Source organism: Beta vulgaris, chromosome 2 (assembly GCF_026745355.1).
Source record: "Beta vulgaris subsp. vulgaris cultivar EL10 chromosome 2, EL10.2, whole genome shotgun sequence".
Taxonomy (NCBI): domain Eukaryota; kingdom Viridiplantae; phylum Streptophyta; class Magnoliopsida; order Caryophyllales; family Amaranthaceae; genus Beta; species Beta vulgaris.
This window is the reverse complement of record NC_079203.1, coordinates 45538886-45670180: the sequence shown is the minus strand read 5'-3', so window position 1 is coordinate 45670180 and position 131295 is coordinate 45538886. Positions and strand designations below refer to the sequence as shown.

Sequence of the window (131295 nt, the reverse complement as noted above, 5' to 3'; positions counted from 1 at the left end):
AGAAACAGAGGCCGAGGGTTCAAAAATTCTTTCTTTAATCCCTGGTGTTGTCAAGTATGGTCAATGAAAGGTAACTGTAACATAGCTAGAGCCTGGAAAATGCATACAAAGGATATGAGTACTGACTACTGAGTAGTATTTATCTTTGAAAATGTTATGCCATTTACTCTAGTGCAGTTTAAAATTAAAAACTCAACGCCAAATACTATCTACCTGGTACGTATGCTTTACTGTTGGAAAAAGAAATTAAGTACTTGGTACGTCAAGAACTTGAACTTTAAGCCATTGAAAACTTGAAATATAACTGTCAAAAAAAAAAAAAAAACTTGAAATACCATGTTCAAGAATGATTAATGCAGAGTATGGCATAGCATACATCTATCGTCACATAGTAACTAATACTACATGGCAAATAGTTACTACAAACAGCTACAATAAGCCAAGTAGCCAACATGTCAAAAGTGACAGAATATTGAAAATTCACGTTTCTACTGTTGGACATATATAGTCAATATGGGATCAAGGTGCCGGTGGTGTATGAGCGTGGAGATGGAGTTGCGTGAAGCAGAAGTTTGTCAAAAAAATGTTGTGCAAAGGCTTCGCCCGATCAATCCGAGACAAAGGATGCATCAGGGGCATCGGGATGGGTGCCTGATCGGGTGTGATAACGAACTGCGAACGGGCGATCCCTGCCTGATCGGGCCCGCGTGTAAAATCTGTTTGGCTGAATTGGCCGCCCGATCCGATTTGGCGGTGGTTAATTTGACGCAGAAACGCGTTTTTTTCGAGTTGGGTTATAAATAGATTTAACCTAATGCGTTTATAAGTGTATGATTCATTATTATACTCATATTCAAGAGAGAAAAAGCTAGAGAGAGATCTTGAAGAGCGCGCTTTTGTAATATTTTCTTGAACATTCATCGATTCCTAGTGCATATTCGTGGTTTTTCTTCCAGTTCTCTTGTGTCTTTTATTGCTTTTGTTGTTTCGTTATTCTATTACTAGTATTTTTTGCATGCGATGCGTGCTTGGATTTTTTTCAAAATAGAAACTCGATTTTTTTCGACGTATGTAAAAGTCAAAATTTGAACATTAGACATACAAAGTATAATTGTTTTTATTTACAAAATTTAATTGGTTTAGTTCTGTCACTTAAGTCTCTCACCAGTCTTTTTTTTTTTTTACTTTTCAAGGTCAAAATTCTATGAACAAAATAGAAATTTTATTGAATTTATTCTGATTTCTAATATTATAATTTTTTAGTTGATTTTTGAATTAAGTACACTACTTCATATATTGTGAAGAAAGTGGACACTTGGATTTCAAGTCAAATTTTTGTGAGTATGTATTAACGTTGTAGTGTATTGGCTGTAGTTTGTAAGTTAATCTTTTGGTTTTTGTAAAGTTTCATCATTTAGTGATTTGTATAATGTAAATTATACAATTCTATGATTTTAGTTGACTTGTGAGTGATTGTTATAATTTTATTTCAGTATTTTTATTTGAATCTCCCTTTGGTTTGTAAGTGGATTTGTAATCTAGAAAGGAAAAGGGATAAAATAGTCTCTTCATTCGGGGATACCATAGCTCTCCCTTCCCTTATATAATAGAGATATGTTGTACTTTAATTCTTGAATGATATTTTACATAAACCTTTTTACCTTGATAATTGATCGCTATAAAGTAATAGAAAGAGATAGGTCCAAATATATGTAAGAGTTTCATTATATATAGGAAACACTATGAAAAAGTAAATAATTTTTTTTCCTCGTCTAACTTCTAAATTATAATTTCACTACAAATAGACCTCAGTTTTTTTTTCCTTGTCTAACTTCTAAATTTTGTTTGCACACATTGATATTTAAAAATTTCCATCATTTCGTCCTTTTCTAAATTTTAATACTTTTAGCTTCAATTATATTTGAAATGAAATTTTGATTTTTTCATACACAATTTGATATTGGAATTTTTTTTTAGAAAAACAAAAATCGTTACTTTTTGCAAATTAATTTAGTTTTTTTTTTCTGAAAATGGATTTTTGCAAAAAATTGTTTGCAAAAAGTTTGATATTGTTTTGTTTTTCAAAATTTATTTCTGAACATGGATTTTTTGCAAAAGTTTTGGGCAAAAATTTAAATATTGGCATTTTTTTAGAAAAAACTAAATTTGTTTTATATGAAAATGAATTAAATTTAAGTCTGATTGTATAAAAGCCCTTTTGAACTCATTGTTGTCATCTCCATTTTTTTAACTACATAACAATCAACTATTTTCCTATTGTTTATTTCAACTAATGTGAAATAATTTGGAAATTCGCAAATTATGCCGATGGATGAATGTGTGATATCACCGTCAAAATCTTAAGTTTGTCTCAAATTTGTGTTTATAGGTAACTTTTGTGAGTAATTGTGAATGGTTCTTGAGAACAGTGATTTGTAAGTAAATTTTTGTAGTAAATGTTTTTTTATATATTGATGTTCTAGATTATTAGTTTTACTTTATATGTTAATTTTAAGTTTTAATAAAATTTTTGATTATTTGAATGATTTGCAACATGATTTTCTTAATTGTATGAGTGATTTGTAAAGTTTCTTCTTTTAAGTGATTTGTGAGTGAATGTTGTAAATGAATTTTCGGTAGTTTTCTTTGAGTCTCGATTTTAATTTTGAGATTCCTTTTGTAATTTAGAAAGGGAAGGGGGGGGGGGGGAATAGTCAGTTTAAAAGAGGACACCATAGCTCCCCCTTCCCTTATATAATAGAGATTGTTTGATATTACTTGCTAAATTGATATTCAATAGGACTTAGATCTATATCATTACTTACTAGAGTTCAACTAATATTGGGTAGAAGATACTTTCAAAATCGATCTGAATTTGCAACGAGTAAAGGGGAAAACTGAAAAAGAAAGTATATGCCATATGGCTCATACTACTTTTTGTTCGAATATAATTTTCTTATCAAAATGGAGATTAGGAAAAGTTAATATATAATGAAAATGGAGCTTTTTATGCACATTTGGTTAGCATTTTGACTTCCACCATGAGTAAAATGAAACCGTGTTGTTTTTTGGCGCTTGTTTTAAAAAATGTGTTTCCAATTCGTACTTTGTCTAATCTACTTTAGTCCATATATGAAGGTAAGAACAAAAAGTATCAGGAGGTCCTCCATATCGGGAAACTCCTATCAGATAAATAGAATTATGATATAATGCAAGTATTCAACATGTGATAATTGCATACTTCATTTTCATAGCTAAATCTTGAACTTTGATTTGATGTAATTCGAGATATTAAATGTCAAACATTTGCTTTGAAGACGATGTATACTATAAATAATAGGTCTAGGTAGCGAGCAGAACAGTAGGACTATTATCCAATTCTCACCCGTGATCAATTAGAGAAATTACTTCTTCCTCTATGAGTTACTTCATATATAGAGTTACAACTTACAAGAATACTAGTTTTCATAAGTGGTTAAAATATTGTGGATATTGTAGGAATCTACTATAAGCGGAATTTCATGAATCATATTCATAAGCATTTAAACAGGATCACATGCATATACAATCAAGGATCATATAATAGTTTAGAATTAACCTTTGAAGCGTGATTTCCACGAAGTTTGTTATAATATGGAGATAGAACCGCAAGTGTGATTCCTTTACTTGGTCCATCAATCCAGATCAACACTCCACCATGCTAGTTGGAAGGAAGAGATTTTTCTTCTTTTTCTTGGAGTAAATCGTGGCTTTTGAGAAAAATAGTAAAGAGAAGAATATTGAGAGATCTTGTATCTTTTTCTTGTGATTACCTAACTAATATACAAGTATATTTACGTTAGGCAATCCCCTTCCCTCTCTCTCTCTTGGTCGGCCACCCTAGTGCCCTTTATGGGCTCTAGGTTTTTCTTTTGATGATTTAAATCTTATGTGTGACCTAATGAAATCTATTTAATTGGGCTTCAGGTTTATAATTTACTAACACAAACTTCTATAGCATTCTCTAGCAAGACATATATATAGACTACACAATTTAATGAACTTATCATCTCCATAATACGATCCATATTATATTTAGTAATTGCATTAAAGTCAAGGACATAATTCCTTCAATCTCCCACTTGTCCGAGACGAGTGTGCAATGTTCAAATTCCTTAAGTCTCTCAGTGTCCAATTTGATAGTATGACCATATATCTATATCATCCATACTAGTCTTCAAATTAATTCTTGAAATTCGAGTTTGAATTGACAAACAAATGATCATCATATAATCCATTTGAGCATGACCATGCATTTTTCAATTTTTACTCTCCAAGGGGCCAAGCCACCCATCTTGTCTAATATAGGAGGACTTTTCAATCTTGTGGCAACCAAAACTCCTACTCAACTAGCACAACCTGAATGCTGCATTTATAGTCCCCTTATACAGCATGACGTTTGATAGCATCAAAGTTGTTGTGCATATACATACATGTTATGTTTTGATGATGAAAATTAATATAATATGTTATAGTATGAAAGTTTGAAACAGATGCATGAAGAAAGGAATTAATAAATGAAGACTTTGAAGAAAAGAAGAATCAAGATTGAAGTCAAGTTTATATGTTCCTTAGAATAGTTACTTTGTGTAAAAATGTAATAGGCTTGAATTAGGTGATATACTATGTGCTAAATATAGAAATATAAAATTAGTATAATTATTAATTTCTTAGAGTTAAGAAAATAAATAATTGTATTAATATTATATGTCTATATAAAAAGGAAATTAGTTTATAAAATAAGATAAAAGATTTTCATAAAAAATGTTTTAGAAAAAGAATTTTATAAAAAACGTGGTTTTAGAAAAATATTTTTACAAACGTGTTTTATGAAAATAATTTTATGAAAACGAGTTTTTTAGTAAACAACGTAATTTGGTTTTCAAAAAGGATTTGGAAAATATTTTTTGATAAAAACAGAATTTTAGTTGAAAAGAAAATCTAATAAGAAAAAAACTTATCTTTTTGAGATTAAAGATAAAGATAGAAAAAGATAAAGTTTGTTTTTCTAAAAAGAGAGTTTTATCCCTTAAATTAAGGATTAAAAGATAAAGATATTTTTGAAGGATTTTCGTCCAAACCAAGTCTTATAAAAGGGATTTATAATTCACTTTTAGATCTCATGTTTTCAGAGAGAAAAACCGAAAATATTAAGAGCTGAAAACAGTTTCCTAAGGCACAGAGCATAGCACTGTTCGAGTCAGTTTAAGTAACTATCCAACGATTGTAATTGTCCTCGAAATTGCTTGACTAAGAAGCACACAATTGAGGATCGTTTTTCTTTCTGTAATTTCACCATTATAGAGAGTGTCAACACTTAGAGTTAAGTGTTGGGGTCACTACTAGAGTTAGTAGTGAGGGAAATCTTATTGTATCAAGAGGTTGATATTTTAGGATTTAAAGAAATAAAAGAGTTTTTGTTTCTTGTGGACGTAGATCTTAGAGGTGAGATTGAACCACGTTATATCCTGAGTTTGAGAATTGATTTAATATTGTTTTAGTTTTAATTTTCGCAAAAACTCAAATCAGAGATTTACGATTATTTCGCACAGTGGCTAGCACTGTGCAATAACAAAAGTTTTGCGAAAATCGATCAAATTTTGTCACTCAATTCAACCCCCCCTTCTTGAGTGTCACCTTGGGTTCTATCAAGTGGTATCAGAGCAGGCTATTCTCGTAAGACTAACATCTAGAGAATAGAAATCATGAATGTGCAAGATGACTCTGGAGACAGACACTCCAAGTGTCCAATTTTCAATGGAGAAGATTACGGATGGTGGAAAGCAAGAATGAGGATCTACATTCAAGGCTCAGACTATGAGTGTTGGAGAATCATAAGAACAAGACCTATACTAATCCAAGTCAAGAATGCTGAAGGAAACTTGATTGACAAGGACGAAGATGATTACAACTCAGTTGACTATGCAAAAGCCGAAAAAAACTTCAAAGCTATGAGTATTCTCCAATATGGAATTGGACCTAATGAATACTCAAGGATCTCGGCTTGTACTACAGCAAAAGAAATATGGGACATGCTGGAATTGGCCCACGAAGGTACGAATGAGGTAAAACAATCTAGAATAGATTTGCTTGTCCAACAATATGAATTGTTTGCTATGAATAAGGACGAATCTATTAAAGAGATGTTCACTAGATTTACACTAATCACTAATGAATTACGTTCTCTAGGCAAAACATATACTTCTGAAGATTTAGTGAGAAAGGTGTTAAGAAGTTTAACAAATCGATGGCTCCCAAAAATAACCGCTATTCAAGAAGCTAAAGATTTGACTAAACTTTCACTAGAACAACTTATTGGATCATTAATGACTCATGAACTTGTCTTAGATTCTAAAACTAATGAACCAAAAAGTAAAGGTATAGCCTTGAGAACTGAATTGGAAATTGAAAATAGTGATAGTGATGATGATATTGATATTCTTACAAGGAGATTCAAAAATTTTCTCAAAAAGAACAAAAACAACAATCCTAGAAAAGATGAAAATTTCAAAGGTAAGAGCACTACCTCTAACTTTAAGAAAAGTGCTACTAATTCTGGTTGTTTCAAGTGTGGTGAGTACGATCACAGGATAAAGGAGTGTCCCTTATGGCATGATGAAAATCCTAAAGAAAGAAGGGAGCAATCCAAGAAAGAATTTAAAAAGGCTATGATAGCTGCCGTTTGGGGAGATTCGGATTCTGAGGAAGATCAGAGCGTGGCACAGTGCCACGAGGCCAAACTGCGTCTGAATGCTGTACAGACAACACTGAAGACGGCACTGTGCAAGGACGACGCACATCTATGCTTGATGGCTAAAAGTTCGAACCCTCTCGAAGAGGTAGAAGATAGTGAGGTAAGCCTAGTTTCCTTAAAACCTTCAATTCATCTTCTTTCAAAAAGTCAACTTGTCACTTTACTTGGAAACGTAATTGATGATTGTCAAAACATGAATGATAATTTTGATATCATGAAAAAGGAAATTAAAAATTTGACCAAGCTAAAGATTGGATTAGAGTTAGAGTATAAGGATTTATTGAAAGAAAATAAAACATTGTTGAAAAGGATTGATGAGCAAGACATTGAGATACAAACACTAAAACACGAAAAAACAATCCTGGCTGATGACATAAAAAATCGAACAGTGCCATCCACTGTTTGTGAAATTGAAAAAACGTGTCTTGAAAAACAGATTGAAACACTAAATAACGAATTGACTGAACTTAAAAATTCAAGACAGGAATCTAGTATTGTTCCTTCAATGCTGCCTAGTGATGCTAAGTTAAGAGAAGATCTTGAAAAGGTTAAAAGAGACTTAGATTTCCAGAAAAAGAAGTAGTGATCTAAATACCTCAGTGAATTCTTAGAATCACAACTTTCCATTGCTCGTAAGATGCATGACAAATGGACAAACGGAATGAATGCTCTAAACTACTTAACTAGCACCACAAACAACATGAACAAAACTGGATTAGGATACACTAATCAGCCGCACAGTGCCAGGCTCTGTGTAAGGACCTACGAGAGAGACTTCCGAAAGAGAAAATACGTGGGCCTTCCTGAATATCTAATTTGCAATTTTTGTGGAAATAATGGTCATCTAATTGACGACTGCAACAAAAAGAAAAATCGAATTGCAAAGAATATCAAACGTGTTACTCAAATCTGGGTTAGGAAAGACATACTTGATGCTCAGCGTAAGAAAAAGGGACCCAAACAAATCTGGGTTCCTAAAACTAACAAGTGATTCTTTTGCAGGCAAATGTGAGAGGAAGCAGCCTATAGTATCTTGACAAAGGCTGTTCAAGACATATGACTAGTGATAAATCTCAATTCCTCTCACTAGTAGCCTACCATGGAAGGTGTGTTATATTTGGCACTAATAAAAAAAGGATAATTTGGTATTTAAAATGTCGGCAAATCTTTAACACACTCCATAGAGAATGTGATGGTGGTAAGTGGTTTGAAAAGTAATTATGTTGAATGTCATGCATGAACCTTTTACAAGATAACTCGTGGTTTTGGGATTAAATTCTGGAAATTAGTTGAATATTATGCCTATTGTCCTCCTTTAAATATGTTAATTAGAGTGTATTGATGCATGTCTTGGTGAAGCTTTGTGAGTAAAGGTCCACTTGATATAAAAGGACTTGTAATGGTCTAATGATGCTGTCCTAATGTCATGATCCTAAGTTGCCGAACTAATAAGCTATATGATCCTAAGTTGCCGAATTTTTGAGCTATGAAATGCAAATTCTTTCTCTTATAGCAAGCTTGATCTTTAGCCCAATATTCTGATTTTCTATTCATGAAATTGACATTTGTGCCTCATTATTTCTTTCTTTCATATGTCCCACCTTATCCTCATTTCCCTATTATTATCCTTCTTTTCTTCACATATTCATCCAAAGTTCAACAAGTGCTTTTAATCTTGATTCATGGTATATGGAGCATATATATATTAATAAGATAGTGAAAGAAGAAGACGCATTAATTAGTTAAGGGGGAACATGAAAAGGTTGGAAGAGACACTAATGCTTGAAAGAATGAAAGTACTGTTTCACACTGTGCAGGGCACAGTGTGTGCCATGAGATGTATCTAGAAGAAAATGAGTTTTGAATTAACTTATTTCGCCTTTGATATCTTATTGATTGACTCTAGTAATATTGTATGGTCTGAATCTCTTTAAAAAAAAAAAAAAAAAAGAGAGAGAAGAGAAGAAAAGAAGAGTAAGACTTGTGTTAGATAAATCTTAAAGTTCAATTCATAGATGGAAAAAATATTATCAAAGGTTTGAAGATCTTCATTTTGATTCCAGTATATCCGAAGATTAGTTATATTTGAAAGGGAATAGATTGTTCAGTGGCACAGTGGCACACACAGTGCCATAGTGAAGAAAGTCTTATGATGGTTATTTGCGGAAGTTGAAAATATGAAAAAGGGTTTAAGCACTTGTTGAGCCGATTGCCATTTCAATCTTTAAGCTTGGTATTACCTATCTCCATCTTACATTCTTAGCTATTAACAATGATCCTTCATTATTATTTCTTGCTTCATAAATTCGGATTGTGAGTTGGATTATATTTTTGCTTAATGACTTCGGATTGTGAGTTGGATTATGACATAGCACCAGCATCCTTAGTATTTATTGCTCGAGCTACTTGAATTATTTTACTGACTATATCTCACTTTGACTTGCTAAACATGTTGATGATCTCCTTTTTGATAATGTCAAAAGGGGAAGATGGGTATAATACTTAGACTATTGAATGAAATGATCTTGGTTACCAAGTTACTTGTATGTGAATGATATTATGTTACTTTCCCTAATGTGATTAATGATGCATACTTTGAGGGGGAACAAGTGATTATCTAACAATATTATATTTATGGTTTGTCATCATCAAAAAGGGGGAATTTGTTGTGCATATACATGTTATGTTTTGATGATGAAAATTAATATAATATGTTATAGTATGAAAGTTTGAAACAGATGCATGAAGAAAGGAATTAATAAATAAAGACTTTGAAGAAAAGAAGAATCAAGATTGAAGTCAAGTTTATATGTTCCTTAGAATAGTTACTTTGTGTAAAAATGTAATAGGCTTGAATTAGGTGATATACTATGTGCTAAATATAGAAATATAAAATTAGTATAATTATTATTTTCTTAGAGTTAAGAAAATAAATAATTGTATTAATATTATATGTCTATATAAAAAGGAAATTAGTTTATAAAATAAGATAAAAGATTTTCATAAAAAATGTTTTAGAAAAAGAATTTTATAAAAACGTGGTTTTAGAAAAATATTTTTACAAACGTGTTTTATGAAAATAATTTTATGAAAACGAGTTTTTTAGTAAACAACGTAATTTGGTTTTCAAAAAGGATTTGGAAAATATTTTTTGATAAAAACAGAATTTTAGTTGAAAAGAAAATTAATAAGAAAAAACTTATCTTTTTGAGATTAAAGATAAAGATAGAAAAAGATAAAGTTTGTTTTTCTAAAAAGAGAGTTTTATCCCTTAAATTAAGGATTAAAAGATAAAGATATTTTTGAAGGATTTTCGTCCAAACCAAGTCTTATAAAAGGGATTTATAATTCACTTTTAGATCTCAGTTTTCAGAGAGAAAAACGAAATATTAAGAGCTGAAAACATTTCCTTAGCCACAGAGATAGCACTGTTCGAGTCAGTTTAAGTAATATCAACGATTGTAATTGTCCTCGAAATTGCTTGACTAAGAAGCACACAATTGAGGATCGTTTTTCTTTCTGTAATTTCACCATTATAGAGAGTGTCAACACTTAGAGTTAAGTGTTGGGGTCACTACTAGAGTTAGTAGTGAGGGAAATCTTATTGTATCAAGAGGTTGATATTTTAGGATTTAAAGAAATAAAAGAGTTTTTGTTTCTTGTGGAGTAGATCTCAGAGGTGAGATTGAACCACGTTATATCCTGAGTTTGAGTATTGATTTAATATTGTTTTAGTTTTAATTTTCGCAAAAACTCAAATCAGAGATTTACGATTATTTCGCACAGTGGCTGGCACTGTGCAATAACAATGGTTTTGCGAAAATCGATCAAATTTTGTCACTCAATTCAACCCCCCCTTCTTGAGTGTCACCTTGGGTTCTATCAAAAGTTATACCAATCATTAGGCTAAATAGTGTTCCACTCATATCTTAGGATTCCACTAATATAATTATGAAGTTATAAAACTTCTAAGTAGGTCTAGTTCGATCATGTATCAACTACACATACCCATATGGTTAATTATACGTCTTCATGTTCCCATAGCCTATGAAACGACACTATCAATCAATCTATATGTTAATCCTTTGATAAGTCATTTATGTCCAATTTAATGACTTAGATTAGGAACTCTAATATTCTATGAGTTCTGTTCACTTATGGTGTTTCATTCATCAAATCACACATTTGACAACCATTGAATTCAAGCTATATTTTGGACATTTTATTTAATACCAAACCAAAATTAAATAAGATAAAATGTATAAACATAAATAGCAAAAACATGTCTCTACATTGTAACAAGTTTTTCTAAATCTAGTACAATCTAACACCACTCTAACATTTGCTTCAAGCCTATAGCCTTTGCGTGACACTCATGCTTGGGTTGAGGTAGTGGTTTGGTTAGCCAATCAGCCATATTCTCATCTGTGTGAACTTTGCAGATGCTGACGTCCTCCATGTCAACTTCTCGAATGAGGTGAAACTTGCTCATTACATGTTTGGACTTGTTATGTGATCTCGGCTCTTTTGCTTACGCGATAGCACCATTGTTGTCATAGAAACTCAATCTCTTTTAGAGCACTAGGTATGGTATCCAGCTCTGTCAAGAACTCTTTATCCAAACTGCTTCCTTAGCTACTTCAACTGCTACCAAATATTATGATTCTGTCGTAGAGTCTGCCAGTGCTTTTCTTTGAGCTCTTCCAGCCCATTGCTTCTCCATTCAGATGAAAGACGTACCACGACTGAGAGCGATAATCATCTCTGTCGGTTTCGAAGCTCGCATCAGTATAACCTTCAACAACCAACTCACTTTGTCCTCCATAGACTAAGAACAAGCCCTTAGTCCTCCTCAAGTACTTAGGGATGATCTTAGCTGCAGTCCAGTGTGCTTCTCTTAGCTTAGATTTGCTTGGAACCTGCTACACATGCTCAAGGCATATGCAACATCTGGTCGAGTACTTATCATGGGATACATGATAGATTCTATAGCCGAAGCATAAGGGATGCTACTCATTCGCTTTAACTCATCAGGCTCAGTCGGGCACTGACTCTTGCTAAGTGATATGCCATGTGACATGGGAACGAATCCTCTCTTCAATTCGAGTTTTTCATGTTGAAAAGGGGCACTTTGCACACCCCTTGCTACGGGACTGGATACAGGGTGAGGATATCGGTGAGCAGATTTAAATTATTGTTCTTGAAATTATGATAAAAAAACATTGTGTATTTCGTCCGAGGAATAGACCCATTAATTCGATTGAAAAACAATCGTGTTGTATAAAATTGGTTCTGAGGTGGCGGCTATGACGTAGGTGTTGGGTAGATGGCTGGAGGTCCTAGCAGGAGGCAAATTGCTTGAGTTTGGTCAAAAACAGTAGAGCATGTAGTAGCCGATGGGGAGATTTGTGGGTTCATGAATTTGTGAGTCATGGGCGAGTGAGGACTAGAGAAAAGCAGAGGAACAAAGAGTTTGAAGGGGTAGAAAGGACTTGCAAATTTTCAGGTGGTTGAGAGTTTCTAAACCCCATCTTGAGAGCTTCTCTCTCTTCCTATTTTCTCTCTAGAGAAGATCGGGTAGAGGAATATTATGTATGTATATTAGGAGAAAAGTTATTTAGCTAGATTTCCATAGGTATATGTTGTAGGTAAAACTTTTGCTTTTCATGATGGAGTAAACACCTTATGAGGAGAAATTTTGCTTCCCATAATCAACTAATAAACAACTTTTATTCTAATAAGAAAAAATTTGCTTTGCATAATCAATGAAACAAGTTTTTGCATTTCATAAAGAATAGAATTACATGAAAAAGAAATCTTATGATATATTACTTCCTATGTTCAACCATACGATCTACATAGTTTTTATAATTAGCTAAACTATAAAATATTAATATTAAGCGACAATAACTAGAGTACATGCATAAAATTGGTTATGAGGTGGCGACTATGACGTAGGTGCTAGGTAGATGGCTGGAGGAGGCAAATCGCTTGAGTTTGGTCGTAAACAGTAGCGCATGTAGCAGCCGACGGGGAGATTTTAATTTGGGTTCATGAATTTGTGAGTCATGGGCGAGTGAGGACTAGAGAAAAGCAGCGAAACAAAGAGTTTGAAGGGGTAGATAGGACTTGCAAATTTTCAGGTGGTCGAGGGTTTCTAAACCCCATCTTGAGAGCTTTTCTCTCTAGAGAAGGCTAGATAGAGGAATATTAGATATGTATATTAGGAGAAAAGTTATTTGGCTAGATTTATTTCCCTAGGTATATGTTGTAGATGAAACTTTTGCTTTTCATGATGAAGTAAACAAATCATTAGGAGAAATTTTGCTTCCCATAATCAATTAAACAACTTTTATTCTAAAGGAAAATTTTGCTTTGCATAATCAATCAAACAAGTTTTTACACTTCATAAAAAATAGAATTACATGAAAAGAAATCTTATGAAATATTATTCCTATGTTCAATCATACGATCTACATAAGTCTTATAATCAGCTAAAATGCAAAATATTAATATTAAGCGACAATAACTAGAGGACATGCATAAGAAGAAATAACTATTATTAATATACTACTATAAGCTATATAATGACATAAAACAATACTAGACAACATGCCAACATATTGAAGTTAACAATTAATCAAAGAAACTTATGGAGGCTGCGACACTGGAGCTTCTTCTTCACCCATGAAGGAGACAATACAGGACTTTTCTCAAACTCCGATATCTTATTCTCACCCTCCATATCATCATCATCATCTCCATAATCAGATTTCTTCATTTCTGCAGGTAACAGCTTAACTCTCCACACTTTAAACGTTTGATCCAAGCTAGCGCTATACACCAAAAAACTCATTGCAAACTTATCATCCTTCTGCAAGAAAGCACCCAAGCATCGTACAGGAGCTCTATGCCCTTCTAAAATGGCGAGGCATTCGTGATTCGCTTTCGCTTTCTCCCTCCTCCAAATCCTAATCGTGGAGTCCTCAGATCCACTGATCAACAAATTCTCTAGGGTTACTAGACAAAGGACCGCAAACCGATGCCCTTGTAACAAGCCTGCATGATTGTACCTACAAGAAAGCTCTTGCACCCAAAAATTTATACATCCATCAGAAGATCCTGAATATAAGAAGCTCTTTTGTGAGGGTGACACACTTAGGGCTAAAGCATAAATAGGGTATGTATGAAAACAAAGAACCTTAATAAGAGCATGGGAGTTTTCCCCATATACCCTTAACCACATTTTTACTGTCCCATCTGAAGAACAAGTAAAAAGATAGCCATTTTGTTGGTTAACCACCATATCATTTACATTACTTCCATGTGCTATAAAAGAATCAACACATTTTTTTTCATTCAACCTCCAAGCTTTAACAGTTCTATCAAATGAGCCAGTATATAAGATCCCTTCAACAAGGTAATAAGCCATGCAAGAGATAATATCCTTATGTTGTGGGGTAATTGTCTTAGAAGTGACCTTATATTGTGGGGTAATTGGCCTAGACATAAAACTTTTGAAATGGCTAGCATTTGGTAAGGTAGTAACTTTTCTAGGCCTAAAATTGCCTTTACCATTTCTCATATCCCAAACCCTAATTTTGTGATCTTTATGTGAAGTAAAGAGCATGTGAGCATGGGCTACCATGGCTCGAACATCGCCGGAGCTTGCATGAATGTAGCCTTTTGCATGGCAGTCGAGTGGCTGCCATGCATGAACTCGGCGACTGGACGAGCCAGTTAAGACTAGGTCACCTGATACAGCAATAGAGTAAATGTCGCCGTCGCGGTGTAGGGAGGAAATGCAACAATAAAGAAGAGAAGGATGAGAAGGAGTCCATAATGGAGAATGAGACCATATTGATTCTGGGCTTTGAGGCATCAATGGCGACATCGCCGCCTCGAGGTTGAGGTTGAGGTTGAGGTTATGGTTAGGGGAAAGGTGGTTTTTTTCATGGAGTTGAAGAGAGAGGTGATGAAAGCTTGGTGAATGAAGATCATTATCATCTTCTATGCTAGGAGTATTTTTTTCTTCATGAAAGAATTGAGTAAGAGTTTTTTGGTGAGTATTGTTGAGTTTGTGGTCCATTATTATTGTTAAGGAAGAAAGGAAATATTGTGAAGATGCAAAAATTTCTGGCTACGTTGGGAGGGCATTTAAGCATGCAACTATGCAAGAGCATGCATTTAACAAGCGTCAGAAAGTTGGCTAATAATTATTTAATGACATCTTTCCAGTAGTAACTATATATCCTTTGCTACAATAGGAGTAATGCTTAAGTTAGTTGGGGGAGTGGCATTTAAGCATGGAATTTATGCTAAATATATAAAAATATAGAAGAAAAATAATATTGTCCCACAAGATTAATTAGTCTGTTTTGTATAAATATGTAAGACAAAAAACTTAATAAATTAGATCATTAATCTATGGACCGCAAAGGCGCAAAAAGATTACAAGATAATTAATACAGATAACAAATGATTGAGCCCACCTCTAGAAGAAAATTTTGCAGGAAGATGCTAGTAAAAACGAAGAAATTATGTTGGAAAGACACATTTTTGAAATGCTCCAACAGAGAGTTCAATGAAGAGATATAAGAACAACTCGACGTTGTTTTATGAGAACAAACAGTTGGTTAAGGATGGTTTAAGAAAGAACGATAATGAAAAGTAACAACGCGACAATTTGTTGGGCATATAGTCAATATGGGGGTCAAGGTGGTGTATCGGTGTGGAGATGAGGTTGCGTGAAAGAGAAGCTCATCAAAATCTTGCTCGAAGACTTCGCCTGATAGGTCCCGAGACGGAAGATGCAGCAAGGGTAAATAGCAGAGCGCCCGATCACATCGAGTTGGGTCGCCCGACCGGGCGTTATCAGGGAACTACGATCGGGCATCCCCGCCCGACCATGCTCGCGTCTGAAATCTGCTTGGCTAAATTGGCCGCTCGATCGGGCGGTGGTTAATTTGACGCGGAAACGCGTTTTTTCCAGTTGGGTTATAAATAGATTTATCCTTATGCGTTTATAAGTGTATTATTCATTATTATTCACACAATCAAGAGAAAAAAAAAAAGAGAAAAAAAAGTTAGAGAGAGATCTTGGAGAGCTTTTGTAATTTTTTCTTGAACATTCATCGATTCCTAGTGCATATTCGTGGTTTTTCTTCCAGTTCTTGGGTTTCCACGTTAAAAGTTCTCTTGTGTCTTTTATTGCTTTCGTTATTCGTTGTTCTATTATTGTTTGATAGTACTTGCTAGATTGATATTCAATAAGACGTTTTTCCGAGTTGGGTTATAGATAGATTATTTAACCTAGTGCATTTATAAGTGTATTATTCATTATCATTCACACAATCAATTCAAGAGAGAAAAAAGCTAGAGAGATCTTGGAGAGCTTTTGTAATCTTTTCTTGAACATTCATCGATTCCTAATGTATATTTGTGATTTTTCTCACAGTTCTTGGGTTTCCGTTAAAAGTTCTCTTGTGTCTTTTATTGCTTTCGTTATTTCGTTGTTCTATTATTGTTTGATATTACTTGCCAGATTGATATTCAATAGGACTTACACAATTAATGTCTTATGGGAACCTGATTCTTAATAAATATAGTTAGTTAAGAGTAATGATTATGAAATAAAGAATAAAGGAGTGAAAACACTCGTGATATGAGAACGTGAGAGTAATAGAATAATAAATCATTTTAGTAAATTATAATCCTCTATTAAAATATTACATGACAATTCTTTTTTCTTAAAATGTAATTCTTTTGAGAGTTTGGCCCTTCAAGAGAAAATTGGTTTTTCCATGAAATAAAATCTTGATGAGCTACTTAAAATAGTCTCTGTAAAGAAATCTAAACCAGAAATCTAAGATTCTAAGTGTAGGGTTGTATACTTGTATGCAAAAAGTTCTGAGACATACAGAAGTTTACATTCAACCTAGTTAACTGTAGACTGTAGTCTGTACAATTTGTTATACTTAGCTTAATAAGAATTGACTCTAGCTCTTCTTAAGTCGAGCCTAGTGAACTTCAACTCAACATAATAATAAGAATAACTCTTCTCACCTAATATTTATATAGAAACAAAAAGTAATATGACTTAACAATGCAACTCAAAAATTATGGTTAACATTTAATGGGTGAGAATTTATGTCTTTTATACTTTGATACATATCACATATGTACCAATTCTATTTCTCAAAGTTGCAATTGAAGTTTCACAATAGTCGTAGGATTTCTATATTTATCGAAAGTTTATGAGGCAAATTACCCTTAATTAACCACTAATTATGACACTAATCCACCCGCCCGCTTCCACCCAACCCACATTGTCTACCCGCCTAGAGCATAGATCCAAAATATTAAACCCAATGCCAGATTGTTAGGATCTAGAAGTGTTTATTTAGAGATTATTTTTTCTACAAAATTTATGGTAAAACCAAAAAAGAAAATTTTGGTAAATCCACTTGATGTGAATGTTGTCGTCAATCCTAAAATTATTTAGAGTATTCAGTAGCCGTAATGGGCAATAGTAGACTTGTAGACTAGTACTAGTATTTAGCCTGTTGGTTGGACAAAGCTGTTCTTTTTATATGTGACTTCAGGTTTTATATTCGTGCATAATGCCTAGACCTGGTTTTTGAAAACGTTAGTCCAATGACTAAAGGGTTAGAGTCAAATTACAGGGTTATTATTGGACATGGTCATTATAGAACCAACAAAGAAACTCAATAATTTTGAAAAATAAAATAAATTTTGTAACACGAATTACATATTTGGATTTGCATTCATTTATACTCATTTTCGGTTCTCTTTGTTCATCCTTTACCGACCCGTTCATTATCAACCCGCTACCCATTTGACTCAACCCTCTACCAACCCTTCATGAGGCGACCTTCTTATGACCCAACCCGCTTTCGATCGGCACTAACCCTGACCCGCCCCGCACAATAACCAGATCTAATCATAGTGCCTACTGCCTAGCTGAGTCTTGAATCTTGATACCACCCATGTGGCATTTATTTTCCTTTCTCCATCCCTTGAAGTTGCATAATCATGTCTTATAAAAACAAAATCAAATTATATTAAAAAAAAGTTGCATGATCGTTGTTTTTCTTTATATGCCATTGATCTTTCTCGTTCAAGTTGCACACTTGCACATACATAATACATTGAATGGTCAGAAAAGTTGCACGTCACGTATACATTGTGTTGAATGGTCAAATTCCTTTTAAAACTGCCGCCTAAAATCTCTTTTTTTTGGTTAATGGTAATAAAACGAGTTATTAGGCCTGCGCGTCCCGAGTTATTAATATTTTAATGTTAGAGAACATTTAATGTTGCATAGTTCATTGGTTAGAATTTTACTTTATTAATTTGAGATTACGTGGTAGAATCTTATACGAAACATGTTTCTAATTTTTGCCTCAGACGCCTTTTAATATATCTTTTTTGGATTATGATTTCATTAATAAAGCCCAAAAAAGAGGGGTAGGTTACAAACAAGAAGGCATACTACATTTGCCTCAACATTAACACCAAGCTACAAAGATCATCCATCCTACGAAGGCCTTGTTTAGCGAGAGCATCTGCAACATTATTCAAATCACGCCCTTTGTGGACGCTTGAGAGGTCAATCCCACCCTTTCTTGTTGCTCTGATAAAGTTCAAGATAAAACCAAGATTCCAAGGGCCTCCTGAATCTTGCGTACACCATTGAACTGCATTCCTTGAGTCCGACTCAATGATGCATGAATGAAAAAAATTATTCTAGAGCTGGCGATTGAGATCTTGATTGCTCTGTAGATGGCGAATATTTCAGCGCTATTCATCTCCATGGATGGGATATGGCTGGAGAAAATACAAAGGAAAATTCCGACATTGATAGGCGTGTCGCGCACCTAACAAAAATAAATAACGTAACTAATCCTCCTAACTATGTAGTAGGGTGAGTCAGGGTCGATCCCACAGAGAGAAAGTTGTTCTATGATTAGTCCTTAAATAATGGTAAGACTAAAGGAGATTAATAACAATGATCGTCGAATCAACTATACTAATCAATATATAAATAAAAGACTCTAAAGTTAAGTATCCTCACTAGCACGAAGTAATACAAAATAATTTCTACCCCAAACTAATCAATTAAATGTTCACAAGGAAAAGTCCACCCTATAAGTACCATAAACCTCTCCGGAGTATCTATGGCTTCTCTAATATGCATTCAAACCTACTCCCGTGGAATCATGCAAATTAAAGTTATTAAACACGACACTTTAACTTCCTAACAATCCATTCTACCTACTCCTGTGGAGAACTTCATGTCCTTAATTGAAATACTCAAATCCGTCAAAATCCAACTCCCGTTGTGATCAAGACAATGGAATTTAACAATACTAGTTATCCCTAATCTAGTATTGGAATATGCACAATCAATTAAGCAAGAACAATTAACAATTAATATGAGAATTTAAAGAAACAATCATGAATTAAATCATACTAGGGTTCAACTTAACCATAGATAGAAGAAACTACTCTATCATGAAATAAAGAATGAAATCTAAAACTATAAAAGAAAACATAATTAAAGAAATCAATGAAAGAAACTAATAGAACTCATGAATTAATGAAGAAGAATAAAAACTAGGGTTTACACCAAAAACTAGAGAGAAAGAGAGGAGAGAAAACTAAAACCTAAAACCTAAAATAACTTGAGAGGGGGTAGGAGAGAGAAAGAATGAAAACCTATCTAAATAAATATTCAATAACCTAATATGACTTGGAAAGTAATTTACAAGATAAGGAAAGTCTTAAATAAATCATTAATAGGCGGATTAGTGATCCGCGCGTACGCGTGGCAGATTCCAGCAGAAACAGTGCAATCTTCCGAAAGGCATAACTCCTTGACTAGAAGTCTCCTGGGGCGTGCCACCTATCGTTGGAAAGATCTTCAAGTCTAGTTTCCAAATCTGGTGTAATTACTCGATTCTAAGAATCACATCAAAAGTTATGATCAGAAGAGTAGACGTGACTCTTTTTCACATTTCTTCTAATGATTTCCCGCTTCGTTTTTGCTCAAACTCGTACTATGACATATTCATACGATCCATATACATTGTAGCTTCTTTCCAAGTGCTCCTAATCCTTAAGCTTAGCTAACTATACTCCAAATACGTTCTCATTACCTGAAATTCATCAAAAACACGAAAACATACCGAATAGGAGTAGAAAAGCATAACTTAAAAATACAATGCAATAATGAACCTAATTATGAAGCTAAATGCTCTAAATGCAACCTAAATGCACCTAAAAACTATATATAGAAATGACTTATCAGACATCATTGCGTAATACACCACCCACAACAGCTTGTTTAAGAAGTGGATCATATGAGGGATTCACGTTCCATTTTAAGTACCCAATTTCCGGAGGAGACCAAGATGATAAGGACGGATTTTTCATGACTTTGGTAGATGATGAAAGCGTTGAATCATTCCACATTAAGCATGATGGATTGCGAGAAATTTCAGAAGAGGAGTATGGAAAGTGAACATCCCATCCTTGGATCCACGCACTAACTTAGTCTAAGGAGAACTAAGTCTTGAAGCTCGGAAGATGAAGAGTATTTACTGTTGAAGACTCGCTCATTCCTTTTTTTTCCATAAAGTCCATATGATGATAAAAAAAATACGGCATGCCAAATTTTCTTGAAGAAATCTCCCTTGCCTTTATATTTCCATTGAATGAACATCTCTTTGAGAGAAGGGGGTATTACCCATTTGATGCTCCATAGACCTAACCCAAAGTTCCATAGATGCCATTGACCCATGATAAGTTACATGATAGTAATAAATGATCACTTGTTTCCAAATGTTCACCACAAAACGTACAGGAAGATTCAAAATGTGGAATAACACCAATTCGAGCAAGCTTTGCTTTGGTGTTTATTTTGCCCAAAATTGCAAGCCAAACAAAAATTTGCACTCTATGTTGAACTAGGCCTTTCTACATCCCTTTTATCACGTCATGATAAGCATGTTGAGAGCACTTAGCAAGCTCGAATGTTACTAATTTGACAGAGAAAATCCCCGATTTGTGGGGAGTCCAAACCATAATATCATCACTAAAGACATCGATTGACACAATAGATAACAGTTGTAGGAGCTCTTGCTTTTCATCAATATCACGAGATCTTAAATCTCTTGTCCACGAAAAGGTCCAAAACCATGAATGACCATCCCAAACACCCAATGAGGCGATTGTAGCATGAGGGTTGGTAGATATGGAGTAGACTAGTAGAGTCTAGGAAACTTGGATTTTAAAGGAGATGAACCAATCCAAAGATAAGACCAAAATTTCGTGCTATTACCATTGCTTACCATTTTTCTCACCTTAGATTGATAGAACTGTTTTGCGATTTGAACAATAAGGCTATATTCCCATGGAGGAGATTTCCAACCCCAAACCCACCTATAATTTTTGGCAATTCTAATTGGGCCCACGCAATCAAGGGAAAGGAGTGTTTTTCATCTGATCCACTAAAATAACGCCTTTTAATATATTTGTATAGATCTTTATTAGATCCATAACCTTTCAAGATACTCTCTCCGTTTCCTACATCTTCCCGCTTATGTTTTACGTGGTTATCAATGTACTAATTTAAGCATTAATATATTTTATTGTATAATAGTAAAAATTAAAACTATAAAAATATACACACACTAATCCACAAAATCTTCCATAATATTTCTCACAAATATTAATTATCACATAAAATCAAAGATTAAAAAACTTTGACCACTTGAATAATGAATGGGAGGATTTTTAGGAAATGTAAGGAATACTTTACAAACAAAGCCTAATCTTTGTGTTTCATAGATCTATTCATCCTCATTCAAAGATGTTACCATGACATTTTATCCTCTACGCGGTACTCTTCCTCTTTCGTTAAAATTCACTTCATATCATCCTCATGGAATCTATACTAATATATTAAAAGGCATGCGTAAATCAGGAATGGTGCCACGTGGCGCTCTCCCTAGGGAGTTTTAGATCATGTAATCTATGTACAATAAAAAAAATTAGAAATTGCATAGTATAGGTTTTGATCCCGTGACCTCAAGTTCATGTACAAAAGTTTTAACGACTAGACCAAGTAGTATTTAGTGCTATCATATCAAAGTACAATATTAATAAATGAAAATTTTCTTACCCTGGGAATGGCCCGGGCCTAATAACTAGTTTTTTTTTAAAATATGGTCATTACAAGCCTTGGATTTCCTATTTGCACATTTGTTAATGTTCGCCTTTAGCCATTATTTGTTACTCTCTTAAACTCAAAACGGTTTTCTTTATACTTCCTCCATTTCATATTACTCGCTACACTTCTCAATTCACGGACTTCTAGGCAATTTTTGGAGAAGAGAGATGTAAAGAGTAAAACGAAAATGGACCCATGTGAGAGGACAGAGCTAGAGAGAGTTGATTGCCTAACAAAAAGTGTAGCAAGTAATGTGAAACTTCCCACAATGAAAAGTGTAGCGAGTATTATGAAACGGATGAAGTATTTTACTTCTCAATGTCCCGTAGTCTCGGTATAGCTTTAGACTTTTTACCTTGAAACTCTCAATCACTTAACAGAGTCCCACTGACTCTTCTATTCAAATAAAAAAAATATCTCATTATATCCTACTACCTCCATCCCATTCTAATCTATGAAGTTTGATCGACACAACTTTAGAATTTTTATCTTTGTTGGTATTTGTTAGCCGAGTATTATTTTATTAATTACAATTAGTAGATTGTGTGACCTCAACTTTTTGAAGTCAGAATGTGATGATTTTTCCTTATAATTATTGGATTATTATTGAATACGGAGAACTAATATTAAATTAGTGACACCATGCATCTTATGCAATGAACGAAAATAGGAAATGTACTAATTAATATGGGTAAGGAGTACATAGCAATAAAAAAACATATGTTAATTCCTTCAAAATCTGCTTACAATAAAATAACGATTGATAACTAAATAACTTATATCATAAAATTATGTGTCATATTAAGTTTAAATAGTAATCTAAGACGGCGAAAAAAAAGTTGAAATTTTGATGTACATTGAGACATATTCAAAAATATCTTATATTTTAGTATAAGAATTAAATTACCATTTCCTCTATATTTTTTCCTTGGAAGATTGCAGAACACAAAAATTTGCTACTAAAGAGATAGAGAGAATATATTACCAAAAATTGTCAATTTACAAGTACAATAAGCAATTTATAAAAGTTATACAATGTGCGTCCTACAACAGTTTGAATATTTTAAGTGGTCCCAAATAAATTTGAACACTTTCATTCTTGACATAATCGACATAATCTTATTATTATTATAGTAGTTTTATAACACCTTTTTCGCCCCCACTCTATCTCCTCTAACAATGAAAATATACCCATTTTTCAACATTTGATAAATGCAATACAACTTATCACCTTAGATTATGCGTCTTAATAAATGTTCAATTATTTCTAAGACATAGGGAGTATAAAAGAACACATAAAGTATAAGGTGAGGAGAGCCAAGCTTGGTGATCATAATCATAATTGTAGTGCATCTCAAACATCTATTTATTAATTTTGTTTTAACATCGCAAAAATTTGCATTAATATTACACACTATCACTAGGGTCATCAAAGACCCTGCAACAATGAGAAAACAAATAAAAAACAAATTACAAGAAACTAAGGAAGTAACAAGTGTTTCTCCAATGAACTGCTGATTGTTGAGATGAATTAGTTGACAGCGTTCAAACTTGTCAAAGCTATCATTAGTGATTGTAATAAAGGAGATTGAGCTCCACTTGAGGCTTTAGAAACCAAGGAAAGAACCGAAAGGGTGGTAAAAAATCGAGTCACTAACACTTGACACCTCTCACAAAGCCACAAGAGTAAGGATGTGCATATATATTTGATCCGGTAAATCAAATAACCGATACGATTTTTTAGGTTTCAGATATTTTGGATCAGATATCTGAAGATTTCCGAATCAGGTATGGATTAGAAATTTTAAATTTCGAATATTCGAAACTTATTTATGTACTTTTCCTTTGAAAAAATTAATTTTTTTAGTTTTCAGTTATCCGATCCAATTTAAATCTTCGGATATCCGATTTTTTCGAATCGAATATGAATCGTATTTTCCCTAATTTGAAATTTCGGATCGAGTCGAATTATCCGAAATGAACACCCCTACATAAATCATTACAAGTGACTCAAGAAGCATGCTATGAACCCCCATAAAATGAGGAGCAACGTTCAGATAAAAAGTTTTGAGAGCGACGAAAAGCAATATCATCGCTAACCTAGATAGAGAATTAACCTTCGTTAATCCCACACATAAACTGACAAAACCGATCTCTGAAACCCTAAATCCCCTTCCATGCAAATCCTTTTTCCTTGACAACCCACCATACCACATTACAACTTCTCCGAATGCCAAACTCCACTCATCGAAGGAGGAACAAACACCAAAGGTTAACTTCGGTAAACAAACCCACAAAACTCGAATTTAGCACTTCCTACTCCAAACAAGAAACCCTTACCCAAAACATTACCTTTACAGGGAAAAGCTCAAGAGAAAGGTGCCCAAGTTCGTGAACTTACATCTAGTAGGTCCTTCCGAAAAAACTGACATAAACCGGACAAAAAGTCCCAAATAAGAAACGTCGGCGAGAAGTAATGAGAAACAAAGCAAGAGGCAAGACAGGACACCGCCAAAACGCCACGAAGATCCTCCGATTCTTCTCGACCAAACAGTGGAAGCAGACGAACGAAAATCAAATAGTTGAAACATCTATTTATTTGAAACAAAAGGAAAATACTACTTCACAATCTAACATCATCTGATATGTTTTTCATTCTAATTTGCTTCAGTCACGTCTAATCTCATATCAATAAAAGTGAGTAAGAAAAAGAAAATAAATAGATCGTACAAGCACCACTCATATTCCCATTAGAGGTGGCCATTGGACAAGCCTGATCGAACCCATCCCTAAACCGACCCACAAGAAGACTCAGCCCTGAATTGGACTACGAACTTAACTCAGCTAGCCCGTTGAACTAGTCAAGAAAATGCATAAAAATAATTCATTCTCGGCCCAATTATAAAAAAAACACCAGTGTAATTAGATGGTATCAAAGATTATTTATTGTAAAAACCAGTACATATGCAATCAAAATTCAAAAATCATAATGCATTTTCATTTACACAAATACAAAAAACAAGCCGATTTGCATAACTTGAACTGGCCTAGCCCAGACCGAGCCTTGAACCGATTTAGGTTTGAGAAAACTCAACCCTTATACTATTTGGCAAAGCGCATCCTCTAGATATGCCATGTCAATGGATGATCGACATGTCAAAAATGATCCCTTATACTCTGTTAGATGTAGTGTACTTGTCTCAACCTCCCCGACAAAAAAAAGTTTTCATTTTCGATACGATTTGTTAGAATTAAAAGTCACATAAGTGGATTTCAAAGCACCAAGTCACCAACCAACATCAATTTTAATTGAACATGGAGGAGCTGTAAGAGATGCAGTCGACCTTATCAGACATTGCTTTTACTGTTATAGTAATGTACTAAAGTAATTAGTGTGTAAGACGTACGCATAAAACACGAAGCACCCAAAGTAAATTGGGTGCGTTAAATGATAGCACGGCCTTCTGATGACCATAAATATATTCGACAGTCTTGCTTTATATCAACAAAGACAGCCACGTTAATTAGCTTTAAAATTATAGCAATTTCATATGGTGAAATCTATACTTGCTGACAATACAAAGCTCGAAGTGCCAGTGATAATGATGCTATTAATGTGACTGTAAGAGCTTAAGCCACCACCACAAACTACATGACCCCACATCGCTATGTTTTCCTTGTGCGCAAATCACCATATACGGTAAAATTGAAGTATGTTCAAAGTGCAAAAGTTAAGTTGTTGCAACTTAAAAACAGCGGGAGACATTTTAGAAAATAATATTGTAAAGCAGTATTTTTAGTAAAAGAAGAATTAAATTTTAACAATGTACATTCGGAGATATTAGTGTATCAAGTCAAATTTAAAAACATATTAGTGTTCAAAGTCTACCTTATAAAATGGAGTGGCAAATTACCAATGGGCAATGAGAGGCAACTACATACATAATGGAATTGGACAGTGTACACCAGATGACGTAGCTAAACTTTGCCAAAGTCAAATCATCTCCTAAGGATGTAAATTACAGAGTTTACCTTACCAAAAATCAATTATCCCCAAGCAAGTCACTAGGAAGCCGATTTTGCAGGCGACTTCTTAGAAAACCAGAGAGTTTTGCCGTTGCTGCACGTCCGATCTTGAGACAGTCAAAATAATCTTCAACTGCAACATAGAAGGATTTATCGAACAATCAGAAAGGGGAAAAGACGAATAACTGAAGTAGCATTAGTATATTACTTTACATTATTGTATACTAAGTTACATACACAACAAAATAAAAGAAACACACAATAACTCTTGTTCAAGCACATCTACTCTCTAAACCTGAAGAATTCTTCCACTTTACAAGTGTAGCATTGACTTAGCTAGACTTGATAAAAATAAGGAAATTTGGTTGACAATAATAAACCTCCACTCATATGTTCGCAATATGATACAAAACTGGACTATTTGCTAAGACTAATATGAACTCCACTTTTTAATGTGCTAAATAATATTAGGATCGCTAGTGAAAGCTCATATAATTCTTAGCCGATTCTCCTAAAAGTAACTATACTAATTTGGGATAGCGATATGGAGGAAAGTACAGAAGGAAAAGACAGGGAAGAGAAAGGAAAGGGAAGAATGAGCTTCCATTTTTCTTTTAGATCTTTCCAACTTTGGAATGATTTTGTTTGTCAAGAGGGGAAGGAAAACGAATTTTCTAATTCCTTTGCTTTCCATTTCTCCATGTTACATCTAAACAAGGATACCCTTTCCATGAAAATTCCTCCATCAAAACAATCATTAAGAATACCCAACAAAATAAACAATATTCACAGGAACTTTACATTCATGTAAGCCTCATAAAGAGTAAGAACAAATATATGCAGAGGCCCCTTAAGCAGTTCAGAAAATATTCAGAACCCATATGAAAGTTGCAAAGGAAAACGTTATTACTTCATACACCAGTTGCCATTTTCCAAACTTCAAAAAAAACCTGCAGCATACAGAAGTATCTAGCAGAAGGTGAACTTCGAAAGTATAATGACCTGGTCTCTATTTTGAGATAATAATCAGGCTGTATATGGCACTTTTCAAAAGCAAAAAAAGCATTGGTTATTAGCTGATCTATAAGACTATCGTAGCAATAATCTCATTTTTTAGACTTTTTTATGGTCCTTTATATTATGAGATTTTTCAAGTGCATAGTATTAGTAAGACATGGTCAAAGCTTACTAAAAAAGAGAGATACCAATGCAGTTAATTGTCCCAAATCGATGGAGTGGGTTTTTTTCCCTTAATCAGAACAATTAACAGCAGAAATAATTCTGCAAGACAAAAGCTTGCTTCAACAAAAAAAAAAAACAATGTAGCTAATTGTTCCAAATGGAGTATTTTCTTAATTAGCACAATTGGACAACAGAAATAATTCTGCACGACTAACCATACTGGCTTATCTATGATAAAGTCCTGAGGATGTTGATTGAGAATTAATGAACCTGCCAGCCAACCTTCACATTAAACTCAAAAAGAAGACAAGACTATTTACTACAAATTAAGTGCATTAATAAGAAATTAACATCCAACTTTAAAGCCACCAAAGGAGAAAGCTCGGTAGCCAATATCGACACGTTACACCCCAGTTCACCAAGTGCCTCCAGCATATTTCTTTATACCTATATACATCTAAAAATACAAGTTGAGCAAACTTCGAGGACCTAAACTTTTAGAACTTAAGGTCGATGTCATCAACTTAATTAGCTCCACCTCTTTATTCTATTCTAATTGACAGATTAAGAAAAAGAGCCTATGCAAAAAAAAAAAAAAAAAAAAAATCCACTTTCAGCTTATTTTCTCTCCCCTCTACTTAATTTTCTCTCTTCCTAATGTTCCAGAATTCTATTGATTAGTTGATAAAAAATATCATCTTCTTGCTCTTATTTTGCAAGAAATGTCATTCACACTATTCTGGTCTAACTTCATTATGATAATTACAAAAACTGAAAGAAAGAACTGCAGATAGCCTAAAAGATAAGATTGTAAATGAGTATGTAGTTATGTACTAGTTTACCAAATTGATTGAAGCCCATTGTTGAATTCATACTCGCACACAAACATTGTCTCTGTTAATTTCAGCTCAAAATATTAACAGAAATTAAGCAGAGACAAGGACAATGATGCACCCTATAAAAAAAAAGTAGAACATTGTTATATCCCTCAGATCTGGTTTGATTGCTTCAATTAAAGATGAATAGATACGTGAGCTCTATGATGTTGACCCTGCTTTACACGAAGCCCTTAGCCATACAATTGAGATTTTATCAGGAAAGAAAAGATCTCTGAGATTTCATCATTTCAACTCCTACATATAAATCTTGTAATGATGTGTGATCCAATTCCACTTTGGATTCACCACGCGACTCCACCGAAAGGTTCTTTTGCTATTCATAACTAATTCCATGATTTTTGTGCTTCAAATGAGTTTTTTTTTCTGGTTATGAATACCATTCACAGGACACAAAATCAGGTAAGAGAGGAGAGAAAACCTAAATACTATGTAAATTTCTAAATATAAAAAGGGGGGAAAAGGGAGGGTTTGTTTCATTGTAAAAGTGTACAAAAATTGAGTTAAAAGAAGTTATAGCAAAGTAAGCTTGGAAGTCCATAATGCTAAGCAGAAAGTTGAGGTCCTTAACCCTGAAATTTGGCAAAGTTGAAGAGCTTATTTTTGACTTAGCCCCTATAATTAGTAACGAAATTGCATTGAGAAAAAGACATCTGCAATAGCATCACAGCACAGCCTTAAATATGTCACTTATATTCATTGCAGCTCGGGCCCTTAACAATTAATAATTAGTAACATTCACTGTGGTACAAAGAGATAATCGTGCGCGCGTGCACGCAGATGCCAACGAAGATGCGCGCACACACGCACACACACACCAAGAGAGAGAGAGAGATTAAGTATGTAATGACAAGTACCTGACATTGCTCCATGAGTAACAGATGTGATGATTCCATGTTCCATTGGTTCATCATCTGTATGGCTTGAACCTTGTAGAACCGACAACATGGAATTGGGAAAAACCAAATAGACAAATGCCTTCATTTCCTGCCAACACAGATATATGTAGATGATTCATTAAGGATTGTACAGCACAAATTTTCTCACTTTTCCTCTCCACACCCCAATCATAATGATGATAAATAAGTGATTAAGGGGCGTTTGGCTCATATAGTGGTATGGGTTTGAAATCAAGAATGACATCAAGGTGGTAAAGGTTTGGAACTTGATTACCTAATACCATGTGTTTTAATTTTTTGGGAATTAAATTTTTTCTTTTACTTGATACCTAAAGGTATTAGTATAAGCCATACCCACCTCCCCCCTTGAGTTTCTAAACACCATACCTTATGGATTTGAGGTATGGTTTTGAATCTATCAATTTATCAAACAAACACTAGGTATGGGTTTTGCTCATTCTAAACCCATACCTCATACCAGAATCATACGAATCAAACGCTCGCAAATAGATTTCTATAGGATTCATTATACCAGACTGAGAAAATCAGTAGACATCTCAACATAGTAATGCATTCACCAGTTACTCAGAACACACTAAGTGTTGAAAAAAGGAAGCAAGAGACTCAATTACCTGCTCTTCTTGTTTTGTAGGATCCAATATGACACATCCTGTTTCAGCTAAACAGCAACATATCGCAACTGAAGAAAGACAAAACATCAGGAATGTTATAGTCAGCAGAAAAGAGTATAACAAACTAACATAACTATGACAGCCTCTCAAAAAACCATCTCAGAGCATGCAAAATTTTAAAATCTTAGATGTATAGATCTAGATAAGACTTCATATATTGAAACATTCATGCCCTTTATCCAATTGGGAAAGGATAAAAATATTACCAGCCAGATGCTTCAGAGGAACTCCAGCATCAACAAGTGCAGCACAAGCAGCATTAATTGCACAAGGAAGAAGCTGGCGGAATTTCAGTCAAGAAAATTATCATGATATAGGATCTTGGAATTAATTTTATATCAAGATCTTTTAGTGTACCAAAACAAGCTTGGAATTAACCCAAATCAGTTCAAAGGGAAACATAAGTCGTATATGTCCTCAGGTTTAGGCCCCTCAGCAGATATCCAATTTGGGAGCAAGACCAACATAAGGAGAAAAGGGGAATCATGGGGTAAGATAGAGAGAGAGAAAGTTGATGACAAAATGATAAGATTATCAAACTGTATAACAAAACGACATGTGCGTAGATTCAAATATGGATACAGCACCATCATCATTGACAACCTGCAAATAAACACAAAAGAATGAAGTCACAGTATGCTTTTGCTGGAAAACAGCAGCTTCCATTTTTACAAAATATGCAATGGAAGGGGTGGGGGGGGTCGGCATTGAAAACCTTGGTGCAGACCGGTTGTTTGTAAAATCTATGAGCAATATGACAACCAGTACAAAAAATGCAAGCAGAAATACAGTACAAAGATAATTTCCGAACGCTTTAAATTCTATTCACTTCACGAACAGTGAGGAGGGGTTGGGAAGAGCAATATGGAGGTAGTTTAGTTGATAGCTGTGAAATTAGCTTCAGATCAATAAATCAGCAAACATAAGGAGTAACCAGAACATGCCAAAAAATTTGTAATCAACAATATTTGTTGTTTCCATCCTTCTGTCACACGTCATATTGATGTGCCTGGGTCAATTAGATTACATCAACTGACCAGCTGAACATAATAAACTTGATGACATATTGAAAGACATTTGCGCAAAAACATATTCCGTCATTGACAATGACCTGACTAGCCTCAATTATTAGACAACAAAAACACAAAAAGAGAAGTGCAACAGGCATACGGGAGCAAGAAAAATGCTCATAATGTCCAAATACATCTTCAAATACATGCCTATGATGAGACCCTGCCTCCTACCACAATGATGGTGCTCCTTTCTATTTCGATTATCCCATTTGACAGTCCTCTTCGATTAAAAAATGCATCTTCGTCCAATCATTTTTCACCATTTTAAATATGCTCTCATTCTGTTGGCTGATTCTTGCTCATTTATTGGACCTACTATGTGCGTAATCAGATAAACCAGACATTATGGGATATATATCTTATAAGGAGTACACAATTCTTTCTCGCTCGTTAATTTAGATCTCTAGCATGCAATCTCAAAAAAAAAATCCACTGAAGCTCTTCATAGAAAATCCACAGCAAGGATTCATATGATTTAGATAATAATATGCCCCATGAGACTCTACTATGATGCTTTAGGCCAACAGACATTTCCCTCGGAGAAGTTGGTTGAATGTGAAGACATGTAAACAAGTTGCCTTAGCAACTTAACCAACCAAATGAATGGAAGTCCATTTCAACAGGCAAAATGATAATGTTGCTACATGTACTCCCCCCTTTCCCCCACAGTATGAAAAAATTTCCACTAGCATGCTATAGTGAAATGACTCCAGGAGTTTGGGACCCCATCACCCCAAGAAACACCAAACAGTAGAAGTAGAGAATTAGGTAAGGGTAACACTGGAGCCTCGTCACAATAATCACACCATATTTTTACCAAAGAGATTAGAGATGTTATAGGTAAGTAGGAAGATCAATCCCATATTCATGCCAAAGGACCAAGCTTTATATGATAGCCATACTATAGTTCTTAGCAGAAAGCATAAATCAGTTCCGCTCCACCACCACCACCCCAAACAGAAAAGAAAAAGAAGAAGAAAAGAGTAATGTAGAAGGGTACATTCTTCATCTATGAAGATCCATGGGTATAAGTCTATCATAATATTATAAACTGCTCTTATGCAAGGAACTTTGGGTGTAAATCTTGTTATGTATATGTCGGTAACATATACGTGGAGAATCCAAAGGATTATGATAAGAAAGGCATTAATGTCAGCCAACACCGCTTTAGTGGGATAAGCATATTTAACTCCTAACCATCCCCCCCCCCAAAAGAAAAAAAAAAAAAAAGTCTTCCTTGCATGAATTTGCCCTCTTCACTAGATTATATTTTAACAAGGATGTTATAATATATATGCAAAAAATCTGTAATATAGTAAAAAAAAAAAAAAAAAAAAGTTTACGGATTTCTGGATCTGCAAATGGCATCAGTTAATTTTTTTTATGTCTCAACAGGACTTACCTGAGGTTCAGAGATCAAGTGTAAGCCATCATATGCCCTTTGCAGATGCCAAAGGTTTATAGGACTTCAAGGATTATTCACAAATTAAAAAAGACCAAAAGTCTTTGAATGCATGAAAAGAGATTAGAAATATATTTGAAATTGATTTCTTTCCTAATGAAAATAGATAAGGCTTCAGCTAAAAAAAATTAACTGATTGCAAACATGCACGAACTGAAACTGAAAAGTTATCTGCTTGCAAGGGTTGTTTTGTTAAACTAGTTATATAAGTAGATAAAACATTCTCAAGAGATACTTATAGGATAACAAAAACAATGGAAAAAAAAGTAAAAGAAACAAAGATCTGGATCCTTAATTTAAGAGGCTACTCAAGGTACTGTTTCAAATCAAGTCACTTTTAACTCCTTACATTTATTTAAGCTCCATGTCAAAAAAAAATAAAAAACTCGAAACTACTTTCTCCATTCTTCTATTATTGCAACATTACCCTTATTTGGAAGTTACATATTAATTGCAACAAAATTTGACTACGTTTTCTCTGTATCTCTCTCCTTATCACATGGGTCCCTTTTTCCATCTTTCCCTGTCTCTCTCATCTCCTTAAAAAATGCGCAACCCCTACATGTTGCAATTATTGAAGAACGGAGGAAGTATTTAAGTACATTTTAGATTTAGACTCATGGGTAACTAAACTGAATTGCCGAACATAGCCTAAACTAGAATCAATATGAGTTCAAGAGAGAGTTGATGTGCAGATATTTACATCAATTATGGCATCCAAAGAGCAGGCCTTACCTGAACAATTATAGAAGTGGTGGTATTAGGATTGACTGTCAATATACAAATGCTCTGTAATGTTCTCTTCAATATCATCTCGTACTCTCTCTCCAATTTCCCTAGTTAATAAACAGCTCTTAGATGACTGAATTTGAGTAACAAGACCAGGAAAGCCAGATATTAAACAACATTCCCATTTTAATCCATCTTCATCCTCATGAACATAGAAGCTCAAATTAGCGTTCAAAATGCCTGTAATATGTCCTAATCAACTATGATGCACAAACAGCTCCTGTCCCCTATAGCCAGAATTTTGAAAACTCATCCCCGGCAAAATTATTTCATATTTGGAACTTCCTTGGGGAACTCATCAGTTGTCAAATTTCGAAAAGCAGAAGCAAGCATCCATCAATATAGACCGGGAATATATTACAAACATTGATACATATAACTACATGGATTTCATATTTTCATTTATGCATACTAAACACCAAAAGAAGCTAATCAGATATTCAATAGGGATAGCAACATGGATGTAGTACACAATAAAGCTAACATACCAACTTGCCCTGTTTTTGGCTTCCAAATAACTTCAACTGAAGCTTTCTCCGGGTTTTCATTCTTCTTAGTCCCGGCTCTTGGTCCATAAACTGCAGCTAGAACCTTGGTATCCCCTAAATACAAAATCATACAGTATTACACATCAAAACAACATTACAATTTACTGAACTAACTGACTTTTCCTGCTTTAGCAAGTGGGAATACACACGCAATCCTTCCAACGGACACGGGAACTCAAGTAATTGATCCTCCATATATAACAAAAAATCGACAAAGAAAAACCACTACTCTCAACCCACAACCTCAGACTTCTTTACTACAAAGTTCCGCAACGAGTTCAAGCAATACACATTGCAAGCAGCAAGGCCAGAAAAACCAACTATAATACATCCGAATTAGCTAATACACAGAGAAACTAATTCCTTAAAGAACCAACACTTTGAAAGCAAAAATCAGCAAAAAAAACAACTACCAAAACCAAATTTGACATAATAACATTGCAATACATCAACAAAATGACCAACACAAAGTACATAAATCACTCTTTGATGATGAAGTATGGATTAAAATGATAAGAATAAACTCCAAATTCGCAAACCAACACCCCAAAAAGAAATTGAAATATTACCTTGAGACCAACTGGCGGATCCATGAGCACGATTGAGGACATTTATAGAACATGCCAACGGCCTCAACATGGTTGGCGTACGCCCATCTACTCTGTCGACCTCCATTTTTCTCGAACTTTTTTTCTTCTTTCTTTTCCGAAGGTTGATTTTTAGGTTTTCTTTGTTGCCTAATTGATGGAAAAACTGAAGTTCAGAAGTTGGGAAGTGCAAAATGGAGTTGAGCAATTGAAGAATTGAAGAATAATTTGCAGAGAAGAGTGAATGAATGAAGGATAGAGTTGTCGGAGATATTAGGGTTTTAGCTAGGGTTTAGATGTTTGCAGCGACTGAGATTTGGGACATTTTGAGAAGTTTAGGGTTTAATTACCCGGTTTTTGTAGGATGCCAGCAATTCGGGTAAATTAGGATTTAAGAGTGTAGATTTTTCATTTTAGGTAGAGGTGATCATTTTGGCCCGGCCTGTTTTTTTTTGTTTTTGGGCGGGCTTTGGGCAAGCTAAAAACGACTTTTTAGTCTATTTTTTGGCCCGGCCCGTTTTGGCCCGCAAAAGTCCGCTAAGCCCGGCCCGAAATAGCGGGCTTTGGACACAAAAATTCGGCCCGAATTTAGGCCCGGTCCGGCCCGGCCAATGGGCAAATTTTTTTTGCCGCGGCCCGGCCCATGATCACCTCTAATTTTAGGGTGTCCAAAAGCCAAAAGTTGAAATTTGGGTCGATTAGGAATATAATAGTAGTTTAAATCCTATGTGTTTCATCAATCGTAGGTGATTCTCATTTAAATTCTATTGACCACTTGTTTTTTAAAACTTGTTTGCCTTTGCTCGTAGTAGGTCTTATTTAAAACGGTCTTTTAATAAGTATTTCGGAGGTTTCACGAAATATATCAGATACCCTTTTTGTTTCAGAAATGTGTCAGATACTCTTGTGGTTGCATAAATGTATCAAATACTTTTATGGGGCGTTTGGTTAGGGGTTTTTAGGAGAGGGTAAGAGAATCAAATAGGTCGATTCCCTTGTTGTTTGTTAACACATTTTAATTATGTGAAAGTATTGGGTCAGACCGTCTGACGTATTGTTTACTATCAGACGGGCTGAGCCCAATACATCTTCTCTCTCAACAACACCACTATCTGCTTCTCTTCCCTCACTCACTTTTTCTTCCCATACGACGACGTCACCTACAAACTCAAATCAAATCAAAATTAGGGAATTTTTTTTTCAATTTCACAAAATTATCAACCTTTTTTTACAATTTGAATTGTTCCCGAAGAAATCGATCTCGAGGGTGAATAAAAATTACCCAAACAGTGACTTTGTGAGTTTATGGCAACGGAATTCCTTCATTGGGATTGACGATGTGGTACTTTCCAACAGTCATGGAATTAGTCCTGATGTCCTCGAAAATGCATTTTGTTTGGCTTGATAGAAGATCAAATCGTAGACATTTTGTTTGTCATAGAATGTTGTGATCTGAAGTATAATTTGCTTTGAAGTAGGAATGAAGATTTGAAAGATGATGGTTATTTGGCAAGCATCCCCTCCAAAATACTTTTAAAGGTATTATTTTTCATTCTCAGTTGGTTATTTTTTTTGTTTCAATTGGTTTTTGTTTTATTTCAGTTAGTTTTTGTTTTGTTTCAGTTGGACATTGTTTTGTATTATGTGTACCAACTGAAAGAAATAATGGATCAACTGAAACAAATAATGGACCAACTGAAAGAAATAATGGGCCAACTGAAAGAAATAATGGACCAACTGAAACAAATAATGTACCAACTGAAAAAAAATTAAAACCAACTGGACAAAAATTGAAACCAACTGAAAAAAATTGAAACCAACTGAAAAAATCTTGAAACCAACTGAAAGAATAATAAAACTAAGAATCCAAGTTACTTTCATTTAGAGGTAAGTTACTTTCATTTAGAGGTAACTTACTTTCATTTAGACCTAAGTTATTTTCATTTAGAGGTAACTTACTTTCATTTAGACCTAACTTACTTTCATTTAGACCTAAGTTACTTTCAGTTAGACCTAAGTTACTTTCATTTAGACCTAAGTTACTTTCAGTTAGAGGTAACTTACTTTCATTTAGACTAACTGAAAAAAATGAAGACTAACTGAAAACAAATTAAGACTAACTGAAAAAAAATGAAGACTAACTGAAAAAAAAATGAAGACTAACTGAAAAAAAATGAAGACTACCTGAAAAAAAAATGAAGACTACCTGAAACTCAAGTGAAGTCGTCCGACGAGACTCGTCCGACACAATACGAACTCTTTAATTATTCCCTTTACACTCCTCATTACCCCAAAGTCCTCTACTTCCATTACCCATCCCCCCCTAAGGTTTCACTTACCCTTTCCCTTATCTTCTCCATGGTCACCTTGACCAATGGTTGACCACCACCACAACCACCACCCTAGACATTGTACCACCACCCAAACCACCGACCTACCATCCTAGCCACCGTCACTGCCACACCAACCACAAATCCACCATCCTAGCCACTGTCTCCACCACCTCCGTTACCCTAACCATCACATTGCCGCCGTAAGCAATTGCCACCACCAAACCACCGGAAAAAATCCACATGCACCCATAAACCCATCACCACTTCCTCCCAAACAACACAACCACCCAAAAATCCACCAACAACACTTGAAAACCCATAAGCCTAAAAACTTGAAAGAAAAAAAATTCAAGAGTAAGAATGAAAGAATACTTCTTCTTATCAATAATTATGGCTTTAAGGATCGAATTTGGCCAGGAAAACTTCAGATCTGAAGTTTTTATGGTCGAATTTGACCTTTAAAATCTCTAATTTCTCCTTTAATGGTGGTAGAAAAGAAAAGAAAGAAGAGGAGCGATGGTTACTTGGCGGTGGTGATGGGTGGCGGTAATTTCGCGGTGGTGATGGACGGTGGTTATTAACAGCAGTGAGGTGGTAGAGGCGAGGGAAGGGGGTAACGTGAGGTGGAGGTGGTTCTTGGAGAGAGAGAAAGGGGGAACATGGTGGAGGAATGGTGAGAAGTTGAAGATGAGTTTTTTTATCCCAAACAACCTTTTTAATCAAAGGGTTTTCCTTTCCATTCTCCTTGTTTCTCTTTCTTATACCCTTACCTTTTCCCCTATCTAAACCAAACACCCCCTTAATGACTAACGGCGTCAAGTTTCCGTTAATCGTTATGCATAAATCTAATTAATATTCTTTTTATTGATTTTCTCTCCCCCTTTCCTCCTCTTTCCTTCCATTTTCCCATGGAAGACGTTCCCTTTTATTTCTAACTAGCCTCGTATGCACGTGATGTGCGCGACAACATATTAATATTAATATTAATATTCGGAATCGTAAAAAACATTAATATTAATGTGAAAATAAACATATACTTCGTACTTAAAATCTATTTTTACAAAACATTGGATTGAAAATGAAGAAAAGAGAAGTTGGTCTATGCTTACTTTTTCTCATCAGGTTTAATTATTACACTTGAATAACATCTTGTCTACGACAATTATGAAATCGAAAAATAAAAAGATGAGTTATACTCTTTTTTCTCGGTAATTTAATAAAATTTTAAATTATGTTCTTTGCAATTGTCATTGAATATTTAGGTAAAAGAAAACTTTGTATTTTGGCTTTACAATTGTTAGAAAATTTCTTTGTTATGTTAGTTTTCTCATCGTAAGTAATCTTTTATTAGCAATCTTAAACTTTTTTATGTTAGTTTTCTCTTTTTACAACTTTCTGTATTATACGTAATTATAATACAGGAAATATTTTTTTATATTTAAATTTAGGAGTATATAAGTTTTCTCGTAGGGGGGACACCATAGCTCACCACTTGGCTTAATAGAGTATTTTGGATAGAGATAAATGTAGCAATTTAAAAACACACGAAGTAATACATCATTTGGTTTTAAAGTTAGTCCAGATTAATTTGAGCAAAAATCCCCAAAAAATAATCAAACGTGTGCGTGGTGGAGGGGAGGGAGGAGATAGAGGATCGGAAGGTGGAGGAAAGAAAGATAAGGGAGGAGGAGGTTGTACTGTTTTGGGATAGGGTGGTGGGTGAGTGGCGGGTGTGGCTAGGCAGGCCATGGGTGGGGGTTCTGAATGGTGAGAGGGATGTGTTTAATTAGGGTTAATTAGGAGCTATTTGGAATAATTGGGTTAATTAAGGGTTATTTAGAACAATCACATTGATATTCCCCTTAATAATTAATGAAAATTGACGTCGTTAATCATTAAGCATATTTGGTGCATTTTACGCAAACCACAAAGGGCATTTGGTGCAGTTCTGAAACAAGAGGGGTACCTGGTGAAAAAATCATATTTAAAATTTCAATAATGGACCTCTCCACATGTTAATGTGTTTAATTTTGAGGATCAATTTGATCAATTATTCGTTCAGTGGCGGATGTAGAATGGGATTTGGGGGTTTGTGAAATTGAAAACCCTAAAAAAGAGGATTTGAGGAAGAAACGTGAAACAGGGAAAAAAGAAGAGAGAGAAAGAAGATATGCCACATTGGGGGGTTAGGTGTACTGCTCCACTGCATGGAATTTAGTATACTCCTTAAATTCCTGATTTGGGTATCTCAAGTTTGAGGATTTTGAACTTTCTAAACAATCATTTGAATGGGAATATTCCTTCGTTTGTGCCTCTATTCTATTGCTTTGCTCCACTGCGTCGGAGGTGGTGTGCGTGGTGGGTGATGAAGAGACGAGAGTGTTGTGGAGTGGAGGAAGGTGAGAAGAATGATTTAGGGAGTGTTTTGTCATGGCAATGCAAGCTCATAAAGGGCATGTGCTTTCCATGGTTATGACATCATATGGTGAATAGTATATGTTTTTTTTTTTTTTTTTCTTGATGATAATTGATAAATAATGTGGGATTTTTTTGTTCTTGGAAATAAAAATGTGAATTGATATTTGATTGCTTGACAATTAAAGATGGATATAATGGTGAGTTGGGTTTGTAGGTTACTTGTTACGACGTACATGGTAATGAGATTATATGGGGAGTTGATTTTTGTATGCTACATGCTTTGGTTGTGGAATGGTAACTTTGTCTGCAAATTTAGCATTATTAAATATGGAATTTTCTTTCTTTTATAATAAATTGATTATTGTTTATTGATTTGATTTTAAATGGACTATATTAATTAGTAGATAATAACTAGTTTACTTATGTATTGGATATAGAAAATGACATTTGGATAAAAAAAAATCAAAAAGGAAATAACCAGACGATCTTCAACTCTTTGTTTAATTTTTATTTATTAATTTTTGTATTTTGAGAGTTATGACCTTAAGTATTACAATATTTTGAATTGTAATATTTATGATGTTAGATACTGAGACCGAGTTTATCTAATTAATCATATTACCCCCTATTTAAAAATTTCGGATCCGCCACTGAACTCGCTAAGAATAAACTCTAGTAAAGTTATCTTCTTCTTTCATCTATATGGAAAAAGAAGATTTCTAAAGTTTTCTATTATAAAAAAATATTCAATATTTACAAGTTACTTTTAGGTTAATTTATCATTCTATGAAATTCTTGTTTTGCTTTAGATAATTCTTTTTTTTATATGTTTACTACTTTCAATACACCACCAATACACCACCTTCCACCCCATCATCAGTTATTATTTCTAACCAGTCACCAACCTAAGGTTATGTGAAACTCAACTTTAACTCTAGAAGGCGGCCATCTTAGCTTATTGTCTTAACACTCTATTAACGTAGTTGGTGTACAAGTGTGGGAAATAATTGTGTTAACCTGATGTAGGTTAACCCTGGCATTCAATATATATAGTGTTTACAATACAGACCTATGACTTAGTAAATTACCATTATACCCTGTACATATAATATTGTCCCTTTAAATATAATATTATCCAATACACCCCCTCAATCTTTACGGGTTGAAACAACGGATAGATAGGTACGATGTCTAGTAAACAAGTCAGTAGATAGGCCTTTAGTAAAGATGTTTGCAACCTGAGACTGCGTAGGAACATGTCGAACAATAAGACCTCCCTTGGCAACCATTTCTTGAACAAAGTGATAGTCAACATCGATATGTTTGCTACGATCATGATGAACTGGATTAGCAGTGAGATAAGTAGCAGAGACATTGTCGCAATAGACAATCACAGGACGACGGAGAAAATGGCCAATGTCAACAAGAAGTTGCTTGAGCCAAATAGTTTCTGCAGCTTTGTAGGCAACAACCCTGTATTCAGCTTCAGTGGAGGATTTGGAGACAGTTGCTTTTTAGAACGCCAGGAAATTAAATTCTTCCCAAGGAAAACAGCATATCCAGTAGTAGAACATCGTGTGTCAGGACATCCTGCCCAATCTGCATCAGAATAGGCAATAACAACAGTAGGAGAACTGCTGCTATATAAATAAAGTCCATAATCCAGAGTGCCTTGCACATATCTGAAAATTCTTTTCACAGCATGAATGTGAGTAGTACGAGGAGCATGCATAAACTGAGACATCATATTAACAGCATAAGCAATATCAGGACGAGTCATAGTTAAGTACTGCAATGCACCAACCATACTACGATAATCTGTGGGATCAGCAATAAGTTATCCATCAAGCAGAGACAATGTTACTTTAGAGACAACAGGAGTGGTAACTGGTTTAACAGTATGAAGATGAAATTTACGAAGTAAGTCAGAAACATACTTATGTTGGGACAAAAATAACCAGAGGGAGTACGCACAACCTGCACACCTAAGAAATAATGAAGATCCCCTAAATCCTTCATAGCAAATTGAGAAAAAAGAACAGATATGAATTTGGCAACAAGAGGAGGACTACTACCAGTAAGGACAATGTCATCGACATATAAGAGAAGAATAAGGAGATGACCACGATATTTGAGAGTGAACATAGACGTGTCACAACTGCTGCACTTGAAATCGATAGATAAAAGAAAGTTGCTAAACCTGGAGAACCAAGCTCTAGGAGCCTGTTTCAAACCATAAATGGACTTACGGAGACGACAAATATGAGTAGGTTTAGATGGATGAATAAAACCCGGAGGTTGACGCATATAAACCTCTTCATTGAGAAACCCATGAAGAAACGCATTTTTGACATCTAACTGACGAATGGACCATTTTAGAGAAACAGTAATAGTAAGAACCAAGCGAACAATAGTAGATTTAACAACAGGACTAAAAAGTTTCAAAGTAATCAATACCTGCCTGCTGGTGATTGCCAAAAACAACAAGTCTGGCATTGAATCGCTCCACAGAACCATCAGAATGATATTTAATCTTGTAAACCCACTTGCAACCAAGTAAATTCTAATCATTGTTGCGAGGTACCAACTCCCATGTGTCATTTTTAAGCAAAGCATTATATTCATCTAACATAGTTTGACGCCAACATGAGTCTTTAGAAGCTTGTTTATAATTAGTAGGTTCCGAATCAGTTATATCAGTTTTTAAGTTCATGAAAATTTTAGGCTTTGACACACCAACTTTGAGTCTCGTAACCATGGGATGACGATTTGAGACAACACCGGGGGACAACGACACACTAGACAGGGGAGTAGACTGACTAGGGGAAGACGAGAGGGGAGAGGCCAAAACAGGCGAAGCTGTCAAGGCATGCACAACAGATGGCGAGAAGCCACGAGGCTGCTGGGCGGACGCGGGAAGGGGCCCGGCGAGGCCATTGAGCGCTGGCTCGACAGCTGGCGAGGCAGACGCAGGGGACGCAGCAAGAGACGACACGGAAGCATTCGTGTCTGAGGCTGCGGGAGGCGAAGGGCCAGCGCTCGGAGCTGGCGACGCAACACGCGTCGGAGAGGACCGAGCAGCAGGAGACGACGCAAGAAGAGGGGAATGAGTGGGGGTCGATTGTGCCACACGAGTCGTCGGGCCAGACGATGCAGAGGAGGCATGATCAACATTGGTTAAAGGCCAGTCAAAGGTCAGGACCAAAGGTGAAGTGTAAGGCACACTAGACTCAGAGCCAACTAAAGCACGATACGGGAATTTATGTTCATGAAAAAGAACATGACGACTTGTGTAGACTTTCTTGGTAGTAGGATCAAAACAACGATACCCTTTATATTCCAATGCATATCCAATAAAAACATATGTTTTCGATTTAGGTTGCAGTTTGTGATTTTTAGAGTTCAGAAACAAAGGAAAACATTCACATACAAATGTTTTCAATATATATAGTGTTTACAATACAGATCTATGACTTAGTAAATTACCATTCTACCCTTTACATATAATATTATCCCTTTACATATAATATTATCCAATAGTTGGAAAAACACCCTAGAAGTTGTAAAACATAATTGAAGAAATCTATCATTGCAAAATTTTCAAAGTTGCTCATTACATAATGTGTTTCACAAGGCAACTGTGTAACAACTTGGATCGCAAATGTAGGACATTTAGTCTCCTACGTAATGGATATCTCTTATTCTACTTCCTTCCAACTAGATAAAATTGTTCAAGATGATAAAAGATGGTATTACCCTAGTGAGAAAGGTTTTTTCGCTTTTTTTTCTTTTTTCGTTATCGTTACTTAAAAAATGATAAAAAGATATTTAAAAAATACTGTTTTTTCACCAAATACCCCTGACAACAAAATTTATTCATCAAATACCCCAACTTTTTTCAAAATTCACCAGATACCCCTAACTTTTAAAAGTATTCACCAGATACCCCAAAATTTTTAAAAAATGACAAAGAATACCCTTAATGACTAACGACGGTTAACTACGTTAGTCATTAGAGTTAATTAACCCTAAAAAGCTCTAATTAACCTAAAAATCCTAAAATCTAACTAACCCTAACCCCCTCTCTCTTCCCTAACCCACCACCCCCAAGAACCCTATCCCCACCAGCCCACCCTTCCCCAACCCGCAACCACATCCTCCTCCTCCCCCAGCCCGAATCCTCCCCCACCCCGCCGGAGATCTTTGTGGCGTTGATTCGAAGAGCTCGATTCACCGGAGATCCCACTTTTTTCAAAACGCCGCTGGGCTGTAGGTTATCTTCTCGATCGTCCACCACCACCGCAAGCGAAGAGAGAGAGAAACACAACTTCCATCATCGAAATGGAAGCTGCGTGCAGGGGGTTGCGGGATAAGGAGTCGCGGGAGGGTGGTTATGGTGGTTACGGGGGAGTGGTAGGGGTGGGTCTGGTGTTGGTGGCTGGGGGAGAGGGGGCTAGTGTTGGTGGTTGCAGGGGAGGGGGTGGTGGGGATGGTGTTGGTGGCTGTGAGGGAGGGGGTGGTGGTGCCGGGGTTGGTGGTGGGGTGGTGGGCTGGGGGCTGGTGGGGTGGGGTTGTTAGGGGGTGGGAGGCTGATGGGTTAGGGGAGAGAGAGGGTTAGGGTTAGGATTAGTTAGGGTTAATTAGGTTGACTTAGGGCAAACTTGTAAATAACCACTGGTATCTAGTGAATATTTTTAAAAGTTAAGGATATTTGGTGAATTTTGAAAAAAATTAGGGTATTTGGTGAATATTTTTTTTTTGTGTGGGGTATTTGGTGAAATAACCATAAAAAATAATATAAAGGAGGGTAGTTTTAAGTTCTAACACAAGTCTCAAAAACACAATCTAACTTGATCAATTAAAATTGTTCTATTATTGTACAAATTGATGATTGTGGACCAAATCTGACAATAAAGCATACTTCTTATTTGTTCACTAATCATGCAGTGATTTACGAGAGTTACTATCATTCCAAAATTTGACATAGTCAAAAGAAAAAAAAATTGCCATGTCGATTGCAAACGAAAATCTAATGACGATTGCAACGTTGTATAGTAAATAATCAATAGTTGCATCGTTTGATAAAACAATGAATTCCAAACTCTTAACTTCCATATGAGGAAAGAAAAACCAAAACTCCGAACTACAACTCTCACAAGAGAAGATATATAACCTAATAATTGGATAAACACTCTGTAAAGAGAGAGAAACGAGGATTTTCGACACAAAAATAATAAATACTTCTAACTTTAATTCAGATTATCAATGTGTTCTTTTCTTTTAACAAACTTCGTGCTTTCTTCATCCTAAAAAAGTAAGTCGGAGTTCAATAAGTTCCAATAAATTCATATATGTTTGCAAAAATGATGGGAATAAAATGCTCTCTTAATAGCCTTGCATTAGTAAGCTAATATCATGAATGAGCAGTGGATATGAACTAAGCAACCCTCTTTTTGTGAAGGTCAACTGCTCAACTATATTGGTTTTTTTCAAGGCAAGAGGAGAAAGCGAGCCGGGACAATTTTAATTTATGAACGGATGCTTAATAATTCGCTATCGTACCTATGTGATTTGATCACCATGCACCCTCTTAAATAATGTTTCATATGAGAATAATAATTAGCTAAAATATCTAGGGTGGCAAGAAAATCGAAACTCTTGCTAAACTTATATTTTTAACAATCCGACTTGCGTGGACCCGGTTCACACTAAAAATAGTGTGGACCAGGCCCAGACACGTGACCCGTTATATCACTTTAACATACACTATATCATTTTAACATACACTATATCATTATAACATACACTATATCATTTTAACATACACTATATCACTTTAACATACACTATATCACTTTAACACACACTATATCATTGTAACATACACTATATCACTTTAACACACACTATATCACTTTAACATACACTATATCATTGTAACATACACTATCATTTTAACACACACTATATCATTTTAACATAACATACACTATATCATTTTGACATACACTATATCACTTTAACATACACTATATCACTTTAACATACACTATATCACTGTAACATACACTATATCATTTTAATACACTATATCATTTTAACATACACTATATCATATCAATATACACTATCATAAACTCACGTGATATGGATCGGGTGCACACTAATTAGTGTGCACCGGGTTCATATTAGTTTTATTAGAAAAAGAATAAATTAAAATCCGATACAATATTCACACTCGAAACTATGACAATAGACATAATTGCCCATTTATATTCTCAAATCCCTTCATTTTGGTAACAAATTCATTATTGATACCACTAATCATCGTGGAGGAATTTGGATAGTATGGAACAACATTCATATCAAACTTATCCACCACCTCAACTTTGAAAGTTGCACACTCTTGTATATAATATCCAGACCCTTAAATATATAGACTAATGATGTTACATCATCTCTAGTCTCAGAGGTATACGATCGTGTCTCACCTCTTACAATAAAGGTCCCCAAAATCCTCATACTTGTAAGGAAGTTCATTTACATTAAAAAATATACAAAATGTTGTACCTTGTATATTCTCAAATATTGTATATAATTAGGTTGCAAATATTACATGTAAAACCTAGATTTTTATAGACAACATTTGTGTTATATATATGACTTGTTGCACAACCTTTGTTGTCCAATATATTATTACCTATTGTTAATTTCTTTTTAAAATAAGTGTTCATATTAGTTATGCATTAGGAATTTGCAAAGAGGCTTTGTTTAATTGCTTCCAATAAGTTTTTTCTAGTTCCAATTAGGGAGGAACATTTGGTCAAATCAAAGCACAATCATTAGACCTGAGCATAGGCCTGGTCAGATATGTTCACGGGATCGACGTGCGAGTTTGGAGAAATGACGGGCCGGGCCCAAACTCGGGAGTGACAGACCTTGTCGTGTCGGGCCTGAAATTTTCAGAATTTGCATGACCCGGCCTAGGCCCACGGGTCGGGCTCGTGCCTCCTGTGGGCCTGACCCATGTGTTATGTTGTTTTTATTTTTATTTTTGACAATTTTAAACTAAAAAACAAAGGAAAGGGACGTTCGGCCCGCGGACCATCTAGGCGGGCTTGTGCCGGTGTGGGCCTGAAATAAAATTTATTGACTGTGTCAAACCCACGACCCACGTAGCGGGCAACAGGCCGGTCCGGGCGTCGAGCGGGCTCGTGCCAGGCCGAGCTAGGACACGTGCTGGCCCGACCTATGCCCACCTCTAACAATCACCATTCAAATTTCATACTATAAGTTTTTATACAACATTTGCCATTTATTTATACAATATTAATTATTTGATATAAAATATTTGTTTTTTTTTTGAAGAGATAATATTTGATATTTATCACACAATAGTATAACTTCATTAAACAACAAATTTTTTTAATCCTTTTAAAAAAAACTTATTTCATTTATTTATAAAAATGCCATAAGTTGAAGTGCTGAAAATTATTTATTCGTCGATTAGAATTAGAAAATATTTTTCTAATTCTAATCGGCACTCACTCATATTTTGGACATATTGAACGTGATTGTGCGCGAGTGCCTGAAGATGAGAGGGATGAAGAAAAACAGTGGGGTTCTTGGCTAAGAGCATCACCTAGAAGGGGCAGACTTCGAATACAAGAAGAGACGAAGGCTTTTCTAAATTGCTGCAAATCGCTGCGGTTCTGTGAGCCGTAAAAGGACACGTCCATATCCCCAGGTATGTTTAACCCAAGACGTGATGTAGATTCCCTTAATATAAACGTGATGTCTGACCTTACGGGGAGCTTGGGGACAACACAGTATGTTATGGAGGACAATGTGGGGGGGAATGTGGCTACGGTGGAGATGAGTACACATGCTGAGAGAGGGGTTGAGAAAGCTAGTGGGGCAAATGGTGCTGGGAGAGTGGTGCAAGTAGAGAGGGAAAAGACCACTGCAGAGATGTGCGGAGAGTTTGGGGGAGGGAGTTTGGAGCTAGAGGATAATCTAGTGCAGACCTGTGTACATGAAGAGAGTGGGAAGAAAGGAGGGGTGCAAGAAGGAGTGATAGACGAGGAGAAGGGGCACGTTGTGGAATCTGCTGCAGTAGTACAAGGGGACGTTCAGAATGCCGGAGGTAGTTGTGAATTGGCTTGGCATTATCAGGAGCCACCATTGCAATTTATTGTAGGTAAAACACTAGCCAAGTCTGCCAAAGGCAAGTGGGGGGCAGGTAAGGGGTTAAAAGGCCGTTTAGGGGAGAAATCTGCTACCATAGGGGGGAGACGTGATAAACAAAAATTTCAGGAGGAGAGTGGTGAGGTGGAGGACGGTATGGATATTGTAATGGTTGAGACGGATGTTTCGTGGAAGCGAAGAAAGGAGAGTAATGATGATGATAAGAGATCTAACTCTTTGATAGTAGCGGAGGTTGGCGATGACCAACCCCGCGAAGACCAATGAAAATACTGAGCTGGAACTGCCGGGGGATGGGCAACCCTCGGACAGTTCACACCCTCCAAACTTGGTGTTGGAGAGAACGCCCAAACATTGTGTTTTTGATGGAGACTATGATCGAAGCAAAAAAATTGATGTTGGTACGTGATAAATGTGGTTTTACTGATGGTGTTTGTTTTGATAGTAGAGGGTTATCGGGGGGGATTGGATTTTGGTGGCGGGATTTGAATGCCAGGATGATATTTTTCTCGTCACACCATGTTGCCATGGAAATTTGTGATGACAATGATGTTCTGATATGGGTGGCTGTAGGTGTGTATGGATGGGCCGAAACGGCTGAAAAATATAAAACGTGGCGCCTTATGAAAAGCTTGAAACAATCTATTACTCTCCCGGTCATATTCTTTGGGGATTTTAACGAGATCTTGAGCATGAACGAGAAAGGGGGTGGTGCGGTACGACAAGAGTATCAAATGGATGCTTTTCGGGATGCTCTGGAAGTGTGCGAGTTAAGGGACCTGGGCTATAGTGGCAGCATTTTTACTTGGAAAAGGGGCAATGATGCCTCCACGATGATAAGGGAGAGGTTAGATCGTTTTCTTGGTGATGATGGATGGTGCGAGCTCTTCCCTGACTACCGAGCCCGCAATTTTCCGATTTATAAATCGGATCATGCCCCCATACTTTTGCAATCTGATGGGCGAGCTGTGCATACAAAAACAAAGGGACGTTTTCACTTTGAGCCTTTATGGCTGTCCCAAGCTGAATGTAGTGAAGTTGTCCGGCAGGATTGGGCGAGGAATGCTACAGAGCCCATCACGACGAAGGTGGGAAGCTGTGCTCGTGCGTTGTCAGCGTGGGCAAGAAAGAAATTTGGTGATATTAAGGAACGAATAAAGGTGAAAGAGAAAGAATTACAAGCATGGCAGGTTCGACATCCGGATGCGGTGATGATGGAGAGGTGTAATTCAGTTTCTATGGAGCTAGACGATTTACATCGATTGGAGGAGTCATATTGGTTTACAAGGGCCAGAGCAAACGAGTTGCGGGATGGCGACAAAAATACATCTTATTTTCACCATAAGGCAAATCAAAGGAAGCAGCGAAACACTATAAAGAAGCTGAAAGATGGGGATGGTAATTGGTGTGATGATGAGCGGGGAATGGCCACAATTGTCTCTGAATATTTTTCGAATATGTTCTCGACATCGTCACCCACCAACATGACTGAGGCACTCATGGGTACGGAACGGCAAGTGGGGGAGGAAGCAAATGCTGCACTATTGGCGATTCCTACGACGGAGGAGGTTCATTGTGCTTTGTTCCAGATGCATCCTACAAAGGCTCCGGGAATTGATGGTATGCATGCTATTTTTTACCAGAAAATGTGGCATATAGTGGGGCCAGATATTGTTTCTTTTGTCCAAATGTGGTGGCGTGAAGGGGGAGATATTTCTGAAATCAATAAGACATGTATTGTTTTGATTCCAAAATGTGCGACACCGTCAGAAATGGGGGATTTCCGCCCTATTAGTCTCTGTAATGTGGTTTATAAAATTATTTCGAAAGTGATGGCCAATCGTTTAAAAGTAATATTACCATGGCTTATATCTTCACACCAGAGTGCTTTTGTACCAGGGAGATTGATTACTGACAACGCTTTGGTTGCTTTTGAGATATTCCATGGCATGAAGAGACGGGGTGAGGGAAGAAAGGGTTAATGGCTTTGAAGCTGGACATGAGCAAGACATACGATAGAGTGGAGTGGTCTTTTCTGAGGGAGGTAATGTTGAAGCTTGGTTTTTGTGTGGCTTGGATTGATAAAGTTATGATGTGCCTCGCCAGTGTTACTTATACTTTTAAGCTGAACGGGAAGTTGGTAGGGCATGTTACACCAGAGAGGGGACTTCGGCAGGGAGATCCGATGTCCCCTTATTTATTTCTCCTATGTGCAGAGGTATTCTCATCTTTGTTGGTTCGAGCTGCAGACCGCGGGGAGATAGACGGTGCGCGAGTTTGTAATGGTTCCCCACGGGTGTCGCATTTATTTTTCGCGGACGATAGCATTTTATTTTCGCGAGCTACACTTCAGGAATGTTCTAAGATTGCTGACATTCTCAGTATTTATGAAAGAGCATCTGGGCAGAAAATTAACTTTACTAAGTCTGAAGTGGCTTTTAGCACAAATGTAGATGCAATGAGGCGGCATGATATACGGCAACTACTGGGGGTGAGAGAGGTGAGCAGACATGAGAAGTACTTGGGTTTGCCTACTGTCATTGGGCGCTCAAAGAAAATGGTGTTTTCTGTGATTAAGGAACGAGTATGGAAGAAATTACAGGGATGGAAGGAGAAGTATCTCTCTCGTGCGGGAAAAGAGACTCTGATTAAAGCGGTAATACAGGCTATTCCGACATATATGATGGGTTTGTTCAAAATTCCGGATGGGGTGCTGGATGAGATTCACTCTATGTGTGCGAGATTTTGGTGGGGAGCTCGAGGGGGGGAGCGTAAGATGCACTGGGTTAGCTGGGACAAACTGTGCCTTCCAAAAGCTTTAGGAGGGATGGGATTTCGCGATTTGAAGGTGTTTAACCAGGCTCTGTTGGCGAGGCAAGGGTGGCGCCTACTGGGTGATACGGACTCCCTCGCTTATAAGGTATTAAAAGCGCGTTACTTTAAAAATGGGACCTTTATAGAAGCTTTGAGGGGGCATGATCCGAGTTATGTGTGGCGAAGCATTTGGGGAGCAAAGGCATTACTCTTGGAGGGCTTGAAATGGAGAGTGGGAGATGGTCAATCCATCTCTGCATGGGGAGATGCATGGTTACCGGGGGATAGTGCTGCGAGGGTGCCCACACCGAATTTGGAGAGCCCAGCTGATCTTAGAGTGGCGGATATTATCGATCATGAGAGAATGTCCTGGAATGAACAAGCGCTAGCTACGCACTTTGGGCCGGATGATATGGAGCTAATAAGGGAACTCCCGTTGAGTGAGCGAAGACCAAGGGATATGCAGTTTTGGTGGCCTTCGAAGGATGGAATTTTCTCTACCAAGACATGCTATTGGTTGGGTAGAATTGGACATGTTCAGGGATGGGCGCAAAGGCTGGGGGAGGATGGAGAGAGATGGCGGTCTATTTGGTGTGTGGGTGGCCCGCCAAAGTTGCATCATTTCTTATGGAGGGCTTGCAGCGGGTCTTTAGCCACAAAAGGGAGATTGAAGGAGAGGCACGTAGTGGATGAGGGTGGGTGTGATGGGTGCCAAGGGGGTGATGAAACTATTATTCATGCTATTTTTGATTGCACCATTGTTTCTTCAATTTGGCAAAACTCGCCATTTATATCCTATCTTGCTGCTGCCCCGACAAGTTCCTGCCTGGACCGATGGTTATGGATGAAAGAGAGGCTCGAGAAGGAGGATCTGCTATCTTTTGCAGCTTTGATGTGGGCCGCATGGTCTTTTAGAAATTCCGTGGTTTTTAATGACCCTTGGAAGAGTATGGAAGTAGGGGTTGTGGGTTTTCTTCGCTTGGTGGAGGATTACAAGAGGTATGCGACAGCGGTGTTCCAAAGGGCAATTGGGACTGGGGATGTGGTGTCGCGGGCTGGATGGTTGCCACCGGAAGCGGGAAATATGAAGCTCAATACGGATGCTTATGTGATGGAGGGTGGAGGGGTGGGTCTGGGAGCAGTGCTGCGGGACTCCCATGGCAGAGTGGTCGCGGCAGGAGTGCGAAGGAATGGGGCTCGCTGGTCTGTGGAACTTGCAGAGGCCATGGCAATGAAATGGGGGATGCAGATGGCCTGGGATCTCGGATACCGGAATATTGAGCTGGAGAGTGATGCACTCACAGTGGTGAAAGCGGTACGTCGAAGACAGTGGGGAAGAAGTCCTCATGATCTCGTTCTAGAAGATATTGGTAGTCTTGGTGATAATTTTAATGTTTGTCGTTTTTCTCATGTTAAGAGAGCGGGTAATACCGTTGCTCATCTTTGTGCTAGAGTAGTCCCTCCTACGGGGAGGGAGTATGTTTTTGTAGACAATTTCCCCCAAGGTGTGCTTGCTTTGGCGGAGTTGGATTTTGCTGGTGATTAGAGGTGTTCATCGGGCCGGGCCGAAGTGAACCGGGCCGGGCCGGGCCGGGCCGGGCTATGGTCAAAACAACATCGGGCCGGGCCGGGCTTAAGCCCACGAGACCCGGCCCGGCCCGGCCATTATTTCCGTAAGAACATACTTTTACCAACTCATCTTAAAATGTAAAATGTCAGACCAACAGCAGCAAGAACATACTTTTACCAATCATAATGAAGCAAAATCAGCCAATCACCCATTGATTAGTAGCTACTTCAATGGTATCACATATATTATACGTCTACTAACATCACAAATGAAATCCAAGTCTGATTTGCAACACTTCAATGTTTAGTCTAAACAAAGCTGGAATTGGAAAGCATTAAGACACTAAGTGAACAGCCTAGAACAAAAGTCTGCAAGTTAACATGAACTAGCAGGAGCTTTCTTTGCAGCCTCAGCTGCTGCCTTCTCTGCTTCAATCTCTACAACAATGGCATCAATCTCAGATTCCTCAAGCTGACGCAGACCTGCTTTCGTCATCACAACAACTTCTAAGTTCTTTCCTTCACTTTCAACCACCTGTATAAAATTTGCACTAAAATCAGACACTAACTTGGCATAAAGAACTCCACAAACTTAAAAGGAAATACCAATACATCTAAAATCAGAGAAACAACAACAGCACCCATTTCTCCACGCTCATTCGCCTTCATAATCCCTTCATCTCCACTCGATTTCTCGTTCTCTATCAAAAATGAGAGAATTATTTTGTGGACTTCAAACATATTGGAAGCATAGTATAAATCAGATATTTCTACATTCACACAAAAAAAAAGTTATTGAAGACTAGAGAAATTTATTCAAGACTTAAGAGAAATTTACCTAATGGAAAAGGCTAGTATCATCATCCTCATCATCTCTTCTTCATTTAAATCCTCGTCACAAGAAATGGGTCAGACTCCAAGTCTACAGAAATACCATGCTCATCACGGCGCCAATCTTGGACACACACTAGTGCTTGCACAGTCTTTGGCTTCAATGAACTCCTAGTAGGAGATATAATTTTCCCTCCAAGGCTAAAAGCCGATTCAGAAGCTACTGTACTAACCGGAATTGTTAGTAGATCTCTTGCCATTTTTGAAAGCTCCGGAAATCGAATTGCATTTTGATGCCAAAATTCCAATACATCCAATTCCGAGTTCATGTCAAGTGCCTCATCCTCCAAATATACATCAAGTTGTGACTTTCCAATTTGCGTACTAATACTTCTTGGATTGTAGCTATTGTAATCCTCAAAATAGTTTTGGCCTAACCCACTACTAGGAGGAGAAGGAGCAACAATAGGAGAAATAGATGATTGCAATTTATATTCGTTATACAAAGTTTTCAAAGTAGTTAAGATTTCTCCTACTTGTATCATACCATCCTCTTCACCAAACAACTTTACCAAACAATATTCCACAAACTTTATTTTAAATCTAGGGTCAAGAACGGCCGCACAAGATAGGATCACATTATACTCGGACCAATACTTGTCAAACTTCACTAACATAGGTTCCACTGCACTAGATAGAAAAATATGTGGGCCTTTTGCCGTCTCAATCAAGCAACGGTGAGCCATCCACGCCCCCTTGAAGTACAAATTGGAGGTCGGGGAATTAACAGCCGAAAACATACAAGTGACATCATAGAAAATATTTAAGAACCGGTGAAAAACAAACAAGTTTTCCCATTCCGACTCTCGAGGCACATAAAACTTGAAATTAGAGCTCACCACCCCAAATGAATAAACACATCCTTGTAATAGAGTATGTTATCAAGCATCTTAAAAGTGGAATTCCAACGAACTTTCATATCCAAATTAAGTTTCCTCTTAACATCCAAATCAAAGTTCTTTTGAGCAGTGTCATAAAATTCTTTACTTCTCGATGAAGATCTTGTGACCATTTTCACTAAGTTCCTAATGTTGTCTAAGATGCTTGCAATAACATCCAAACCAGATTGAACAATCAAATTAATAATGTGTGCACAACATCTAATATGCAGAAAAGATCCATCACTAAACAACAATCCCCTTAAGAAAAGACGAGTTTTCAAATGACTAATCATTGTATCGTTATAAGTAGCATTATCCACTGTCACACTTAACACTTTGTGCTCTATTTTCCATTGAATTAAAAACATGAAAATCTCCTCAGAAATGCTTTGTCCATCATAGGGGGGTGAAAGGCCTCTAAACCTAAGAATCAACTTGTGTAATTTCCAATTACAATCAACAAAGTGAGCCGTAATGCAAATATAATGTTGCCAAGTATGTGATGATCTCCAATTGTCAGTAGTAAAACAAATTCGGCCAGGAGCATTCACTAACATATTTTTTACTTTCTCCCTATCACAGTAATATAATGAAAAAAGATCTCTAGTGATGGTAGCTCGACTACATGTCTTAAAATGAGGGGTTGCTTTAGACATCATCCGTCGGAAACCTTTTTCTTCAACTGTTGAAAAAGGATGAGCCCCTTCCACAATATAGAGTAAAATTTCTTTTCTTAGCTCATTCATATCAAACACAAATTCACCCTCTTCTCTACTAGTACCCCCTCCCCAAGTGCAAGTCCAAGAGGTCTTAACGAACAACTTTCCAATAGATGACGCTTTAAATGAGATGTTCCACTATTAGGGCCAGCAGCTAAGCCAAGTTTGCAATGAATACAAGTAGCTATTCTCTCACCTTTTTCATTCATCCCTTCAACTAACTCAAGCCACACCTTCGATGTCTTCTTCCTCTTGGGTGCCGGACCGGAATACTCGCTATATCCATCCTCTGTTGGCCTTGACAATGGTTCACTGTCCATATCGATCTACAAATCCATAAAACATGAGTTAGTGCATACTATAACAAATACCACCGGGAGAGTAAGATTTAGTAGCATTTCTTAGAATCGAGACTTACAGCAAGTATAACAAATTAAAGCTACAAATATTACCTATAGCACATTATTAAGTCGCAATCGCATATCAAATATAACTGTCTAGTGTAACAAATAAAACATAACAGATACCATATTCACATCAACAACACAAATCATAACATCTGGCACCCAATGATTTATTATTCACATTACAATCTACAATTTAAAATCATAATAATCTAACACCAGATAAATCATCTAATCCCAGAAAATTGTTTGATTGCGATTCGGAGTGTGCTCAAATGCTGTTAATGAATTTTTTTTTCCTACCATTTAAGCTTCATTAAAGCTCACTTGTCCAAGAATCAACAAACTGATTTCCTACCACATGTTTACTGTTTATTGAGCTGTAGCAGAAATTGCTGCTACTATAACATAATTTGGAGGAATTAGCTTTTATTGAGCTGTAGCAGAAATTGCTGCTACTATAACATAATTTCGATCCAATACTAAAATCAACTCACGGAAAAACAAAATGAAATGAACATTTTCACAAACGATGAAAAATATAGTGAGCAGCAGATCTAAGATAGTGAAGTAAGACCCAATAAAAAAAGCAAGTCAAAATAAAATAGACATAATTACACGAAAAAAAACATAAGATTATCCCCTTAAAAAACTCAAATTATAAACAAGAAATGAGATGTACGTACCTTTGATGGCGAAAAACAGAAATTCAGCTTTTCTGAATCATTTCAATCTTCATAAGAAACAGAAATTCGTATTTAGGGTTAGGCTTACATAAAGTTGAGGAACGAAAAAAAAAATCAGAGAAAAGAAGACGAGAGAGAATTTTAGGGTTTATGATTTGGGGAAAAATTGGGGAAAATAAAAGGGACAAAAATCGAAATTGAAAGAGGGATTTAGGGTTTTAGGAGAGAGAAAATGAAAGAAATGAAATAGACGTGAGTTATTAGGAGAAAGAAATAGAAAGTGGAATTGAAAAATAAAAAAGAATGGGTACCCATTCTAAATCCTTTAAAGCCCATTTAAAATCCTTAAAAGCCCTTACCCAGCCCTACTAATAAATAACCCATCTGAAACCCATTCAAAAACTAAAAAAAACAACCCTAACCCTTTTATTGATGGGCTGGGCTCGGGCTGCCATTGGGCACCCGGCCTAGTGAACACCTCTACTGGTGATTAATATATGTGGTTATGTTTTCCCCTCAAAAAAAAAAAAAAAAAAAAAAAGAATTAGAAATTTCTCGCTCCCAATTGTATATGCAATCGAGAGTACCGACACATTCAACTTCTCTACCTACCCACACACTCGCAGTCTATCTCTGATTCCTCTCGGCTCTCGCGAAATCTCTAATTCTCCAGGTTAACACTTTGATTGATTGTTCTTCTTATAAATAACTAGATCTATAATCTCCACTATTCTAAATGAAAATTATTGCTATGTCGTTTTATCAATTTTTTTGTTATACATGTTAGGTAAGGTTTCCTTTTTAATCAATAGTACTGAACTACTGATCATTAATCAACAAATTTTAGTACATTTTTGATAATGTAACTATTTGATGGAGTATATTTGTTGAATTATACTCCATTTCTTAGAATTTGCTGTGATTATAAGGGAAATTCCATCTCTCTCTTCATATCAGAGTACAGATTTCATTCCTGTTTTCTTTTCCATCTAAAAAGTTCGATTTTGGATTTCGTTTTTCCGGCGTTAGTTCAAATTACTTTTGGAGGAAAGAAATTGTAGACGATTCCAAAATAATGAAGGTTTGTTGAGGACTAATTTCTCTATATATTGTTAGTTTATAGATTAAAATTTTGTAGTTTAGTAGTTTACAATTATATATTTGATGCAGAACCGTTCAAATTAGGATTATTGATTCTTATATCTACATTGTCATATTCTCATATTTTGGAAAAATGTATAAAGTTGCATCTTAGCACATAATGTAAATTGCAGATTGCTATAGCTTGTTGAGTGTGCTAAATCGAGTATATTTGATCTTGTAGCGTATTCAAATTGCGAATTTTGGTGTCATTTTGCGATCTTTAGATCTGCTTCATTTGATTATTCATGCCATTGTTTTTATGCGGTTGTTATTGTTTGTTTCATGAATGAATTTCTGGGTATAACTTGTTAATTCATGTTTGTTTGTTTCATGGAACTAATGATAACAAAATTTATGTTAGAATTTGTAGATGGGCATATTTTCATGTCATTGTTCACTTGTTGATTATTTCATCAGATTAATTTTTTAAGTGTTGTCATCCCTGGGCCTGACAGACCTGATCTTAGCACATAATGTGAACTAACTGCAGATTACTTGCTATAGCTGGTTAAGTGTGTTAAATCGGGTATATTTGATCTTGTAGCGTATTCAGTTTGGGAATTTTTTTGGCGAGAGAAGCTGAAAATATGGAATCTTCAACTGCACTGTATACCCAACTTAAGGAAGCACAGCCGTTCTTCGTGATGGCGGGTCCTAATGTAATCGAGTCGGAAGAGCATATTATGAAGATGGCTAAGCACATAAAGGCAATAACTACGAAACTCGGAGTGCCTCTCATCTTTAAGTCCAGCTTCGACAAAGCGAACAGAACGTCTTCAAAATCATTCAGGGGTCCTGGAATGGCTGAAGGTTTAAAAATCCTTGAAAAAGTGAAAGTAGCTTATGATCTCCCTATAGTGACTGATGTGCATGAAAGCATTCAGTGTGAATCTGTGGGTAAAGTTGCTGATGTGATCCAGATCCCGGCTTTCTTATGCCGTCAGACAGACCTCTTGGTGGCAGCAGCCAAAACAGGGAAAATCATTAATATTAAGAAAGGCCAAATGTGTGCTACTACTGTTATGGTGAACTCTGCTGAGAAAGTCCGAGGTGCAGGGAACCAAAATGTGATGGTTTGTGAGAGAGGGACTATGTTTGGGTACAATGACTTGATTGTGGATCCCCGGAATTTGGAATGGATGAGAGAAGCTAATTGCCCTGTTGTAGCTGATATTACACATTCACTACAACAGCCTGCTGGGAGAAAGTTGGATGGTGGAGGTGTTGCTAGTGGAGGGTTCCGAGAGTTAATCCCGTGTATTGCAAGGACAGCTGTTGCAGTCGGAGTTGATGGAATTTTCATGGAGGTGCACGATGACCCGTTAAGTGCACCAGTTGATGGGCCCACACAATGGCCTCTTCGTCATTTGGAGGAGTTGCTTGAGGAGCTGATTGCTATTGCTAAAGTAAGCAAGGGGAAACAACAGTTTGCCATCGATCTGACTCCATTTCGCGATTAGGGACACCTTTTGAGTATTGGTATGTAACCTTAGCTCATCCTTTCATTTTCTATGTAGAATTGAGATTGTCCAAATGCTATTCTATAAAGTCTGGTAAGTGGTAACCAAATTAAGCTATCATTTGTTGAGAGCTTTACTCGCTTCATGGACTTTGAAATTGATTTGTTGCTTGAAATTTATTACTAGTACTGGGTAACTGTTTGAGAGGATAGTCTCTTAGGATTATCGGTGAAGGCCAAACTATGTATTACTATAATGTACTTATCAATGAAGTGTTGTTTATCTAGCACACACAAGTGTAATGGGCTTATTCTCACCCAATAACATCTTTTACCACCCCTTCCCTACTTCGACGAGGACTTGAACCCGGGGCATGCCCTTGGAAGAAGGGAGAGCCGACTTCACTATTGTTTTGTGATATAGTGTAAACTAGCCTTCATATGCACACGATGCGTGCGTTAATTTCAAAATTTGTTATTCTATTAGATACTCCATTCGTACTTTATTTATGATTAAACTTAAATGTGAAAAATTCAACAGTTAGATGAATTTAGATATATTAATTCGCTAATGTAAAAAAATAAAAAGGTTGTGAGTGATTGTTAACATTAATTTTTTGTGAATGAATATTGAACTGAAAAAACAAAAATAATGAGTTGGTTTAACTGAATTAAAGAATATCAAAGGATGTAAGAATATCAAAGGATGTGAATGTTCAGACTTTTCATGTGCACTTTATGTATGCCATCTTTTTTTATGAGGTATAAATATTTTGTCCATTTAATTTTTGATTGAAGTATTTGATGCATATACCATTTTAAACTTGTTTTAAATGGCAAGTTGGAATGAGAATTTTTAAATGATTTGTTTTTGTAATTTTTTTCATTCTATTAATTAGATCATTAAGGGTATTTTAGTCACTTCAAAAGAGGACACCACACCTCCTCCCTTGGCTTATATAATAGAGATATGTGCTTTTTTTGGTCATTTATACTTTCTTGCAGTCTCAAATGCAATATCTCTTAAAGTACATTTTAGTAAAATTCTAGAATGTTCAATATTTTGACAATAGAAACTAGCAAGATCTCACGTGACTATATATGTTTTAAATGCAATCAAAGTTTTGAATCTCTGACTACATGGAAGTGCTATATTATTAGGGTGCGTTCTCTTCAACTTATTGACCCTGAACTTATTTGAACTGAACTTATTGAACCTAAATTGAACTTATTGGAACTTATTAAACCTGATTGGACATGATTCAATTTATTGGACCTGATTGAACTTGATTGGAACTTATTAAACCTTATAGGCCCTGATTGAAACTTATTAGATCTTATTGGATATGATTGAAACTTATTAGACCTTATTGGACATGATTGAAACTTATTAGATCTTATTGGACCTGATTGAAACTTATTAGACTTTATTGGACCTGATTGAAACTTATTTGACTTTATTTGACCATGATTATAATATTTTTTAATAATAATATAATTAACTAATAGTATCAAATAATAAACAATAATACAAGTATAATACTATACATTGTGGTACTTTAATAAAAATTCTAATAATAACATAATCAGCTAATAGTAATATGAATAATAAAATAATAGACAATAATACAAATATTTAATAAAATAATGGACAATAATACAAGTATAATACTATATAATCATTGTGGTACTTTAATTAAAATTCTAATAATAACATAATCAGCTAATAGAGATATGAATAATAAAATAATGGACAATAATACAAATGTTTATTGAACATTGACTATTTGGACCTTATTGGACCTGATTAGACCTGATTGAAACTTATTGCACGTGATTAGAATTTTTTGGACCTTATTAGACTTGATTGAAACTTATTGCACTTGATTAGAACTTATTGGACCTTATTAGACCTGATTGGAACTTATTACCTTGATTGGACCTGAGTGCAACTTATCTGAACTTATCTAAACTTATTGGACCTAAAACTTAATTTTTAAAGTTGAGGAGAACGCACCCTTAGTCTATTAGTATTCCCTTCATCCATATTGAATTGCATTGAAAAAATTTAAATTACACTTGACAATTATTTTCGGAGTGATGGAGAATAATGTGGAGTATTATCAAGACCCCAAAACGTGATTGATATTGCCATAAAAGTAGACCCAAAAAAAATCATGATTATAAGAGCTAGCTAAGACTGTGACATTGAAGCTTCTTCTCCACCCAAGAAGGAGACAACACAGTTCTTGCCTCGTACCCTGAAGAATTTCCTTCCTCCATATCATCATCTCCATTGTTGTGAGTTCCAGAAGAATTCTTCATTTCTTGCAACACCTTAACTCTCCACACCTTAAACATTTGATCCAAGCTAGCACTATACACCAAGAAACGCATCCCAACCGCATTCTTTGGTAAGAAAGGTGCCAAGCATCTCACAGGCCTTTGATGCCCTTCAAGAACTGCTAGACACTCATGACTAAATCTTCCACTATCTCTCCTCCAAATCCGAATCGTCGCGTCCTCAGATCCGCTGATCACCAAATTCTCTAGGGCCACTAAACATAGAACAGCAAACTGATGCCCTTCTATGAACCCACCATGATTATACTTAAGGGGAGTATATTGCATCCAGAAATTTATACATCCATCGGAAGATCCTGAATACAAGATGCTGCTTTCTGATGGTGACACACTTAAGGTCATAGCATAAATAGCGTTTGTTTGGAAATTAAGGACATTGACGAGAGTATGAGACACATATGGCCTTGACCACATTTTTACTGTTCCATCAAATGAGCTAGTAAAAATGCAGCCACTTTGTTGGTTAATCACTATATCAGTAATTTTGTTTGCATGAGCAGTAAAAGTGTCAACACACTTCCTCTCATTTAACATCCAAGCTTTGACAGTTGTGTCGAATGAACCAGTATATAAAATCCGTTCAACATGGTAATAAGCCATGCTAGAGATAATGTCCTTATATTGTGGGACAATTGGCCTACAGGAGTATTTATTGAAATGGCTAGAACTAGGTAGGGTGGTGACCTTTCTAGGTTTTAAGTCACCACTACTAGCTCTCAAATTCCAGATTCTAAGTTTGTGATCCTTATGCGAGGTGAAGAACATGTCACCATGGGCTACCATGGCTCGGTTTTCGCCCGAGCTTGTTTGGATGTAGCCTTTTACATGACAGTCGAGGGATTGCCATACATGGATGCGGGTGCTGCTCGACCCAGTTAATACTAGGTTTCCAGATATATTAATGGAGCTGATGGTGCCGCCATGATGAAAAGAGGATATGCAACAATAGAAAAGGGAAGGATGAGAGGGGGTTAACGAAGGTGAACGGCACCAAGATGATTCAAGGGTTTGAGACTGTACTGATGGCTGGTGAGATATTAGGGTTAATGGAATTGTTGCCATGCAAAAGAGGGGAAGAGTTGGAGAGGCAAGGGAAACTGTGTGATGCATCTTCTTCTGTAATTTCATCTTCAAAGAAGCTACAAAGAGTGTTTTTTCTGTCACTGAATTGGTAATTCATGGCAAGAGGAAGTTGGGTTGGAACTGGCAATGGAGGAGGGGGGGATTTAAACATGCAAGATCATGCATTGAATCATCGACAATAAGTTGGTTAAACATTATAACTCCTAGCTAATGCACTTCAATGATGTGTTAAATAAGAACAATGTCAACGAACCATTGACAATGAGGGCAATAATATATTGGTGAAGCATATCACCACAACTAATGAAAAGACTAATTCTATGTAATCAAGTCGAACATAATAAGAGTCAACATTGCTCAGTGTAGGTTTTATTGTGATGGTACGAAGGGTTTTACTACCAAGCGTGCTAGAAATGCATTCAAGTTACATGGTGATATGGCAAAAATAAGTGTACTCCATCTTTTTTGTTTTAAAATAAAGTTCATGTATTTTGGAAGTTCAAGTTCATGTTCATGTTACTTTATTTGTAAAATATCCCAACTTAGTCGTGTGATCTACATGTACGGATGTACCTTCCACTAAATACGTCTCTTTATCCAAAAATTATTAAAAGAGACGGACTAATTTTAATCTAAAAGTAAACTTAGGGCCTGTTCTCCCCAGCTTATTTTCAGTTCAGTTCAGTTCAGTTCAGTTCAGTTCAGTTCAGCTCTAATAAGTTCAGTTCAGTTCAGTTCAGCTCCAATAAGTTCAGTTCAGTTCAGTTCAGCTCCAATAAGTTCAGTTCAGTTCAGATCAGTTCAGTTCAGTTCAGATCAGTTCAGTTCAGTTCAGTTCAGTTCAGCTCTATTCTTTTATAACCATTTTGTTAAATATTATTATTATTATGTTGGTATAATTTATTTTACTAATTACTATTATTATTATTATTTAAATATACTTCCTCCGTTTCAAAATAAGTGCAACATTTGCATAGTGTTTACTATTCACAGTTTAAACTTTAATTAGCTTTGGTGATTTACATTTTAGGAAAAACATAGTCATGTGGGATCTTGTTAGATTCGTCTGAATGTGAATTTTTTTAATATCAACTTTTTATAATTTTTACTTATTGATAATTGAAGAAATTAATGGTTAAACATGAACGTGAAAACAAGAAGTGTTGCACTTATTTAGAAACAGAGGAAGTATATCATTACTATTAAGTATTATTATTATTATTATTATTATTATTATTATTGTTGTTGTTGTTTCTATATATTTTTTTTATTATAGCTTTACTAATTATTATTATATTATTATTAGGAGGAACATGGTTTAGGTCAAAGCACAAATAAACCCACTTTTTTTAGCCCATAAACCAATCAAATCGCGTCAAGACGGTTTATGATGTAATTTTGCGGTCCAACCCAATCATTATTTTTATATATAAATATTTTTAAATTATTAATAATCTAATTATTAAAATAGTAATATTAATTTACTTCTTAGATATTATTGTTATTATATATCATCGTCAAGTATTAATATATTAATACAAATAATATAAAATAATTATTATTAATTATCATTACTATCATTAATTATTATTATTATTAATTTATGATTATTAATATTATTTATTTATAACTATCATTTAAAGATATTCAAAATACTACTATTATTATTATTCATTATTATTACTTATCATTATAATTATTATTTAATATTCATATTATTATTGTTTAAAATATTATTTATATATTTATTACATTCAGTTTATTTCAATGTAATATAATTCAATTCAATTTAATTCAGTTCAGTTCAGTTCAGTTCAGTTCAGTTCAGTTCAGTTCAGTTCAGTTCAGTTCAGTTCAGTTCAGTTCAGCTCTGATAAGTTCAGTTCAGTTCAGTTCAGCTCCGATAAGTTCAGTTCAGTTCAGTTCAGCTTTGATAAGTTCAGTTCAGTTCTCAGTTAGTTTGAGGAGAGAGAGGCCCTTAGTACTAAATACATTAAATTAGTCATCAAAAAAAAGTAACCTAGTCACTATTGGGATAATTTTCTTTTTAATATTAGGCTTATCATTGCCTAATTTTAATTCAAAAGTAAGTGGTTTCTCAAAAGACAAACTCCTCTTTATCTAACACACTTTCTTTTCATACTACGTGATGTGGACTTTTTTTTTTTTTTTTGACATCGAGAAAATTTGCATTAATTAAAACTGGAGTACATAATGCTAATACAACCAAACAATAATAAGAGCTTTATTAACTCGTACATACTTTAATAAGAAAACACAAACTATTATGTGTCCAGTCCAAAAGCGGTTTGCATTGAGCGACGACAGGTGAGGTTGGGTTATATGTCTTGATTAAAAAGACCTGATAGAAGAAGGAGCCTGTTGTGATACGAAACTCTGACAAATTTCAGGATCATTGGCTCTATCTATCTTTGTCATAGGAAACCCATAACCTTTTACCGCCCACCGATCACTGCTAACGAACATCCAAGCACATCCATACACAAAAAAGCAAGGATTATTGGATCTGGAAGATACTGAACTATTTAAACTTAAACATAAAATGAACATTAAACAAACTAAAAACACAAATACTAAATGCATATGAGCACGCGACAAAGACGCAAACCGTGGAGGGGGAAGGGGAAACTTGACCAAAACAGGGGAGAGGGAAGAGGAACTCGACGAAGATAAGGGAGGGTAACGGGGGTGGGGAACACGGGGAGGGGGTGTAGACCTACCAAATGTAAGAATCCAACGGGGGAGGGGGACGCGAAGGGATTGGACAGTAGCCACTACTACGAACTCGACATTGGAGGGGGAAGGGAGGGCAACGAACAAATAGGGGAGAGGGAAAGTGAGGCCCACGAACAAACAGGGGATGGGGACTCAACGAGACACTAATCGCTGCTACGAACTCAACAGGGGAGGGGGAAGGGGAGACCGATGACCTAACAAGGGATGGAGGGAGGGCGGAGATTCGAGAAAGGAACCCTACCTACCCTACGACGAAGAAGAACAATAACACAAACAACGACAAAGAAAGCGGGGATGGGAACAACGGTAAGGGGGACGATAGGGAAGCTGCGTAAACTACTAGGGGGATAGGCTCGCCGGCGAGGATGAGAAGCCAGCCACCAGCGAGCCTAGGGAGGCGGCTGTAGTAAGTGTTTGGTTTGGGGTTTGGCTCGGAGATTTTTTAGAGAGAGAAGGGAGTTTTTTCGCGATAGTGTTTTTTCTTCTTCTTCTGATGTGGACCCCTCAGGCCTCAACTAACTCTTACTTTGAACCACATTTGTTCATTGTTACGCTTATTGTATCTATCAAAAAGCCTAAACGCTAATACTAGTCTATCTATATTAATATATTAAAAGACGTGCTTAAGTAAGTCTACGTGCCATGTGACACTTTTCATTTGGTCGTTTCATTCCATGTCATCAATATACATTAACAAAATTAGCAAAATGCTATGTTTGAGATTCGAAGGTCACTTAAATTGTAGGAAAGAAATTTTGGTGAGGTGGGTTCTACCTTGGGAAGGTTGGGTGAGGTTAAACACAGATGGGGTTTTGTGTGGTAACCCTGTTGAGGCTGGTGTAGGAGGTAAAATCCATCGGTATAGAGGCGAAATTCACAAAATGTTTGCATTCAACTGTTGAATATATATTCGTGTACCAACGCAGAACACCTAGCATTTTTGCGTGGCCTAGCTATAGTGTGAAATGTGGGACATAGAAATGATCAACATGTTGATTCGGGAGTTATGGTTCGTTGTTTGGTTGAATCAATCACCCCTTTCTCTCTTTACTTTCACATTATCAATAAATGCAAGGCTTTGATCCTTCGCTCCGATTGGGAAGTTACAATTCAACATTGCTATAAAGAAGCAAACCGAGCAGTGGACTGGTTAGCTAACTATGGTGTTGGATTTTCTCTTAAGTTGGTGATTCTTGAGCCATCCCCGGTAGGTTTTTGTGCTTAAATTGAGCTGTGTGGTTATAGCTTGGAAGGTTTATTATTTTATGTTTCCTGTTTTCCCCTTTCGTTTGTTTGTTATTTCCTTTTCCACTGTTACTACTATGTTGTATTTCTTCTTGGGGCCTTTCCCCTCTTTCTCACCAAAAACATAAACATAAACATAAACAAGATAACTAACTGGCCTAACAAAACAAAAAAAAAAGTTGGATATCGTTTTTGAGTTTCTTTTTCCTCCCCCCAAACAAATAGTCAAATACTCCTATACATCGCCACCAACATATATTATTGCCCACGTACAAATAGGCCCAAAGAAAAAATAAAGCTACTGAATTTACATGTTTATGACCAACGAAACCAAATCAAAATTTGAAAGCATCACAATAATGAAGTTTCACGCAAACCACCTTTCATCATAAAAATTAAGGCGTATTAATTAATAGTTAATGAGTGTGCCGCAGGCTAATAAATTTGTAATGAAATTCAAAGCTGGACAACCAGTTGTTTTGGTAGTTTTTTTTTTTTTTTTTAATAGGAAAAAGGCAGTTTGTTTGGTAGTTGGCACTAAATTTGGTAATTATTTATATGAGTTAATTAGTAATTTTGCTTGGAAAATCTTGAGCAAATGTCCAGAATCCAGAGTAATATTCCTTGACGTCTAACTATTTTATTCTTTATAAATTTTGCTATGGTTTAATATCATTTAGGGACCTTTGGTTCATATAGTGATATGAGTTTGGAATCAGGATTAAAATCAAGGTGGTTTAGATTTAAAACTTGATACTTAATACCATGCGTTTGGTTTTATTTAGGAATGAAATATTATTTTTTATTTGATATCTAGAGATATTGGTATGATGCATGTCAACCTCCCCTTTGAGTTTCTAAACCCTATACCTTATTGAAGTATGTGTTTTAAATCTATCAATTTATTAAACAGACACTAGGTATGAGTTTGTTCATTCTAAACCCATATCTCATATGAGAATCATATGAACCAAACGCTAAGTGATTAGTTAGTAGTAATAAGTTGCGTTGGGTTGGGTTTATGATCGGGTCAATGATAAATCGGGTTGAAAATCTACTAAATTTAAAATGATATATATAAGGGTTATGCTATATGCAGCCCTTAGGGTTGCATATAAAACATAAATACACTACTTAAAATGGAAATAAGTTGTGAATTTATGGACTATTTTTTTTTGACCAAATTGAAAAGCTAAAAGCTAGTAAAATAACCAGACGACAAGAGAGTATTAAAAAAAAACCCTAGCCCTCTCTTTTTTTTTCTCTCTAAAACCCTAGCCTCCTCTACCCCTTCTTCATCAGTTAAGGGCTGCCATAGATGATTTCATCCATAGTAAGCCCCTTTTGCACTTTTATTTTCAGTTTTTATTTCATTTTCTTGTTTTGTTGAGTAAATCAGTATCTCTTTATGAGATTTGTTCAAACCCTATTATGGGGTTTTTAGTCTCTGTTGTGGAGATCTCCTTCTCCCCTGTAGGAGTTGTGAGTGTAATTTTTTTGTTTTTAAGTATGAGAAATTATTCTTATTGGTTGAAGTTCGAGACTCAACATGAAGGTATTGGAATCTCGGATGCGGTTAACATGGTTCAATCAAGAATGCTCTTCCCAAACTATGTCAGAATGATAAATTTCCTCATCAATAGCTGTTTGATTCAGCAAATACAAGGGGGTTGCGCTGTATTGCTCGATTTGGTTCATTATAGTTTATTCGAGGACGAATTTGATTTAATCTTGTTTAATTGTATCTTGTTTTTCTTTAATATCTATTGTAGATGTCGTTTGACCTTTAATTAATGAAATTTCTCTTTCAAAAAAAAAAAAAGTGAATTTATGGAAATTTTTTGCATCAAGCGATATAATAAATGATAAATAATGTAACTTATTTTCATTTTTAGCTTCTTATATATAGCCTACGGGCTACAACTGCATATAGCCTTTTCCTGTTTTTAGTTCACAAGTTGAAAACTCAACTGTAATATGACTAATTTATTAAGTCGAGTTACCAGTCTAAATTCTACACATGTATCATCATAATTCATAGGCAAAGTAGCTTTGAAAATCACCAGGTAATAAAGTGTATTTAATGGGAGAAGAATATCACCTTGTGATTGTGATTGTTTTATTGGGTTTTAAATGACTGATATCATATGCTTTATTATTCTGTTGCCCACCCACTTCACAGGGGCTTATGCCACGACTATATTCCAATTGGACCCGGATTGCGCACTTGGATTTGGTGGGTTAGTGTCTCAACAAATTCTTTTCCATACAGTAAGATTTGAACTCGAGAATCTCACAAGTATATGAAGCCGTTTACCTCTTGGACCAACCCCGCGTTGGCGCCTCAAGCTTCCCACCGGGCCGACCACCAGCTTTCCAAAAAGAAGGGGAGGGCAGGTCCATTAGAAGGAGGAGGGTGCGTGGCCTTGGATCATAGCTAAAAAAGGCCAATTGCTATCTGAATAACTAAAGATTCTCGTTTGGAAGGTAGCAACATAGAGGAGGGGGATCTGAGTTCTCTCCTTGTCCACTATTTTCGAGTACTTTTTTTATTAGGAAAGATTATTGGTTCGAAGACGAACTTTTGCTAGGCTAGTACACCAGTTCAGAAATTGGGTAACAGTCTAGAAGTAAACTACCAACATATTGTTAGGATGAGGATTCGAACCCGGACAATGCCCTGGAATTCGAGGTGGTGTTCCACTAAGGCTCCGTTTGGTAGAGCGTAAAATATTTTCAGTGTAAAATGATTTTCATGGAAAACAATTTATAATGGAAAATACAATTCCAAAATTAGTTTTCCGTTGTTTGGTTACATGTAAGAAAAATGAGAAAATGAAAGGAAAATGAAAGGGAAAGTAAGGAGGTAGTGAGAGGAGTGTACAAGAGAGATAAGGAAAATAGTTTTCCCTTCATTTTGAAAGGAAAATGGTTTTCCATCATTGGGAGAGTAATTTTACCCCAAAGGAAAATGGTTTTACACTCTTTTCCCAACCAAACAATGTAAAACTAAATATAGAGGAAAATAGTTTTCCGGGAAAACATTTTACACCCTACCAAACGGAGCCTAAGTTGCTACCTCTTCTTTACTTACGGGTACTTATAATTTTTATTATTAATATTTTATTTTGAAAAATAATATACCAAATATCATTTAGTTTAAAGGTTAAGATTTTAGTATATAAAGTATACTTGAAGTCACGGAATCAAGTCATATACAATACATGTACTTTTTTTTTGTTGTATATAAATTACTTGTAGTAAAATAATATAAGGGAGAACATCACGTGACACTGTTTATTAGTTAAAAACGCCTATATATATGTATGTATAGAAGTGAGTTCATATGAGAATGCGTACTTTAACATGAGAAATGAGAATGAATTTTACGCGCTATAACTCTTGATGAACAAGTGATGCAACTCTAATGAAAAAGTAATGTAACTCTAAAAAAAAGAATATTAGAAAAGAAAATTCAATTTTTTTTTTTGGCACATAATATTTATGGGGGGTATAACTCTAATAAACAAGTGTTGTAACTCTAATCCAATCGTGTGGTTGAGATTCATTCTCAATTCTCACATAAGAAGCATTCTCATGTGATCTCTCTTATTTTGTTTGGTTTGCTAAACGAGTAAAACGACGCCCGAGGATTTCTTAGTAACGCCTTAAATACGTATAATATACGGTATTTTTTCATTTTTAGATTTTCTCTCTTCTTCCTTCACTTTCCCTCCCTCTCTTCTTCCACATCACCATTGAGCACCGGTAGGGCTGTTCAGAGTGCGGTCTGGACCGCACCAAACCGCAACCCAAACCGTTTTTTTGCGGTTTGGGTTGGTTTGCGGTTTTAAAATTGCGGTTTGGGTTATGATTTCAAGCAAACCGTGGTTTGCGGTTTGGGTTGGGTTTTAATTTTTGTAAACCAAAACCGCACCGCAAACTGCAATTTTATATTTTTTTTTTTAAAAAAAATTTAAATACGCTTGCCAAGGCGACATACAAGTGTAAAACTGAAAAAAAAAGTTTGAGGTAAAGAACTTTAACACTTTTGATAAATTATTATTTATGTTTAATTATGAAGTCAACTTCATATCTATTTGGACTCTTATTAACAATTTTTTTTAGTCTTAGATTACACAATTAATGTCGCGGAGGAGAAAATGGTTAAACCGCAAACCAAATCGCACCAAACCGTTTTGCGCGGTTCGGTTTGGGTTGGTTTGGGCAAAAGTGCGGTGCGGTTTGGGTTGGAAAAATGTCAAACCGTATATTTGCGGTTTGGGTTGGGTTGCATCCCAAACCGCACCAACCCAAACCGCGAACATCCCTAAGCACCGGTGCAACACACCACCACCGCCGTACCCCCACACCCTCCCCTCATTTGTTTTATTCATTTACAGTGAACTTTTTTTTAAAAAAAAAAAAGGCAGGCGCCCCACCACTGGTGGAGGCGTTCATGGCAGGCGCTCCACCACATGGTGAGGCGCCTGCCATGGACGCCTCCACCAATGATATGGCGTCCACCATGAACTCCCCACCACATGGTGAGGCGCCTACCATGGACGCCTCCATCGGTGGTGGGACGTCCATGGTGGACGCCTCCACCGGTGGTGGGACGTCCATGGTGGACGCCTGCCTTTTTTCAAAAAAAAATCAGAAAAAAGGGGGCGTCCACCAAGGACGCTCCACCACGGGGCCCCCTTGTTTTAATTTTTTTTTAAATGCAGAAATAATAGAGAGAAGGGGGTGGTCGTGGTGTGTCGGGGTACGATGGTGGTGGTGTGTCGAGGTATGGTGGTGGTGGTGGTGCCGTGGAGAAGAAGAAGGTGGTGGTACGGTGTGGCGGGAACTTTTGAAATTGGAGGAGGAAAAGGGGTTAGTGAAGTGAGTCAAGGGGAGGAGAGAGAAAAGAGATGCAAGTATATAAATATGATATAAAAATACTGTATTTAAGACGTTATTAGGAAATTCTAGAGTGTTGTTTAGCAAAACTCGTTCAAATTGGTAACGGATAATAAATGGAGGTAATAACAACTTTTTAGGTGCATTTGCAAGAGATACCTAGCATGTTACTCCATGACTACAATGAATCAATGATCAGTCTAAGGATCAAGCACAAAACACCATGGCTACATCACTTTATCCAAGTAATTGCCACTTGCCAGTCCACACTATAATTAGACTTTTCAAACATTTCATCTTAGCCCATTAATGTAATTGAAGTTAAAGGTGGGAAAAAAGCTGAAATCTAGAGTGCGCGAATAGATAAATAAGCATTCAAATATGATGATTTATGAGCCTGATCAAATATTATTGGCCTATGCTGCAAGTCTGCTCATAGTCTTTCTTAATTTCTTCCTAAATGCATGCATGCTGCATAGGACTGTCCAATTAAAGGATTTATGATATTATTGGAATAATTAACAAAGCAGTAATTTATTTCATGTCTAGATGTCATTGGTAGACTGCAGAGTGTTTAATTTGGAGTAAAACTCAGAAACACTCATCAATTCTTTGAGTATGTATAGAAGGAATTAGCTACTATAGAGTATGGAAAAACCATTTTCTACCCACGGGTAGACTACCATCATAGATAGTATATACTTGTGATTAGTTACCTGTGAAAATTATCTCCATTTTCTTGTGCACTGGATCAGCAGCAAAAGGTATTAGATGTAGTATATAGCAGCGCAGGCGCAGCCATAAGATAACAAGAGTTATATACTCATGTTGACCGATAATTTTTTTTTAAATGGGAATGAGGAAATCTATCTATACTAATATATTAAAAGGCGTTCATAAGAATGTTATCTAAGGTTCTAATACAAATGCTCTATTTTCATGTTAAACCCCTCAACTTTAAAAAATATATTGTGTGGTTAGAAGGTATCGAATACGTGACCTTTGAAAGGGAAAGTGAAAGCTTAACCATTTGATCCAATATAACATCATCGTTTAATATTTCAAAATAAAATATAATAAGGTCTTGTAATTGTATCTCATTAAAAGACTACATAAGTAGTTGGATACCTAACACATTAATGATAATGATAGTAGACATAAATTCTTACTCCAATTTCTTGTATCCTTCAAATTATGAAGTTAATTTTTTCCTCAAAAGACACAAATTTACGAAAAGAAACAATCCGGGGCATCGCCCGGCACAGTCACTAATTATTATTAATAAAACGCCATACGGCTTCTACAATCATAATAACCCTTATGTAAAAGATAATCTAAAATATCACTATGAAAGTTGTCATCCACACTACTGATGATGTAGACGCTTCAAAACCATTGTCGTGATATGGTAATCATTCCAACCATAATCGATTTTAGATGACTCTATGTTGACCAATATTTTATTTTACTAATATATGATGACAAATGTAAGTTTACTTGGTGTTGGGTTATGAAGATTTTTCATGTTTTTAGTTATGTCAAGGAATGTAGCTTTCTTAATACTAGTAGAATTATATGTCATTCATTTCTATAATCTATTTATGGCACACTTTTAAAGAAGGGGAACTTTAAAAAAATTACTTTTTAATCAATTTTTTTTCATAAAACTAATTTTTTAAAAATTTCTTTCAGAAAACTATCTTATATAATAAATTTGTTTGAATATATTTTATTCTATCATAAATGGGTTTGATCACTAATAATTGAGTCACCATAAATTGCTATTTTTCCTCTCCTATTGTTTCTCTCTTCTTTTCTCGCTACTCAATCAACAACAATACTTAGGGCGATTGTGATTTATTGTTTAGTATTAAATATAAACGTAACATGTATATTGATAGGAATATGTTATATAAGGTAGTTTTTTGAAAGAAAATTTTTAAAAGGTAGTTTTTTGAAAAATGTTGGTTATAAAAGGTAGTTTTTTAAAATTTTTCCTTAAAGAAATGGAATAAAAGAGTGAGTTTGGTCTTTAATACCCATGTTATATACTCCTTCCGTTTCGTTTTAATTTACTCATTTCACTTTGGGGGGGGGGGGAAACCAAGGAGGAAGTACAAAAGTATGAGAGAGATACTGAAAAGTGAGAGAGATAAACACTAGTAAAAAAAAGGACGATTTCCGTCCCACCAAGTGCGTCGCACTAAAACGAAAACGACGCAAAAACCTAATCTGCATCGCACGTGAGCTAGAGTGCGATGCAAAACAACTGCTCACAAGCACCAGATACGAGCCATATGCGTCAGATCCTCATGAAGTGCGACGCATATAGCTCAGATACAAGGATGTGCGCCGGAACCTGAGGCCCACCCGACGCACATCGCTGCATCCTGGTGACAAAATTTGAGGCCCAATCTTTGCCGCATGTCATTATGGTGCGTTGTAAAAGGTTGATTTGCGTCGGACCCCCTGACCATGAGCTATAAGCCTATAACATTTTTTTGGATGATGAGAGAGGAAGTTGTAGTGAGAGGAGGATGAACATTTTTTTGATTCATGATGGTGGATTTTCTAATATTTGTCTTTTGTAAACATTTACTTCCTTTTTTTTTTATACTTGACCATTTCCCTATAATAGAAATTGCATACTCCTTGCTCCATTTTCTAAATTGGCGGTGTGTTCTCTCTTAACACATGATGTTTTTTTTATCTCTCTCATCTCTATACTTGTAGAAATAAATAATACTTAGTCATATTATCTTTAGGCAATATAGTTTCAGTGAGTCTTGCGTGTGGCCAACCACATGCGAAATTATAGGTGTGGTCGTGCACAACACTGGATAAGCCCGTCAGCTCATTTTCAAATGGTCATATCTCACTCGTTTCTCATTGAAATCGAGCTTTTGACCAGACGTTGGAAAGCTATCGAGCCAAATATTCATCTCCAACTTGAATTTTCTTAAAATGTTATATGTATTGTGATATATGACCTTTGGAAGTTGACCTTTGGGGTTACTTGAGGTTACTCGTATGATTTATTGAAGTTACTTGTATAAATAAATGAGGTTACTCATATAATATTTTATGCTTACACGTAACAATAGAAAGGGTTACTCATATAATATTTTAAGCTTACACGTAACATAATATATTAAGCTTACACGTACCAATAGAAAGGGTTACTCTTATAATATCTTAAACTTACAAGTAACCAATAGAAAGTGTTACTCTTATAAATAAAATCGGGTTACTTATGTGAACAAAATGAGATTACTCATCATATGATTAAATGGGGTTACTGGTATGAATATATAGGGATATTCTATATGAACGAATGAGGTTATTCATATAAAAGTTTCCTTCTTTTTGAAGGGAAACCTTTTTGTAGTCGAAAATCTCCTCTTTTTGTTTTTTGTTAATTAATGAGAACACAAGCGAATTATCAAAAAGAAAAAAGGGGGTTACCTATGTGGATAATTGGGGTTACCGATATGAATATAACTGAGGTTACTCATAAAATTAAACTAGATTACTCATATGATTAAGATAGGCTACTCGTAAAATTAAACTAAGTTACTCGTATAATTATGATGACTACATATATACTATTACCTATTCTAAATTTGTTAAATTGGTAATATACACTAGGGGAAAAAAAAGGAAGGGCTGCAGAGGAAGGGCTGCGCTTTTGTACAAAAGCGCAGCCCTACATAACAGAAGGGCTGCGCTTTTGAAGAAAAGTGCAGCCCTTCACTTAGTAGGGCTGCGCCTTTAGAAAAAGCGCAACCCTTCTTACTTCAGAAGGGCTGCGCTTTTATAAAAAGCGCAACCCTTCTGACTAAGTAGGGCTGCGCTTTTGAAGAAAAGCGCAGCTCTCCTTAAAAAAATTTGAAATAAAAAAATCGCGGGCTTTGAAATATTGAGGGGGCTTCAGATATATTATCCCTCATTCTCTCTCCTCTCTCACGTCCGTCATCCATCTTCCTCCTTCTCTCTCCTCTCTCACGACCCTCCTCCCTTTCCTCCTTCTCTCTCATCCTCTCTTCTCTCTCAAAAACTCCCAGAAATGCGACAAACGCGACAAAAAGCCTGAAATGATTTGCACGAATCATGCCGACGGAGTCCGATTGCCTATTGTGATACCTTTTCGGAAGCGGAACGGGCCAACGAGTCAAACTCACTGCTTTGCTGTGATGTTTAGGCTTTTTAAGCCATCCGAGTTCGTTTAAGCCTCCGAATAGGCATTTTAAGTATTTCCGAATTTATTATGTTTTCCTTAATTATGTATTAGGGTTTTGTTTTATGTATTTAAACATTATTAGGTTAATGTTTGGAGGTAGTTCGTGTATTTTCAGATCTATAATATTCTTGTATACTTCTCTTTGTTTTGATTAATGTTCTTGTATACTTCTCTTTGTTTTGATTAATGTTCTTGTATACTTTTCTTTGTTTTGATTAATGTTCTTGTATACTTCTCTTTGTTTTGATTTAATGTTCTTGTATACTTCTCTTTGTTTTGATTTAATGTTCTTGTACACTTCTCTTTGTTTTGATTTAATGTTCTTGTATTTTCATCTTCGTTTTGATTAATGTTCTTGTATTTTCAGATCTATAATTTCTTCTCTTCTGTATATTAGTTTTTGTTCCTTTTTTTCATTTTCATTTCGTTCTTTTTTTTGTTTGGGTTTATTTTCGTTTCGTTTCTCTTCTGTATAATTTCAGAAAATGTGAGATTATGAGTAAAAAATGTAAAAAAAAAATTTTTTTTAATTTTTTTTTGGTAGGAAGGGCTGCGCTTTTTAGGTAAAAGCGCGGCCCTTCTAGCCATGAAGGGCTGCGCTTTTACCTAAAAAGCGCAGCGCTTCTAGCTATGAAGGGCTGCACTTTTCTAGCGCAGCCCTACTTAAAATGTGAAGGGCTGCTATTGAAAGGGCTGCTGTCAAAAAGCGCAGCCCTATAGGCCTTTTTCAGCGCAACCCTTCTTCATTTTTCCACAAGTGATAATAAGTTGTAAACCAAAAAATAACCTTGCTTCATCTAGCTTGGCAAAATTGAAACCAAACCTACCCCACCAACTCCAAAAAATTCTTGGCTAGCTATTGTTACTTTGAAGATGCCGTAAAATGGAAAGCAACGAAAAAGAAAGAAACGCTCTGATTTGTAGTTTTCATTATAAGCGTGCTTGTTCTTGTGATATGGCCCGGCCACACGAATTCTTATGGATGTGGCCGGCCGTAGTATAAGATATGTCCTAGTTCTACTTAAGTTATGGTTATATATACTATAAATATTCTCTTTGTTCAATAATAATAATTGAGCTTTTTGGCTCTCAACTCAATCTTTACATAGTATTAAGAGCGAGTTAACATCTTGGATAAAAACCTCAAAATTCGATTAATTGAATTTTTCCAAAAAAAAAAAAAAAAGAACCCAACCACAAAACAACACACTCATAAATCTTAAATCATTTTACCCATAATATATGATGCAAGTATAATAAACGCGAAATATCTCTCAATACAAATACCGTATCTCAAAATATAAACACTCCTACTTCCTCCATATTGAAATACTAGCCTTCTTTTGAACGCGATGCGTGCGTGGATTATTTTGGCGATTACTCCCTCTGTATTCTTTTATCTTTCCTACTTGGTATCTTTCACCAAAAATAAGGAAAGGAGAGATTCACCCCACATGGGAGGAATCTGATTTTACAAAATAAAGAGAAAAAGAAAAAAGGTAGAAGTAAGTACAATGTCCTGATTATTTTACCATTTTGTATATAAAGCATGAAAGTGACATTTGATTTTATTTTAATAAACAAGGATGCAAAGTACAATTGCATTTATACACCAGCCAACTAAAAATAAGGAGGGAAAGTAACATTTTCATTTCCCTCTTTAATTTCATACAGTACGTAGGTTTCTACTAAAATTTCCTCCTAATAAAAATTCAAACTAATTCATTTCCCTCTTTAATTTCATACTACTCCTAATAAAAATTCAAACTAATTACAAAATCTGACTTCAGTATATAAAAGCCTCCATACAGTAATCCACACCACTAAATGACTTAAAAGAAGATAGAAAAAGAGTAAAATATTTGGGCATCATTGCCATCAATGGCCTCAGGGCATGAAAACAATGAAGATGAAGCATCTGTTCGTGTAGCATCTGTATCTCAGCCACATCATGGGCCTAGGCTCAGCAATGAAACACGACAAAAAGTAGCAGAGTGGCTTTTAAGTCACACAGTGGTGGGAAGTCTACCATGGGGAGCCAAGAAGCTATGTGCTGAAAAGTTCAACATCAGCACAAGGACAGTCTACACCATATGGAAGAAGGCGAAGAAGCAACACGATGATGGGCTACCCATAAACGTCAAAACCAACAAGCACAAGTGTGGAAGAAAGAGAGCCAAAATCACTCTTGAACAGGTTTCATCTGTACCTTTATGTCAAAGAACAAGTTTGAGGTCATTAGCAACATCACTTAACTTGCATTTCACAACACTAGGAAGGATAGTTAAAAGGGGGGGATTAAGGCCACATACAAACCCATTAAAGCCAGATTTGAATATGAAAAAACAGTTGAGAAGATGTATGTGGATACTAAGTTTAATACAAAGAAACACACTTTACACAAATCCAACTTACATAGACATGAGAAATGTTATCCATATAGATGAAAAATGGTTCTATATGACTCAGAAAAGGGTAAGAGCATATCTCCATCCAAGGGAAAAAACACCATGGAGGAAGATAAAAAACAAGAATTTCATACCTAAAGCCATGTTTATAGCTGCTGTTGCAAGACCAAGGTGGAACCAGAATGGTTCTTGTGCATTTAATGGCAAGATTGGCATATGGGCTTTCACCAAACAAGTTCCAGCACAAAGAAGATCAAACAACAGACCTAGGGGTACTTTAGAGACCAAACCCATTGAAGCAATTACAAAGGATGTTATTAGGGACATGTTGGTTCATAAGATTATGCCTGCTATCAGGGAGAAATGGCCAGATGACCTAAGTAAGGTCATTTACATTCAGCAAGACAATGCACCATCACACATAACAAATGATGATCCAATTTTTCAACAACATAGACTACTAGATGGATTCGATTTTAGGTTGATACAACAGCCTCCTAACAGCCCAGACATGAATTGTTTGGATCTTGGTTACTTTAGATCACTTCAAACATTGCAATATAAGAAATCTCCAAGGACAATTGACCAACTAGTAACTGCTGTGAATGAATCGTGGGAAGAACTACACCCTAAAACTCTAAGTAATGTGTGGATGTCACTTCAATTTTACTTAAATGAAGTTCTCAAGGTATGTGGAAGTAATGAATATGATGAGCCTCATGCAAAGAAAAAACAGTTGGAAGACTTAGGATTACTCCCAGAAGAAGTTGGTCCAAGTATTGAAGATGTTCAAAAGGCTATTCAGTTTGTTGATGATCATTTGAATGGCAACTAAAACATCCAACAACAACAAGACAAGTTTCTGTGAAGATTTTATTTTGTTGAAGAAACACACATTTTGGGTACATAGAAAAAAAAAACACATTTTGTAAACATTGTGGATGTTAGGCTGTTTTAGGCTGTTTTTAGGGTTGTAACTTACCTAAATTTACAAGTCCATCATGCAAATCTATTTATTGAATTGAGTCTCATCATGTTGGGTACATATATCTTGCATATTAGAATATTTAACCTCTCAATTTATCATAGAGGTAATTAACTGAGGTGGCAATTACAAAGAATTTATTAAATGTTGTCATGCATTAAGCACATATGGTGGCTACTGTGAGCCTCATCACATAGCTAACATGATCATATCTATGTATCTATGTAAGCCTCACAAACAGTTAACTAACCAACTGGCCATATTCATCCATTCATCATCACAGGACTTATCAACAACAAAAATTCGACACACAATCAACATCAAATTCGATAAGTCCAATTCCGCAGCAAATTCGACACTCTTAACATAGTCCCTTAGCAAATTCGAATTACAGGAGCATAACCGAACAAGAATCAATGATTTTATTTTCAGTTTTTGTAAAGCGTGGAAAATTTCAAGAAGGAACCTGTTATTTCTTGAAACAAAACAAACACATGCAACAAAACAAAAACACCAGATAAACATGTTCATGAATAATCCAACAATATAAAAACAAATCCCAACAATCTTATCTTTGACAAACTATAGAAAATTCCACAAATACAACTAATCTTCTCATTAACGATAGAAAATTCCACATTCATCCAAATTCCACACATACATCTTCTGCCCACACAAATTTCACACAAATTCCACAACAAATTCCAGACAAATTCCACAACAAATTCCACACAAATTCCACGCAAATTTAACAACACACAATAATTAAACAGAAATTGAAAGAGTTAGCGGAACTCCCTTGAAGGCTGACAATGCTCAAGTTTTATAGCTGGGAAATATATTCTCAAATTCTCGTAAATTTCCTCAGGAGATGGCAAAGGGAACTCATCAATTTCAGGCTCAGATCTGGGAACTTCCCTGTCTGGTGTGTCTGTAACAACAAGTTCCTCTTCTTCCTCGGTGTTGCATGGCTCATTCGTAACACTTTCAGAGTCTGGAACAACCTCACATTCTTTAGAAATCTCAGAAGTAACTTTTTCAGCCATTGTTGAAATTAAACAGAGTGAAAATATAGATCAAACAGAGTAATCGCAAGATAATTGATGTAGATCAGGAAAAACGAAGAATTAAAGGCAGTAAAAATTATTGATGTAGATCTAGGGTTTTCAAGATAACTAATGTTGTAGAAAAAACGAAGAGCCCAAAATAAAAAGACTCTATGAAGAGAGAAGATGAAGAGACTGAAAAACGCAGAAAAGATGAAGAGAAAGAGGGAGATGGTGTAGATCTAGGTTTTTTTTTTAAACATTGATGTTTCAGAGGGTTGATGTGAAGATTTATCGCCCAAGGTGAGAGAAAAAAAAGACGTTGGAACATTTAATGGAAGGGATTTAATGGGGAGTGGTTGAGAGTTTTCCATAAAGATGAAGAACAGAGAGATGAGAGAGTCAATGGAAAACTCTGGAGAATTTAAGAAGGAAGACAAAGAGGAAGGAGAGAGAGGAGAGAGAGACAGAGATAGAGATAGAGATAGGGGAGAAATCTGGAGGAGATATAACGTCAGACTCAAGTACAATAAATATACTTTGTTTATTATTTTAGCTAGGTATTGGGTGTAAATATGCAAACAAAGAAGGGGTATTGTTGTCCGAAAATAGAACTTAAAATGGATAGATTCAAAGTGAGAAGATTAAAAAAATACACCCTAAAACAGAAAGTGAGAAAGATAAAAGAATACAGAGGGAGTATTATTTAATTGTGAAAGTATTAGGTCAAACCGTCTGACCAATGCTTGCTGTCAGACGGGCTGAGCCCAAAACCTAATTGCAGCAGAACCTTGCTTCACTGCTTCCATGGCGTATTCTACCTGAAACAGTCGTCGTGCGGGACTTCGAAACACACAAAAAAAACCATAATATTCCTCGAAATCATCAAAACACATCCTCGTGATGGATGTTTCTTAGATGATCATCATAATATGTCAAGGTATTCTGGCATATTACTGCCAACTCAATGTTATTGCCTTCTGGGTCTTAATCATATTGGCCTAAACATAGTTACCATGTTTACCATATCTGGGCTTGATATTACTTTTCTGCTTTCTTTTTATCCAGTATTTCCTGGACCTCGACGATTTGTCAACATTCTTTCATCAGAATCAAGCAAAACGTTGCTTCCGAAGCAGGTTGTGGTGGATTTGAAAGTGGAGGTATTTGTGTTTTTGGGAAGTTGTTCGTATTTCGATTTTTTTAGATTACATCGTAAGTATTCATATTTTAAATGTACAGATGTAATGACTCAGCTATGACATTGTAACTGAAAGATTTCGTTATTTTCATTTAGAGGTAAGTTACTTTCATTTAGACCTAACTTACTTTCATTTAGACCTAAGTTACTTTCATTTAGACCTAAGTTACTTTCAGTTAGACCTAAGTTACTTTCAGTTAGACCTAAGTTACTTTCATTTAGACCTAAGTTACTTTCATTTAGACCTAAGTTACTTTCATTTAGACCTAAGTTACTTTCAGTTAGACCTAAGTTACTTTCAGTTAGACCTAAGTTACTTTCACACTAGTACAGAATAGACGATTTGCGTCGAATGTGAGGCGCCTATTTGCGTCGGACATGGGTCCGACGCCACAGGCCTCAACGCAGATGACCCAGACCTGATCTGCGTCGTATGCTAAACGACGCAGATATATTAGCTATTTGCGTCGCACCTTGTATACGGTGCGATGCAAATCAGTAATATGCGATGCCCATGTCCCAACATATGACGCATATGGCCCATCCAGCAGCCCATACAACAGTAATTTGCGTCGCACCAAATGCCACATGCGACGCAAATTACTGAAATTTGGTTTTTTTTTTTAATTTAAATTTCAGCTTTTATTTTTGTAAAAGAGCACAGAAAATCCGAAATAAGCCTGAAGTGATCTGCATAGAGGTTTTGTGTATTTTGGACCGATGTACACAGATAGATCTTGTTCTTGCTAGAGATAAAAACGCACAAAACAAATAATTCTTCGGACATGATTCCCAAAACCAAATACCACAATAGGACTTAAAATAGCAATCGAATTTTTGCATTAATATGTAAATATTTGATACAAGCAAATACAACATATGTAAAAAATATATACAATATATACAAAACAAATTACATTGTAAAAAAATTAAAACTGAATCTAAAAAGGAACATTGCAACGGTTCGATGTATTCGAGGGAGACGACTTCGAGAAGAACCAATTCCAGATCTGAAAATTAAAAAGTAAATTCTAAATCAGAAAATAAACCCAAAAAATGCCAAAAAGTAAACAAAAAAATAGATATAAAAAATAAAAACGAAAGGATCAGAGTTTTTAATTTTCATTTGCATGAACAAAATTTTTATTTTCCAGATCTGAAAATGAAAAACGAATTTTCAGATTCGAAAACTAAAAAGAAAATCAGATCGAAAAATGAAAAAATATATCAAATTTAAAAATTGAAACAACTTCGAACCTGTCAAAGCGAGAGAGTGATTCGTTCGTTTCGTTCGCTGAAATCGTGTTCGCTGATGAAATCGTTCGCTGATGAAATCGGTCGCTGATGAAATCGTGTTCGCTGATGAAATCATTTGCTGATGAAATCGTTCGCTGATGAAATCGTCCAATATGATAAGAATTTGAGAAGAAATGTCGTTAATATGAGTGATTTGTTCGCTAAAATCGGTGTTTGTGTTTGAAGCGGCGGAGTCCTTGAGATGTTCGACGGAGATGGAAGAGAAGCGGTTGGGTTGAGTTGAGAGAGAGAGAGAGAGGGGGGCGCTGAATTAAGAGGGCGCTGATAAGGGAGAGGCGTTGATAATGCTAGGGTTATGAAATAAAAAGGGTAGGTAGTGGGCCTCGTGGACTATATGCGTCGCACACTATGTATGTGTGACGCAGATTACCTTTGTGCGTCGCACCCAGCTCTTAGTGCGACGCACATTACCCTCAATTTCTCCCACTGAGACGCAGAATATGCGTCGCACCATAGTAGAATGCGACGCACAAATACAATATGCGTCGCACCCTCAGTATGTGCGACACATATTTGTCGTATCCTGATACGGTTGTTGATGTTTTGCGTCGAACGCTCTTTGGTATGCGACACAAATAGGTTTTTCGCGTCACTTCCGTGTTTGTGCGACGCAAATCAGGGGACGCAAATCGTCGTTTTTCTACTAGTGTCAGTTAGACCTAAGTTACTTTCAGTTAGACCTAAGTTACTTTCATTTAGAGGTAACTTACTTTCATTTAGACCTAAGTTACTTTCAGTTAGACCTAAGTTAATTTCATTTAGACCTAAGTTACTTTCATTTAGAGGTAACTTACTTTCATTTAGACTACCTAAAAAAAATTTAGACTAACTGAAAACAAATGAAGACTAACTGGAAATTAAAAAAATGAAGACTAACTGAAAAAAAATTAAGACTAACTGAAAAAAAAATTAAGACTAACTGAATTTTTTTTGAAACCAACTGAAAAAAAATTGGAACCACCTGAAAGTCGTCCGACCAAAGATTATGGTCGGACAAGTCCGACACAATACATTCTCTATTTAATTTTATCTAAATGTAATTTCGAAGAATGTAATTTACAATCATCATTAGTTCTAATTAAATGTATGTGGTGTAAATATAAAATATAAAAATTACTTGATGAAGAAGTTTTTTTTTGGTATTTCTATTACTTGTTAATAAATGTTGGTATTGTTATTGCATTTCAAAGTTTAGGTAAAATTAAAATTTTATGTCTTTGATTTTGTAACTGATTTGAAAACTGCTTTAGTTATGTTAATTTGTTCTTCAATCATAAACTTTTTCTTTCACTACACATAATTTATGAAAGTTTATTTTAGCTACTTTGAACTTCTTTTGATATATATTTTTTTAATTAGGAAGGGTTATGATTGAGAAAAATCTCAAAATCTTAATAGGTAAGTATTTTTATTGAATGAAGGGTTAAAAGGTATTTTCAAAAGGGGACATCATAGCTCCCCCGGCTTATATAATAGAGATATGAAATAATTCTCATTTTCTTTTTTGTGAGAGTTTTTCGAAAGAAATATATTTTTTTAAACGGAGAAAGTATATGTTTTTTGTGATATGCGCGGAGGTACCTCAAACTTATATGTAATTATCGTCCCTCGGGAAAACGATAAGGAATTCCACGAGCAAATATGCCTCTGGTAGAAGAACACTCATGACAAATATTTGCTCACTCCTTATGTCGACTGAATGACCAATTTTTAGAGGTGATCATGGGCCGGGCCGCGGCCAAAAAAATTTGCCCATCGGCCGGGCCTAAATTCGGGCCGAATTTTTGTGTCCAAAGCCTGCTATTTCGGGCCGGGCTTAGCGGGCTTTTGCGGGCCAAAACAGGTCGGGCCAAAAAATAGACTAAAAAGTCGTTTTTAGCTTGCCCAAAGCCCGCCCAAAAAAAAAACGACCGGGCCGGGCCCGCGGGCCGAAAAATTCTGCCCAAAACCCGGCCCAAAAACGGGCCGAGCCAAAATGATCACCTCTACCAATTTTCGGAAGGCAACTAGACGAAGAACATCAAATCGATGCCCTAGTAATCAAGGTACCACCGTTTATAACATCTAACCAAACGGGCCGTAATTGTACGACCACGCCATAACTAAAATGATCTGTTCCTAGAAAACTGAAACTTATACTGTTATACATCCATCAAGACGCTGAACTTAAGAAGGTAGCTGTTTTGTGATGATGTTGAGTTGGTGACACCAAGGCATAAATAGGGATATGTCATGAATATTAAATACTCGTATGTAAGCATGGGAGATCTCCATATAGATCCTCATTTCTCAACCATATCTTTTTTATTGACTAGCCCATCTAAAAGACCAGGTATCAACTATCAATAGGAAAAAAACTTTGTCTACCCACCGACTAGATTACCCACCATTAATAAAGAATTGTTGAGGGTTGTGGTAATGGAATCCAACTCAATATAATTAATCTTTTTTTAATCCTCTATTAGTAGTGAGTTGTCTACCCGGTGGATATGTGTAGCAATGTCCCTATCAACCGTACCATTTTGGTTGGCTGATCTTCATATATTAGTGTTGTATGATGGTCTCCATGACTTCGTCAGACACAATGGATATACAACTGGCCATTGTAAGTCACAAAATACACAAAATAATCATTCCCTTAAAAAAAGAAAAAGAAGCTCTTAAAAATGGGCCATGATGATATTCGACTATTCGAGGGACATTGATTGCAAGATCACAAGATGTGGATCAGTGGATGTTTATTCTGATATAAATTATGATTGCAAGATGTGGATGTTTATTCTGATGTAAATTTATTATTTAACTCCAAATTAGATGGTTTAAGGTTCACTCTTCAGATAAAGATCTCCTGAACTTTCCTAGTATTAATTTTAGAAAATGCAGAGATTACATGATAAGAAAAACTATACTTTCAATTAGTGGAAAGAGAGCAACTATCCAACTTCAAGATTAAGGGTGTAATTTCTACTAGAGGTAATTTGAAAAAGAGGATTCTGCTGCCCTTCCTCCCCACTTATTAAGTTGTACGATAGTGGCGGATCGAGGATTTTTATATGACGTGGACCGAAATTAATGCATCAATTTTCTTTAAAATTGACATATAGATCATGGTAATTTAAATACATGTTTATAATCTTTTGCTTCAGTTTAATATAGCTTATATTCCCTTGTCTCAATGGTAAATTTGATTGGAAATTGTGAAGTATCATCTGACTAAATACATATAGATGTGAGATAAAATAGTATGGTATATGTTCCCATCAAAAAAAATAAAAATAGTATGGTATATGTAATATTTATTGAATGAGATAGTATGTGAGATTAATGTTTTAATAGTGGGAAGAAGATGTATTAAAATAATAGAAAGATCATATAGTACTAGTGGAAAAAACCTTATATGTCACAAACAGATTGATCCGATAATTCTCCCAAAATTGGATAAGTAAATTCAGTATTTATTTGGGGGGTAATTTTTTGGGCTAATAAACTGATCTAGTTTGGAGGAGAACCGGATTAGTCTATTATAGCCTATTAACCCAAAGATCATAAGGCTCGGTCTCTACTCCCTCTTGGCCCAACCGATTCTCCCACTTGTTGCATCTCCTTCCCATTTAAACCGTTTACAATCCCTATCTCTCTCTAACAGGTTCTCTTTACTTAAATCAAACCCTAACCTCTTACCTCTCACCTCCCACGAAGCCTCTCAAGCTCTCACCTCTCACTTCTCACTTCCACTAGTAGACAAATCGCTTATTGCTGCGGTAATACTGCTGCGGTTTTATCCATACGCAACAATAGATCACGTAAAAAGAAAGAAAAAATATAAAATAGCCATATTCCTGCGATTTCAGCTGAAAATCGCAGCAATATAGTTTCACGGATAACTTTTGAAAAAGTTTGACCGTTTGACCAAGACATATTGCTGCGGTTTCTGACCAAAACAGCAGGAATATGTCCTTGATATATACTTAAAACTATCAGGGTTAGGTTGAGCGCGGTTTCACGTTCTCCTCTCATGCCTCTTAATTCTCTCATCCTCACTCACCTTCTCACCTCTCTCATCCTCCCAAACTCATTCTCGCTCACCTTCTCACCTCACTCACCTCATTCTCCTTCGCACCTCACTAGGTCTTCACGTCGTCGTTGCTCGCATTCATGTTGTCGTCGCCCGCATTCATGTCGTCGTCGCTCGCAGTTCGCCTGCTCGCCGGTGTCTTCAAAAAGTCGGCGCCTCGTTCTTCATCTGCTCGCCGGCGTCTTCAAAGAGTCGGCGCTTCATTCTTCATCTGTTCGCCGGCGTTGACTCGTGTTCTCGCAAATCGTCGTCGCCAGCAGACCTCACAAGTCGCCGTCACTCATAGTCCGAAACCTCGCCGTCGCTCACAGTTCGCCGCTTGCTTTGTTTAGATCTGATGTTTTTTTCCCTTTTTTTTATTTATCATTTTTATCATTTTTATTAGATTAGATGTATAAATCTTGTGTTTTTTTTTTCCCATTTTTTAATAAATTATGTTAAGCTCAGAGTTCATATTTTAGTTTAATAAAATAATTTTAGTTTTTAATGTTGTTTCATTTTTTTGATCTGGTTTGGTTATTGATGCTGATTCATTTTTTAGATCTGGTTTGGTTATAGTTTGTTTTGCCTATGAAGCTTCGTTTTTTTTATGTTGGTTTCGTCAGGAATGTTTACTGTTTTCTTTTCTTGTTCTTTTTATTTTTTAAGAATAATTTTTTTTTTACCTGTCTAGTGCCTATTGCTGTGGTTTCTACTATAAACCGCAACAATATACTTGATTTTTAATTATAAAACATAGTATATTGCTGCGGTTTGTCCTAGAAACCGTAGCAATATACTAATAAATATAAAATAAATATATTGCTACGGGTTTCGCTAGAAATCGCAGCAATATGTTAAAATATTACGGCGGTCGAAAACCGCAGCAATATATTAATTACCTATTGCTACGCTCTTAATTGTTGCGCGGCCAAAAACGCCGCAATACACCACTTAATAACCGCATCAATAAGCATTTATTATACTAGTGTTCTCACCTCCAACGAAGCTAACTCTCAAGTTCACCTCTCAACTTCTCTCTCTGATTCTCACACCACCACTTTCACCCTCCCTCCTCACTACGGCCACCAACAACCACAAAACGCTTCCTCCACAACAAACAACATCGTCGCTGCCCCGGAAAAGCAAATATATACGAAGGAGTTCCCAACCCTCCTCTCTCATCAACATCGAAAACTATGGTTTCGCCTCCAAAACGCCACTCTCAGGTGGAAAACTCACGCCCCAACCTAAAATTAACCACTGCCCTCTTCCTCAAAGGCACTGAAGTCCTTGCCGCCAACCAAAATCCCAAACAAAATCGACGAAGAATCCCTCTTCAAATCCCTCCACTCTAACGCATTACCCCTGCATAACAATTTAGTTTCTCTAGTTTTTCCGTTTGATTTATATTTACTTTAGTTTAGTTTAGTTTCTCTAGTTTTTCCGTTTGATTTATTTTTTATTTTCATTTATATATTTGATCTCTTATATTTTCATAACAATTTGTTTTTTGGTTGATATTCGTTTACATCTAGTCCTTATGTAATTTATTTCGATTATAGGGTATGTTTCGAATTACATTTTTCAGTGGGTTTTCGTTTAATATTTTGGTTCATTTTCGTTTATTTGTTGATTTCTTAATGAATATTTCGTCTTTTTATGCTCTCGTAATCTCCTCTCTGGTTGCAATTGCATTTGTTGAGCGCAATGTTGGTTTGAGTTTTTTTTGGATAAGAAACAAAGTTGATTCAGTTTTCTGTGGAAACTGGATCACTTAATGATTTACTGATTCTGTTTTCACAAAAAACCGAATCAGTTAATCACTTACTGATCCGTTTTTTCGTGAAAATCGAATCAGTTAGTAAGTAATTGATCAGGTTTTCAACTGGATTAACTAATTTTTGCCAGCTGTTCCGGTACCATCAGATCTAAACTTTAATTTGACCGAATCGGATGAGCTTTTTTCAATTAGTGTAGAGTGTTCAAAATATAGTTTTTATGAATCTTAATTTTCTATGTTTAGAATATTTATTCAAATCATAACAACGTTAGGATATACAGCTATACAAGACCATAAAGTAAGTATATAAATGAAAATGTGGGTTCATTTATAAAAAGTAATATGTGCATAAAGTATTTAGGGCCTGTTTTCTTCGACATAAAACAACTGAACTGAAATGAACTGCACTGAACTGAATTGAATTGAACTGAACTGATTGAAATGAAATGAATAGTGATATGTGAGAGTAAAAGTATTGTCCAGAGCTGAACTGAACTGAAATGAAATGAATAGTGATAGGTGAGAGTAAAAGTATTGTCCAGAGCTAAACTGAACCGAACTAATTAAACTGAATTGAAAATAAGTTTGGGAGAACAGGCCCTAAGTATTAACGATTACCCTTCGTTTTTTAATTGCTACATTTCCATTTTAGGAAATCAAACTATCAACTTTGACCAATTGTTATGATTTTTCTATAAGCACAAATATATTCATTTGTAATTTTATGAATTTCGTCTTAATATATTAGATTCATAATATCAAGATTTTATGATTTTACAGAAAGTAAGAAATATTAAGGATTGAAAAACATCTAAAAAGTGTGTCCAAATAATGTAGCAATAAAAAAACGGATAGAGTATCAAATAATCCGTATTTAATTTTGAGCAATATATTTGATTAATGTTGCCTGGGGAGAAACATAAATGATTTCTTTAAACAGATCATATTGGTCAATTCATAATTGGAAGCTCCAAAAAATACGACAAGACGACAATGGTGTCTCTAGATATCATAAATGACTCTGATTTTTCCCCTTCTGAAAAAACAAAATACTGGAGTGTGGAGAATAGGATATAAAGATCTGATTATTTCTTCTCCAGAAAAATTTCGAAAACTGAAATTGTTCATATTAGGCTATGTTCAGTTCACCTTATTTTTGCTTATTTCAGATCTAATCAGATCAGATCAGATCAGATCAGATCAGATCAGAAAAAATAAGTTCAGATCAGATCAGATCAGAAAAAATAAGTTCAGATCAGATCAGATCAGAAAAATAAGTTCAGATCAGATCAGATCAGATCAGACCAGATCAGATCAGCCAGATCAGATCAGATCAGTTCAGATCATATCATGCTTATATTTAAAAACTTATTATTATTAAATATCTTTCACTACATATTAATAAAAATTATAATAATTGAATATTAATAAAGTACTCATTGAGACGAATCAAACAAGACCCCACATGACTATATTTTTTCTTATATATTGAGAAAAATCTAAAAGATTATCTCTTATTGTGAATAGTGTCAAGATTCTAAGTGACAAAGATAAAAAAAATACAAAGGGGTATTATTATTTACTAGTACATTTGTTCAAAAAATTATTATTATTGTTGTTGTTGTACTTATTAATTATTAATATTGTAATTATTATTAATCTTGTTGTTACCATTATAAATGTCATTGTATTATTATATTAAGTTATTTTGTTGTTATTAAATAATAGAAAATTAAAAGCCACGTGTTAAGAACATAAGATTGACGCAAAAATAAGAAATATATAAAATATGATATCTCAAATTCATGATAACGAAACTACTATGTTCGGATTACATTTCAAAATAAGCTAAGTGTGAGATACAAATTATAAATTTAGATTCGGTATACCTCTTCCTACCGAATTTCAAATCTCTCTAGCTATTTGAAGTTGCACGATATTTATTTATTTTTTGCTCAAGTCATAGTTGTTTGTATATCTTGTTCTATTTTATATGGAAAAAAAAGAGTTCAGTTTGCCGACTTCTCAAGTGTGAAACTTTTTTTTAAGGGAAAGTGTGAAACATTGTATAAGTGCTCTTATAAAATAATGACTTGAGTTATATAATTATTTTTAGTAATAATAATAATTATGATTATAATTATTATTGTTGTTCTTATAATAATGATAATAATAATAATTATTATTAATAATAAAAGTTGTATAAAAGTTGTAATAGAAATAAAATGATAATAATAGTAACACTATAAAGAATATCTTATAATGTATTGCATAATAATGATTTACAAAGTAATAATATAATAGTAATAATATATTTTATAAAAGATAAGATCTTGTTGAAAAAATCAGATCAGATCAGATCAGATCAGATCAGATCAGATCAGATCAGATCAGAAAAAATAAGTTCAGATCAGATCAGATCAGAAAAAATAAGTTCAGATCAGATCAGATCAGAAAAAATAAGTTCAGATCAGATCAGATCAGATCAGATAAGTTCAGATCAGAAAATTTCAGGTGAACTGAACATAGCCTTAGATGGTGATTTTAAAATCTGGACTACCATAGTTAATTGAAGGATGTAGAGAAGCAGAAAAGAGTCTTTATTGCAATGTGATTATGAAAAATTGCAAGATGTCAAAAAAGGGGAGAGAAAGCCAGAGAAATTTGAGGAAGTACTCCCTCCGTCCCATAATATAGTGCTCACTTCTCATTTTTCACAAGAATTAAGGAAAATGAAAAGAGTTTTAGGATTTCACAAAAATGTATATTTAAGTAAATGTTTATTGGGTATTTTTGTCTTGGAACTAGTTTTTTTCTTCTTTTTCCTTTAAAATAAAATGAAAGAGCAATAAATATACCTTGGAATGGTGTAAAACAATAAATAGGGGCACATATTTTAAAAGAAAGTAGGGGTATTTTGGAAAGTTTTATGTAGAAATGAAGGATAATTTAGTCCAAACAAATTGATAAAAAAAGAAATAGGCACAACATTTTGGGACACCCAAAGAGGAATGCAAGCACTATATTATGGGACGAAGGGAGTATTAAAGAGAGTAGTAAATATTGAAACATTAGACATTATCTTTCTGGGAAACGTTATCCACGCTTGGTGTGGAATGCGTGGTGATATTGCAATTAAAGATTTATTGGGCTGATAGTTAAGATTTAGATACCGTGAACGATATATCACAGGTTTCACTTCCCGAGAATGTTTATGGTATACCTGGGTGTACCATGCTCATGGTACACCCCAAGATTATTTTCTCCAAATGAGCAAAATGAGCGAATGAGCAAATGAGCAAATGAGCAAAATAAACAAATGAGCAAATAAGTAAACATTTCTACTCATTTAAGAAAATGAACAAACACTTTTATTACAAATGAGCAAAATGAGCAAATGAGTAAATGAACAAAATTCCCATATGAACAAATTTGGTGTCAAATGAGCACCTAAAGTTCTAATTTATTACAAAAATACCCTTGGGTGTATCATGCTCATGGTACACCCAGGTGCACCATGAGTGAACTCCCAATTCTCCCTTCCTTTCTTTATACTTTTTTTTTTTGAAATTTTCTTTCTTTATACTTTGTATTGCCTTCATGTCTCATATGGATAAAAAGACAAAAAAAAAAAAAAAAACAATGCAGATGGTCCATGTGTTTTTTTTTAAAAATAACGGCTAGTCTCTAGCAATATCGGACCTTCAAATTTTGGAGCGTTTGGTTTTGGGGTTTAAAAAAAAATTGAATGAAGTTTCTTTTTTCCTTTTTTTTTTGAAGGGAAGGTCTCCAAAGAGGAGCCAACACTACTCATTCAGCTGCAAATCATTTGTCACCAAGTCTACAATTGAAGAAGGATCCTAGTTCATACTCTACCAACAATCCCAAGGAGGGAGATGGGCAAGAGAATGAGCCACTTTATTACCCACTCTACCAACAAAACACCAAAAACATGAATTAAAAGATTTAGCTAAATCAATAATATTATCTAAAATTAAATGAAAGATCCTAGTTCCTTCTTCCTTGCATTTGATGGCTTTAATCACCCCCAAGCTATCGTTTTCAACCACAATATCCGCACAATTATACTCCAAAACAAGCTGCATACCAAACAAGATTGCATTAGCCTCCAATAACCTAGGATCCCAGCATCCGAGCCTTGATACACCGCACACACAAACAACTCTCCTTCACTACTTCGAATCGTAACACCAATCCCCACTCCCTACCTCCTTGAGCACCCCACCATCAACATTCACCTTCACCTTCCCCATTAGAGGAGCAACCCAACGACTAAGAATAGGCTTCGGCGTCCCCTCCTTTTTATCGCTCCCCATCTCCAACATCAGGTTCGACACATACTCCACCACTTTTCTAGGTGACTCCCTTTCATTCTAAAAAATCAATCGATTTCTATTACCCCAAAATCGCGCAGCACAAAACCATTACTCACTCTTTCATCTCCCCATCCAACTGGCAAAAGATCTCTAGTACCACTTCAAGGAAGGTCGATCTTTGGTGCTCCACCAGCTAGGACAAACCTGCAGCTTCCTACACACCCGCAGCAAACGCGTAACCCAGCAAAGCATGCTGCCCACATTCCATAGAAGCCTCGTACAGCTCGGACGTCTCATCAATGCTCGACGCACGAATATGCATCCCTGCCTTGGTGGGGAAAGCCTCATGTCATGGCAAGCCCTCCAGAAAAATACTTTTGTTCTAGGAAGGACCTTGGCGCTCCACACAACATTCCATACACTTTTATCCCCTTGATGTGAGAAGGAAGAACCAAGCTCAATGCACGAGTCCTCAAAGATAGCATGATAGACAGACCGAACGAATTAAATCCCCTTTTTATCCAAGTTCCAACACCGCTTTTCCGAAGGTTTCATATCACTAAAGGAATAGATAAAATACGCTCACTCTCAAAAAGAAGAAAGAGCTCACGCACATTCACTTCATCCCACACCGTACACCCCTCCACCTTTTACTCACTCACCAACATATTCTCCCCACCTTTAACTCTAGGAGATAAACACACCTCGATTGAGTGTCTGGAATCCACGGGTCAAACCACACCTTGATATTCAAGCAATCACCAACTCTCCATCTACACCCTCTTCGTACAACCCATTTAGCTTCATAAATACTCCGCTAAGTATAACTAGGACTATCACCAAATACCGCCTCATCAAAGGAGAAATTAGGGAAATATTTACCTTTCGACATCATAGCTGCTAGTGACTGCGGGTGATTATATAATCTCCACACTTGTTTTCTGAGTAAGGCCCAATTAAACAGTTTCAAATCGCGGAACCGCAACCCGCCTTCATTCTTTGGCAAACAAATTTTCTTCCAAGCAAGCGAGTGGATCTTGCGCTCACCTTGCTTTTGAACCCACCATAAATAAGATATCAGGGACCTAATTTCATCAAAAAACGAGGAAGGAAGTCTAAATACACTCATCACATAGGTAGGGAGATACGGGGCCACTGCATTTATCAGAACCTCCGTACCAGCTTCAGAAAGAATTAAACCCTTCCGCCCTTGCAATTTCTTCCATAGCTTTTCCTTAATCCCCTATGTAATAACTATAGGTAACCCCAAATAATGATCATGCACATCCACTTCTTTAACACCCAACACCTGAACAACAACTTGTCTTCCTCCCTCATTCACACCCTTGTTAAAAGAAACAATTGTCTTATCAAAACTGGCTGACACTAGTAGAATGATTGCTTATTGCTGCTGTTTTACCCATACGCAACAATACATAATGTAAAAAGCAAAAGGAAAAATAGAAAATAACCATATTGTTGCGGTTTCGCCCGAAAATCGCAGTAATATGGTTTGGACGAATTTTTTTTGAAATTTTTTTACTATCTGACCAAACATATTGCTGCGGTTTCTTGCCAAAAAATGCAGCAATATATTAAAATAATATAAAAAATTATTATTTGAACCTATTGTTGTGGTTCCTACAAAAAACCGCAGCAATAGGCTTTTAAATTTAATAATAAAATAATTTACCTAGGCTTTTAAGCACTCCTCTCTTCCTCTCTCTCCTCTCACTCACGCCTCTCTCCCCCCTCTCTCTCTCACGCACACCTCTCTTCCTCTCTCTCTCCTCTCCTCTTCTCCTCTCTCTTTCTCTCCTCCTCTAACCCTCTCATCCTCTCGTGTTTGTCCGTCTTCAACCATGAGCGTCGATCGTTCATTTCAACCACGATTCCTTCGTTCGTTCGCCAGATTTGTTTGTTCATCGATTCATTAGTCCGCCAGACGCGTGTCGGCCGTTCGCACAACAACAACCAACAACCAGATTCGTTCCTTCGTCGGTTCATTCGTTCCTCACCATTTGTAAATTTTTGTTCGCACCAGGTTGTTTGTAAATTTTCGTTTTTTATGTAATTTTTGTTTCAACAGCCTTTTTTTTCATTTTTTTTTATCGTTTTTTGTAGATCGGTTTGTAAATTTTCATTGTTTTAGGTTAGCAATTTTTTTTTCCTGTTTTTTTTCGTTTCAGCATTCCAGATCTCCATTTTTTTCCTTTTTTTATTTAATTTTTGTTTCAACAGTCTTAGGATTTAGGATTCACGATCAAGATGAATGATATGAGCTCTATTAAGGAGTTCACGCCATTGAACATTTTACAAAGACCCGATCAAGCCTGCATTGGAGGTTATCCTCACCTTCCCTCCCATTGTCATACGTAAACGGGTACCCTGAAAAAGAGAGCTCCTGAAACCTGCAATGACCAACCGCTTCCCGAAAATTATCCATCTGCCATCGAGCTCTGTCATTACCCCCTTGTTGTCATTATCACTCAAAATCTCATTATAATCACCTAGACACACCCATGGACCCTCAATCTAAGTCGTCAACTTCCTTAGTAACCTCCAAGACAAATGGCGGTTGTGGACTTCCGGCCACCCATAAAAACCCGTAAGCCTTTAGTCATTCTTCAAAAAACCCTCCTCCACCCAAATATCCATGTGGTGAACAGACATGGAACGTAAAGAAAGAGAAACATCCTTCCTCCATAACATAGTAAGACCTCAAGAACCCCCTACACTATCAACAACAAGAGCATCAAAATCACCTAATTTTTCACGAACCCTATTAAACTCACTACTACTAAGCTTTGTTTCAGACAAGAAAACCACAGACGGGCCCTCCCTTCGGATTAGATCTCGATGATTATCAACTGCAGAGGGGTTTCCCAGCCCCCTACAGTTGAGATTTAAGAGACTCATGGCTCCTTGCGGGACTGGTCCTCGCCAGCCTCCGCCATATATCATCAAAGTCAACCATCGCGACATGAACACAAGCTTTCTTATTCAGACTCCAAGCCTTACCTTCGAACTGCCCCTCACTCTTCCTTTTCCCCTCCTTTGATTCAACCCCCACCACACTATCCACCTTTTTCGAACCACTTCTCGCCAGTATTTTCCACTTCCCACCCCTCTTTTTTTGAGACCCAACAATGGTTTGAACCGGTTGAGTTTGGTTTTCCAGCCCAGACTCCTGACCTACCTGAGAAGTGAGAACCAACCAGCTCCGACCCCCTACATCCTGGCTCACATCAGACTTCTTCTCTTCCAAAAGCTTCTGACCCCCCGAACCTACATCTCCTACCTGCTCCACGTCATCTTCAGGGCTTTGGCCCCTCTCCTACTAATTTGAGACCTCCACTCTTCTCCTCAACACTTCTCGAGGGACTTCTAGGAGAAACCAGGAACATAATTTTCCTAGCAATGTTACGGGGACCAAGCTTAATCACTCTCGAATCATCATAGCGCCACACTCATCCCTGCTTGTCATGGCCCGGATTTCGCAGCCACACCTTCTCCTTTTCATAATTATGAGCTGTCGTTTTACATCTACGTCTGGGTGAAGCACACAACCAAGGGTCAGATTGATATATTATCTCAGTTACATTATAGTCAGAGGAACCCTGAATAGAGATGTCCCTATCAACTTGGCCTAGTCTACCACAATAATAGCAAAAATTTGGCAAGCGCTCGTACTTAATGTCCATCCACTTAGTTGTGTAACCTGACACTCTCATTTTTAATTCTCTGTGCAAGGGTTTACCCAGATCAAGCATAACTTTTATCCTCATAAACTCCTCCCACCCTAGGGGATTAGAGTTATCAAATTCAACAAAACCCCCTAAGGTCTCCCCAATTTCACGATCCATCATATCAGTTTGTTTCCCAAAAGGGACATCTAACACCCTAATCCAGGAAGGCGAACACTAGAAAGAAGTTTCAGATGGGTTTTGATCACTATGTACCTCTTTAAGTAGCAGGACCTGGTTGTCAAATAACCAAGGACACCCATCCAAGACCCGATCTTTATCCTCCTTATTGTAGAATTGCAAGATAAATAAGTTTGTGTCCATGGTACGCACGAAGATCTTTTCATAAATACGCCAAATAGATTGAATTTTTCTTCAGCATAACCTCTGCATTGAAAGGCTTGTTCGTATGAAGTCTACCAGCCAAAACGAGAGAAATTTTGGCCTCATGTTCGTGTGCAAGATCATCGATGTGATTGCCTATAATACTCACCTCTTCCTCCGCCAGCTTTATTTTTTCCCAATCCTTAATCAATTCAATAACCATCTACGTGAAGATGATGATAAAATTTACCGAAAATTGAGGAGAAAATTAATGGAATTCGTAAGTCAACGCTAGGTAGGGTTCATGACTCGCCTCTGAATTCGCTACACTAACTAAACCCTATGGAAGGGACTCTAGAAAAAAATTCTAATTGTGGAGTTTCTTGTTTGTCTTTGTGAGTATTTGGCTAGTATTGTTTTCAAACCAAAACCCCTTTAACTTCCCCTTAGATTGATTTCCTACAACCCCAAAGGTTTGAGTTTACCTTATATCCTCTACCATACAAGCACCACCATTATTGTTACTGTTAATATTGTTATTGTTATTTTCATTATTGTGGTTATTGTTATTGTTATTGCTATTATTATTACTATTACTATTACTATTGCTATTGCTATTGCTATTGCTATTACTATTGCTATTGCTATTACTATTACTATTACTATTACTATTACTATTACTATTACTATTACTATTACTATTACTATTACTATTACTATTACTATTACTATTACTATTACTATTACTATTACTATTACTATAATAATTATTATTAACATTTTTCTAGTTATTATTATTAAGATTATTATTATTATTATTGTTCGAGTGGTTAGTATTAATATTATTGTTGTTGTTATTTTAATTAATATTATTATTGTGATTATTTATTGTTATTATTGTTATTATTATTTTTTATTATAATTATTATTATTCTATTATTATTATTATTATTATTATCATTATCATTATTATAAATTATTATTATTTTCATTATCATTATTATAAATTACTATTAATTATTATGAATTATTATTAGTTTTTATTATTATTTATTATTAATTATTATAATTAATTGATTATTATTATTATTTATTATTAATTATTATTATGATTATTTATTATTTATATTTATTATTATTGATTAATAATTATTGTTATTATGATTGTTATTTTCATCATGTATTATCATTATTATTAATTACTATTGTTACTATTCATTAATTTATCATTATTATTCATTAATAATTTATTATTATTATTTATAATATTAATAAATAAATTTATGGGTTATTATCATTATTATTAATTATTACTATTATTTATTATTATTATTCATTATTCATTATTATTACTATTTATTTTATATGAAAAAGGCTAGTATCAATAGTTATAATTTTACGTATAGACAATTCCACAATATCTTATTCATTCACAGCAAAATATTTTCTTTTTGTGTCGGTAGAAAAAACATGCTATATGGGAGAGAGATATTATTTCGCCAATCGAGTCATAGGTATTTAACATATTCATATCTAACAATTTTTCATTTCGATTCGCGTTCGTAAAACTATATATTTACTCGATCGCAGAAATTTTCGCGGAACACCTCTAACAGAGGGATAAATAGTCCATTTTGAAAGAGCTTCTTATCAACCTCTTTCTATCCGATATGAATCTATCTTATTCTGGGGATAATAGTTGGTTCTCGATAAGAAAAGGTGGTCCGATTCTTAATGCATCCTCACCCGCCTCGAAGATGAACCAACCACCATCACCACTCGTGGTTCACATCTTTCGAAAAACTATCTATCTAGCAGTTTTATTATTATCATTAATTTTTATTATTGATTATTAATTATTATTAATATTATATTATTTATTAGTTATTATTATTATTTACTATATTTATATTTATTTTTTATTATTTTAATCATAATAATACTAAAGATGGTATAAAAATAATAATATTCCATTCCACTTGATGTTCCTAATCAAAAAAAAAATTAATTAAAGGAAAATCCTTTCCAATTTTCCTTGTAATCCTTCCTCATATCATTTTCCTTTCCTCTTAAGTCTTAATGAACCAAACGCCCTCTTAGAGATTATGTGATTTTAGTCTGTTTGCATTTTTGCGTTGATAGCCGGCCCTATCGTGGATATTATTGATGGGTCCTTCCTAGTTCCCATCTCTCTTTTCTTTGAAACTTCTCTAAACCTTTCATTTGTTTATCCTGTTAGTCTATAACTATTAGAAAAAAGATATCCTCCCTCTCCTTAGTAAGGCCAGCATTTCCCACGGCTGGATCCATACTTAATATTACTCCCATTTGCTATATGGTGTGGCGGGACAAACGGATTTTTTTTTTTTTTTAATGAGAAAGAGAGATTAAACTATTCTAAAAAATTGCTTTATTCGATTTAACTTACTTGACTAATTTAACTTATAGACTGATATATAAATGAAGAGTTCGTTTTGTAAAAGAAAGTCTACTTTTATATTAAAATTAGACCGTCTCTTTTAATAATTTTTGATAAATGAAACTATTCTTTTTTTAAAGGAGAAAGATAAATTCAATTAACTATAAGATAAGTTCGTATGTGATAACCTTTTTTTTTCTTTTATTTGGAATCCTGTTCATGTTCCTTCTTTTTCACTATGTTTCATCACACCACAATATCGAGACATAATCATCACATATCATCAACGGGCACATTTAGCTATAAATGTTCCAACATTACCTAGTAAAATAATATACAAAAGTGTCACCTCTCAACAAATTTTCTACTTGTTCCTAAGATCTCTTACAAGATAGATACTTATTTCTCTCTTCTCTCGCTCGATATCTAGATATAACCACCCAAATCCTTCCGGCCACCTCCTTAACAAAACAAAATCTTGTAACCTAAGCAAGATGAAGTTACACAGAGGTTGGATTGTCATCTCATTATTAGAATCCAAAATGAACTCCTACAAGCACACCAAAATAATTTCATAGGTCTGAGTATCAAAAAAGTGTAAGTTATTACCAAATCACTGTAAAGTTGGTGCGGAAGTTGTTACTATAAAGTGTAACTTTGGTACCAATTTGATTTGGTACCAAAATGTTTGGTATCAACTTCACTTTAGTATGGTATTTTCAACCTATAAAATTACTAATATACCTTTGTTAGAGACATTCTTTTCAACCCTATGACAATTTTTTTTTGGTGACGGGAACCCACTCACTTAGTGAATGGTAAATCTCGAGTTACATGGGTGAAACCCACAATTATGTAGCCAGTTTAGTCTAGAGGGTGAGGAGGGAGCAACTACCACATATACACATTGTTATGACATCAAGTCTTGAACTTGAAACCTGATATATCACATGTGACGCTCAATCCATCTGCTCTGGATAACCCTAAGGCAAATTCAGATGTGAAAGTTGTAAGCTATACTCCACAAACATAAACAAGTGGCTGACAATATTAAAGATGCAGTACTTTCTTACTCAAAAATAATATCAGATGTACCTTTTGTTTTGTAGGCTTCCAGATCAATATAGAGCGAGATGACACAGTGACACCTGCACATCATTATTATATGGCTTCCGCGTATACTCCGACTCTCCGAGTGTATATTCAATGATATTTATATGAGTATATGACTAAAACTATCAATGAGCATACATAATGTTTCTTGACTTTTCAAATTGAAGGACGAAATCACAGAGACATAGCATCATGATATAAATTCAATATATATATGGAGTAAAATGCATCGGTACGTATTATGATCTGAAAACACTATATATGGAGTAAAAGACTGCAACAAGTTTTTAAATAGCAATAACTTTAGGAGGGAAGTTTATGTTAATATACTATTAACAGTAATACAGCCAACCGTTACCTAGCTAGTAGACTAATAAGTAATAGTAGTACATGCATGATGCATTGCTTGATCGCTGCTGTTGTGCTGTACTAGTGCATCAATTCCACAAATTGATGGTGCAAGAACAGCTGTGCCTGTGGCCTGTGAGGGTAGGATAAAAGAGCACTTCCAATTTGAAAATTATCACACGGTATCATCCATTTATACTTACTTTTAGTTGATTTCCACATATGTGCATTAGATATGGATCTTTGTACATTCTCATATTCTCCTCTTCTGATATTTAACACAAGAAAGATGCACGATAATTGATATATTAGGACATGCACACCTGTGACAACAGACAAAAATAGAGACGAAAATGGTGTTCATATATTATTGGAAAGTGGAAAAGATAACTCATTATCGAAAAGGGTAAACAACAGATCCTTCAAAGTAAAAATAAATTGCATACACGTCAAGGTTTTGGCCCTATTCTATTCAACTTTATTTTGCTTATTTTATGAGAGTGTTAGATCTTATTTTTTAGTATGTTTGTTTAACTAAATTTGTTAGACATTATTTTGTGAGAGTGTTAAATCTTACTTTACTTATTTTTGTTAGCCAAACTTATTTGAACTTATTAGATCTTATCAGAACTTATCTGAACTTATTATTTCTGATATAGACTGAAGATAAGGTGAACCAAACAAGCCATGCGATCCTGTTTTTTTAAGCTAAATTGAATTGAACTATGAAAGGAAAGTAACTAAATTGAATTAAACTGAGCTGAACTAAAATTGTGCCCAAGAAAACAGTGTCTTAGCTCTCCCAAATTATCGTACTTCCTCCATTTTTTAGATGCTACACTTTTCGAAAAGAGGTGTTTCAAATTAGATGCATCAATTTATTTTTTGTGAATAATTTCTCTCTCTTTCTCATATCACATGGGTCCTCATTTTTCTTTCTGTCTATCTCTCTCCTCTACAAAAATTGCCTAGAAGTTCACGGTTTAAAAAACGGTTTTTTCACCAGGTACCCCTGTAGTTTTTCAAAATTCATGGGGTATCCCTGGTTTTAAAAAAATCCATCAGGTACCCTTATTATTTCAATAAAATTCACGAAATGCCCTTAATGACTAACAACGTCAAGATTCCGTTAGTCATTAGGGTTAATTAACCCATCTAATCCCTTTAACTCTAACCCTAAAACCCTAACCCTAATCCTAACCCCTAATCCTCTAACAGTTCACCCCCACCCCTAAACCGTAACTATCCAACCACCACAGCGCCTCTACCCTCCCCCACCCCCGTAGCTGCCCTCCCCCACCCCCATAGCTGCCCTCCCCCACCCCGTAGTCGCCCTCCCCACAATCCCACCCCCTGCAGCACCCCCCCTCCCCTACCCCCGTAGCTGCCCTCCCCTACCCCCGTACCTGCCCTCCCTCAACCCCGCAGCCGCCCTCCCCACAATCCCACCCCCTGCAGCAGCCCCCCTCCCCCGGTGATTTCCCCACCCACCGTCACCCTTCTAGCCCCCCTCCCTCTACCTTCTCTCTCCTAGTCAACCCCCACTTATTACGCGTAGACCAGCAAGTCAGCAACGGCAGCACCACGGAATGGAGGCACCACCACCACCAAGGGTGTAGCAATACTAGCGGCAATAACCGGCGAGGTAGCAGTGGCAAGAAACAAGAACAGAGGAGGAAAAAGAGAGGAGAAACAAGGGTCCAGACTAAGCGAGATCGGCGAGGTAGGGTGATGCATCACCGGCGACGCTGCACCGGTAGGCCCGACAACCTAGAAGGGGGGAGGAGAATGCGTACGCGACGTTGATGCGGGGGTGCTGGGGGAGGGCGAGGGGGAGGGGGCTGCGAGGTAGGGGGCCTACTAGGGTGGTGGGGGGGAAAAGGGTGTTGCGGGGGAAGGCAGTGGAGGTGGGGTAGGGTCTGCTGCGGGGCTAGAGAGGTGGAGGTGGGGGTGGGGGTTGGGGAGGGGGAGAGGAGGTCGTGGTGAGGTTAGGGTTTGAAGTTCGGAGGATTAAGGTTATGTTAGGGTTTGAAATTAGGGGGTTAGGGTTAGAAGTTAGAATTTAGTTAGTTAATTAGGCTAATTAGGGTTTTATTAGGGTTAGAATGATTAATTAGGGTTAATGACTAACGGAAACTTAACACCGTTAGTCCATAAGGGCATTTCGTGCATTTCACCCCCAAAGTAAGGGTACCTAGTGCATTATTTTAAACCAAGGGTACCTCATGAATTTTAAAAAATCACATGAGTACCTAGTTAAAAAAACCCTTTAAAAAATGTAGCATCTAAAAAGAAACAGATGAGGTAGGAAAACAAAATACCCTTGGCTTTGATTTGGATGACTAAACCCCCTTTATATACACTACACTAGTCACTACAACTGATATGCATATAGATTAACCTATTATTGTTACAACTTTAACGCTAAAATATTGATCTCGATAGCTCGATGGTATGAGACGATAATTTATCCTCGGTATTTGCCAATACTAGAGCCACTATTGATATAATATGTAAGTGGAATACAAATATTAAGTAGACTGAAAATACATGATAGATGGAGTACATATTTCCTTGAAGAAAAAACTTGCAAGCTTAGCGCTAACATAAAATATTCATAATTCTACCAAAGTCGCTGATAAAAGGCCTACGATGATGTTCCAACTTACTCCTATAATAATACTACTAACGCACAACACCTGAAAGGCTGAAAGTCATAATTAAACAAACTAATTACCAACACTGCGACATTGAAGCTTCTTCTTCACCCATGAAGGCGACAACACAGGGCTTGCTTCACACCCTACGTAATTAGCATCTTCTATATCATCATCTCCAATGCTATGATTTCCAGAAGATTTCTTCACTTCTCTCAGCAGCTTAACTCTCCACACCTTAAACGTTTGATCCAAGCTAGCACTGTACACCAAGAAACTCGTCCCAACCTCGTCCTGCAACATAGCAGCCAAGCATCTCACAGGCCCTCTATGCCCTTCAAGAACAGCAAGACACTCATGACTAAATCTTGCTTTGTCTCTCCTCCAAATTCGAATTGTCGCATCCTCAGATCCACTGATCACCAAATTCTCAAGGGCAACTAAACAAAGAACAGCAAACTGATGCCCTTCTAGTACTCCGCCATGATTGTAGTGGGTAGACATCTCTTGCACCCAGAAATTTATACATCCATCTGAAGATCCTGAATATAAGAAGCTTCTTTGTGAAGGTGACGTACCTAAAGCCAAGGCATAAATAGGGTAAGTATGAAAACTAAATACCTTAACAAGAACATGGCAGGTTTCCCCATGAACCCTAAACCACATCTTTACTGTCCCATCTGATGAACAAGTAAACAGAGAGCCATTTTGTTGGTTGACTACCATGTCATTAATATGATCTCCATGAGCTATGAAGGAGTCTACACATTTCTTCTCAGTTAACTTCCAGGTTTTAATAGTTCTATCAAATGAGCCAGTATATAATATCCCTTCAACATGGTAGTATGCCATGCAAGAGATAATGTCCTTATGTTGTGGGTTAACTGGTTTAGAAGTTAACCTATGTGGTGGGCTAACTGACCTACATATGAAGTTCTTGAAATGGCTAGAACTTGGTAAGGTAATGACTTTTCTAGCCCTAAAGTTACCATTAAAGAACCTCAAATTCCATATCCTAAGTTTGTGATCTTTATGTGAAGTGAAGAGCATGTCATCATAAGCTAGCATGGCTCGAACTTCACCACACCGGGCTTGTATGTAGCCTTTTGCATGGCAGTCAAGTGACTGCCATGCATAAACTCGACGGCTACTCGAGCCAGTTAAAACTAGGTCTCCGGACACAGCGACCGAGTAGATGTCGCCATCGCGGCGGAGAGAGGAGATGCAACAGTAGAGAAGGGAAGGTTGGGAAGGGGTCAATGGAGGAGAAGGAGACCAGGAAGATTCTGGGCTTTGAGACAGTAATGGTGAGGAATCAGGGTTGAAATGAGGGCCATAACGGCGAGGGGAAAAGTTTTGATGGAGCGGGTTAGAGAGGTGTTGAAAGCTGGGTGATTGATCTTCTGTAATTTCTTCATCAAAGAAGCTAGAAAGAGTAGATTTTTTGTCACTGGATTGGTTTACTCGGTTATCCATTGCAAGAGAAAGGATAGAAGGTGAGATGTAAAGATCTATGTGTATACGTGAGGGGTTGGGTTTAGGTTTTGGAGGTGGAAAGGGGGGTATATATGCATGCAAGAGTAAAGACCATGCATTTAATCATCAACAGGTATTTATGAATAAATAGAGAACTTGGTTATTTCATGAATTACACCTTCTAATTAAAAAGATTGCATTTTTCGCAAAGTGAAAGTATTGGGTCAGACCGTCTGACCCAACACTTTCCGTCGGACGGGCTGAGCCCAATACATCAAAACCATTATTGGCCTAGGTTTGCATAAGCCAAATCCTCCATGTCATCTTCCCACTCAACGTCTCGCGAGAAATGCGTCAACAACATAGTCTGTCTCCCTTTAATTCTGGGGCAATTGTATGTTTTTTATGTCCAATGACTCTAATCTGGTAGGCATAAATGACAATTTTATCGATGTTGTTTTCCAAGAGATACAAAACGACAGTTCAGAGCAAGCTTTCTTCTTCCCTCTTGCTCGAAGACATTTTCAATGCCAACTCCAGGCATTGGGGCTCACTCGGAAGGAAGGGGAAGAGTTGCACTGCATTGGAGTTAAGTGCTACCAGTTAGCCTACATAATAATCGCGGTTGCTACATTTTTTACTGCACTTGTGTCATTAATTCTTGTGGCTAGAACAAGAAAATTTTACAAAGGAGATATATACAAGAGATTTCAAGAAGGTGATAGAAAGGACGACTCCTCAGCAACGCTTAACAAATGAGGCATTGAAAATGTCTTCGAGCAAGAAGGAAGAAGACATGTATTAAGACATTATGGTAAAGCAAGATGAATATGGCTTGGAGGAAAACCAGGGCTTTGTTTTGTTTCAGTTCGTTATTGTTTTGTTTCAGTTGGACTTTGTTTTGTTTCAGTTGGACTTTGTTTTGTTTCAGTTGGACTTTGTTTTGTTTCAGTTGGACTTTGTTTTTGTTTCAGTTAGTTATTGTTTTGTTTCAGTTGGACTTTGTTTTGTTTCAGTTGGTTATTGTTTTTGTTTCAGTTGGACTTTGTTTTGTTTTAGTTGGTTATTGTTTTTGTTTCAGTTGGTTATTGTTTTTGTTTCAGTTGGACTTTGTTTTGTTTCAGTTGGACTTTGTTTCGTAATATGTATACCAACTGAAACAATAATGGACAACTGAAACAAAGAATGGACCAACTGAAACAAAACAAAGTCCAACTGAAAGAAATAATGGACTAACTGGAAAAAAATGAAGACTACCTGAAAAAAATGAAGACTACCTGAAACTCAAGTGAAGTCGTCCGACGAGAATATTGTGTCGGACGAGTCCGACACAATACGATCTCTTTCGCAAATTCTTGTAGAAAACGGTCTGATGCAACAACTATTACTTCCTTTAATTTTATTCTATAGCAATAACACATGAGTTTTCATGCTTGCTTATGCACAAAATAAACCATTAAAGAATCTCTAATATAGTATGCACATGTGCAAAAATCATAAAAAAATTGATATTTTGAAATCGAGGGGGCCTGATGCAATAACTATTACTTCTTTTTTCTTTTTCTATTGCAATACCACATGAGTTTTCACGCTTACCTATGCAAAAATTACCATTAAATACCTCTAATTATGTTTTAGTAAAAATTAACAAAAGTTGATATTTTCGAAATATATAATCAAGAAAAATCTAACAAGACCTCACATAACTTTTCTCTTTTTCTTTGCCTAAAAATCGGAGTGGATGGTGAAAAGAGATTGTTATTTTAGCGTGAAAACTCATGTGGCAATAGGAAATTTAAAGTATGCTTACAAAAAGTTAGTGTATGAAAAAATTGTAAAAGTAAACCTTAAATGTTTATCTGTAAATATATAAAAAGATTAAGCAACACACATAAAAGTGAATTTTTTTATGTGACATGTTCTAACAAATAAGAAAAGTGTTTCACTTATTGTGAAACGGAGGAAGTATATTATTATTAAAACGTGTGAGGAACACTTGACGTCCGCCATTTGTCACCAAACTCAAATGTTGACATAGCTCTACATATTCTAACATGACAACTTGTTTTCTAATCTACCAAAAAAATAGTTTAATACGATTTCATCCCCTAACTATTTAGTTAACAACGTCATTGTTATACCACCAAATCACATCTCTTTATTTGCAAATTATATTTTTTTAATACAAATAAATCCTAAGTCTATCAATTATTAAATTGCACACCGTCATGTGTCCCCCCAACTCACCTCTTATTACATTGTATCCAACATGACATTAAATACGCTAACATGACATTCTCTTAAAAACTGATGAAAAAAATTTTGCCAGAAAAGCCTTGAAACCATGACCTCTTATTTTGTAGATAGCCCGATTCTAACAATTAGTTTCACATTATACATGACGGTGGTTGGGGTGGCTGGTACGTGAGGAGGAGGTAGTGGGGATTTAATTAACTAAGGTTAATGAGGTTCAATTAGAGTTAATTAGGTTTACTTAGAGTTAATTAGGATTAATTAATAATAATTAGGTTAGTTAGGCGTTGATTTAGCCTTAATGACTGACGGAATTGACGATCGTTGGTCATTAAGGGTATTCTGAGTATTTATCAAAACTTCCGGGGAACCTTGTGCATTTTAGAAACTGCGAAGGTACCCAGTAAATATTCGCAAAATTCAAAGGTTACCGGTGAAATATCCGTTTATTTTTTTCATTTTTAAGGTTGATAAAATGAAGTGCCCGTCCTGCTGTCCAAAAAAAAAATGGAAGTGTCGGACTAGACAGGAACTTTTTTTACAGTTTAACCCAATCCAATTATAGAAGCAAAAATTTTACTCCAAAAGTAACTCTTGTGTTGTCTGATCTCCAACCTTATGCTTGTATAATCAAAGCTTACCACTAAATCAAGCAATATGCTTGGTTATGAGTCTGGAGTTAACACCCTATATGAGCCCAAGTCCTCTTTTCAACCATACTTGTAAGTTGTACCTGGTGTACTGACACTCTTCATAGCAAACCAAGCAAAATCGTGGTGAGAATATGTGTATCTTAGGGGGTGAGTGAATCTCTAGTACAGGATGTGGCTAGCATATACTTCTTCCATGTCTTTGGGGTTGTTTGGCAATCGGCTATTGGCTGTTGGCTTTTGGCTGGTTTGGTTGGCTTGTTTGACTGGCTGGAAGCATTGGTTGTATGTATTGGCTTTTAAAGTTGGCTGTTTAAGCCAGCTGTTTGCAAAAGTGTTTGGCAAATTTAATTGTGGTTGTTGGCTGTTTGCTAGAGAGTTTGTGGGCAAACAAGCCAAAAGCCAATCCAAAAAACTGCTCTAGGCAGCTTTTTTGTTTTGGCTTAAAAGCCAGCTTTTCAGCCAACCAAAAAGCCAATAACCAAACACTTTTTTTGGCTGTTTGACCAAATTGAAAAGCCAATAGCCAAAAGCCAATGAAAAAGCCATTTACTAAACATAGCCTTTTTCTTATAATTGCAACATATCTCCTTTTTGAAGTTTTGAACTAGTTAAAACTTAAAACATATTCATAGCTTTTTAACTTGTGCTTTCTTTCAATCACTTTCCTTTTATCATATGAACCAATATATCTTTGTCAAATTGTCTTCATAGCCTAACAGAATCTCATACCTAAAAGTCTTAGTCCCAGTTTGTTTTGGAGTGAACTAAACTAAAACTGTGAAATGAGTTTAAATTGAATCCATCTAAACTAAATTTAACTAAATTGAATTGAATTTCCAATAATTCAGTGTAAAAGAACAACATCGTAGTATTAGACATCATCTAAAAAATAAAATAAAAATATTAGATAAAAAAAAGAAAGTGTCTAGAAAGAAGTGACAATCATTACAGGCGGATGTAAAGCAAGGAAAGTATTTAAAGAGGCTAGAGGGAATGAAAGTAAAGAAACAAATTTTTCCGAAAGAAAGAAATAACACAAACTTTTATATGAGGCGGTCCACACCTTTAACTAATGGTGTGGCCACCCCCTTCCTCTCACTACCCTCCTTCTCTCACGCACGCCCCCCTCTTTCTCTCTTTTTTTTTTTTTTGAAAACTCTTTCTTTTTTCTTTTTGATGTCTCTCTCATTTTTCCTATTTTTTTTGCCTCATTTTCTCTCTCATCTTATTGCCCCTATTTTTTTTCCTATTTTCTTTCTCCTCTTATTTCCTCTCAAATTTTACCATTAACACATTGATAAATAAGGACGTAGCCAGCTAATAATAAGCCCAAGCTAGGCCATATAATGATGCTCGTGTCCCCTTTAATAAAAGCTGAAACGTGAATCCGTTTTCGGATAACCCTATCTGAATGTACGTGTAACCCTTATTATTTGTAACCTTATTTTATCATACGAGGAACTCATTACTTCATAATAAGTAACTATTATTATTTGTACCCTTATTTTATCATACAAGTAACCCATTTATTCTACAAGTAACCCTCATATATTTTTCAAATGACCCATTATATTATAAAAGTAACCTCATTAGTTAATAAAAGCAACCCTAATTACATGTTTGGGTAACCTTATTTATTTGTTCGAGTAACCTCATATGTTCGCAAAAGTAACTTTAATTATTATATAATAGCTTGAAATGTTTATAGAAAGTAATCATAAGAATAAAAAAGGTACAAGTAACCCATTAATTAGTTCATAAAAAGTATCCCCATTATATATTTAAAGTAATCTCATTTATTCATAAAAAATAAACGTGTTGCTTTTCAATGCTAAGGTGTTACTTTTAGTGAATTAGAGATTACTTATCGAATGCTAAGGGTTATTTTACTAACACTAGGGATTACTTTATATAATGCTAGGGGGTTACTTTTACTGAAAGTATAGGTTACTGTTTATAACTGTAAGGGGGTTATTACTTTTACTATAAACAGCAGTTACTTTTACGATAATTAGGAGCAGTTACTTTTAGTGAAAGTATAAGTTATTTTTTGTAACTGTAAGGGAATTGTTTTTACTATAACCAGGGGTTACTTTTTGTAATGTTAAGGAGTTACTTCTACTGAAAGTAGGTGTTACTTTTGTAATTATAAGAGGTTACTTTTATTAAAATTAGGGGTTACTTTTTAATTATAAGGGGTTACTTCTACAATAAATAGAGGTTACTTTTTGTAATTACAAATGGTTACTTCGACAGTGAATAAAGGTTACTTTTTATAATTATAAGAAATTATTTTTACTGAAACTAAGGGTTGCTTTTTTCATTATAAGAGGTTACTTTTACTGAATTGGAGTTACTTTTTTTTTGTCACATCCATGAAACCTTAGAGTTACTTTTACGAAATATTAGGGTTACTTTTATGAAATCTTGGAGAGTTACTTTTACGAAGTCTTGGGGTTACTTTTTATAAAAAAAAAAATATAGTTACTTTTTCTAGTAACTCATTATTTCTCGACCTTCACCACATCTAACAAATAGCTTTTTCTCTCTTCATCATCTCCATAGAAAATTTCTCTATTCTCACCACTTTCTTCTATTCCTCCACCATTGACATCCAAAAAAAAACCCATAAAAGCAACAACGCCAAAATTGCAAGAGAGAGAGAGGAGAAAACAACGGTGATGAGAGAGAAAGAAGTGGTAGAAAGGAGGAGATCGAAAAGATCGAGGAGAGATAAGGAGATCGAGACATAGAAGGAAGAAATCGTTGGTGTGTGAGGAGAAGAAAGAAAGATTGAGGAGAGCGAAAGTGATAAGAAAGTAAACGCCGCGGAGGAGAAAAAATAAGAGATCAGTAATGAGGTTGTGTGTTATTGGTGGTAGTTTCTAGTGGTATTTACTTATGAACAATGGTGAGGAAAGAGAAAAAAAGAGAAATAATGGTTGATGGAGGTACAAAAGTAGAGAGAATGAGTGACAGGATAGATATTAGAGGGATTAGGTTGTATGAGAGACAAATCAGTAAAAGTAAGTAAATAAGGAAAAATTATGAAAATAAATTTAATTAAGTTATGTGGCCACACCATTTGTTTTGGTGTGGTTGAGTGTACACAAAACTAGCTGAAGAAATGACTATTAGGTCAGACCATATGAGCCATGATAAATCTCTAATCAGCAGAGATTTATATATGGTAGAGATTTATGAATATCTAAGAGCCATACAGCAGCACACAAGTGATGTAAGGGAATTTAGAGAAAGCCAAATGTCATGATATTGTTTGTCTAAAAAAAATATTACTTTTGCAATTTTAAAACTTGTATATCTCAAAAAATATGTTTTAAAAAAAATAAAAAATATATCAATATTCATATATTTCTATTCTCTACGAATAGACATCCATTTTAATATAATTTCATCACATTTTTATTTTACCATACTCTAACCATTTATTTAGATTTGTGGAAAAATCGACACAAACATTATTTGTTATGCACAAACACTAATATTAAAAAGAATAGTGCCACCTTATTAGATAATTTTTCTAATATTAAAAAGAACAAAAACTACACTTCTAAATTTGTCTTCCTAATTTGGAGTATTTGGAAGAAAAAAAAGAAACAATATCATCTTACCTAACGACTCGCTTAATATTCATAGGATTCTTCATAAAGCAAAAAAAAAAAATATTCTCAAAATGGAGACTTAAGAATACAGTTGATTACTGCCATTCCTGTGGCTCCCCATTTTCCCACTCCCTCCATCCCTCCACCCCCCAAGTTCTCTTCTTCTCTTCCCTCCATCCCTCCACCCCAAAGTTCTCTTCTTCAATGTTGGTGGCTTGGGAGCCTACATCATCTTCATTTTTCAAACTCAACTTTGACAGTTTTGTTCGTGATTCTTCAACACCAGCAAGTTTCATCATCAGAGATTTCACATCAACCTAATCAAAATCGTAGCCTTAAACCGTGGTACATCTTCAGTATCGGTGGCAGAAGCTACAACCCTTCAGCATGGAGTTTGACTAGCTATTCAAAAATGTTATTACTCATCTCCACATCAAAGGAGATAACCTCATGGTTATCAACTCCATCAAAGGTGTCTGGTCCCCTATTGGCAAATCGCCCACATCATTCAGGATATCCGAACTTCTCTTCCCTTCTTTTCTATTTGAACTATTCGACACGCCTACCGAGATGCAAACAAAGCACCAAATTGAATTGTCAATGTTGGCCACCTCATAGTATCTAGTTTTTGTGTTGAAAATTATACTCATTCAGCTCTTCATTCAATCTTTGTAAACGATAAGGTTGGAGCTCCCCTCATGCAGAGGGTCTCCTAACCTTCTTTTTCCTTACCTTTATAAAAAAATATAGTGTTTGTGTATAAACAAATAGTGTTTATGTACACCTAAATAGTGTTTGTATTATTTTTTCTACATATCTAAATAACAGTTAGAGACGGGTAAAACAAAAATATGATAAAATTATATCAAAATGGATGTCTATTTGTAGAGAATGAAAAAATTATGAACATTAGTATATTTTTATTTATAAAAATTTTTTTTTTTTTGAGATATACAAGTTTCAAAATTGCAAAAGTAATATTTTTTTGGACAAATAACAGCATGTCATGTGGAAATCTCCAAGCTCCCTTACACCCACTTGTGTGCGGCCACATGGATGTTAGATGTTAATAAATGTTTACCGATTAGATATTTATCATTCCTCCGAACCATATATCTGTTACACAATAGTACACCATGAGTGTGTGTGGTTAAGTATAAAATCTCTTTCTAGGAAAATGCTCTTCTCAATTCTCTTCGCTTGAATGGTAAGGAGTGAAGTTTTTTCCCAATTAGTAGAAAATAGTTTTTTTTTTTTTTTTTGACAAGAGGTAGAAAATAGCTATCCTAATGATGGAAAAGCAATTCCTCCTTAGGATGGAGTATTTGGTTAGCAGAAAAATGCTTTTTCTAAAAACTGTTTTCCATACATTCCTTTATTTGATTTGGGCCAAATTTGAGAGGGGAGAATATGGAATGAACTTTAATATTCCAAGCGTGAAAAATAACCTCGTGAGGCAAGAGAAGCCACGTCATCTAACTCGGGTTTGTGTAACGGCATCTCGGATAAAGCCGTGTTAACGGCTTGCTATATTTTGGTTAGGGTTCCAAATAAAAAGAACAAGGTTACTCCATATGAATTGTGGTTTGGTAGGAGGTTACTCCATATGAACTGTGGTTTGGTAGGAAACCTAATCTCAATTAACTTTGGATTTGGAGTTGTAAGGCAAATGTAAGATTAGGAACCTAAAAGGAAGGCCGTGGGTAAAAAAGAAATTGATTGCATATTCATAGGTTATCATTAACAAAAACTCCATCCATCTCACCGACAAAAACACTCTTTCTCTTTGTCCAACTATGGTGTGAAGATCTCTCATTCTCTATTATTCCTCTACTTTACTTAGGCTATGTTCAGTTCACCTTATTTTTGCTTATTTCAGATCTAATCAGATCAGATCAGAAAAAATAAGTTCAGATCAGATCAGTTCAGATTATGCTTATATTTAAAAATCATTATATCTTTCATTACATATTAGTAAAAATTATGATAATTGAATATTAATAAAGTACTCATTGAGACGAATCAAACAAGACCCGCATGACTATATTTTTTCTTATATATTGAGAAAAATCTAAAAGATAAGATCTTGTAATCAGATCAGATCAGAAAAAATAAGTTCAGATCAGATCAGATAAGTTTAGATCAGAAAATTTCAAGTGAACTAAACATAGCCTTAACTATATATTCTGTGTGCTCTCACTCATTTATTACTTTTCTTGCAACCAAAGAAAGGATACGCTATCTCGAAATGAGTTTTTCCAATTTCGTCCAACCAAACACACCCTTAAAAAAAGTAAAAATACATTTCCCTCCCTATTTTTCACCTTCCCGATTCCGCTACATTCTTACTTTTCCTATGTGTTCATGCAAGGAACCAAATCACAAAAAGCTAAAGTAGAGTTGCATTTTCCCTTGAAGAAAATCTTTTCCTGAAAAATCATTTTCCATCTAGCCAAACAAAGCCCTAAACTTGATCACAATACATCAAACAACATGTCAGACCATCTAATTCTGTAAGTATTAGATCATAGCATATACTTCCTCCGTTTCTAAATAAGTGCAACATTTGCATAGTGTTTACTATTCACAGTTTATACTTTAATTAGCTTTGGTGATTTACATTTTAGGAAAAACATAGTCATGTGTGATCTTGTTAGATTCGTCTGAATGTGAATTTTTTAATATCAACTTTTATAATTTTTACTTATTGATAATGGAAGATATTAATGGTTAAAATAATGCATTGGCAAACGTGAAAACAAGAAATGTTGCACTTATTTAGAAACAGAGGAAGTATTTGTTACACATAAATATATCAAAAGTTCAGCAAAATACGGAAAAAAAATTGAAAAATAACCACAACTAACACACTCCTGATACAATTGGAAAATATCTAGTAACTTCTACTATATTTTACGTAAATTATTTTACATCTGTTACACCATCTTAACCATTGAAATTAAAAAATTAGCACTTATGACCGATGTACCGTTTTCTTTTTCCCCATGGTTTGCAACCTCACAATCAACCATATATTTTTAGGATACATACAAGTGTATCTCATTAATGCCAAGAGTACAATTTTTGCCGTAGCTTTTAGATTTAGTCCTTATCTAGATTGCATGTTCATCACTCACTATTAGGAGTATTAGATATTAGTAGTAATTAAAAAAATCACGTCATTTAGTAGATATTAGTAGTAATTAAGAAAATCACTTAAAACCATTCATCTTGTGATTACTGGATTTACACCATTGCAAATACTCATACCAATTAACACACTCTTTTTGGGACTAATAATGGCCCAGAATCTTCTGTTTTGTTATATTATAGGCCTATGCATAGGCCCATTCGTTAGAGGAGATCCTGACCATATGCAGCCTAAGATCTATCCTAAATATTGATTGGCAATAGGTAGAATACGCACCAGACTTGTATAATAATAGTAATTTAGCCTCTCCATTTATTTATTTTTGGAAAAATGATATATATAGCCCTTAGGGCGATGTATAAGGTGTTTAAAATGAAAATATAATATTGAATCAAGCATTTATTATCTCAGTTGATGTGAAAATATGTTTTGAATTCTTAAACTGTTTCCATTTATAGAAATGTATTTAATGCTTATATGTAGCCCTTAGGGCTACATATACTCCACATGTGGTTTTCTTTTAATAGTTTGTAACATATAGTTTCATTTTCTAGATTCATCTAAGCTTCCATTTACCTATGAAGTATATATTTCTAATACATTATTTTATTTTTTGCCAACGGGTATTCCTTTCTTTTTTAAAATCTATTACACAGGTAGGTTGATCTCCATCACAAGTTAATATCCTATTAGTATTAGTCCCATTCAATGTTTTATTTTACTTGTGATTGTTCTTATGTACTAACACATTTCTTCACATAAAGACTAAGACTTGCATAGTTTAGGTTCATTAACCATAACAAGAAATTCAGTTGGCACTAGAGTGACTTCTCAAAAACTCAACTCTAATGTGCATGATCAAGTTGAATGAGAGCGAGACTCCAACGATCTCATTCTCAGAAAATAGCAAGACAATGATCCATCAACCCACAAAGTTACCATCGTAACAACTCTTAAACTGTGATTAGTTACCTGGAATAAACTGTGATATCTCTCGACACTCTTTCGTCTTTCTGAATTCAGTGTTCTCATACATCCATGTCATGCAGACAGCAAAGTGCCAATTGATGAAATTCTAGAGAGAAAAAAGTTGCTAAAATCAGTACAGAAATTGGCACAACTTGCCAAAGGAAAAATAAATTAACAGGAAAAAATCAATTTTGGGCCCCACAAAGAGACTGCCAATCAAATTTGCAATTAGATCTGCACAGGAATGCAATATAATGTCATCATTATATGATAGCAACAATAGATTGCAAGACAATGAACTTAACCCAATGAGTCTGCAACGACAGTAAATACTAGTCCTAAGTAGGTACAAGACGCTTTAAGGAAGGATTGTAGAAAATACATTAGAAAGTCTTTGACTAATTTGTGATAGCTGGTCTTCCTAGGAGAAATTTTCAAATGTTCCATTCATGGCAAATAAATACTCTTATCTAATTACAACTGACAAACTCAGAGAAAGATAACTAGCCTGAAAAAAGGAAATGACTGTTGTGAGTTGTTCTGACAATGTTAAGCTAAGAGAACATTATCCATCTGGGGCCTATCTCTAAATAAAGAGCCGCACTATATAAGGTCTTTTTCAAGAGAACTGAAAATAGCCATAACTATCCTTCCTCACATTTATCTCCTTCTTGACTTGCTTTCTAATACTTCGACCCTGTTTTTTTGCACCGGACTCGACTGAACTGAACTTAAGTCCAAAAGAACAGGGCCTTTATTTGGCCTAGTTCTCTCAATCTTGTATTCTTGTTTCCCTTTCCCAAGTAAATTTTTGCCTACTTACAGCACAAGAGTTGGAACTACGATCACATTATTGAATTTCAAAACTAAATAATCAATATTAATGAAGGAACAGAGCTAGTTGAACTGAGTAAGGCTTCAAGAGAGAATAAAACGTGTCTAACACAAGTGTGAGAATTTGGTGAATTGAATGTAAACTTGGCTTTATAAGACCAAGAAGCATGTTTAATGCATATCAACTCAAAATCAATATGAAATCAGCAGCATATAGCAGCACGATTTCAACCCTACGTATGAAAATGCAGCGATAGTACTTGGCAAAGAGCCAAGATAAGTTTTTTTCACTGCAATAATAAGAGCTCAGCCCAGTTTCGGCGACCTCAGTAGACAAAAGCCAAAGCCAACTATATTGATAGATCCCAACTATGAACATCACAAAAATTGAGCTTCGAGTGACTGGGTAAATAATTACCTCAAAATCAATCCCTAAGCAAGTCACCAAACAGGCAATTATACAGGTGGCTTTAAGGAAACTGGAAAGTTTTGCCATTGCTGCTCATCCACTCTGAGACAGAAAGTAATTTTCAACTGCAATATAGATATAATGATATATATAGGAATTGGGGTGCTCAAGTGGTGAGCTTTCCCATCTTCCCTAGCGAAGTCTACGGTTCAATTCCTACCCCAAGCATTTGTTGGGATTTAGGGAGGGGGGGTGTTGGCTTGTAATAGGTCTCTAGGTCGGCCCTGTGCGAGGACAGCAACTCAAAAAAATTATCTTAATACGCAGATAATAAGACCCCTCTAGCAACTTGGGAGGTTTTCAAAATACAGTGGTCTGCAATGACATATTTCGACTATGATGAAGTCTTTCGTGGTTGTGTTTAGTTCAGAAGAGAACATTTCGATCTGAACTTCAATTAAATGGAAATTACATGTCAGCAGAATTCATGTTTCAAACTTCATTTACCATCATTTGGTTCCTTGATGGAAAAGTTGGAGAGAAAAGCAAAAAGGAATTAGAGAGGAGAGGAAAAGAAAAGGTGAGTTATTGAAAGGAAAATCTGACATACTTCCCTTACAAAATAAATTTTTTTCCTCTCTTGGAAACACTATTATTTACCTTTGGGAAGAGTATTTTCATGCATTTGCAGATCAACCAGAGAAACTGGGTTAACTGCTTTTATTTTTAGCTCAGAAAAATCTTGTACAAGCTTTCTTCAACGACTGAGAAAAAAGTGTTGGCACATTCAGGACGATGTTGGTAATGAGATGAGTACTGTAATAAGAAGTCGTCGTCTAGAAGATAGCCTCATTTTGGTATCATTGGGTTGTCTATGTTGAATTCTTATTGAATGCCTTTAGACCATGAAGCCAATCATAATCTGTACATGTGATATATTGAAGATAAAATGCTTCTCAAAGACATGGTATGTTTCCTGCTATGAGCGCAGCAGTGTTCAGTGCATGCTCTCGTCCACACTAAAATAGATTCGGTTCTCATCATCACAAAAAAGAAAAGGCTATAGATGAAGATAACAAGAGGAAATATGACTTTGTGCAACATAAAAGAAAATATTGGTTTGTTGTTCTTTTGTTGTATCTTTTTCACGAGTTCAACACCTATTCCCAAAGCTTCATATTCAATCTGGTAACCAAAGATATAATTCCTTTACGATTGCTCAATATACTCTACTATTTCAACGGAAACCATGTACCAAGAGAATTCTAACACTATACTGGTTCTTCGATGCTGAAGCCTTATGGGTGTTGACTGAGGATCAATAAACCTATCAGCGACCATTCTCATTTATCATTAGAACAGATAACCACAGAAGCCTCATCATTAAATGCATTACAATAATTTGAAAACAATATATATCTTCAAACATGCTCCATGGGTACGTAACACCACACCTAGGGTTAAATGTACCCAGATTCAAATTCTAGAGTCAAAATCAGCCAGTTGTAAGATATTATCTTTTCCTGTCCAAGATGAAGTTTCAAGTGTCCAGCATCCAATCCAGTTATTTGGAGTCATATGAAGAGTATGAGTTAGAAATTAATCACATGATACTATCCCAATTCTATCCAAGCGCCCCATAAATTATGTCTCCAACCTAGAAGCTAACGACAAAGATGTATTGAGAAACTAAGTCGGCAAATGGGTACAATCCTAATTATCCACTTGTAGAGTACATCAAAATTCGAAGTTTTAAGCATTATATTCAAGGCCTAAATTTTACAACTGTGTCTGATGCTTATTTTTTTATATTAAGGCCATGTTTGGTTAAGTGTTTTTAGGGCTTGGAAACGGATTCAATAATCTGAATCCATTACTCCTTGTTTGGTTTGGATAGTGGGTTAACCGCTGCCCTTACTTAAGGGTAACCCAAACTCCCAAAATGTTACCCTCCAAATTAGAGTAACACATTCCTTTACATTCCCTTATAACTTATAAGTGATTCCTTTCTAGTGTTGAACCAAACACCCAATAAACGTAACAGTTATTGTTACCATTCCTCCTCTCTACTTGATTTCATTCCCTTTCCATTCCTCTATATGAACCAAACACCCCCTAAGCAGGCTATTTTATAGGAAAAGGCAACTATGTAATGATTTCCATTATTTCATACGACCAAACAATACAACTACATATGCTGCATACATACATATTTGTACAAACCAACTCTGCCGTCTAAAACAAACAATTTGTCGCAGAGCTAGGCATAAAACTACCAGATGTCTAAGCAGTTCTAAAACCACCCAGATGTAGCAAATATTTTGACATAAATCCTGGTTGTTTACACGCAGGCTTGACCCTCAGTACTTCAAGCACCCATGTGACCTCCACCACAGTTCTATCGAATCTAGGTGTTTTCCCTGGAGAGGGGAGAGGGGAGAGGAGAGAGGAGAGAAGTTGAACCCTATCTACTCCCTCCCCCTGGGTGTTGGACTTGTGAAGAGCAAGGCACAAAAGGCCTTAGTGATGATGTTATTTATAGGTTAACACTGGCGTATTCCATAAACCCTAATCAAAATCAATAACAGCGTTGGAATGACTGGGCAATATCAAAAAGTCAGTATGACTAAATCCATTAATTGGAATAGAGACCAAATTCTGGTCGCACATTTATACACCCTCGAGGAAAAAGATATTGGGGGCTAAAATTTACACTAGAATCACACAAAATACATAATTTCTATCACCCTCAAACAAATCAATGACATAGGTCCAGCAAAAGTTAAAAAGCTTTACTTGCAAAGATAAGGAACACAAAGACCTACTCTTAACTCATGCAGAATTCGCCTAGCCCTAAGAAAACTTAAGAACAGGCAGCCAGAAACTATAATCTAAAGTTGTATATGGGGTAGATCCTCTTACAATTGGATTAGCAGCAATTTCAGGTGTTGAGGCTCACTTCAGTGTCAAAGCACAAGATATAGCCAAAAAGATGACAAGTAGATGCAGAACAAAAACAAGAAGACCAATGGCAAGTACAAAGAAGCAGCAAAAATAACAAAACCATCTAAATTGAAGATAAACATTCACTAAAAAAGCAACTCCAAGCTTGGATCAAAGCACATGTTCCATTTGGACCCTTGACAGAATTGCAAAGTTTAAGAGATCACTATGTTACTTCAATATTTTTAACAAGCATGAGCTGCTCAAGGCATTTAAGGAGAAAAACACATTTCACGACATCAAAATTTATATTTACCATTACTATTGAATTTCCTTTACTTCCTCCATACAAATGGGCTCTTTTTTTAGGCTTTGTACTGTTCACTTGAAACAAGGTATTCTGGTCTAAATATTATAAAAACTTGGTGTGGTCCGAAATCGATCCAATCTGGTACGATCTAAATCTTACTAGTCTGGTTTGAATTTAGTGAGAAAGTAAAGAAAGAAAATGGTGCTAACCTATTTTACAATTATATCTGATGTAAAAGGTCGACTTTCTCTTCTTGAAAACTATCAAGTACTCAAGCTTTAAGAAGTGGATGAAGACGAGTGAAATGTCAAAGAAAGTAATTCTAATGGCGTGAAATTTCTTCACTCCAATGACATTGAGTTTTCTTGTTGTCGAGTAATTTCTCTAGAGTGAGCTTATATGTTTTTGGCTTACCGAGTATATTCCTCAATACTTATTGCATCAGTGAGAAACTAACAAGATATGAGGAGGAAAACAAAAGAAATTGTCACGACAAAGAAGAAAATGCAATCTATGGATGACAAAGCTTATTACCACATGCATGTTATATATTGTGCTTACACTGTGATTTTGAAATGACACTCCACCAAAAATCCGAAGAATCAAATAGAACTTGAAAAACCAATAGAAGCCCAAGATGTACAGGAAGATTGCTTCCATAAATATTGAAAGCTTGTTAGAACTCCACGATGACGTTTGGAAAATTTGACACCAATAGTCCAAATAAGTTTTTCTTCAAACAATCCAAACTATTGATTAAGTCTGAACAATCTAAGATTTAAGAGTGTCCTCCCAAGAAAGTCACACATGACTTATTAAACTATGACATATGTAATAATCATTCTTATACTTTCAAGGATTTTGCTTTTATCTCTCGTATAGGTGATGTGGGACTAATTTGGGAATGACACCCCCAAAGTTGGGAGTATTATAAGGTAATCAATATTTGCGTCTGTTGGTGACATATTTCCTTATGTTATTTATTGTAACTTTTCTACAAAGTCACTTGGGTCTTGTCCCCCCCCCCCCAAAAAAAAAAAAAAAACAAATAATATAAAGAAAATAATATTTGAATTTTTTTCTTGGGAGGAAGCAGGAAATCTTCACAATGAAACACACTGAACAAACAAAACAAGTCAATGTCTACTAGTTAATCAAAGTTGCAACAGTGTGCACTACCAAAAAGTGGAAAATGACTATCTGAAAAAACCGACTATAGCAATCGAAAACTGACTACATTAGAAAACTGATTGTATCACACAAAAACTAAATATACAAAAGGTGATTATATCATATAAAAACTATCTATATCATATAGAAACTGACTATATCACATAAAAGTTGACCATACCATACGATACTCGGCACACAATAAGTTATTTTGAACCGGGTCCATTCAATTTTTTTAGCCAAAAAGATTAAACACATATTAGCATTTTAGGAAAAGACTACAATCAGTCCTAGCTTTTCAGAAAAAGGTGGAACTTCAAGATGAGCATATATAAAAACAACCACACACACTAAGAGAAGGAAGTTGTTCAACAATGTCAAAAGGAAGCTAGAAAGAGCAACTCGAGTTCTAAATAAAGATGATATACAGATTTACCAGAGAGCCAATGCCCACAAACAAGTAGATCTCTTATAATGTTTTATAATTGACATTGGGAAAAGTAGCCACTAAGTTTATACATAGAAACATCCCGACGTATCTCTCCAATGTAAGACTCAATAACTTTAACATGGGTTGAACTCATCTTCCCCTAATAATTGAGACGACACTCCCCCTAGAATGAAAACGAGGTCATCCAAGCAGAAACTCTGTAAAAAGCACTTATTTCCCATTCCCTTATAAGAGATTACTACCAAGTATACAAGACAACAACCAAAAGTGTCTCTACAACACATGCCCCAGCCAAACCAGACTTTAATACCATTTGCTAAGGAAAGAGATGCAAGGGAAACAAGCCTATGGTATAAGTGAGATTATTGATACCAGGAACGTGTTATGTGGCCACGTTCCACATTCCAGGGGACGCGTCCCGGAAAGTGGTACGTGGTCTAGGAGTCCATATGGTTTACTCTAAAGGCTGCATTCCGCGAACCTGTTTCCGTGCCACGTTTCGAAACGTTCTGCGTTCCATGTAACAATGAGTGAGATTCAATCACAAAACCAATTGGCGTTGTACAGAGTCCGTTAAGAGTTAAGACTCACATGAGACCAGTAACTTCTTGCTCACTCTCCAGCTTCCCTCATTATTAAATAGTCATTACTTAATTTGACTAGATTCTAACAGTAAAACCAGAGAAAACTATTTTTAAATCAATCAGTATTCAATTTTATCAGTGTCACCAGAAGAAAGAACCAGTAACAAATCTCACATCATTTCGTTATTGAACTTACTACTAAAGAAAAGAACAAAGTTTCAAATCCCCGTAAACACAGAAATCACATTAGTTGTTAGAAACATTCCTATGTGTTCAATACAAGGATGTTGTGCTAGCAATATATCCCTTAACCACAAAATTTTTTTGTTAGAAAACACTTGCCCCGTCATTGTTTCGGACTATTAACTTCCCTGGTCTAATACATGAGTGCACAAATTTCACAAACACACAAAACAGATGCTGATCCAAACACTTAAACAAAATAAGCTTCTAGCAAGGACAAAGTTTTAACTTACTATAAATCTAATCATACCAATTTGTCCTGCTTTGATTTCCAAATAACTTCAATAGAAGCCTTCTACAAATTTTCATTTTTCTGACTCCCAGGTTTTGGTCAATAAACAGCAGCTAATGCAAACTGTAACCTTGTATCACCTCGTAAACTGGAAATAATTACGCACAACATAGAATGGATTACAATACAATATATCCTCATCAATGAACCTAATTTCCAGAAAAGAAACTATAACTGATGATTCAACTAATTACCACACACAAAACAATTGCTCGTAAATAAACACGCCAGATATTATAGCTTAGAATTGATTATTTCCTCATTTACATTGGATTGTCAACGAAATGATTAATACATTTATATTATCAAAAAAAATTAAAAATCCAAGCTTCGGTGGACAATAATTTCCAACATATCACAATTCATAACACAATAAACTCGAACTTCCAACAGAAACCGCAAATTTCAGGAATAACACAAACACATTCTCAGGAATTAGGCGAAAAAAAAGAATTGCGAGATTTCACCTGAAAAACGGCGATTTTCGAGAAGTAAGAAAAACATTCTGAAGGCAATCATCATTGCGCTGTGACGCAAGACTACGATCATTCCGCCATTACTGCTTCTCATCGAGCAAAAGCTTGAAGAAGTGAACAATCTTAACCCTAACTCCATTTGCACTGTTAACATTAACAGACATCGACGGTTGCATTTTGCAAGAATTATGTGTGCGAAGCGAAAAAAGAATTAGAATGGAAAATATTAAATTCGAGGAGGACGCGTAGCAGAATAACAGGGATAGCCTGATAGGGGTAACGGTAAGAGCAGAGAGATCTTATGTTGGTGATGGTCTGATGGAAGGCGCAGCAGTTCCATGGTTAGTTATCAAGAGCAACTCCAGTGGTATAAAAAAAAACTTGCTAGCAATTCCGAGTATCTCGTGTATTTTTAAAACTACGAAAATATTTCTTGAATTTTATAAAAATTTAGGGGTAATTAATGAAAAAACCGCAAATGATATTGTCACCTATATAGAATCAGTTTTATTATGATATAATCAATTATCATATGATATAATCAGTTTTTTGTGATATAGTCTGTTTTTGTATGATCTACATAGTTTGAGTGCACAAATATATTGTAAAGTCAGTCCACCCAAAACGCTTTAGTTGTTACCTTGGTAAAAAAAAATTGATAATTTTGTTGTACTTAAGGTCCTATTTTTTTGGATTTATTTTCAGTTAATTTCAGTTTTGTTTATTTCTGTTAATTTAATTTCAGTTCAGTTAATCTAATTTAATTTCGATTCAGTTAATTTAATTAAATTTCAGCTAAAATAAGTTCAAAGAAACATAACCTAAGTCTATGTTCCCCTCAAGGGCCCAACAATAATTTAACACGTGTTCTAACTCTTAAAAAAGGAGTGTGCTCACCTAGGGCCTGTTCTCCCCAGCTTATTTTCAGTTCAGTTCAGTTCAGCTCCAATCAGTTCAGTTCAGCTCTGATAAGTTCAATTCAGATCAGTTCAGTTCAGCTCCATTCTTTTAGGGCATGTTCTCCCCAGCTTATTTTCAGTTCAGTTCAATTCAGTTCAGTTCAGTTCAGTTCAATTCAGATCAGATCAGTTCAGTTCAGTTCAGTTCAGTTCAGCTCTTGACAATACTTTTACTCTCACATATCACTATTTATTTCAGTTCAGTTCAGTTCAGTTCAGATCAGTTCAGCTCAATTCAGTTCAGTTCAGTTCAGTTCAGTTCAATTCAGTCCAGTTCAGTTCAGTTCAACTGTTTTATGCCGAAGAGAACAGGCCCTTATAACCATTTTGTTAAATATTATTATTATGTTGGTATAATTTATTTTACTAATTACTCTTATTATTATTATTATTATCATTATTATTATGATTATTATTATTATTTAAATATATATCATTACTATTAAGTATTATTATTATTATTATTATTATTATTATTATTATTATTATTATTATTATCATTATTATTATTATTATTATTATTATTATTGTTGTTGTTGTTGTTGTTGTTGTTGTTTCTATATATTATTTTTGTTTATTATAGCTTTACTCATTATTATTACTATTATTATTAGGAGGAACATGATTTAGGTCAAAACACAAATAAACCCACTTTTTTTAGCCCATAAACCAATCAAATCGCGTCAAGACGGTTTATGATGTAATTTTTGCGGTCCAACCCAATCATTATTTTTATTACTAAATATTTTTATATTATTAAATCTATTTATTAAAATAGTAATATTAATTTACTTCTTAGATATTATTGTTCTTATATATCATCATCAAGTATTAATATATTAATACAAATAATATAAAATAATTATTATTAATTATCATTATTATCATTAATTATTATTATTATTAATAATTTATGATTATTAATATTATTTATTTATAACTATCATTTAAAAATATCCAAAATACTATTATTATTATTATTATTATTATTATCATTCATTATTATTACTTATCATTATAATTATTATTCAATATTCATATTATTCTTGTTTAAAATATTATTTATATATTTATTACATTCAGTTTATTTCAATTTAATTTAATTCAATTCAGTTCAGTTCAGTTCAGCTCAGCTCTGATAAGTTCAGTTCAGTTCAACTCCAATAAGTTCAGTTCAGTTCAACTGTTTTATGCCGAAGAGAACAGGCCCCTAATCAACTATTGTGGCTATAAGAATTGTGATCAGTGAGGTTGATTGAGAAATTAAGGTGTTTTGATTCATGTGATCATCAACAAAGAAGAATGTCTTAGTAATTTTCATGAACCTGTGGATGGACAATTTAAATTTTGCTACTAGGTTTACTTCTATTTTTTGGTATTTTTTATTTGTTGTAATAACGATAATAAGCACTAATAGAGAAATGATGATTTGTGCCGGTTCCGATTCGACACTACAGCTCGACGCATATTACCCGGATACAAATTGCGTTGGGTCAGTGTTTGACGCGAATTTTATGTCATTTGCATTGGATGACGGCCATGACCCAACGCAAATAGTGCTCCATTGATTAAGCAATTTGTCCTAGAGAGTGAGATTTGTGTCGGACTGATAACTATATGCGACGCAATGATTATTTTCAATTTTAAAAAAGGGGTGATCCGCATCGAATTGTGTTCTACATCCGAAGCAATATTTATTTTTATGGGAATCTGCGTCGGATTGTATTCTACACCCAACACAAATTAGTCATTTTTTTTTATTAAAAAAGACATTTCTCATAAAATTTTATTTAACACAAATTAAAAAGCAGATTTGCAGCTGAAACTAGGGGTGTGCACTGGTCCAAGATCGATGGACCGAACTTTGAAACTTTTTTGGACCGGGACCGGACCGGAATAATTTTTCGGTCCGGCTTTGGACTGGTTGGACCGAAATTTGTATTTTTTTTATAATATATTTTCCTTGGGTTTAAACATGTTTATAAATTTGAATATTTGATAGATTAAAAACCAATAATTCTAGAAGCAATAATTTTAAAGTCAATAAAGATGAGGTCTGAACTTTATAACTTTTCTAAGTTTTAAACTTTTTTTTTAACCTTTAAAGCTTCTTTTACAAAAAAAAAAAAAAACGATTTAGGACCAAACCGGACTGGAACGAAAACCCGAAATCCCAAGTTTTCGATCCGGTCCATTTCGGTCTAAATTCTGGTCCCGGTCCGAATTAAATGTGCACATCTCTAACTGAAACCATAATACTATATCAAATTTAAGATAACAAGCCATCAAAATGGAACAATAATACTAGACCAAAAGAGAGACAGCCAAAAAATCAATTATCATATTTTGTACTACCACAAAAAAAAAAGAAACTAACAAATTAAATGGAGAAAAAATTCCCTAAGTTTTCAGGTCTAAAACCAAAATATAGAACAAATTTTTAAATACATTAGAAATAGAAAAAAAAAATCAACAATGTATCAAAAAGTAATGGAATGACAGAGAAATTCCGTACAACATCGTGGTTTTCTTCAATCTTGATATTGGTAGAATTTGGAGTAAATACTAAATCTATAAAAAAAAATCAACTAATGTAAAATAATTCACTAGTTGGCCTTAGCTTGATGCTTCTTTAACTTCAGTAGGCACTCAAATTCTTAGTGCTTCTTCGACTTCACTCAACACTCGAATTCTTGTTGAAGGAGGTTTCTCACAGAAACATTAAAACAACAAACTTTCCTCAAATGATTACTTGAACCTCTGCCGACAATCTTAATAGATGAAACCCTAAATTAAAAGTCACAAACGACCACCGTACCAAGGCCAATGATGGATACCAGGGGAATCATTGATTGATACTTGAGAAGAAAGGATTCCCCGACTCATCAACTAGGGTTAATTAGGGTTTATTTGGATTTAATTAGGATTTAATCAGCATTTAGGAGAGTGATAATTAAAGATTAGTGGGTTAATTACATTAACTAGGGATTGTGACTGTGAAGTGTGACTTGCGCGAGAGTTGTTCTCGGCACGAGTGGTGCGCCCGCACCAGGTCAGGTGCGCCCGCACCAAGTAATGGTGCGCCTGCACAGTCACGACGACAGATTTCAAGAAGTGAGGCAGAAACTTTGGTGCTCCCGCACTCGAGGCATGTGCTCCCGCACATCAGGCTGGTGCTCCCGCACCTATCGGGGAGGCGAAATTTTTCCGGGTTTTTTTTTATTATTTTACGATTTAGGGCTTGTATCTTAGACTTCATATAAATATGTTTTGTCATATTTAGGGCTTTTAACCACAAAATACTAGAGAGAGAGATTAGAGAAAACACAATAGAGAAGATTAGAGAGAGTCTTTGAGATTCAATTGGAAATCCATTCAATTGAATCTTGCCTATTGTATTTGTAATCGTCTCGTTCATAGTGAAACAATCTTTTCTCCTGCCTTGAGGACGTAGCTATCACATTGATAGTGAACCTCGTTAAATTTGTGTGTCCTTTATTCGCTTTCTTGTTTTTCTTGTGTGTGTGCTTGGTTGTTGTGAATTCTTATTGGTTTAATTAAACGCTTCCGCATAACAGTGACTAACGATGTTAGACTTCCTTTAGACATAAAGGTATTCTGATGTATTTGTGAAAACGTTTGAGGTATTTTGTGAATTTGGAATTTGCAAGGGTATATCCGTATATGGTGTAAAGAAAAGTTTGTCAGGAGTGTATGATGAAAAAACCGTAAAATATACAATATACATAACATTTTAGGACACCCAAAAAAATATATAAATACTATATTATGAGATGAAGACAAAATATAAATTGCATTTTCCACAAATAATGAGTGCACGATTGGTGGAGAAGGGTAAACTCGAAGGAAAAAAAAAAGTAAAAGAATTGGCGTAATGTAAGATTCGCCCAAAGAAAGGTGTATTGTTGGTTTTACTGTTAGGCTATGTTCAGTTCACCTGAAATTTTCTGATCTGAACTTATATGATCTGATCTGATCTGATCTGAACTTATTTTTTCTGATCTGATCTGATCTGAACTTATTTTTTCTGATCTGATCTGATCTGATCTGATCTGAACTTATTTTTTCAACAAGATCTTATCTTTTATAAAATATATTATTACTATTATATTATTACTTTGTAAATCATTATTATGCAATACATTATAAGATATTCTTTATAGTGTTACTATTATTATCATTTTATTTCTATTACAACTTTTATACAACTTTTATTATTAATAATAATTATTATTATTATCATTATTATAAGAACAAAAATAATAATTATAATCATAATTATTATTATTACTAAAAATAATTATATAACTCAAGTCATTATTTTATAAGAGCACTTATACAATGTTTCACACTTTCCCTTAAAAAAAAGTTTCACACTTGAGAAGTCGGCAAACTGAACTCTTTTTTTTTTAATATAAAATAGAACAAGATATACAAACAACTATGACTTGAGCAAAAAATAAATAAATATCGTGCAACTTCAAATAGCTAGAGAGATTTGGAATTCGGTAAGAAAAGGTATACCGAATCTAAATTTATAATTTGTATGTCACACTTAGCTTATTTTGAAATGTAATCCGAAATTAGTAGTTTCGTTGTCATGAATTTGAGATATCATATTTTATATATTTCTTATTTTTGCGTCAATCTTATGTTCTTAACATGTGGCTTTTAATTTTCTATTATTTAATAACAACAAAATAACTTAATATAATAATAGCAATGACATTTATAATGGTAACAACAAGATTAATAATAATTACCAATATTAATAATTAATAAGTACAACAACAACAACAATAATAATTCTTTTGAACAAATGTACTAGTAAATAATAATACCCCCTTTGTATTTTTTTTATCTTTGTCACTTAGAATCTTGACACAATCCACAATTAGAGATAATCTTTTAGATTTTTCTTAATATATAAGAAAAAATATAGTCATGTGGGGTCTTGTTTGATTCGTCTCAATGAGTACTTTATTAATATTCAATTATTATAATTTTTATTAATATGTAGTGAAAGATATTTAATAATAATAAGTTTTTAAATATAAGCATGATATGATCTGAACTGATCTGATCTGATCTGATCTGATCTGATCTGATCTGGTCTGATCTGATCTGATCTGGTCTGATCTGATCTGATCTGGTCTGATCTGATCTGATCTGATCTGATCTGATCTGGTCTGATCTGATCTGATCTGGTCTGATCTGATCTGATCTGATCTGATCTGATCTGATCTGAACTTATTTTTTCTGATCTGATCTGATCTGAACTTATTTTTTCTGATCTGATCTGATCTGATCTGATTAGATCTGAAATAAGCAAAAATAAGGTGAACTGAACATAGCCTTAGTTTCCTCAATATATCTATCCTCCCATTTCTCGATATGGAATAAATTCCTCCATTCATGATTCTTACCTATGATCATTAAATGATAGCATGCATATTGAACTGAAAGCAATTAGTATAAAAATACTGCTGTAGAATTAATTATATGTTGATGTCAGCTTGAAAATGTTAGTTGATGGAAAAGCCAAAGGAGTCCTTGATAACAAGCCAAAAGAACCTCTTAGGAGCAAGGTTCATCACCGCTATGATCAGCCTAAGGCGGCACAAAACGTGGCATTATTTACTCTATTTCTCGTAGATCTTTTAAAAATGGTTTATATATGCACATCTTTCTACTCTCTTTTAACCTGCGCGTACAAACTGACTAAAGTAGCTACTCTTCGTTGTAAAGTAACATAATATTCTATATGGTCTTTATTAGTTTATCCGTTTCTTTTACACAAAGTATTAAAAAAAATAATATTGTGGGACATAGGAGGAAAGAAAAAACTATTATTTATGTTAAAGTTGAATGTATATGTGATGGAAAATTAGTGATCTCATTACAAAAATAGAAACAAAAAAGGTAAACTAATAAGGGACATCCCAAAAAGGAATATGGGTAAAAAAACTAATAAAAACTGGAGGGAGTATCAATTAAGCCTAGCTCAAATTTAGCTACTATCATCGCCTAATCGGTTGATTAGATTACAAGGAAACCTAACAAAAGTGACAATTAAGTCATTTTTCATTATATGTTTTATACTAATATATTACAAGATGTTTTTAAATAAAAAACCATTTTACATAAATTAAGATATAAGATTTGATCCTGGCTCATGACTTCAAGTCAGTATATTAAAATCTTAATCATTAAAGTATAAATTAAATAATATTTTGTGTTATAATTTTAAAATAAAATATTAATAACTAAAATTAAGTTTATAAACTACTCCCTCCGTTTCCTAAAGATATTCCCACTTACTGTTCCTACAGATACCAAGGAAAACCAAGTTGTGTGGGGCATGGTGTGAGTAAAGTAGGAGAGAGAAAGGGGTTAAGATAAATAAACAAATAAAAAGGGGTTAAAGTAGGAGAGAGAAAGGGAGTAAAATTGAATTAATAATGTAATGGTGGACCATATGATAGTGACATGAGAGGGTAAATGGGGAAATTTGTTTTGCCAAACAAGGAATAAAGCAAAAGAGGGAAGATCTTTTGGAAACACCTTTAAACGGAAAGAGGGAAGATCTTTAGGAAACGGAGGGAGTAGTTTGTTTGGTACAACATGTAACTTTTTATAAATTTTTCAAATACATAATTAAATATATTAATAGTCAAAGTTGTGCGTTGACATGCGTGAAAGTCAATGTGTTGTACTTATTTAGAAACATAGGTTAGTATAGAGGAATGATAAACCTCTTTTTGCTAGATGTTTGCAAACATCTAGCAGATAAAGAGGAATAAAACACTATTTATGTTTTATGAACACTATTTGTAGTTGCATGAACACTATTTTTAGTTACACGAACACTAGTTTTAGTAGCATGAATACTATTTTTTAGTATCGGAATTTTCGCGACTACTTTTTGGTTTGACTGACACTCTGCAATTTTCGAGATAACTTTTTGGTGATATGGGTCCCATGAAATAGAAGATAAATAAAACACTATTTTATATTTCATGAACACTATTTGTTAGTTGCATGAACACTATTTTTAGTTACACGAACACTAGTTTTAGTAGCATGAACACTATTTTTTAGCATCGGAATCTTCGCGACTACTTTTTGGTTTGACTGACACTTTGCAATTTTCGAGATAACTTTTTTGTTTGACTGACAACTATTTCCTATATATATTGACAGTTTTACCCCTGCTAGATGTTTGCAAACATCTAGCAAAAAGAGGTTTATCATTCCTCGTTAGTATATGGTAAATTGTTTTTTTTTTTTTTTTTTTTACATTTTCTTTCCTAAGTCATTTACACCAACAATTTCCCTTGAAAATTATAAACACATTACACCAGAATTTTTCAAAATATGATCAGTCTGCTCATAATAAGCTTCAATTATAAGACATTCCAAAATAATCCTATATATGGGATGGCTTCTCAAAATTAAAAGTGACCTAAACTAATAAGTTTTGCGGGTCAAATAAAAAAGTGTTATATTTTTAGTGGTCGTTTGGTATACATGGAAATTCAATTCACATGAAAAGTTCCATTTCATCAGAAGTGATTTATCTTTTGTAATTCCTAGGAAATTGATTAATGTGTTTGGTTGATATCAAGGAATTTGTAGTTCCCATGAATTGATGTGAGAATTTTAAGTGACCAATAAGGGGCTAGGTGAATAAATTACCACGTTTTGTGAGAATTTCAATTTCTCAGGAATTTCCATTCCCCCCATTTTCCCCATTTTCCCCATTTTCAGTCAAACAAACAACTACCCAATTTTAAAAATCATGAAAATTTCCATTACCTACATAATTTGCTGGATACCAAACAATCACGTATTTACTGAGTAGAATAAGCAAGATATAAATGAAGGAAAATATGGATAAGATCTTAGAAATACCAAACACTTGAATCAATTTATGGTTAATTATGATAATTTTAGGAAGTCACTCCCTATCGATTATAAACGAGATTACGCTAGAGTAATCCATAATTAGGATTGTACCATAAAAAATTAAGAATTGTAACAAACCAACTAGTGATCGATTGTTGAGATTATTCTTACCAAACTAGTTTCGTAGTAGTATTCAATTTGAAAATATCACGCGTTGGGTAATGCTCGTGGGCAAGATTTCCTTTCCTTAACGACACTAGACAAAAAAGTTTTGATTATTATGAAGTGGAAGATTCCCAATATAAAAGAATATCAATCAAAGGTTAAACTCAACACTCATGAAAGGAAAGAAAAGAAAAGAAAAAAAATGAGAAAATGAACACTCAACTTTTCCCCAACTAGCAAAATTAAAGTCAACAAAACACTCCTTTTTATTGTGTATTTTTGCTTCTTGCACTCCAACTTGGAAATCCACAAATTTCATCACTGAAAATTCAACATCACCATTCACCT

At 35.2% G+C, this 131295-nt stretch overlaps 6 protein-coding genes and 1 non-coding gene across 20 annotated transcripts; 2 read left to right on the top strand and 5 right to left on the bottom strand.

Annotated features, from left to right (window-relative positions):
* Positions 1-13322: 13322 nt before the first annotated feature.
* Positions 13323-15072, bottom strand: LOC104885297 (protein JINGUBANG). Its single transcript, XM_010669992.3, has one exon. It carries the CDS (start codon positions 14880-14882, stop codon positions 13434-13436), a length of 1449 nt encoding a protein of 482 aa, XP_010668294.2. The 5' UTR covers positions 14883-15072; the 3' UTR covers positions 13323-13433.
* Positions 15073-25824: 10752 nt separating this feature from the next.
* Positions 25825-34575, bottom strand: LOC104885303 (exosome complex exonuclease RRP46 homolog). Of its 2 annotated transcripts, XR_007271770.2 has the most exons (9): positions 34186-34575; positions 33557-33670; positions 33015-33115; positions 30327-30347; positions 29951-30023; positions 29685-29752; positions 29011-29140; positions 28100-28212; positions 25825-26208 (listed from the first exon to the last, which is right to left on the bottom strand). XR_007271770.2 is itself a non-coding variant. In XM_010670000.3 (8 exons), the coding sequence occupies exons 1-8, from the start codon at positions 34289-34291 to the stop codon at positions 26093-26095; spliced, it is 729 nt and encodes a 242-aa protein (XP_010668302.2). In that variant the 5' UTR covers positions 34292-34573; the 3' UTR covers positions 25825-26092. The 2 variants fall into 2 exon arrangements, 1 of the variants encoding a protein (XP_010668302.2); XM_010670000.3 differs by lacking the exon at positions 28100-28212 and having other exon boundaries at positions 34186-34573.
* On the bottom strand, positions 32181-32246 carry LOC125495361 (small nucleolar RNA snoR101). Its single transcript, XR_007271999.1, has one exon. It is a non-coding gene; the product is annotated as a small nucleolar RNA snoR101 (small nucleolar RNA).
* Positions 34576-55646: 21071 nt separating the features above from the next.
* Positions 55647-58015, top strand: LOC104885309 (2-dehydro-3-deoxyphosphooctonate aldolase 1). 3 transcript variants are annotated; one of them, XM_010670006.3, is made up of 2 exons: positions 55647-55796; positions 56811-58015. In XM_010670006.3, exon 2 carries the CDS (start codon positions 56854-56856, stop codon positions 57724-57726), a length of 873 nt encoding a protein of 290 aa, XP_010668308.1. In that variant the 5' UTR covers positions 55647-55796; positions 56811-56853; the 3' UTR covers positions 57727-58015. The 3 variants fall into 3 exon arrangements, with proteins under 3 accessions (XP_010668308.1, XP_010668317.1, XP_019102765.1); XM_010670015.4 differs by having other exon boundaries at positions 55657-55796; positions 56820-58015; XM_019247220.2 differs by having other exon boundaries at positions 55661-55796; positions 56757-58015.
* A 1900-nt stretch (positions 58016-59915) lies between these two features.
* On the bottom strand, positions 59916-61433 carry LOC104885325 (protein JINGUBANG). Its single transcript, XM_019248122.3, is given in 2 exon segments — positions 59916-61115; positions 61117-61433. Coding segments are annotated over 2 exon segments (1407 nt in total). The 5' UTR covers positions 61324-61433.
* A 15436-nt stretch (positions 61434-76869) lies between these two features.
* Positions 76870-77562, top strand: LOC130590531 (uncharacterized). The gene has a single exon (XM_057393015.1). The coding sequence runs from the start codon at positions 76870-76872 to the stop codon at positions 77560-77562; it is 693 nt and encodes a 230-aa protein (XP_057248998.1).
* Positions 77563-99245: 21683 nt separating this feature from the next.
* Positions 99246-122324, bottom strand: LOC104885329 (protein JINGUBANG). Of its 11 annotated transcripts, none has more exons than XM_010670033.4 (5): positions 121886-122307; positions 121377-121506; positions 115435-115527; positions 114186-114288; positions 101915-102599 (listed from the first exon to the last, which is right to left on the bottom strand). In XM_010670033.4, the coding sequence occupies exons 3-5, from the start codon at positions 115510-115512 to the stop codon at positions 102130-102132; spliced, it is 651 nt and encodes a 216-aa protein (XP_010668335.2). In that variant the 5' UTR covers positions 115513-115527; positions 121377-121506; positions 121886-122307; the 3' UTR covers positions 101915-102129. The 11 variants fall into 11 exon arrangements, 10 of the variants coding, with proteins under 10 accessions (XP_010668335.2, XP_048495760.1, XP_019102768.2 ...); XM_048639803.2 differs by having other exon boundaries at positions 101915-102635; positions 121360-121506; positions 121886-122305; XM_019247223.3 differs by having other exon boundaries at positions 101915-102635; positions 121886-122305.
* Between the last annotated feature and the right edge of the window lie 8971 nt (positions 122325-131295).

What these genes read in the sequence shown, in the direction of transcription:
- LOC104885297 (XM_010669992.3), bottom strand. Translation starts at nt 14,882, where the DNA reads ATGGACCACAAACTCAACAATACTCACCAAAAAACTCTTACTCAATTC.
- LOC104885303 (XM_010670000.3), bottom strand. Translation starts at nt 34,291, where the DNA reads ATGGAGGTCGACAGAGTAGATGGGCGTACGCCAACCATGTTGAGGCCG. An exon ending in ATCCGCCAGTTGGTCTCAAG is followed by an intron (nt 33,671 to 34,185) that starts GTAATATTTCAA and finishes TTTTGTATTTAG; the next exon opens with GGGATACCAAGGTTCTAGCT. An exon ending in TCCTCTGAAGCATCTGGCTG is followed by an intron (nt 29,753 to 29,950) that starts GTAATATTTTTA and finishes GTCTTTCTTCAG; the next exon opens with TTGCGATATGTTGCTGTTTA.
- LOC104885309 (XM_010670006.3), top strand. Translation starts at nt 56,854, where the DNA reads ATGGAATCTTCAACTGCACTGTATACCCAACTTAAGGAAGCACAGCCG.
- LOC130590531 (XM_057393015.1), top strand. Translation starts at nt 76,870, where the DNA reads ATGTTTATAGCTGCTGTTGCAAGACCAAGGTGGAACCAGAATGGTTCT.
- LOC104885329 (XM_010670025.4), bottom strand. Translation starts at nt 103,533, where the DNA reads ATGGATAACCGAGTAAACCAATCCAGTGACAAAAAATCTACTCTTTCT. An exon ending in CCTGCCATGTTCTTGTTAAG is followed by an intron (nt 102,600 to 102,678) that starts GTATTTAGTTTT and finishes TCTTATATTCAG; the next exon opens with GATCTTCAGATGGATGTATA.